Source organism: Pholcus phalangioides, unplaced genomic scaffold, assembly GCF_987345545.1.
Source record: "Pholcus phalangioides strain wild (caught in Gottingen) unplaced genomic scaffold, Ppha-v1.0 ptg000013l_1, whole genome shotgun sequence".
In the NCBI taxonomy this organism is placed as follows: domain Eukaryota; kingdom Metazoa; phylum Arthropoda; class Arachnida; order Araneae; family Pholcidae; genus Pholcus; species Pholcus phalangioides.
In genome coordinates this window covers 23,886,696-24,030,874 of record NW_028301606.1, presented here as the reverse complement: position 1 = coordinate 24,030,874, position 144,179 = coordinate 23,886,696, and the positions used below count along the sequence as shown (strand labels likewise).

Here is a 144,179-nt window from a genome sequence, read left to right as displayed (position 1 = left end):
AAAGTTCAATTATACTTGATTATACATCATGAGTTTACTAGCTATGCACTTGTAAATTTAGTTACTAACTTTAGTCACTGCTACTAATAAACATTTCTCTGGGGAATTTCTAACGAATTGATGCATGCTGTAATGTGTTATGTGCGCTTATGCAGCTGGCTGTTATTACTATGAGTTTTGTGTTTGAGAAGTGCCCCCCCATTTCTGTCTTCCGTATTAGAAATAAAAGTGGCAGATGCCTGAATGTATGTGAGTATCGTGTCTGCCTGTTCTCAGTGGAGAGACTTGTTTGAAGTTACTAAATTTGCTCTGTGCAATAACATTCTCTATTAAAGTCATAGGTCACTCTGCTAGTATGGGTAAAGTTGGACATACTCACTAGATGGTTTTTTACTCACTGAATTGTAAACACTCTCTCTCCATGATTTTAGTATACAGCCTTGTGTTTTTGACAAAATATATGAAAGTCATGGAATGTAAATGATAGAGAAATGAATAAAATAATTATATAAATAATGATATTAAAAAAAAAAATTCAAGCGTGAATTTGAAACATGTATTTTTTGTACATGAAAATTTGAATGTGTATTTAAGTGGTACATATTAAATGAAATTATTTTTTACTCCTCATCCATGGAGACTATGTGGGTTGAACCAACGCAAGTTTACTAGCTGTATGTTTACTGCTGCATACGCATTCACTTTTTACTTTTCTCACTGGTTGATAGCTAGTAAACTCATCCAGCAAGATTGAGTCCTAACCAGATTCCTACTACAGTCATACCCTGTAATAGCAAAAATCTAGAGACCAAAAATTTTGTATATTTATATGTGATTTAAGGGGTATCCTTCCTTTCAACATGGTTATATAAGTGGCTTCACATCAAAAACGGACATTTGCAACCTTCAGTAAGTTGATAAAAAAACGAATTTTCGTTGTGCAACTTCCATTGAATATGATATGTATAATGTATATATATATATATTTATTTTTTTTTCAAGCCAGAAATAACGTGCTTGCGTCTGTTATTGATAGAAACAGATTTTGTCATTCAAAAGAATGAGAGAAATCCTAACTAGAATAGAAAACCAATGCTAACACAATTTTGATATTTTTTTTACATATCTTTGGTGTGAAGCCACACTTATGCTCTAATAGAAAACAACATAAAAAATACTATTCAACAATTGATTTATTTCAAACATTTTACACGTATCTTAGATTGTATATGCTATCCTATGTCAGTATGAAGTTTTACATAGCTGTAATACTTCATTTTTTGAAGTATTACAGCTTGCGGCCATAGCACGCCATCAATGTAATAGAATAAAAATCAATTCTTAATAAAGGGAACTGTTCAGTTCATGAAATGAAGCAATTGAGATATTTCATTGACTCACCCTCTCTCTCTCTCTCTCTCTTTTATTTAAAATGAAATTAATTTTTTTTTTTTTTTTTAAAAAAAAGATTGAGTAAATGAAATGTCCTTTTGCCTCATTTCATGAACTGAACAGTTTCCTTTATTTTGAATGAATTTTTATTCTATTACATTCATATCATGTTATTTTACAATGCATGCAAGCTGTTTTTAATTATTTTTTTGAAAATTTGCAAAAAAGTTATGCATCAGAGATATGTAAAACTTTATACTAACATCGGATAGTATATGCAATAGAAGATATGCGTAAAAAGCTTGAAATAAATCAATGATTGAATAGCATTGTTAATCATATTTCTATTGGAGCATAGTTTTCCACCATGTTGAAAGGTATGACACCTTTCGATAAAAAGGTATCCTATGGGAAGGGATAAAAATTTTTGTTATGTCCTATTTGTTATAAGCAGGGTTTGGCTGTCTTATAACCTATTGGTCAAGTTAATTTGTAGTTCGGTGAATTAACATCTTTCACATTGTTTACTTACCATTTTTGTTAATTTTTCATTAACGGAGGCAAAATAGAAATTATTGCATGTAAATGTGGCATGTGCCACATGCGTCTTGCATGATGAATTATGATCTGTAACGGAATGATCAAAATATATGTTTACTTATGTTGTTAAATAGCATTACCATCTGCTTCCTAAATATGGTGTCAACACCCCTGTATTAATGGTTTTGTGACTAGTGGTACCGGTAATGTGTTTTTTTTCCTTTTTTTACATAATTTATAAGGCGTTTACAGTGTGTTATATAGTTTAGCATTTACATTTTTCTCGGAATTAAAAAATAACTATTATTAAAACTCGAACCTTCTGGATGCTTTTTCGTTGTCACTTGATTATAGTTGAGCTTGTAGCTCAAAGTGATTTCAGAAATATGTGCTACTATACTTGTACAAACTTGTTTTCAGTGGATCCCGCTTATAACGTTTTCCCAACTTGATATTTCCAGTTTAATGCGTTTTCCCGCTAATAACATTTTTTATGATAGTTTTTTGAAGAAGAAAAAAACATAAGCTGGATCCGTATAAGTTAAAAAAGAAAAATAAGTGATAAGATATAAATTTTCTTATGTGAGTATATTGTAAAATTCAAGTTGAGAACTTTTGATTTGAGGAAATGATTGACTGAGATATGTATGTTACTGCCAAAGGCCGAAATCGGCCCATTGGTTAATTTCGTTGTAAATTGACCTGGCCAATATCCGAATTTAGGGATTTGGCTGGTTGGTTAGTGAAGTGACTGGAGATCCCTGGCCAAAGTCAAAAAAGAAATTATTCGGGGTCATCGCTAACTTAGCGATGAGAAAGTAAGGGGCAGGTCATGTAACTACTTGCTCCTCGCCAAGTTGACGTATTTTTTCATGTTAGCTATGGAAACCCGTTATATCGCAGTGACTGTGCGGCCGTGTGGACATCGTGCTTGACTCCCGTCGTGAGGATCCAGGTTCGAACCCCGTTGACGCACAGCAGTGGTCGGCTGAAGTTGGTTTTCCAACTCCGAGGCGCGAATGCGAGCCGGTCTCCCATTTGAAAAAGTCTCTCCGCGGAGAGCAAACAGACCTACAACCCGGTGCTCACATAATATGGGGGTTCAGGCATTTACCATATTTACTTCAAAATATGAAACACAGATGGCAGTACTAGCCGGTACACGAAACAAGCAAAAGTCGGACAACATACATATGCTAGGGCCATGCATACACTCACACAACACGTTCCGACATGACCGATTCGTTAGAAATTCCGCAGGGGAATGTGTACGGTGTGCGTGAACGGTTAAGTAGTAATAGTCACGATGCGGTGATTTTTTTTCCCCTGAATTTGACAAAAAAACTGTCTATATTATTATTCATATATCCTTTTTTCCTCTCATCACATGGAACTAATCCATAGCCATGTACCACACATTGGCGATGAAAAACTGTATTTGGTGCCTACCGGACCGTCTTACATCAGTACATCGAACTTTGGCCAAGGATTTCCAGTCACTTCGCGAATCGGCCGACCAGAACCCGAATCATTTCTGAAAACTGGCTTTTGGCCAAAAAAAAAAAAAACTCGGCCAACTTCAGACTTCAACAGCAACATATATTTTTTTTTCGTTATTATTAGTATTATCGTCCAACATGAACGATACATTGGCATAGAATCACATTGGCAATACATTTAATTATAGTTTTAAAAAATTAGATTTAATCTATATATGATCATAGAGGTCATCACATTACGGTTATCGTACGGTGAATGAATTCTTTAGGAACATACAACGAAGAAGTTGCTTCTTTTTTCTCTCCCACATATAATGGTTTTTCGTGAACATAGACATGATTGAAAATGTTCATGCTTCTTTTTCCTCCCTCAACTGATGTACCCATATTAATATGCATCAAAATGTTCATTAAATAAGGGGAAAAATCAAACGCACTTATGTCTAATGATTTTTGGGAATGAAGAACATTTTCCTCTTGATGAGAGGCGAATGACGAAGTAACGCTATCCTTCCGTAAATTGTTCGAATGTCTGTTGCAGTATATACATGACGTATTGACTGCATCAATAAGTCCATATGAAATCCTTAGGAAACGATATGAATGTTGGGGGAATGGGTAATTAGGAACGTCGTCGTATTCGTAAAATCTTATCGGTCCTCATAAAGCGACCATAATGAGGCAAACACAAAGTTTATTGGCCATATAAATACTTGGCCCGTTATGATTCGATTTAGTGGGAAACTTTCTGCCGAGCAGCCTGAATGTTTTGGACTCACAATTCACTTCATAGGAAATTTCGATCAATTATGTCACTTCTGAGAATTAGTGTCTTTTCTCGTGATATTGCTGCCTGAAGGGCTGTGGTCTAACGACGATCTAAACGACTGGTCGGTCCTATCAGGTGCACGACTACGGTCCGACGAAGCTGTTTCGCCCTGAGTAGACGGACCACTGCCAGCTGGCACCGACACCCGCTGCTGAGCGGTATCGTAAGTTACAGCCGTTGCCTCTGCTAGTTGGACGCGCTGCTGTCGGGGAACAGGAGGAGGCTTCGAGGTCATTTTTGGGAATGAAGGTGCCGTCCTCGAGGAAGGAATGACGCGTACTGGAGATGTGAGACCCGATCCTCCGAGTGGAGGCGAGGACGACGAAACGGAAGGCATTTTGACCGTCATCGCAGTCTGTTGTCCTCTCCTGGGTTTTTCTGGCAAAGATTGTTCGGGAAGTTTCGGCTTGACCGGAGAAGCAGTTCTGATGCGGATTTTCGGCTTTTGCCCAGCTGGCAAGGAATGGGTTCTCAGTGGACCGATAACAGTCTTTGTTTGTTGGGTTTGCTTCGGTGCTTGTGTGGAATGTGTCTTGGGCGCGGGTATCTGACTAGTTTTCGTCTTCTGACTCGCAGTAGATGGTTGAACAAGGACGCCCGTAGCTCGTGAGCCCTCTTTTGTACATGGTCCGGAGGGGTCTTTTGGCGGCGGTCTCGCGGGCGTCACTCTCGGAAGGGAACCCCGTTTCGGAACCGCGGGAGGAACTTGGAAGGAATCGGTGCTGTGATCGCTTGTACTGGAAAGTCCGGAGCTCGTCGCCAAGTCCAAGTGCTCCGGTGTGATGTGCCCTGATCTCGTTACCAAAATCTGAGGTAGCGTATTCCGTCTAGAGTCGTCGATTACTTGTTCGCTTTCTTTTTCGCTGAGCGTATCACTGGATCTCTGTGTTGGCGGAGGTGACTTTCTTTTCTTTTTCTTCGCTTTTCTCGTTTTACTCTTCCTGTGAATTGTCACTTTGCCCAAAGTCGGGACCAATGCTATCTGCGCTATTGACAGACTCGCTTCCTGTATGTTAGGCAAACTCGCACTCTTATGCAGTTCAGGAAGCAAGATGTCGTCCATGTCCCTTGGTCCAAGTACGTTGTGCGAACCACCCAACTTTTTCGCAGCGCTCTTGACAGACAGCGCCGTCCTACCTTTCGTCAAGTCTTCCGGAGAAACTGCCTGGAGAGCTTGATACGGATGTACGCCCATCTGTTTTTCTATTTCAGTGAGTTCTGGATTCGATAAGGTGATGTCGACTTCTAGTTCGTCGTCGGGCAGCACCGTCAAAAGCGACGTCTCGTCGTCCTCGGAAGAGTTTTCTTCGTCTTTGGTGTCTTTGCTAAAAGTCACGCCTTTCAACTTGATGAAAGGTAACGTCAAAGCGCTGGACAGCTTCCGCTTCTTGAACATACTCTTTAGTTTCTCTCGTGGAAACTTGGGCGGGATTTTCGGGCTGACGTCCTTTCGCACGCACATGAGAGACGATGACTTCTCTTGCTGAGGTGGTGTGAAAGTCATTCCTGGAATCTGGAGGCTGTCGGATCGAGACACGGTCGTTGGATGACAGCCTTTCGATGTCTTCGGTGTCTTTGGATCTACGACCACTTCTTGAAGAACAATTTCATCATTCTCAGCTTCAGACAGATCCACGTGGAGTGCGGACTCTTGGCTTCGCCTGTAGGTATAGACACAAAACAGTTTTTAAAAACAATTTTTTTGTACACATAAGTAAATGCAATGACCGAAGTAAAAATAAAATTACGTAATAATTCTAATGATATTTATATACTGTATATTTCTTGGCTATCAAAGTATGTGCTGATCAATTCATGTCTCTCGGAATCAGAGGCGTACGCAAGTGGTACTCAGTGGGCCCGTGCCCCCCCCCCCACCTCAAGTCGACCAAAAATTATAGAAAAAAAATATTTCGGTGAAAAGGTTGAAATATCGAAAGAAAAATACCCTTCATATGCAATATTAACTAATTTCTGTTAATTCAAATACTTTTTTGAAGGTTGGTAGCTCAAAATTTCTCGGGAATTAAATTTTTGTGCCCCCCTCAAAAAGGTCGATGCTGCGTACGCCCCTGCTGGGAATGGATGAATGCCACTTATGTAATGATATGAGAAGAATTTAACATTGGAAAAAAATTATTGTACATTATCTGGAAATTCAAGCAAAATGCAAACCTTACAGAAAGTATTCACACATGTGGCGTAAAACCCTGAATATACAACAATATCGTGGATCTACTTTGTGTTATTATGCGAGATTATCGCCGATGCCAAAGGGGAACGCGAGTTTATAAAGTCAAACCTAGAACATGGGATATTTCATTAATCATCTCTGAGACTAGGTGATCCTCAATAATCTGCGCGGCTTTGTTCTTCATCAATACAGAATTCGCTTCTCGGATTCAACCTAAACTGCGAATTTCCGACTCCACGTCATCCTCCGATTCTCTTCCTAAAAGAAGAGAGAAAGAAACACGTGTCAAAGTCTAGGTAAAATCTTCTAATAAAAGTACCACTGCGCACCTTTATCTCAAACCGAACCGGGGAAAGTAGTAAATGACACGTCAATAGATCATTCGATAACGTAATCAAAGTATCCTCACTTATCGATATTTAATATGGTTGAATTGGAATCTATACAAGTTACAGTCGACGCTCGGTGTAACGACCCCACGTTACAGCGACTATTCCGTTACAACAATCGGTAGAATAAGTCCCAAAGGATTTCATATAACGACAATCCTATATATTTTCGTTTTTATATAACGGACACTCGATATGACTAATTTGTCGACGGTACGGGGGGGGGGGGGAGGTCGTTATAACGAGCGTCAACTGTATTTTGAATTTCATATCATTCTTTATTTCAAGGTGGCATGCATTCAATTGGTGAATCAATATTGCGGGTGCGAGATACTTCTGCGTATGATATCTTGACTAACGGTGGAGGTGCTCCATACAAGGTTTAATTGGTTTGGGAATTCCCGTTGCTTCCCATACATAGATGCTAAAGGTAACAGCACAAGTTTCGTAACCAAACGAAATGTGGGGGAAAGACAAAAAATTCCAAGTTCTATTGTGGAAAATATAGAACTTTACGAAGCGAAAAATTAATGCATGTCTTTGATTAGACTCAATTCTGTGCCTCTATGATCTCGCAGCCAGATGTACATTATATTTGCTTAAGTTTTCATTACTTAAGAAAATAATCCTATCACTATTTTTGATTTAAAAACCAGTTTTTTTCGTCAAAACACCCATAAAGATTCTTGATATACCTTTGTATCGAGGCCCTGCAACCAAATTTACCTGGTAATAAGTCAAGGTTTTTCAATGCAGGCACACCGCTTTGAGTACACTTCCTAGCAAGCGCTGGAATTACCCTGTGGATCGGTAGTGGTTACAGTTGCAGTTCAGAGTTCCGTTTGAAGGAGATATATTTTCAAGTTACACAGTGAGAAGAATTTCTCTTCTCAGAAGAGTTGGGGTGTGAGGCTAAAAATGTTTGAGAACTTCTGATCTAAATCGATCGTATTCTTCTCAGCTATCGATATCTATGAAGCTAATCATGTAAAGCAGTTTGATATTAATTTTTTAAAAAAAACTTCTTTTTTTTTTAATGGAAGTAGAAGGGGCAGAATCTTACCCCAAGGTACCTGTAGAATTCTTTCTTTCGTAGTTGAGATTGAGGAGCGATCCTTTCCACTCGGAATCCAACGAGGCCGTGTCCAAGTTGCCGAAACTCCCCGATGGACTTGCTCGGCTTGTGCTCTTGCCGTGGAATAGCGTGTAAACAGACCCCCTTCTCGGACCCATACTCTCACTCATCGTCTCACCATCGTCATCTGATTCTTCTAGCAATTCTGGTAAGACCATGCTTTGTTGCTCCATCGGCACTCTGCGGGGAAAAAACAGTTTATAAAGCATAGGTACAGCATAATCACAATGATTTAAAAGAAAAAAAAATTTTTTTGCAACATTAAATTGCAGGCTGGCAGCACACCAATAATTCGTATTCTTCAGAGAGACGGACGTGTATCCATTCGAGATCGACTTTAATCCTTTTGTTCCTGTTTAATTATTCTCCACGTGTACGTAAAATAAGCATTGTGCAATAAAAATTATTAAAATCCTCACAGCTTGCCTTAATCATTGCATTATTGCATATTGCTTACTGCATTATAATCGAAATGAATTGGTAGAATGTATTTTGGTGCTGCTAATAGCACTTGCGTCGGAGCCAGGAGTGAAATATTTAGCAATCGCGGTGTCAAAGCATCCCTAGAATCGATTCATAACCCTAAATCATTTGAATATCAATTGGATTTCCTCGGACAAAAAATATTAATAGCTTTAAAGCTCGAGCATTACATACTGCATGTAAGCCACAGATCCCCTGTAAGTCTTCTTCTTATATGTGCGAGATGCTTCTGTGTATGGTATCTTGACGTCCAGCTCATTATAATAAGTATCCTTGACTAACGGCGGAGGTGCTCCATTCAAAGTGTCCACACCAAGGTACGACACCTGTCAAGACAGAGAAAGAGTAAAAGGGAGGACCAGAATGACTTTTCAACGTTATTGAAGGTATAGCGCTATACCTTCAATAACGTTAAAAAGTCATTAAGTCAAGAATAAGCGCTGATTTAAATATCAAGCATTGACTAAAATGGGCATCACCAGAGTACCTCAAGTTTATAATATCAAATAGACAATTTAATAATCGTATATTAATATGTCACTTTACTAAAATCAGGAAACTTCATGACATTTCAATAGAGTATAATATATCAGGAGTATAAACGCGAATGATTTCAGCAGTATCAAATGTGAAGTTAAGCACAGCTATATACAACTGCATCTTTTTTTCTCACTATTGCCGAATGCGAGGTCGCCACTTGGGGGGGGGGAGGGGGGGGGGAAATAGGTGGGTCTGATTCCCGGGCGCCGTATCGGGGGAGGGGGGAGCTAATTTCACACTTTTACCCCTCCTTCAACATTACCAGTGGGCACCAAAATTTGTGCTTGTCCCCGGCTGACTAAGTATCTAGTTGTGACCCTAGTTAAATGATAGATAGCCAGATCGTTGCTCGCAAATCTTATTACGAGTTGTCAAACACTTTCGTGCTATAGTACAACAATTTTGTGCTAGTGTCTACTATTTCTCCACCGGGGTTCCTCGAAGAATGTAATTACAGTAAAATATGTCATGACAATTAATATGAACAAAAAGTGGTCTTTGAGTACATATTAATTGTACTCAAAATTTCATTTAAAAAAAACAGACATTTTCATTAAAAAAGTCGGAACGGCTGAAAATACGGTCACCCTAATACTGAGCACATAAATATGGGCTCGATTGACATCACGTAGTCAGTCTGTGGCTCCTGAAGATGCTCGGCACAGGACCAAATGAAACATTGAGTAAAAACTCCAATTCACGACAACCTTACAGCCAGTGCCGTCTTAACGCATGGACCCACCCGGGCCTCAAGAGAAGAAGGGGGCCTCACAAAAATGAGATTTGGTTGAAATTTTCTAGAATTTACCTGGTAGGGCCTAAAAAAAACCACTTGCCCCGGGAGTCCATGATACTCTCAAGTCGGCCCAGCTTACAGCCCGAAAAACTGTTAGTTTATATGACTGATAGCCGCCAAAGCCCTTATAAGCTATAATAGTCTATACTGCTTTTTCCCATTTAGACTCACCTTCATATGTCGATCAATAATCCAATTCAGTTCAAAGTCTTCATCGTCATCACCGAATGGATTTATCAATTGTTCGGCCACCTGTGAGGAAAAAAAAAATTGAGATTAAAATTGGTACTAGCTTTTCAAATGCTGCAGAATCTCGAGGATACGAAATAATCGGTTAAGGGTCAACTCATATTACAGAGACTCGGGAAATAGTAAAATACAAGAACAACTTTCTAAAATATAAAAATGATTGTTTAAATTGCTAAAGAGAAACGTTTGTCTACAGTATCTATAGAAATTTACTTTCAGAAGACCCATGTAGAACATTAGTTGCAGTATAGTGAAAATAGGGACGAAATAATCGTATCGATGTCCTCTGAGCTCTTCATTCTCCTCAGTCTTCACATTTTGCCGACCAAACATACAGGCCACGAAAAATGCGTACGTCGCCATCGTCACCACCTATCCACGAGAACAAAGGTGAATCATTATTTGATGTGTAAAATACGGACAAGTAGTTAATAATATTTTACACGCACAATATCTACCAGATAACTCTCATAAACATGACAGGTAATCAAGTGGGTCAAACTGCAAAAAAATCTGAAATTACCTGCGTGTAAACCAATGGAATGCTTATCCAGTCGTATCCCCACAAAAGACCACATTTCGATCTGAACTCATTGAGTTCCTGAGAGAAATAGAAATTTCACTTTTCCTAATGTGTACTGAAGATAGATAAATTTACATGCTCGTGGGTAAATAATGATTACCCGCCAACACGTTCACAAAGTTTTGTAAGGTTTCAAATATTAGCATTTGTTTACGGCTTAAAACAAAAAAAATGTTTCATTATTAGACGCAAAAATCTGTTCAAAAACATTCACTGTAATTTTGATTCTATGTGAAAAGAATGTAAGAAATAATAAAGACGTACTCACTTCCATGATGAGTTTGAGGCCATTCGAATCAGTGATCCTGCATTCCTGCCTGGCTTCCCTCAGGACATTTATAAACCAAGTACAGGGAATCCAAAACGTATTGAACTCAGTCGAAGGAACTGATTGGAACATTTCGAGCTCCGTTTTAGTCATAAAACCTGAAGAAGTAGAGCGAAAATTCAACCTTAAAGAATATTTATGTTATTTTTGGTTTTAGAAGAATTTTCATTCCATCTCGACCATCACTGTAGTGATTTCAAACGGCACAGTTACTTTTCAGTGTTAACACCAAGTAGTATAAGAACTTTTTTATGCATGTCATGACAAATTCTTTCACGCAAATTTATGGCGTTCTACGATTTTTAGTTGAAAAATCTCGTTTAGTTTTCACTCCGGATGGAAAAAAAACCCTTCATGAATCGGCTACTAGGGGATCTGAAACCAGTCTCATCGTGTAGCTCATGATTTATTTATTGGGACTATATCTTTCTCTTATGGCTCTATCTATATTAGTTCGAGAGTTATGGACTCATCATCATTTTTATGTGTTATGACTAGAGCCCGTAAGTTTAGGCACTAAAAATGGTTGAAATAGGCAGGCAAAAAGGCACTAAAAATGCCTAAAAAATGGGCTCTAAAAAATACATTTATAATTTTTTGAAGGAAGAAAAAAAAACTAAAATTAACTAAAAACAAAATGTGTATTAAGGGTCCAAAAACTAGCTGAAAAATCGGTTGCACTTAATCCGTTTATTGTTCCAATTATAGTTTATAATAACTGTTATATTATTATCCAAGTTAAATTGATTTCAAGTCCAAAATAAAATGTTACCAGACCCTCAGGATTAGGCCAATTCCAGGGCCACCGTTACCAGACGCGGAGTCGATAGAGAAAATGATATGTGGGGCGCCCTCGAGTTGCGAATAATTCTCGGTTATTTGTCGTATTATCTGGAATAATCATTATCATTTCTAAAGGTGAAACATGGCTATCTGGTTCTATTTTTATATAATATTATAATATTAACTAATATAATAACTTATATAATATTATAATATTATTATATAATATATTATACTTAATTTTTTTTATATAACCACGTATGCGGGACTCCTTCATGCGCGGGGCCCTATGTGGCCGTATCTGCCCCCTGAGGGCGACTCTTGCCAATTTAATCCAATACTAAATATGTATGTTTAATAAATAGCCATAGTTGTTTGCAGTGCGCTTATGGTGCAAAAAATAAAATCAAAACATCATAGGCAACAGAGCCCTTGTCGGCTTCTACCCCGCCTGGGGTGAGTCATAACGACAATTCAAGACGTTTTGGGACAATCATCGGTCCGCTATACACATACAACGCCGTCCAATGCCTGAGCGAGACATACTATGTGAAACCGTCAGGGAAACAAAAATTTGTAATTTTCCTCTGCTTTTCTAGTAGGGTTGTGTTCATCTGAAACAAAATCATTCACATCTAACACCATCTGGTCAAAGCAAAGTTAATGCATGCCAGCGCTAATCTTGCGTCTAAATGGGGCTGGGGGGGGGGGGTCAGGCTTTCTGAAGATAACTAATACTGAGTGTCGAAAATTTTAAAAGCAGAAATTCTTTTGAAGTTCCCAATGCCCAAAATATCAGAGATTCAGAGATTACGTTTCAGATTTACAGATTAGATTACGTTTCAGATTTACAGATTAGATTACGTTTCAGATTTACAGATTAGATTAAGTTTCAGATTTACAGATTAGATTAAGTTTTACAGATTATGCATCTGAAATTCACCAATAAACTATGCTAAAATAGGCATTTATGACACGAAAATTTCAAAAAAGGCATTTTTACCAAAAAGGTTTGAAAATAGGCAAAAAAAGGCATTTATGGCATTTTGCCTGAACTTCCGGGCTTTAGTTATGACTTTGCAACCTCAGAATCATTTTGGGATGCCTGAGAGCAAAAATATTTCGGATAAATGAATACAGTGAATTTCACATAAATCATCATAACTTTTGAATTTTAGAGACTGAACCGATGAAAGTTGTATAACGGTATATCAAATAGACCAGGGTCTGTTTGATGAGCTTGATAAGAACGCCCCCTATCGGTAACTTTGGAAACTTTTTGACGTCATTTCAGAAACTAAATGACATAGAATAAAAATGTTTTCAGGAAGTTGTGGAATGATACACACCGTTTAGTTTGAAACAGGTGAGAAAATGATAAAAATCTACAAACCAGCTTCAACGAGATGGTCTTTTGTTGGGAAACGTCTTTTGACGGCCATGCTGATAGAGCGGAGTACGAGCACCAGCGACAAATTTAAGTACCTCATCAGAGTTCGTCGTACAACACGGCTTGCTTCATCAAATCCTGGGATGTACATTGCTACGATGTTCATTAACCTGTTCGGGAGAACGAAAACTAGAAATATAACGAAAAAGTAAGAAATAATAACGAAACACATTTGTGTTCGCGGAAATACAGAAATACTTGTAGTAAATTTTTAATGAACGAATTGGTATTGAGAAATTGTAATAAACTGGTTTTTTGTTGATGTAACACCATAAAGCAGTGTTTCATGAAGTGAGTGATATCCCCTCCACCTCTCGCTGCAATGGCATTAGAATGTATCGGTAGGGTGGTAGAAGTTACAAGTCCAACATAAGATCTCTGTTTTGTTTTCTTAACCCTTTGACCGGCAGCATAGCAGAAATCAATAAACCCTTTTTAAAATGCCGTATCTTTCTTTTATGGAGTAAACTTTCTTCCGATTTTTAGCTGGAGCAAAGTAAAGAATTTATAAAAATGTATTCCATTGAGAAATCAGCTTCACACAAAATATCTAGGTTTGTCATTGCTAAGATGGGAGGTTTTTAAGAAAGCGAGCGTCAATGCCTGTGAGAGGGCTAATAGGAAAGGAGCTCTCTGAGGTTTTTTTTTACTTAGAAGAGAAGGAGGTGATAGGAGACATAAGTTATGACTATTCTGAGTATTTGAGGCACTATTTTCAATAACTACAACTACTTAACCGTACATGTAACTCGTTCACATTCTTCTGTGGAAATTCTAAAGAATCGGTACATACAGGAACGTGTTGTGTGTGTGTGTATATATGCCTAGCCCTAACGTATTTATGATGTTGTCAGAGTTCTGCTTGTTTCGTGTTCTTGCTGGTGCTGTCACTCCTGGTCTTGTTGGTCTGTACTCCACGTTTCGAAGCATTTTTAATAACTGATAAATTACGTTTAATGATGTATTTTGTTCAATTTTTGAAACCCTCAAATAACATTTTGGAGGGGGGGGGGGGAAGTCATGCTGATAGTTTTTTTCTGGATTCTTGAAAAATTTTAATGGAAAGGAACATTGCGTGTGATAAAATAACTTTAATATGATGACTTTTGAAAATGAAAAACAGAAAATAGTTCTCAATTTTGTTTTACTGAGCATCTGAAAATGGCAAATTGAAGCAGCAACACACACAGACCAGTTCAGAAAAGGCAGTTGAGTGAAGGATACGCTGTGAACACCACACGAGGAAGCATTTATTACTATTACTAGTGAGCAATTTGGGCATATTGCCATCTCCAAAAAGATTCCTTACTGTCTTTTCGGTGCATCTCATCCCTGCGCCTGCCAATGTCCTATTGTTTCTTGTAACTTCCTGCGTTACGACTTGGAACCTGGGGGGAATAATTGCCTGCTCGAAAGGTGAACGATGAAACTGTCTCGGTGTCTGCTCCCCGTCAGGATACACCAGTAAAAAAGTAAGAGCATAAGTTGGGAGAAAGGCTGTTTAAGGCTGATGGCAAAGAAATGAGAGACTGAGCGTCAAGAAGGATTGTGTGTAAATTAAAACTGAACGGATCATTTTGGCGTTTTTAATTTTTTCTTCTTCTGAACAAACAAGGGTGCGGTAGCAGAAGGTCGATAGGATGCTAGCCTAAAAGGATGTTTAGAGCTGTCACGAGTTCGATACCCAATTCATCCCTGTCAAAAACTTAGAAAACATTCCTGCCGAGGAGGTACAACAGAAACGGTGACAACACTACGTGACCGCAGAAAATGATCGCTACAGCAGGGAGAATCTCACACCAAGGAGTTAGTGACGTACCAACCTGTCAGTGAGAACAAATAAAAAGACTACTAAATTGTTAATAAATTGTAGGTCTGGGTCTAATTAGCTCTCGTTGCAGAAAATGACCGTGATGCGAAAAAAAAAAGTGATCAAATGATCAATGAACAAACAAGTCTAACTCTATTTTGTCGAACACTTAAGCAGTATGTCAATACATGAATTTTTATTTGGTGTAATTGTGTAGATTCTAAAAACACTCAGGATTTCGATTTTTGGTGTGTTGGCAGATTGGCTTGGATTTGATCTCAAGGTTCATGCAGTTATTTCCAGGTACTATGTTAGGTTTCCGTATTACTAGTGGTTGTTGTTACCGAGTTGCAGTAAAAAACGTATTACACAATTAAACATCAGATTGATCAATTATCAGTGTAGGCTGAATCGAATTCTTCAAAATATTCGTTTCTATCGACTTACTTGTCTGGCCAGGGAATGGCGATGAACTGACTCCACCACCTGGCGGCTATGAAAGAAACGTAGAACCCCAGCATGAATGATAATGGTATGAGGTCCATGAATGTTGAGCAAAAATATACTATTTTCTCAAAAATCCTAAAAAAAAAGTTAATAATAACAATAAATAAAATGAAAATATACGAATCAAATTAAAAATTTGCAAAATATATGCGGTAATTTCAATGCAAAACAATATCTGTAGCATCATTATTCCCTTTGCTAGATGTCGACCAATTATTACATAAATGAAGGATGTATACAGAAAAAGTTCAAAAACATATTAAAACGTAGTTCAATCATTACTTCATCTACTGAGCATTCAAGTGAACGATGCATATAATTTGGATAATCAACTTTGAAGACTCGGCAATCATTTCTCTCTTATCGTATCCACTTTTATATAAAAGAGCTTTAATTCCATTATATATTGATGCAAGTACAGTATTATTCAAAATCGTGTCCGGAAAATTCACCGACAACAATTCACCGCCACGAAAATTTATCGACGGAAAATTCACCGCCAGGAAAATGCACCGACAACAGTTTGACACTAAGCTACCGAATCCGTGAGCGAGCGAAATACGTATTTTACTATAATATGTAATACTTACATTATACTTATATAGAAGTAATACTCTTACGTAATACTTACATTATACTTATATAAAAGTAATACTCTTACGTAATACTTACATTATACTTATATAAAAGTAATACTCTTACGTAATACTTACATTATACTTATATAAAAGTAATACTCTTACGTAATACTTACATTATACTTATATAAAAGTAATACTCTTACGTAATACTTACATATAAAAAAAGTAATACTTATATAAAAGTAAGTACTTACTTTTCTCATGTACAAACTTTACTTTACCAACCTTATCGTCACAGAGGAAATTTACTAAAATTTTACCTACGAAGAGGTGGCTTTGTCGGGATCAATTATTGTGGAAGCTAACCGTGCAATTATGAAAATGTCTTTCATGAATGTGTTTAGATGTTGCTTTCTATCTTCTAAAGATGAAAGTGATAATGAATGAATATTCTCATGAGTAAAATTCTAATTATTCGCTGTGGAGAGATTTTTTTTTCACAGGTTCGTATTTGCGCCTTAAAGTTGCGAAACTACTGATATACAAACTGCATATTTTAAAATAAGAACCTTGACGATTAAGTCAATTTTATGCATGTTGTATTTATATGTGGTGTGGTAACATTATTTGGTAATTCATACGTGCAATGGACATACTATATCAGAAACTGATTGAAGCTATCACTCCGTTAAAAGACTTATTTTGTCGGTAAATTTATAGCGTACTTATTTATACGCGCCAGTGAATGTATGTTCCCAGGAATTATAACGAGGAAGAGAGAAGATAGAGAATATGTACTATTCTATTTCTGTCAACGGCTCAACGGAAGACTCAGTAGAAACATGTAGGTAAAAAAGAAGTTTCAAATGCTGGTGCCGTTATCGTTACTCTAACCCAAAAGAAATACAAAGAAACGACATTCAGAACAGCTTCGAAATGTCGAGACAAAGGCTGCGTCTTCTCTTTTAAACATTAAAGACATCAGTATCATACCTTTTGAGAAGTTACTGTCATGTCTCATCTTTTTTGAAACTGAACGCTGATGGCATTTCCGTAACACAATTCTTATATCTAACTAAAGTCTTTTAGTATATGTACATTCACACCGTAAGTAATTATTGGTTCTGGTACGCTTCCTAAACAAGTGTAGGTACGACATGAATCACGATACGATTTTGAAACTGATTGTGTGTGCTATATAAAAATCTAAAATTTTAGACCGATCTACGCATATTTTTGCATATATAGTAAGAAGGAGCCGACTCGAACGATAGGCTACTTTAGAAGTTCGCCAGAGCTGGGCAAATGCCCAAAATGTGGGGGAAAAAAAGTGTCGGTCAACAATGGTTCGTGGGCCTGAGTAATGACTTTTGGAATGCTTACTTTGGCTACCGTAATTCTCAAACAATGCATTTCAGACAAGTTTGTCTCTTTATAATGGCTCGTCACTATTAATTAATACAATGTTATTTAGCCGTGGCCTACACAAGAGAATGCGGTGATGTTCGTAAACAAGGGCGTAGTGGGGGGGGGACGACTTGGGGGTCTGGTCCCCCCCCCCCCCCCCGAAATGTGAGAAAATGACCGAAAAAAGGGAAAAAGATGGCCAAATCCATTGTTCTGTCACTTTGGTTCCCCCCCCCCACGAAATGAAAGTGCCCCCCCCCCCGAACGAAATTTCTGGCTACGCCCCTCTTCGTAAATGAGAAAAAGCAAGGGCAGTGCCGTGTATTATAGCTAGTAAATTACGTTATCAAGTATCACACTTCTCTTGATTAAAAACACTATGTAACAGCATTTTTGTTCTTGGTTAGCAGACCACATTTCATATATAATGATGGTTTACCGATCAAAAAAAGACTGAATACAGCAATTTTTTGCTTTAAAATTTGTTTTTGTAGTGAGGGGATCGATATCGTGAATTGGTCATTTACCATTGGTTGATTGGAATATTGAAAATGACAAAAAAAAAGAATTTTTCAAACTGATAATAATTTTAAAAACTAAATATCTTTCAGAATATAAGTCACGTATCTAGACATTTCACACAGAAAATGAAATTTGAGTTAAAATAGAATTTTAAATTTAAGAAATAATGGGGCTTTTTTTCCATCTTTGTTCCCATATACACTTCGTATTCTTTTTTTTTTTTTGCTCCCAAAAATAATTGCCAAAATATTTTCTCTCTCTTATATAGATGCACCAAATCGAGAACTCTTTGGTGGTGGTGGTGCTCTTTTGGGTAAGCACCCATGCCTCCTTAGAATTTTTCGATATGAGCTCGGAGGATGCGATGTGTCTGTCCCATGTACTGTAATCACAATAAAGAATGTGTAATACAGGTATCCCTCGCTTTAAGTGATTTCACTATAATGCGATTTTGAAAAATTGATATTAGAAATTACGACCCGCAAAATTTGGCGTGTGTAGTTTGATTTTAGTACTGAAAATACAAAATAGGCTTCAAATTAGAAGTATGACATAATTAAAATGAAAATCCGTTGAATTTGTTGATGTAAATGAGAAATATATGGAAGAAACGCTCAAATCCAGCTCAACAGATGACTCTCACTATAATGAATATTTTTTGGTAACGCATCGACAACGCCATCAGACTTTTAGTGGAGGAAACCGATCCTAATGAATCTGGAATTATCATATTTGCGATGGATATTCAGAATTCTCTAGCTTTGCTCATAATGTTTTTATATAGAGACGAAGAAACTACTTTTCAGCTAAATCGTGGATGCTTTCATTAAAAAAGTTATTAGCCAATCATACCAGGCTCTTCAGGAAATAAAAAATACCCACATTCACTTGAATCTATCAGAACTAGTAAAGAAAGAGGTGTAAAAAGTGTTAATTAAATTTATTGATACAGCCTGAATTGACGAGGTTTTTAGAAGGCCTCCCTCTCCTCCTAACCAGAACATGGCCCGCTGCTCTGTTTCAACCACAGAGTAAGAATAATATCTTTTATTTGATTTATATCTTTAGTCTATGGTTTCAACGAAGAGATATAAGCAGGTGGTCAAAGACCTGGGCCATACTGGAATTTTTTTCTTTATAAGGCCGATAAAGAAGCTTGGGATAGCCTATATCTGTTCGCATGTTTAACGGGCTCTTAGGTAACCGCTGGACCAAAAAACATCTTGAGCATGTAGGGAAAAACATCAAAATATATATAAAAATAGAATATCCCACGTTTCGCCAAATAGCACATCGCATCTCGAAAAATTCAAAGAAAGCATGCTTACCCAAAAGAGCACCTTCACCAAAGAATTCCTGACTTGGAACATGTATGTGAGGGTGAGCACATCGAAAATATATTGGCAATTGTTTTTTGGGTGCTAAGAAACGAGAAAATGGAGTGTATATGGAAATAAAAATGGGGGGGGGGGAAAGTCCCATTATTTCTCAAATTTAAAATTTTATTGTTACTCAATATTCTACAGTTATTTACAGTTTTTAAAATTATTATCAGTGCAAAAAGTTTTTTTTTTGTCAATTACACATTTCAAGTCATCCAAGGGGTTTAAATGACCAATTTACAAATACCGATCTCCTCACCACAAAAGCAATGTTTGAAGGGAATAATCATCATTCTCATGATTATTCGGGCTAAGAGCAAACCCAGAAATCACAACTTGTACCCTAGAACGAAGAAAAAGTTTTTTTTTTCTTTTTTTGTTACAGTGAAATAAGAGAGGAAGTAAAAGATTATATATATATATATATATACGGGTGCTGAAAAAAAGAATCTTCAATTAACTTGGATTGAAAACAATATTTTGGTTTTAGCATTGATTGTATTGTTTGTTTTTGTATTTATTTGTATTTATTTTAATTGAATTCAAAACTATCATTTGGCTGCAGGGGAAATTCTTATCCCCCCCCCCCTCTTCAGAAGTACGTGGCTTTATGCCGTATAAAAATACGGCGCCATCACATGCCTTTTCCCATTTACTTGGTTTTTCTTTTAAAAATGACGTAATTTTTTCGGAAGCTCGCGAGGTGAAGATAAAGATATTAAATGGTTCATCACATCACACACACACACGCAGCAAGATATTACGTCAGTTATGCAGAATATGTTGGAATAAACCCAAACATTTTGGCTTGGGATATTATATAAGTCTGCGGTAAACTTCCAGAGACGGGTTGTTGACGAATAAAGCATATATTTAGTGGGTACTTCATTTTTAATGTGTTGATAAGTTCGGTATTTTGGAATTCACCATTCAGTGGCGGAAAAAAAAAAAATTCTTTTCTGGCACCTAATAGCGCCAAATGCGAGTCCATTATGTGGGCTGTTAAAATATTTGGCACGAAATAAAAAGAGAATCACAAATGGATATTGGCCACGTTGAGAGAAACGTATAAGACATTTATAAATCACCTTCAAGAACGAAACAATTATACTTAATGTATATCCTACGATCAAGGGAGGCATACGCAAACGCCTCCCACCCCCCAGATCATAGTGTTCTTTGCAGTAAAAAAAAAACTCCCTTGGGAAGAAAAGGGAATGATGACTTCCCTCCCCATTAATTGGCAGAATCCCGTATACCCCACTTTCTATGGTGACTGTGTCTGTATTCAGTTAAATAACTTTGCAATCACTTTTATGTTTCCACAAGTGTCTTATTTAGCTCCCGTTGTTTCCTATTAGTATCGATGCAATTCAACTAGAGCACACAATTAGACGTAGAACAACCATATCCACCTTTTTTACTGTTTCGGGATGCCTCTTAAATATTAATATTTTATTAATATATTTTCTATGTCATAACTACTTTTAACTCCCTTAAAGATCACGAATGAAATATCTCGTCCCACTGTGAATAGAAGGAATGCATTCGAACTCTGTCTCTCCATTCAAGACTCTTTTCATTGGTAACCCTATAAACGTAAATTGTCTTTTTCCTTTTCCTTCACTTCGGCATTATCTTTTCACCTTTTCTCCCTCGATACACGGTTTGATGATTAAAACAAATAGTATAACATGCATAGGGAGAAAGTAGATTAGAGAGGAAGAAAGAATGGAAAACACCAGGTTTTTTTTTCATTGTTTTCTTCATTCCCCCAAGTGTAAATAAAAAAATGATACCACTTTTTTAGATTTATCTCTGCTATCCATACGAGGATTTCCATCAGCTGGCTGATGCGAAGATGAATCAAGTGAAAGAAAGGAAATTCAACCGTCTTTGCGGTGAGTCGGACCTACATCCTCTCACTTGCCGGGTGAGTGCCTTGAACCACTAGACAACAAAGGCAGAGAATCTCAATATTTTCCATAAGGGCCCCCCCCCATACACGTTCCAGAAATCCTCTGAGTAAATACTGATCAGGTAGTACTGTCGAGATTTCTGTATTCGGCCTGAATACTCCTTCCGCCACACACGCTCCGGAATAAATACCTTTCAGTTCTCTGGTGAGTGATGTACGCGAGAAACTCCTGGCTCATGTTGACTGAACCGCGGCCTCAACCAAACAGATCCGCGCGCACTCCGATCGGCCTCCACAATTCGTGGCTGCACAATGCGCAGTTATTCAGAATCGTTTCTTCATCAGGCCATTTTCTTATCAGGCCGCCCGAACAGTCCACCAAATCTGGACAGTTTTCCACCACACACGTTCCGGAAATGCCGAAGGCCAGGACTGCGCAGTTTTTTCTCAGACTATTCCCGGAATGTGTATGGAACCCATTTAGAGTTGAACAGGACCGCGCACGGGCGGTCAGATCTAACTCAGACCAAAGCTCACAATTACTGACACTGCCTTCCGATGACGACTTATCCAAGGATGTCACTCTCCACAATCCATACGAAGGTTTTCAACAGCTGGCTGATGTGAAGATGAATTAAGGAAAGAAAGAAAATTCAACTGTCCTTGCGGGGAATCGAACCCACGCCCTCTCACTTGCTGGATGAGCGCCTTAGACCACTGGACTACAAAGGCAACGAATCTCAATCTTTTCTTCAGAGCTCGTGTGTGCTGAACTGGACCGTACATGGACGGTCCGTTCAGCTGGCAAGTGAAAGGACGTGGGTTCGATTGCCCCCAAGGGCAGGTGAATTTTCTTCCTTTTCTTAATTCATTTTTGCATCAGCCAGCTGTTGAAAACCTTCTTATCCCTGCTAGTTCATTTACACGCAGAAGAAATTTTTCGCCAAAAGCTTGTAGGTAAAGGAGTTAATCGAATACAGAATCTTTTGGGGATGAGTTGGCATTTTATTACTTACGCAAAAATGATAACAATGGCATTTGGTTACAAAGGAATACGAAGGATCAATGAGATATTCTAAACTCTACTTGCCAATTCGGGGCTTGAAATAATTGAAATCACAGGTTTAGTATATTTCTAATTTCATATCGCACATTTAAATTGATGAGATTATTACATGGCATCCGGCTGTTTTTTTAAATAGCAATACGTATACACACCGAGTTCAAAAGGTTGCTGTAGGTGGTTCTGGTTTCCACATGAGCTCATGGAACTTTTAACCAGGGAACCCAATCAACCAAAAATATTTGATCTTAGTTCTTGACCCTCTCCTCTAACGAAAAATAATCAATATTATATTATAGGGTAGTCAAAAAGTCCGTAGAAACTTAAAACCTGGAGAAATAACTGAAATAAAAAAATGGTTTGCAGGGTCAGTATCGCTAGAATATGGGAATTTTTTTGAAGACGGGGAAAAAATAGCCGATAGATGGTGCTGACGTACACAAGTCAAAGAAAAGATTCGCAAATAACGAACAGAATGCCTCCAAATCGTTATTTACCGCAGTACGTGTTCCACATGAGCACCACCGCAGCGGATAACACATTGCAGGCGAGTCACAAAACCAGCAGCGGGTCCACATACACGGTTTACAACGGTGAACTGATTGTGGATTAGGAGCGCAAGTTCTTATAACCGTCTCATTTGCATATTTCCACCATAGTCGCTTGTACCAGCACCACCTATCGACTGTTTTTTGGGGGTTTTTATTCCTGTCAAAAAAATTTCCGTGACCTTAATGATGCTAACCCTGCAAACCGTTTTTTATTTCGGTTAATTTTCCGGTTTTTATGAATTTTTAAAGTTTCTACGGACTTTTTGCCCCACCCTGTATATATATTTTTATTATATACGATGAAGAATAAACTTTAACACTGATCGAATACACGAATGGCTACAAGCAGTCGAGTTTATATGAAAATACTTCATTATCAAAAGTGATCTAATCAAAACAATTTATATTCGTGCTGATTTTCAAAAATAAATACAAAACATCAAGAAGTGAAATTGAAATTTTCAGAAGTTTCGATAATCATGGGAAAATTGAAGGAAAGAAAAAATCCTTTTTGGTGATTTGGGGGGGGGGGGAGGGGAGGATCATACTGTTTTCTCACAAGGGGTTGTGGCAAAAATTGATGATATTTTATCCCTTCTCTACCCTAGTGATTCCAATTGGAATCCTTAACACTTTCGGCTTTCCGTTCTTCATGAGAAATGATACCAATTAGCATTTTGCATATCCCAGTTTCATTTGTTGCCGATAGATTGCAGTGATTTACAGTTCCATCGTGATCGGTTGTGTGAGCACAACTTCATTCTTTTTGTTGATGTGTACGTGTCATTCTAATTTCTGACTGCCTGTGATACTTTAAAAAATTATTGTGTATTTGAATCATACTAATATTGATTTTTATTTCTCATATGATCAGAGAATGATATACATAAATCATGTTTTTAAATTTAAAATTATATAAGTTGAAAATATTTGCCCGATCATGCCAATTGGAATCGTTTCAGAATTCCAACAGTGAAATGTATTTTTCATAAAAATGTTTGCTGTTGATGTTGTTATTGAACCTAACGACGAGAAATAAATTTATAGAAATAAAATTGTTGTTTGTCCAAAAAAATTCAGGTCAGAAAAGTCTTTTCTAAGAGTCAATTCAACAAAATCTACTATGTCACGTATAGCCTAGAATTATCCTGACTGGAAAAATAACACATCATTTATGGAGCGATGTTTCTTAAGCATTTAAGGAAAGGGTCTTGGACCTTTCTGACACACAGTGAGGGCTAAATTAAACTTCCCACGAAGAACGCGGGCCACCAAGTCATATACCGTGGTATATATCTTCGGTTACTAAACAGAGTTCAAAAATGAAAACACTTTTATTCACTCTGAATTTATTTCTTCCATTAAATTTAAATTTTTATTTATTTTCAAATAACTCTTTTTTTAATTTATTTATTTATTTATTTTCTTTAATCAATTATTTCTTTTATTAAATTTGAAATTTGTCCTAATAATTCTGAAATTATTTTTCATTAATTTTAAATTTTCATTAATTATGAAATCATTTCTTTCAAAACTAATTTTTCTATGAATTATTATTCTTGACAATTCTGAAAATATTCTCAATAATTCTGAAATTATTTCTATCAGTAATTCTGAAATGATTTCTATCAGTAATTCTGAAATTATTTCTATCAGTAATTCTGAAATTATTTCTATCAGTAATTCTGAAATTATTTCTATCAGTAATTCTGAAATTATTTCTATCAGTAATTCTGAAATTATTTCTATCAGTAATTCTGAAATTATTTCTATCAGTAATTCTGTAACTATTTTTTCGTTAATTATAAATTTTCATAAATTATGAAATTATTTTTTTCAATAACTATTAGTCATCTGCGGTGATTGTATGTATATCAAGAAATCATCCTTACATAATTTTTGTAGAATTATACGTGGGTAGTAAAGAAAAATGGTCCGCCATTGTAATATGCTAAAACATATACTAACATACTATTGTATTATATATACTAACATACTATTGTACTATATATACTAACATACGCAGTTGACCTTATATAGTGTGTCTGAGAAAGAAAGGAAAAACAAACCCCACAATGGCATTACTAGCATAAACAAACCATACTAGAAACTATCTTCACCGACAACAATCGTAGAATCGACGCAACCAGTCCACGAACCTTCAGAACAGTCTGCGTACCCCCATTACAAATCTCTACGAATCTCTTCACAAGAGATGAAACTTCTCAAATCCAAAGCATAAGCTCGGCAAGTTTATTTCTATTAAAATCTTAAATGGAAGGCCATTCATTTGTTAAGGCGACCTTCACCCCACTTTAGCGTAAATTAAGCATCTCGCGTTTTTTTGAAAGGCGTACAAAAGAGAAGTGTTATTATTAAACAAAATAATAAAGTTTGCTCTTTATTTTTATTTGTTCTTTCTACGTCTCTGTATGCATGTGTATGTATGTGTGCAGAGTCTGGCGCTTTTTCATGAATCTTTGCCATCATAAGAAGAGTCTCTCCGTGTGTTTCTTTTATTCTTTTTTTTTTCTCCTTAGCAGATCATTTTGAGTAAAGTAGTGTTGCAGTGAAATTTGAATTTAAGCCAATGCGTCGCGTTTTTCCCACTTCAAGGTACTAGAAGAAACGTAAAACTGAAGAGCAGTGCGATTTCCGCCGGCCCATGACGTAATCGAGGTGCTAGACTTTTGAACCTGAGAACGAAAAGGGCGTTGGGATGCAAATAACAACTTGCAATTAGAACTGCTCTCATCGTCGTCGTCGTCGTTATTCAAGTATTTTGACATCTTCGTGACAGAGGCTTCGTCATATTTATAATTATATTCCGCTAAAAGACGCAAGGGACGACGACTTCATTAGCTTTGGGGAAGGAGTATTGTACTTGGGAATTTGAAATGTACATAAATCCCAACAATTAACCAAAATACAGTAAAACCTCTCTTTTCCGGTCACCGGCGGGACAAAAAAATTCGTCCTTAAAAGAGGGGTGACCGTTAATCAGAGTTTGAAATGTTATACAAGACGAAATTTTTATTTGGACATAAAAGAGGGGGTTACCGCATCTGAGGAGTGTCCGTTAAGAGGGATTTTACTGTACTATTGGGCGATTTATCTCTTCAGTCAAAAAGTTTTAAAGTATTTTGTAATTATACGAATCTGAATTATAAATACTCTCTTGCCTCACTAATCGTATGAAACTGACTCAAAAACTTGAAGAAAAAAAATTGAAAAACAGAAGGCCAAGTAGATACTTAACTTTTTTTCTTCAAGATCAAGTGCATACTTCAGATTTTGCTTACGTATTCTTTTCAAGTTTAAAAGAAAGGGTTTGAAAAATTTACTCTCTCAAAAAGAGATAAAAGTGATAATTTTGGTTGCATAAGTCATAAGAAATACAAATACTAACACAAAGGCCACAACAGGCAAATTACCCAACGAGATGGCTGAAAAAAAAGATGCATATAAAGAATATGGATGTCAAAATATAACCAAAATACACACCAACCCAATATAAAAGGATATATCATGAGAGAAAAAAAACTAATAATAAATACTATAAAATACACTGCCCATATAAAGATCATGTTTGTCTTATCTAAGTATGAGTAGAGCTTCTCGATTTATCCCAATACGTTTATCGTGCTTTTTTAAACGTGTCAATCGTGTTAGAATTCACGACCCCCGGATGTAAGCTAATTCATTTATTAACAATCCTATTAGAGAAAAATTCTACAACTTGGAGCTGTCCCTTACTAAACTGTACTGGTAATCCCTTGTCGCGTCCGAGTGGCGTGGTGGTAATATGCTCGTCTACTCACGTGAAGGTTGCTATCACGGTCCCAGATTCAAACCCGAGGGAGGATATACTGTAGATAAGATATTTTCCCTAACGAGCTTGAGGCGGCCACCTTCTCTTCAGTGCCTTCATTTTCAACCCATCTCATTAATGGCAGCAAATAGCGATTTGAGATGGAGAGCGAGCCAAAGTTGGTGTTGTGTGAAGTCGTAATCTCCTTGTCGAAGCAATTGATTGAAGGTTTAGTAATTACTCATGGTCCATCCAAGTTGAAAATTTTACACTTCGATCATATCCCCTAGACTCCGGCGTTCCTCTGATAAAAAATATTCTCTATTTCTATATAAAAAATATAGAAATCAAATCTTTCTTTATATCAGAAGCCTTGTGTGCCAACAAGAACACGCATAGCTCTTCTCTGCACTTACCACTGTGTCCCTCTGTGTGTAGGTATGGTCTCCAAAACCTTACAACATACTAGGTCTAGGGCGAACTAAGACTTTGAAAAGCTAAAGAATGAATTCAGGAAAACGCAAAGAGACCTTTTTAAGAAGGAAACCTAGCATTCTCGTCCCTTTCTTGATCACTACAGAACAACGTTCAGAGAACTTAGCCGCTCGTCATTGAGAATTCCCAAATCGGTAACCCTCGAGTTGTATCCGGGATAGTAGGCTACTATAAAACCATTCAACTCGTAAATGAAACGTGGGTTCTTCGAACTAAAATGAGCAACTATGCATGCACTTATCAACACTTAGGCCGGGTCGTCCACTGGAAACTAAGGCCCCTTTCACACGGAGCGGATGCGGATGCGGACGCGGATGCGGACGCGGATGCGGATGCGGATGCGGAAGCGGGTCCGCATACCCTTTCACACGAGCACTGAAGATGCGGGTGTTTCGCCCGCATCTTTAGGTTGAAATTCGTGCATAAAAACTATTTTTTCGCAATTTTTGTAATTATTTTTCTCCTTCACACCTGATTCAGTGGCCATAGGCAGCCTAGAGGCATTCTTTGGTGGTTTAGTCTAGAGCCACATAGAATATGGGAATAAAGATGTCTTAATTCCGATCCTCACAAGTAGTCGATGGGAGAAAATGTCTTCAAATATTTTCAAAACATTTTGAAAAAAAAAATCCGTCTTTCCGGAAAAATATGAAAGAAAAATTCCAAAAACATCCAAAACTAATATGTTCCTAAAAAAAAAATTCAGGAGATATCAAAGAATTTGCAAGTACAAAAAAAGGGGAGGGGTGGGAACGTTCAAAATGTCTGTGCTTAGAAATATTCACATCACAATTCTGTCTTAGGCCGGGATTACAGTATAAAAGTTTTATAAAAGTTAGTTTATAAAACTTGAAAAATGCAACCGATAGGCCGATCAGTTAAGTTCGCTCGAATGTAACAGATATGTTTATTGGTTACATTTTTCAAGTTTTATAGTGTAATACCAGCCTTAGGCCGGGATTACACTATAAAAGTTTTGTAAAAGCTCTTTGATAAAACGTGAAAAATTCAACCAATATTATCTTATTAGTTGAATTTTTTGAATACAAAATGTGTGTGTGTGTGTGCACCGGTTGCATTTTCTTGAATGCAACCGATGCGCCTATTGGTTGAATTTTTCAACTTTCATAAAAGTTCTTTTATAAAACTTTATAGTATAATCCCGGCCGGATTACACTATAAAAATTTTATAACAATTATTTAAAAAAAAGCAACTAATAAATTTATCGGTTGCATTAGAGCAAATGCAACCGATAAATTTATTAGTTGCTTTTTTCAAGTTTTATAAAATAACTTTCATAAACCTTTTATAGTGAAATCCCATCCTTAGATTAGTCATTTCTGAAATATAAAATTTCATTTTTTAAGTTTATAGACTGAATATCGAGTAAAATATACTTGTAGGTATGGGGGGAACCACCAAAAATATTCAAGTGCTAGGGTCTTCAAACGTCTTAATCCGGCCCTGAGTGAACACCGTACGTGGATAACGTTGTTTAATAAAAGTATTTTTTTTTTAAGTTTGAAAAAATTAAAAGATTGAAAATTTAAAAAAATAATAAATATTTAAAAAAATAACAAATATTTAAAAAAATAACAAATATTTAAAAAAATAACAAATATTTAAAATAATATTTCAAATATTTATAATTTTTTAAATAATTTTAAAAATTTAAAAATAAAAAAATTAATATTTTTAAATTAAATTTAAAAGTTATTAAAGTATGTAGTCAATTAAATATTCGTAATGAACAGAACGGCTTATAATTTTGGTCCCGTCAGTGGCCCTTGTTGGCAGGTTTTATTGTATAAAATTGTGAAATATGGACAAAAGGCAGTTAAAGTTGCTATATCTCCATCTCAGAAGGAAACGAAGGGATACACGTATGTGGGTACATCGTATTTGATGAACAGGGACCCTCACATGGTGTTTTTAAGGGTATTTATGGCAAATAATTAAAAAAATTCCGTGCAAAATCACCTTCAAAAAATAGCCAAAGATGCGGACGAATTCGCTCCGCATCCGCATCGTCTGAATAGCTCCGAATAAACCTATTGTCAAAACTTCTATGTGCGGATGCGGAGCCCGCACTTAGGTTTTGACACATGCGGACGACGTCCGGACCCGCATGAACATTTCCTAGGTGCGGAGATTTTTCGGCTCGTCTGAAAGGCGCAGTATATTCCAATTGTTAAAACTTCTTCCGGACCCGCATCCGCATCCGCGTCCGCATCCGCATCCGCTCCGTGTGAAAGGGCCCTTACACGAAGGAGAACAAGACGCGTATACGTGCACACAGGAGTGCTATACTTCAACCAAACATAAACTCTGAGCCATATCGCTATATTGCAATTTACTGCCATTAATGAGATGGGTTGGAAATGAAGGCGCTGGTCACCTCAAGCTCATTAGGGAAAATATGTTATCTATAACCTCTCTCGGGTTCGAATCTGGGACCGTAACAACAGCCTTCACTGTGGCAAACGAGCATCTTACCACCACGCCACTCGGGAGGACCGTTATACTAGTCCTGAGCATACACGCGACTTGTTTTCGCTCGTGGTAGCTTCCAGAGAACGACCAGCCTAAAGATCATGCTCCATTCATTAGCCCCATGCCGCAATCATAAAATTTTTTGTGACTTTTCAGCAAGATAGATCTAACTATCGAATAAAACGACAAAAACTAAATGTAATGAATGATGAATTCTATTTTTTAAAATTATTAGCACTTTCCTTGGCGCGTTGTATATGGTAATGCACATATATAATATGGTAAAAGTAATAAATCGGTTACTATGCATAAGCACTGGTTATGCATAATCACCCGTTGTATCGGTATGTGTGATAAATTTCATTTTATTCATGACTTTTACCACGATTGTGCACGACTTCTAAGCAATGTTGGAAATTTTTATAAATGTGGAAAAGTGTCATCTTCTATCAATACCATTTCCCACTTATCAATTTTGCCTAATACTTGATACGTCCATCACATGTGTTTTGCCATAAAAATTAACTTAAATGAGAAACATCTGTTGAAAATATAAAAGCATATAGAAATTGTCATCAGTCTTGAAATGTTGACTTTCTTTCACACGTGTATCAACATGGGCAAACAAAGCGTTGCAGATCGAATTCCTCCTGGACTGAAGTTTACACAAGATTCCGGTAAATTACAGTAATTTCATTCACGTTTATGATACCAATACGAGCTGAGAATTACACACAATCACCGGTAAGTGTGATCAATTCGCAATATATGAACAGAATTAATCAAACTTACCAAAAATGTGATAAATTCGGTGATTAGGCGTGATCACCCGGTGCATCATATTTACAACATATCCATGTACGTCATTGCCATTTTACTGCAGTTACCCCGCGGTATATACAGCACCCCCAATTGTGTGGGGTTTTGGTATATCACGCTTGTCGGTACACAAAGAAAAGCTATAACCCACTACTTTATCTATTTAGCTACCTATGTTAGATAAATTTTTGACAGCAATTCCAATAAAACATGTGAAACATCCGAATGTGCGCTATAAAAAAAAACATGGATATACTAAATTTATTATAGTATAAGCAAACACATTTTCAACAACCAAAAAAAATCTTCCGCAGAGGAATATGGACGAAGTGCAAGTGTGGTTTAGTAGCATAAGTAAAAACAAATTTTTTATATTTCTTATAGCAGAAAAAACCTAAGAAATGACAGAAATCTCCAGACCATGCCGTCTTAACGTATTAGTCCACTGTGCCACGGCCTAGGGATAGGGAGGCCCCTCAAGAGCAGAAATTAACCTCATCAAAGCGAGATTCGATTACAATTTTTGAGAATAAGCGTGTAATTTTTTTTAATAATAACGTGATCACCACGTATTCCCAAGAGATCTTTGACGATCTGTCCAGGGAATTGGTTAGTGTGTTAGTAGACATCCATGCTCGAACCTGCACAGTCAGAAGCTAGCTCCTTAACCACTGGACTGCCAGGCATGCAACTTTTGTAGGCAAGAATTTCTAGTACACACACACACACACACACACACACACATGGTAGTGGCCTCAGGAAAATCACTACCCGGGGCTCATGATGCTCTTAAGATGGGTCTCCAGAACGCATGATATTGCGTACGGTATCGTGCACAAGCCATAAAACTCTGGTATATCAACACCTACGGTCCGGGGATCTAGGTCAACACCCACTATAAGGGGATGTTGTCTAGGTCAGTGGTTCTCAACCTTTGGAAGCCCGCGGCCAGGTTTCATTCATTTTTATAAGTGGAAGGCCCGGTCAAATACACGACTAATGGAAAAATAAAACGGCAGATCAGTCGCGGCCCGGTGTAAATGATGTCACGGCCCAATACCGGGGCGCGGCCCGACGGTTGAGAAACACTGGTTTAGGTACACGGGGGCAACCTTTTATTGCTATTAACATCAATTGGATTGGGCATACATGTTTCTTCCTCCAAAGGGGAGACTCACTTGAAACGATTCTGCTGGTTTTCTGAGGATCAATTTTTTTTTAATTAAATAGAACCACTACACCAGATTTAGCATCAAAATACTTCAAGTAAGTATTCTTATACGCGTAGTTTGTACTACGTTTATGATATTACAAGAAGACTAATTCCTTCGCATGTTCCGACTGTAAAATATCAGTAGCCACCTCAGTAAACTTGATTAAAGTACCACAATCTAAAATAATTCGATAAATGATAGAAAAAAAATTTTCTGCAATATGTGCTATTATGGCTCCGTGACTTAAAAGCCTTCGCTCGGTGTATTAACGTCATTTCTATAAAATAATTTCCTTCAAGCAAGATGGATTGGTTCAGAAAGATCGCAAACACTATTAACTTCACTCGACAGCAAATCGTTTTAAGTCAACTTTTGACTTTTATCGTGTTTCACCCACGCGTTTGAAAAAATAGCCGTAATTCTAGGAATCAAAAAAAAAGAATCAAATATTAAAAAGCAAAGAAATAATAATTTCCAACCGCAGGGAACTCGACGTGAACTCCAGCTTTTCGGAGACAGAGATAGAGAACGTCAACGTGCAACTATTTTCCAGCTGTTTATATTTATTATGCGTCGAAAATAGAAAAGAAACTTTTCTTTTTGCCCTCAATATATATATTACCAAGACACAACAATTTTAATGTTTTCTGAAAAGTTTTCACAAGCGGTTATTTTCTTTCTCCCAACCTACAATTTTATTTAAAGAATAGCATTTTCTTCTTCTTTTTCGGAACACGTATGCGACAGAGAGATAAATCCAAAATGACATTTAAATAAATGGAAAACAAAAATGAACGTACAGAGTAATACAGGGGTGAAAACACAGAAAGTCAGAAATGAAATTTTCAGAAATATGTTCGGAATTTATGTATAGTACCGGGAGAGAGCTCTGCTTAGTTTTGATTTAAGAAAAGGATTTAGATGAAGAGGCGCGTGTAATTCTGATAGAACGATGCCTCGGCTAACGAAGATAATTCGTTCCCTACTCACGATCGTTAACCGAAACGCGATTTTCCACACCTTTCTATGGGGAAAATCGTTCAATTCATTCCAGAAATGGCTTAAAATTTGAAGATAACTTTCATAAAGCACTGAAAAGCACAGTGAAAAATGCTAATACTGTCTGAAGGCTGAGATAAACAATTTTACAAGTGGATAAAGGAGAATTTATAGGAAGGATGAGATACTGAACTTACACTATGTTGGCATTCGAGTACTTGAGTCATAATGAAAAAAATATATATATATGCGAACTGCTGTCTATGTAAAATAATCAGCCCATTTCTCTCTCTCACAGGGCCGCAGCTAGATGCTTGGCCAGCCAGGGTAGGCTCGCATTTTGGTGTCCCCTTGTAATGTTGAAAGATAGATTAAAAGATGAAATTTGCTCCCCCTCTTGTCCGAGGCATCAAACTCGCCTGCTTTTCCCTGGTGGCAGGCCTGCTCTCACACGCACATGCAGATGGAAAATATAAGTTTCTAAATAGAATGTCCACACTGTTCAGTTTGATATTCAGCCGTATGCACGGAAACTATTCAAGTGTGAAACTTTTTTTAACGCATTTTCTCTTAGAGAAATGCCGCCATTTCACATGAAATGGCTCAAAATGTTTCTGAAAGAGAAAGAGAGGGATATATCTGGGAAAGCCGTTCTGAGGTGGAAATAAATTAATTTGTCTAAAGTGATAGTTACTTTCTGGATTCATTTTGATTATCACGGAAATTTAGCTCACAGCGCAGCTGTTTCATGTTAGCGCATGAATCCATATCAATAGAAATGTTCGTTAGCCTAATCCATATTCGTTAACTGAAGTAGAAAATGTCGAAAAAAAATAATCTTCGTTAGCCACAAAATTGGTAAGTCGAGGCATCACTGTATTCTGATCTCTATAGATCACGGGGATCTTCAACCTAGTGTGCACCTAGAACTCATCATGTAGAAAACAGCAATTGAATGATCTTAAAATCAGCAACTGAATGAGGAATTTGATTGGCAAGACAAGTACGAAATCAAACATAGGCATGAAGCAATCTTCAGTGCTTCAATGTACTCATTGAAGCTTGCTCCAATGCTCCAGAAATTACGAGTTGAAGATGACTGCTCTAAATATACAAACCAAAGTATATTAATGTTGATCTTAAACATGGTGTAGATGCCGTGAAATTTTCATTAACAATCAGATCCAAATATAAAAAAAAGTAGCGGCATGTGATAAAATTTGCTCATAAATATAACAAAATGCAATTTTCGTAAACCTATTTTAGGAATCGGTTCTTTTATGCATACTACATACAAATCCCTTTCTTATACCTTACCATGAATTTTAAATTTTTAATTAAGGTCCAAAAAGCCCATAAATATATAACATGGAGAACGTACTTCCGAAGAAGTACCCGAAGTTTCGCTCTTGTAAATATTCTCTTTTAACGCAATTTTATCCCGGGTTTAACTTGAGAATGTTTATTGAGCGATAAAACTTTTAAATGATTAGAGTTTTTCTTTGATTTTTCGAAACAACATTGAAAAAGAAAATAATATTGCTATTGTAGTTGTGAAATCAATAGAGGCTTGACCAGTTAGGTATTAAAAGATATATTAAGTATTTTAATGACTTAACTTTAAATGTAATTATATTTTCTTTAATTATATTGAGACACATCCTTAATTTTCAAACGTGCAATATGCATATGAAATTTTACGAAATTTTTCCATAGCGTAGTGGTATGTCTCTGATGACACTAATATAGACCTTTACTTATTAAAATGACCTTCACCACATTTTTCTGTTCAAATTGTCTATGTAGTTAGGGTACAATATTACTTAAACAATATGTCTCAACTCACGACTGTCTCTGAAATTTCACTTCACAAAGTTTGACTTCGATGCCGTTAAAGTTGGCTGACTACTTAACCGTACATGCACTTCATAAAACAGGCCAAACGCTTTATCTCAGTAAGTTTAAACACATTAAACATGTTTTAAATGCTTTAAACATGCATTACACATGTACGTAAAACAGTAATCAAAAATTTTCTTTTCTTCAAAGAGATTACATAAATCAGGAAAAACTTTGCGCACATCGATAGATGTCTCAGAGGAGCCCAAAAGGTGACAGAAATTTCTCCCTCATTCAGAAAATAACACTTATACGTACTTTTTGGCAACAATCTACAATTGAGAATTAGCAGAGATAAATCTCAAAAGTATTGTTAACATACAGGAAACGATAGAAAAATGCGTAAAATAATTTTTTTTTTGCACTCCAGCAATATTGTTTCACTATCCTAGTTTTAGATAATCGGCTGAAACCTGCTTCAAAAAAAAAAATTCAATAAAACTTTGCTTTCGAAGACGCGAAGATGGCCCATACACGAAAATGCCTCATCACAAAGGAGAAAGTTGGAAGAAGTGGAAAATATGTAATTTTACTTATTGAATTTGCCATTTATTGAACCTGTAAGGTTTACTAAAGCAGTTCCCTGTTCATCTCTAGGTAGGACCTCTACTGCTCAAAAATGCACAATGGGAAAAAAACAATATTCAAGCATGTATAATTTATGTTTAGAAAAATCCAACAGATTAATCAATTTATGCAAATGCGTCTTCCAATTCTGACATCAAACTGATCTGTGAAGAGCAAAAAAGTGTATTCACGTTCAAAGCGACCAACCCTAATCTTTACTCGAAAAATGCAACGGTCTTTGAAAATTATGAGTAACTCATGCACATTCCATTCATTTTTGCTTTTCAGATTAATGATGATGAATTATCTTCTCTCATAGCCTGATATAAGCAAAAAATATGTGAAAAGTTTCATCACTTTTCAAAAATCTTAAAACTTGGACTTTTTATTCAAAACAGTTATTTCAAAAAGTTTTGTGCCTTTTTTCCCCTCTCCAGATTTTTACTGATTTTCTATCAAAATATAAAAATAATTTTTTAATTATCGATTAATAATCGCCTTATAAATTATTGTAATAAATACCAGAGTCTTTGTTATAAATTATCCTTTAAAACAAATATCACATTAAAAATGAGTTTTTATATCGAAATTACTTCGTGGAATTTTATTGAATATGACCATATAACGTTTTGCAATACATATAGGTTGCTTGCTATCTGGAAAATGCACAAAAAATGTGCATCGGTAATTTTTTTCTTTTGTAGTAATACATATCTTTATCTAGTTATACAGGAAAAAGATACAAAAGGTAATAAGAAACATATAAAATAAATTAAGCAAACGAATGTAGACAAACTGTGAAATTATTACATACAAGTTGGCAAGGGGCAACGTCGCTTCCCCTACTGACGTTATACAGTGGATAAGATAAACTAATAATGCATCAGTAATATGGTTTCCAGATTGTTTACTAACAAAGATTTTAAGAAGTTTCAAAACGGTCATATTTGTGTGATTAAAATATGGAACTTGTAGATACATGCCAAATAAATACAGTACGTTACACTAGATATATATATATATTTTTAATTTCTCAGTGCTAAAAGAACTGTTCGATTTCGAACTTTTCGTAGTTTTTTTTTTTCCTCTTTTACGATTCTTGAGATATTCATTGCAGTAAAAGTGATTCCTTGATGACACTATGGATAAGTCATGCCGTACGTATAATAAAATCATCGTCTATTACTACATTTATGTAATAAATCTCAACCAAAAAAGTCCTTACTTCAGGTGAAAATCATCAAAAATTTGTCTAAAACACACCAAAAATTACTGTAATTACGTACTTTGGCGAGAATTTTTGGAAGAAATGGGTAACCACAGTTAGAGGGAGGAAAAATAAATAGGATCAAAAATAGTTTGCTTACCTCTGCTGAGAATCGGTGAGAACGAATTGGTAGAGCAAGGTGAGCAGCACGTACGATACCAGGAAGATTAGCATGTCCCTATAAACCACCTTCCAGACGCTGCCTCTCCAACGGAACAGGAGACGTATGAACCCACCAGATGCCGACGAAGCAACATCGTACTGATAACTCACCGTCATGGTCTTGTCGGGCAAGCCCTGCTGGCTGCTAATCTCCTCCTGCTCGCCACTGCTCACCTGCTCAGGGTTCCCAGTTTTGGGTTCCGTGATCTTGGCTGTTTCCACAAGCTTGTGCGAAAAACCCCCAGACTCTTTCTTTCTAATGACGCGTTTCTTCTCTTTTTTTTTTCCCCCCTTCACTTCTCTTAATTCCTTCTTAATTTCTTTTCTATTTTTTCACTGGCCAACTCTTTTTCACATTTTATTTTCGCTTCTATTCTGTTTTTTTTTTTAATTTCTTCTCTTTGTCTTTACACAAAAGAAAAGGTTAACTGGCTTATAAATCCACTCGGACGGTTAGTTCATTAACACACACACACATAAACCGATCTTTCTTTCCTCTTCTTTCCGATATTGGATGAATTAACGTTATATTCCTGTCCGCTGGTATAGAATCCTGACCACGTGGAATCTTTTAAAAGCAGTAATATTAAAATTCGAAGTATGTATATATATATATATATTTTTTTTTATGAGAGGCGTCTGTCTGTCCGCCGGCAAAGCGTCCGAATGGAGATCAATTCCACATCAAGCAACGAATGGACGTTTTCTAATAGGACGCTTTCTGTCTAAAAAAATGTCGGGAGGAAAAAAAAAATCATCCAAAACGCGCCATCACAAAACGAATTGAATAAACGTCTTTTGCAGTTCCTAAAGAACGACGTTATAGCATTCGGTGGGCAAAAAGACAGGTCGGAGCACTATATTATTGAAAATAAAACTTTCTGTGTAATCCTCGAAAACTAATCCAACACCACAAAATTCAACATCACCTACGGCACAGAAAATTAGAAGCGGTTGCACTCTTTGAAAGAGTCATATTTGTGTGTATTCATAAAACACGCATATTCTTTTTGATACTGCACCTTCTTTCAATATAGTCGGTATCTAGAGCAAACACAAAAAAATAGTAATTCCTATTTCAGAAATTTCATCTTAGTGTTCTAGCTCGAGAAACATGATTATCGGCTGGTTTCACGTTTAACAGTGAACAAAGCGTCGTTTTTCGGCGGAACTTATTCCTCGGACTGATACCGGATTTCGTTGATAGCGATAATTCTATGAGTGAACTTTTCCATGGGTAATTCATTTTTGTAACGAAGAAACCCCCGGAAAGAAAAAAGCGGTCGTAAAAAGATTGCCTACTTCATCCTAACGCACACATACTTATCAAGAACACTTATGATGTTTTCTTCCAGCAAGAAAATAAATTGCAATTTTTTTCGTATAGCTTCAGATTAATCATAACCACAGCGGTCTCACGTAAACGGGTAATAAATGCACAACCTATTTACTTCGATCTCATATTTGAACCGATGAACGAACAAGATGCAGTCTTGTTATACATGTTTCGTTCCCACAAACTAGAAAAGCTGTGGCCCTATAAAATCATCTGAATCCAAGACACAAATGAAAGGTCGACGGCGCTGCTGCGATACATCCATTTTGAACACGGTAGAATTCTTTTGTCTTCCGCGATCCCAGCGTAGATATCGTATAGCGGAAGAATACACAGGTAGTGATCATCAAAAAGTGTCAGAATCTGGCTCACTTTCAGGACTTTTCTCTCACTGTGTCTTTCTTTTTTTCTTCTCTACTTATTTTTTCTTTAATTCTACTTCTCTTCCTTCCTCATCATCTTGTTATTTTGTGACTCCGATTCCGACGTGGAAAATGTCTGAGATTAAACGCAGCCAATTATTTGGGTGAGATCTTACCCGACCTGACACAAATCCATTTTGTCACGCTTGCTTCCGTAGTGAATACCAACACCACCACGACCATGAGAGATTCTGAGAAGACGCGGAAAATTCCACTTTGAACTTGGTGTCTCTTCCTCTCTGACCAAAATTCGTTTGACGGCAGAATAGTAATGTCTGAGCGGCTGGGAAGTCCTACTTGTGGTTGTTCCTGAAGCTCTTCCCAAGCGGAAAGGTTTTTGTGCTAAACTAGAGGATGGGGACACGTAGTAAAATAGCAATGTTAGTTGTCCTTGAGCATCGAAGCTGCATTGGAGGCTTGTTTCTGCAGCTAAATTCAGATTTGGCAACGGCAACTTCTATGAGGCCGTCTCTCTTGAAAAGAGAGAAAGAAATTTTTTCTTGTTTCTTTTCTTATTATTTTCTTTCTATTTTAACTTCTTATGTATTTATTTTTTTTGATATTTTGTCGTTTCTTTGTCTCTTTTTTCGGGTCTGTTTGGTATGATCGAGTCGCGGTGCGTGGCTCGCCCCTTCAAAAGATCAGAACTAGAACACTTAAACATGTTGTGTGTCAAAACGTTGAAAGAAATGACATTGATAAAAGAAACGGCTATCGCGTTCGTGGCAGCAGGATAGAGATAACGTAAATATTTTAAGTTAGAAAACATTTTAAACCTTTCAAATAAGCTTTTATGATATCTATCTACATGTCTTTTGAAAAGATCTAGTCAAGTTATTTAATCCCTTTGCCAGTTTTTACTCAGAGTAGGTGACGAATTCCCCGGATTTAAGACATTAAACCCAGTTTAAAAAAAAGATATTTTGAATCAGATGTGATGCATTGTTTAATATTTTTAGGCTACAGATTAGCATTCACCCTCTAATTTCAGTACTAAAAATTTTAACGTTAAAATAATTGTAATAATAGCCTCTAATTAATCTAACTGGAAGATGTGCTTGATGGTCACACATTGGCTTTTTCTCCGCCTCGGATTATTAAAAGGATGAAATTGCTTTTAGCAATATAGCGATTCATGATGACGATCTTGTGATCCTTATCGTTGGTCGGTATTTTCTAACCAATCTTATATATAGAATATAATATCTGTGTTATTTATCTGATCAATATTTATTACTCCAGTTCATGTTATATGGTTTAAAATCGCTTTGTTTCATTTTCTACTCATTATATGCTCAGGAGAAGCTACACAGAGCAATTTAAAATAGACCAGCTTCACCTTGACGAACAGGATGCTTATAAAATATTCGAGAAAAAAAAAGAAAGGGGGTAGAAGAAATTCTGCCAAATAATTTATGAAACTTTTAATTGACGATCAATTTTCAGTGTGATATTTCTCGAGGTGATGCATTAAAGCAGCGGTTCTCAACCTTTTTTGACTCGCGGAGCCCTTTTCAGTATATAATTTCCATGGCGGAGCCCTGTTTCACTCGAGGAGCTCTTTTATGTATATAATTTTTATGGCAGAATCTTGTAGGCCTCTCCTATTTACTTATCTATCAAATTTACTGATTCATTTTATTTTCCTCGAGTCGTCGCGGAGCCCTTAAGGGGTGCACGAGGAGCCCTTGGGGCTCCGCGGAGTACCGGTTGAGAACCGCTGCATTAAAGCATAACCCCAAAGTTCTGAGCGTTTTTGGAGACACGTTTAGGTGGTTGATGTGCCTTTCTATCATATTCAAATGAACATTTTGTAGCATTATGGGAATGCTGAAAGTCAACTGTTATGTCCAGTCTGGCCGGTGTATTCTAAATGCTTTTTTCAAGGTGTTTCAATATGAATGGCAAATGTTGCATCTAAATCTCTTTACGTACAGGGACGAAATGTTTCGGCTTGTAGCAGATGGAGCAAATACATTCGAGCTTACCCTCGAGACACTTTATAGGTAACCTTATACATGAATTATTGCTATTGCTTTTCTTTACCTCAGACTTATTATTGGTTTTCTTTTCTCCCTGGCTGAATTTTGACAAGTAAAACAAAATATAGTATATAGCATTACGTATATAGAGGAAGATTCTCTGGAGGGGCGCAGGAAATTCTTACTGCGAAATAATGAAAACTACAAACGAACGAAGATATGCGTGCAAGCAGTGGTTTTCGAAAAACAAAAATGGAAGTTTTTGTGAGTGAATGATAAATTTCCCAGCGTATACAGGGTGATTCAGAAAATATGGGGGAAAAATTTAAGGGGTGATAGTACACAAAAATACAAACAATTGTCATCAAAGAATGCATGGTCTAACATGAAACGCAAGGCCTAACATGAAACGCAAGGCCCATTTCGAAACGGCCGCTCCGCAAACGTTAAAACGGCATTCCTATTGAAATTTATCGGGAGGAACAGAACACCATGCATGCAAATGTAACTTGAGGAAAAAGAAGAAACTGCAAATCTGCGTCTTAGTGAGTAAAAGGTGTGGACGCCAGTCCTATGAAGTTATTCCAGCGTGCAACCGTTTTAACAGTTGTAACACACTTTAATAATACTAAAAAAGCAGACATGGATTTTATTTACGGAGCTACAAACGGAAGTACCACAGAGGCAGCACGAATGTACGTGCTGCTCTGTGGTACTTCCGTTGATGAGCTACTTTCCGTAGGTGAGCGGTTTTTCTCGCCGGCGGTTGCCCAGTCCAAAAACATTGGTGCGCTTGCATCGGCAGCTGTGCGAAACAGGATCTTTCCTGCGTATAATTTGCGACTACTTGTAATCAATCATCCACACACGCGATTTATACGTCGTTACTTTGAGAAAATGATATCATCGCATAGTCAACACTGTCGTTTTATCTCCAAATGAAAATTCCATTAATGAATAATGAAATCTCATGGAATGAAAAAAGCAGGGCTTGTTTCTCGGGCACAGGACCAGGGCCCACAAATTTTCAGGGTCCCTAAATTGAAGGTTTTCTTAATTTTAGGCACGGTCCCTTTCCAACTCCCTACACCTCTTCCTCAAAGAACGCTATATATAAAGGGTACTCCAAAAGTTCATATTTCCCCAGGGCCTGAACTTATGAGGCCCTGGGAGAAAGGGGGGTTTTTTCCGTTTTTTTATAAATACTTCAGTTTTTTCTATTCCCATCTACACGTCATCTGTAAAATCTTTGAAAAATTATTTTTTCACAAATTAATTTTAAAAAAGTATTTATTTCTATTCCAACCTCTCAGGGAAGAAAGGTCTCGGCAGAGAAGACACAGCCTTATACAGGGAAGTAAGGAAAGTCGTCCCTATGCCAAATTTTACTGGCGAACCATTGATCCTGGAAGATACTTCAAATTAGAAAAAAGTATCCAAGTAACGTGTAGAACCCAGATATTCAATTCATATTGCATGGGGTTGTATAGTTATTCAAATATGCAAACTAACTTTTCGTACAGACACCCCTAGCCTCAGAAACCAAATTAGAAGTTCGTTGCCCTGACTCTCTTGAGAGACCAACAAAAAAAAAAGTTCACGTTTCTAAGCGCAATGTCCGTCGAGATATCTCAATTCGAAAATTTGAGAAAAGTTGGAAAAGAACACGATAATAAGCTTGTCCGTTAATTTATACTGTTTTTTTCCGATTTTTGAATTCAAATATCTCAACATTGCCCTTAGAAACGTGAACTTTTTTTGTTCGTCTCAAGAGAAACGGGGCAACAGCTTCCTAATTGGGTTTTTTCAGGACAGGGTGTCCGTACAAAAAATTAGTTTTTATATTTCAATAACTATACAACCCCATGCTATATGAATTGCGAATCTGAGTTCTACACGTTATTTGGATACTTTTTCTAATTGGAAGTATACCTCTAGGATCAACGTTTTGCCTATAAATTGCAGACAAGGACTTTTTTTTAGCACCCTGTATAATCAGCTTTAATGTTCCGAAAAGGACAATATATAAGTGCATTTTAATTCGAATACTTTGCACTTATAATATGATAAAAATTATCATAATTCATCATTAATTAACTGGTCGTATATTATCACGTTATAATATCAATTCTTTTTTGTTGTTATATCTATCTACGTGTACTATCTTACTACTTGATCGTACATGAGGCTCGTACACATTCTTCTGCGGAATTTCCACCGAATCGATACATGCCGGAAAGTGTTGTATGAGTGCATGCATGTGCACGCCCTTACGTAGTTATGTTGTCAGAGTTGCTCTTGCTTTCCGTTCTCGCTGGTGCTGCCATCTTTGTTCTACATATGTAAGTCCTATCGGACTAATAAACCACACATGCTTCTCGTCCGCATTCCTCTGCGGAATTTCTAACGAATTCATACACGTTGGATAGTGCGTGTGAACCTAAAGTGAAAAGTTTATTACTGTGTAATACTCGGTATGTGTTGTGCTGCCATTTGCCATCAGTTTTTCTAACTATGAGTGAAGTGAAACGATTGAATAATTGCAGGTCTGTTGCTCTCCGTGGCGAGACTTTTTAAAGGGGGATTGACTCGCATTTTGCGCCTCGACGTTGGGAGTCACAGAAAATCCCCTTCCTTCAGCCGACCGCCACTGTGATAAAGTTGGGGTTCGAACCAGGGACGTCTTAAGAGCATCATGGAACCCCCAGACCAAGTGATCTTTCTCAGGCCCTAAATTTCGGAAATTTCAACCTGATCTAATTTTTGTGAAGCCCCTTTTCTCTTGAGGCCCCCGAGCCCATGCCTTAAGACGGCATCGGTTCGAACGCGGGTCTTTGCAATGCCCTCAAATGTAACCTCAATTTTGTGTCTTCTTGCCAGTTGGTGGTCTTTTGATGCTTATAGTGTTCCGGACGCCGCACCGCTTTTCCACCATTCCCCAAACCCTATGGGTGACCAGTTTACATCCCTTATGGGGACAGAGCGTGGGGGAGTCATGGTCGGTTTGGGTTTCTTGCAATGCGAGTCCGTCACTATGCCCAATCTACCACCACAGCGGCTATCTATATCGGACTACTAGTCGAAAAGATTTGGGGGTGGATCGTTCCCAAACTACGAACGTGACGAGACGGGGTTGGAGTCCCCATAGCTCCACGACAGTAGGGAGTAGCCTCAGCTCTCACTGTAGTAATATTTTTATGTTGAATCACACAAATCGCTCGCCGCCCCCACGCGACAACGCAAGCAGCGAGCCGTCATCACAAAATAAAAGTGAAGTCGTTAATTAATCTTTAAATAATTAATTGACAATGAATTAATGATTTCGCTTTTATTATGTCATAATTGATTAACGACTAGAAAAATGGAAATTTATCAATTTCTCCGTTCGCAGGCCAGTCATATAGTGAGGTCGGGTCCCCCCTCCCCCCGGCATTAGAAAATACACTGGTAATGGTATATATACACACAAATATATTTTGTCTCCCCCCCCCCCCCCCCCGGGAAAAGTTGAAATGACGGTCCTGTCCATTGGTTTGATATTCCACTCTAAAACGAATACTTGAAAGTTCCTGTTTTACACTGCAAATTATTCGTTTAATACTCGAAGGTACAGTAAGACCCCTCTTAACGGACTTCCCTCAGATACGGTCACCTCCTCCAGACCAACCGTGACCCCCCCCCTACTTTGTCGCCCTTAGGGCGACAGAGGACCAGTGTGGTCACCCCTCTTTTACGGCCAACTAATAATTCCCCTTGTACAATGAAAGTACGTATTTCAAACGGTTACCCCTCTTTTACGAATGAATTTTTTTGTCCCGCCGGTGTCCACAAAAGAAAGGTTTCACTGTGGTTAATACAAGCGATAATGTTTTTCTTGCGTGTGTATCGTAACATGTCGAAATATTTTTTCTTCATGTTCAATAAATTTAATTATAATGAATTAATTTTTTTTTTTTTCGTGCACTCATTTGGAGTAAGAATTTTTTCATCTAAGTGGATATCGTCCAAATTAAAGCGTGGTTAATTCCATCAATTTCGAAAATACGGTAAACAAATGTTTGAAATTGGCGGGTAAAAATTCCATAATTAAAAAAGAAAGAAAGAAATAGAGCTGTCATCTACTTTCAAGCGTAAAAAACTGAAGTTCTTTTACCCCTTCCCAGGTGGCAGCAAAAACGAATGTATCTTGAGCCGTTCCTAGATGGCAGCATTGATATCGGAATTTTCTTCGACTGCTTCCATGCTTAGATTTCTCGTCAACAGATGGCAGTTAACTATAGAATTTATTATCAAAAAAAAATTTAAACAAGCAATACAGAATTTTATAATCAACCAGCATTGAGGTAAGTTTCCTTTGAAAAAAAAATGATGCTTTCATGAAATTTATTATTCTCGATTTCAGGACTAGAAAGAAAACCGTCACGAAATGTGCTTCATTTACATACCGTTTGCACTAAATCTATTTTTTCCCGCTAGAGTACGCTGTATTCAAGAGTGTACTTTCCTGGAATTTTTTTTTTAATGACAATTTCTATTTCACAAATGGCAACAACGTCACTCATTACCTTGTTTAATATTTTGATGTGTGAATGATTTTTTTTTCGTGGGTCAGTGAATATTTTAGAATTGGGTCCATCCTCGTCATCAATTGGTAATCGTTATGCAAGTTATCATCAGAGAAAGAAACGGGAATCCAGTACAGTGAGAGAAGGGGGCCAAGCAAAAATAAACAGCTCGTTGTAAAGTTCAATCATGAAGATGGCCGATACAGCGCCAGTCCTTAGACGAAATCGGCCGGGTACCAAATCACAGGTCAGTTCCTACAGCGCGTTTTGGCATTACTGCCCAGGGCCGCAATTGAAGATACTTTGTTAGCCGGGGCGAGCACGCGTTTCGGGCTCCCCCGTGTGATGCGGGAAGAGTAGCTAAACGGGTAAATTCGGCGCCCTATCTACTCCAGTGCCCGGGGCACCAGATCCGCTTGCTCTCCCCCCCCCCCCAGTAGTTGCGGCCCTGTCACATCATTTCCGACCTCGAAGTAATATATTAGTAATGTCTCCCACGAGGTTTGTGAAAATAGCCAATCTGTGAAAACAAAACTAAAGGGACAGCTATAGTATAATCCCTTTTGGCTATATGTTGGCGGTTTTTTTACCCCCACACCCACCCGACGGGAAAGAAGCCAAAAGTAACACTGAGTCATGCTCCAGAGTAGTGATGGGTAATGTGCGGTCCACCGCAGAATTTGTTCTTCATTTCTATGCATAAAAACATAGGCGGAGATAGACTCGGAAGTCTGGGTGGGGGGCAAGGTCATTATTGCTGGGGGGGGCACGATGATGATGTCAATTCCTACACAACATATTCATTAGATCTGCCCACTCCCTTTTTGACGCTGGGGGGGGGAAGAATTGCACCCCCCCCCCCACCTTGGTATCTCCGCCCATGCATGAAAAATTACAATTATGAAACAATGTCAGACCTGCCAAAATTCTTTATTTTCCGGTTTTTGGCCCGCTTCTGAAAGAGGTCAAATTACTTTAGGCCCATTACCGACCCATTACTCCTTTAGGACGTCTTTCTTGCAGAAGGAAAAAAATCGCCACCACATCTCTAAAAAAAGGGGTAGTACTATGGCTGTTAAAACAGGAAAATGCGCCACGATAACAAAACATTCTCAGACCGAGAAAAGAGATCATGATTACAAACAGGCAGAGAACATGCACACGATCCTTTCCAGGTCTTTTAAGGATGCATGACAACGGATGTTCATTTGATGTAAGGTATCTATAAAGGAGGTATTATAGAGACTATAATTCAATGCACGCAGATTTTATTGAGTCAAATCATCAGCTTGTATCTTTTGAAAACAAAAGTAAATAATTATCGCAACACAATACAATTTCACTTTTATTTTGTCATGATGACTCGTTGATCTGCCACCTCATGTAACCAGTGCCTTATGATCCTTCACCCCCAAATGCAAGTGATTAAAAATGAATCAATGGCACCGACCAGGAAGAAAAGCGCCAAGAGGCTAGAAAGAAAATCGCTGAAGAAAAATAAGGATTATTATATACTATAACTGTTCTGATGTTGCAACTTGAGGATATTGGTCTATTTACAGGCTTTAAATACCCCAAAGGGACTCCAGCAGTAAGAAGTAGAGTCTATGGAAGGAGGAAACCTTGAGGACAGTTCCCTCTTCAGGATAGAGAAAGTGCTGATTGATTAAGAGGCTCCCACAGAAAGCTGTGGAAGTAAGGTTTCACTTTGACAACCGAGCCAGGATGGCACTCTTGGGATAAGGGACCATGAACAACAAATTATGATTGTAAGGGGAGGGGTAATGGCAATGAAAAATAGGTTGAAGCCCCATTAATTTACACTATGGGTTCTCAGTTTAACTCCCAATACACCACTATTAGGCAACTTTTATCTCCAGACCCAATTTTGCACTTAGCTGGAATATGATACTGATGGGATTTTGTGTAACACTGTTTTGATCCCAAAAACGGGTTAATTCCTAATGATACAACCTTTTTTGTTGCCATGTTTTTGAATACCCCGAAAACATCGATATGTTTGTCAATGCAATCTGGCATCATTTTAAATGTCATTTCTATTTCTTCATTCTATCATTTTAAATGTTAATGAATGTTTTTATTGCTCCGCTGGTAACATTAGCAAATAGCGCCAAATCAGATATGGCGATGAAAATAAAATTGCAAGGCTGTGGTGTATTAGGAATTTACACAAAGTTGTTTAGAAAGAAAATTAAATTTAAACAAAAATCTCAATCGCCCTTCACTTCTACGATTATATTTTGTTTTTAGAATTTGGCCCTCTTATATTTTCTCACATGGGCAAACTGGGCATGTGCCCAGGGTTCATAAATATTCAGGCCCATTCAAATACCAAAATTTGCTTCTTGCAATGTTTTGATTTTTTTTAATATATACTAATAAATATTTTCTTTATTTTTGACCGTCTTGCACCATGCTCTTTTACCCTACACCTCTTCCTCTAAAAATGCTTTGTATATTAAGGACCTAAAATATTTGCCTTTACAGAAACGGCCTCTCCCGGAAATTTAAGTTTATGCGTGTGTGTTTATGCTTTAAGAGTGCGAGTGCTTGCCCACAGAGCCCGAACTTATGAGGAGCGGGCTCTGCTGACAAAATTCACACAAATTTGATGCAATATAAATGTGTTGCATAGTATATAGGGCTTGACAGATCTGGGAAAGGTGTAGGTGCCAACCAGATATTCAAGGAACCAAGCTTATTTCTTTTGCCCAAGGTAGTAATCACACACAGAAAATTTTAGCTGCTGATATCAACTTTTTAGTCGCCATAACGACCTGGGATTTTTCAAGCCCTAATTTTAGTCGGGTTTGCTATCATTTCACAGGAAATTAAAAATTGTAATTTTCTCCTCAGAGAAATACTAAACTTGTTAGTTTAGTAAGCCCACCAGTATGGCCATTATTGGGAGGTTTCACTGTTTAAGAGCTTTATTTATCGTCTCTTTTTGTTGTACATGAATTTCTAAATTTTTCTTGTATTCGTTTTTATACATTTTTTGCTATCACGATTCATTTCGAATCCTATGTGATACAAAGAAATGTTATTTCAGTTAATGAATATTTGATTTTCACAAATAGAATTTCTGCAATTGGCCCGAAGAACCTTTTGAAGAGATGGACAGTACTTTGGCTGTACAGCAGGTGAGGCAAATGCTTCAGTTTTTATTTTCATTTGATTTATTTTTGCATTAGTTTTTACCTCTTGTCTAGGGCTTGGCAAATCGGGGAAAAAAATTAGTGCCGTCCAATTTTTTAGGATCCACCAACCAACAGTTTTTCCCAAGAAAAACATTCCCAAATAATGTCTTTTCAACTTTTTTCAGACTTGATGATCCTCTGTTTGTGTGGAAAAGAGTCTTTATGAATTAGGCACCAATTCAGATTTTGCAGTCACCATGGTGACCCGGCCCCTGGGATTTGTTAAGCCCTGCTCTAATCACTAATTAACTGCACACAAACTCTGGTCATATATCAGTATATAGCAATTTGCAACCAGTTGAGTTGGGTGAGAAATGAAGACGTCATCTATCAGTGGTTGGCCCAGGCTTGGTAGGTGATTAGCTTGGTAGTCTAACATGATTCCGATGTTCTTTGCTCGGATTCGAACCCATGGACCTTGATGGTAGGTACCCTTCATAGTGAAAGACGAGCATCTTATCACTTTGCCACTCAGGCACTGGTCTAGTCACTAGAGCATGCATGGCCAACCTGCAGCACGTGCACGATGAGTCGCACGTCATGGTATCAAGAGTGGCACATGACACATGAACGCTTTTCAAAAATTAAAGAAATTCTCTCCTACTTTAAAACAATCCTTGTCTTATGAACGATGGTTTTGTATAGACTGCCAAACCTATATTTACTATGGCAGGACTCGAAATAATTATTATCATGACTTTCTATTCAATGTACTTGGGTTAGGTTTTTCATCTTTGGGTATAGTTGCCAGACGTTCCATGCATTTGAGATTCAGGATCGTTTGCATGGGAAAAGCATTCATTGCCCAAAAGCGGAATGTTTTGCGATGTTCTGCAACAAGCCCTCAGCTGACTGAAAATGTTCTGCGGTAAAAATTCGCATATACATAATAGCGTTTTTCTACACTATTCTTAAAATTCTTCCAGATTGTTCTGCAACAGCACTGGTTGTTCTGTGACGTACGTCGCACATTTCTGCACATTCTGCTTTGGGGATGCATTGTATAATGCAATTACATTGTAAATGCATGAATTCTTTTAAGGGGGTTGAGCTCTCCTTTTTTTTTACGAAGTTTATTGGGAGGGGGCAAAGCACCCTGAGTTGCACCCTGAATCCTCGGGTTCCTGTGTGTATGCCCAACATGGGGGTAGGTCAAATAAACTTTTCAACCGATATAAGTGCATACACAATCTGTATTGTGATAATCAAATTTGTGACTCAAAAATAAAAACAATTTAGAACTCCAAAGTAAAAGCATTCTAGAACTCGAAATAGTGAGCGAACAGTCAAACAATATTTTGCAGAAATGGAGAAAATGTTAATGTCCCGTAAAAACGGGACATTTTTGTGGTTTACATGTTAAAATTCGTACAGTGGCACAATCATAGAAAATAATCTTTATTGTTGCAAGGCTTGGAAATAGGTTCGCTAATCCTGCACTAAAGTCTAGTGTCCTAACTAGCACTTTTTTATTTCTCTATACTTACAATAGTGCTTCCTGGGGTGTAAGTATCATGGGATATCCAAAAGATGATGCCATGGGTGGCATCATCAATTGGATTGGTTCAATGCTCTCAGGGGGAAGGGGTTGTGATTATTTAAACCAAGGGTGTAGTAGAAGATAGGGGCACAATATATACCAGAGCTTGACAAATCCCAGGTAGCCACAATGATTAGGAAATCAATATTGGTACAATAAATTTTTATGATTTCACACAAAAGCCAAAATTTCAAATGCATCAAGCCAGGGATTTGCAAATTGTGAGCTGCTGTCCTGCCAACCTTTGTCAGAGGCCTGTTCCTGACAAAGGTGCTTTGAAGCGATTCTTCTTTAAGGGGTGCTGAAAACCACGACTAAGTGCTGATAAGGGAAAAGGGGTACAGCAGGTGAAAAAAATTCGAGAATCCATGTGTTAAGCCAAAATGTCATGTCAGTCATGATGAAAGTAGTCTACCTTTTAGCCACCTTTTTCTTGGGTCCCCCCCCCCCCCAAGTATACATGCTTTGTTTTCAGGTGTAGAGTCATTGTTAGTAATATGGGCATTCATGCTTATTCTCTGGAAAACGTAATTGTTGCATTGACACGAAAAAGCATGTCATTGAGTAACAAAAAAAAACGAAAAATATTTTTTTTTGTGGATGAGTTGGTAAGAATGCATGCCAGTGGTATGGTAACGCCAGTAAGTCGCTATAGGAAATAGCTTAATTTCTATAGCTCCCCAAAGAATGGTGTTAATGTTAAGTGTAAGGGCTTCTTCACAGAGCTTTTTGCTTGTCCTGTAAAATTCAATTTTTGTAATGTACATTCTTTCCCATGTCAATGTTAAAATTAATTCTTTTAAGTGTTTGTTCATGAGTTGTCAAGTAATGCAAAAAAAAGTAATTTCATGTGGTTTTGGTTATTATTGTAGTTCATTCAGCAAACCATTAGAAAGGATCCAGCTAATGTGGAAGATATTTTAACACCCCCAGATGGTCAAGATGAAGGTGTTTGGAAATATGAGCATCTCAGGTATCACTAGAGTACATTTTTATTACCATTTATTTGGCACCAAGTTAGCTGAAGTTATTAATTCATGGGCTTTTAATAGCTTTAAGTACCACTTTTAGTGTCACTGGAAAATACTTGATAACCAATTTCTGCTATGTACAGTAAAACCTCTCAATGGTCACCCCCTCTTTTACGGCCAAATAATTTATCTTGTATAATAAAATAAAAGTATGCATTTAAAACCCTGATTAACTATCACTCCTCTTTTATGGACATCTTTTTTTCTTTTTTGTCCCGTCATTGTCGGCAAAAGAGTGTGGGGTTATCACTATTTGCCACTGCTCTTTTATTCTAAAATTGAAATTTTGCTGTCCAATTTTATAAAAAATGGTGCGTTTCGAATTCTCGTTTGAGAATGACAGCAAAACTGGGATTTGAAGTGTGCTTAATTCATTCTGCAAGTGCACTCTTAATTAAAAACAGTTATATATAAAAGCAAACTTTCTGGTAAAAATAATGCAAACCCAAATGATTCATTCTACAACAGTCTTCCTCAGACCAATGTATTTGACTCTTATTTTTATTTCTCTTGTCATTCATTTGTCTTTATCTATTTCAGGCAGTTCTGCATGGAACTTAATGATTTAGCTGTGAAATTACAGGTACATATATTGATTTGTATCATTTCATTTTTAATTTTTTCCTGTGTTTTGAGTTTAGTTTCTTTCATATTGGAATTTTGGATATAGATACAACTCTCTGCATTTTTTATATATATGTATATTTAATGGTATTGCCAAATGATTCTTTTTTTGTCATCTGTGATAATTTTAATGCGTTAAAACTGGTATGTACAATTCTTAGTATATTTTAAACTTAGGAATAAAATAGCACAGTGCGACTCTGAAACTTGTTTCTCCTGTTGGGAAATTTCTTTCCCGAGAAGGGAAATAGCAAATATTGGCAAAATATATAAAAGGCGCACATGCAAGATGAGTGTCTATTGCTCTGAAGTGACTGCTTTAGAGAGAGAGAAAACTCTTTTTCAACCCAACTGAAATTGTATATTGTCTTATGTGATTGGAATTGGTGAACAGAAAGCAATTCTTTAAACTTGGAATGAAGATTCTTTGAGTGAATTTCAATTTGTGGTAGCAGTTTTTTCTTACTTTATCTGGGTATGAAGATACCTAAGTGAGCAACTATACTGAATTATAAAAACAAATATCCCAACTTAAATTGCATTGGTTTTATTGTATACGGTCAAAAGACCTGCTTATAACGAGCCCGCTTTTAGCGAGGGCCTGGTTTTAACAATCAAATATTTTTTTGATAACATCAGGTTTGCTGCAATTTTAATTATATAGAAATTGTGTCACTTTTAGCAAATTGGTTTCTCACAGTTTAAAGGAAAACTGAGAGAAAATTAATACAAAAATGAAAAGTAAATGCAAATAGAACAATATATTAGTTTTTCCTTCACGACTCTCATTAATGTGCAAATAAAGCACTTTGATGAGGGATGACTGTCAATCAAATGGTTCAACAAAAGGTTTATCACTCCTTTAGGTTTTGTCGTCAATGTTACAGCATGTGAACACCTGCATTTCATCTAGAAGCAAAGCTAGTTGAAAAACTCTTTTACAGCCAATTTTTTTCTCAAAATAGACTCGTCCAAGTTTTGACCAATCTTTTTCCCCCCCTCCCTTTTTATTTTTTTCTCCTCACCCTTCTATGTGACTTAGACTTGTTTTTCTTGTTTCCGCCTCTGATGAGGGTCTTCTATTTTTTTCCCCCCACCCTTCACAAATCCAAAACATGCCCATGCTCCCTACCAGGACCGTCTTCGGCCATTATCAAACTTTCATTGTAGACTCCATCCATATGTTTGAGTATGAATCATCAGCAGAATTTTTTGGACATTTTTCCTCCTAAAACTAAAGATTTCACTGTTAAAATTTAATAGAAACCATCATGTTACTACTAAGAAAGGGGAAAATATTTTATTTTTTTTTAAAAAAAAGGTTTTTTTCATTATCCTATGATTATGTTGTCTAAGAAGGTCCCCGACTTACTCTGTTTCCAGTGGGAGCCCTGTATGCTATCCAGTATAACAAACCAATTTTTTTAAATTCTTAATTTAAGCATAACAGGGCTTGACTGTATGTGTCTTACTCACATCCATGTTTGTTTTTGTTTTTTTTAATTTATCTCCATCCCAGTAATTGATTATGTAATTGCCACATTTCCCATCATGTTATCTCGCAGGGTGAATGCAATGCAGAAACTTGTACACAGATGACAGCAACAGAACAATGGATATTTTTGTGTGCAGCTCACAAAACGCCCAAAGAATGCCCTGCTATTGACTACACTAGACATACTCTAGATGGTGCGGCCTGTTTGCTCAACAGTAACAAATATTTCCCCAGCAGGTAAATATGGCATACACTTATTTATTATGCATGCTGGTGGCTGTGCCAATCGAATCAAAATGTAAATAATTTTCTTTTTTTAGTTATTTGATTACGATATCTGGGGGTAGGCCTGTGATCTTTAGTTGTCTCTTACCTCATTATATATATACTGGAAATTCAAGTCAATAGAATACTTGAAAACTCTGATATTAAATTAATTCTGTATTCTCTGAATGAGTTGTCATCCGAGAAAAGCAAGATTCAATGAGGATCACAGAATACATTCAAAAGACCAATATCCATTTATATCAAATGCTGAATAAATAGGTGAATCAGAATAAAATAATTTTCACTGTAGCATATGTATTTTGTTCGGGAATGTGATAACAATAACGAAAATCAAGTATTTACTTATTCTTCTATTTTAATTACCTCAATACAAAAATACTGATACTTCATTTTGCATGTTTTTCTGCTAGTTCAGAGATTGAAAAAATATGCTGTCGCTTTTATAATACAGCATCATGTTTTGGTGTGGTTTTTTACCCTGCTTATTCTAATTTTGCACACATAATCAAGGAATATGAAAATACTTTGCAATCTACTTATATTGTTCCCATTAAAGTCATAGATCTATGCAAACATTTTTGATAAATCAAGATTTACAGTAGCAAAAGCAAACATATAGCTCTAACTATCTGAATGTAGTTGGCAGACCCTAAAATACAAACAAAAGACACGGTGCAAATCAGCCAATTTAATCGATTCATTGAATTCAGATATCTAGGAATTATTAGGAGTCTGCAACTCATTTTCCGGCAAGCTGGCTAATTTGAAGAAATACTATTTTGGGGGGGGGGCAAGTCATGGTTTACTTTGTTTTTAATTGCTACTGCTTGTGATCGCTTCTTTCCTTGTGATTATCATTGCTATCTATTAATTTCCAAATTTTCTATGCAGAGTCAGTATAAGGGAATCATCAGTAGCGAAATTAGGTTCTGTATGTAGAAGAGTGTACAGAATATTTTCTCATGCATATTTTCATCATAGAGCTGTGTTTGATGAATTTGAAGTGAGTGGGATTTTTCTTAACTTCTCTGTCAAATTTTATAAAGCAAGTTAAAAAAAATAGTAAAATAAAATGTGTTTATTTTCTAAGAAAATATTACAAGCAGCTCAAAAAGTTAAGTTATCACTCTATCATGCTTGAGGAATAATAAACAAATATGTCGGAGCTCTTGTTGAGCGTACGTATTTCCACCCTTGCTAAAGTTTCCTGCCATGCGTGATTCAGGGCATGTCATGGTACATCTCTTTAAGAGATAAGATGGCTATGATCAGTCATTGTTTGGATATATCTTGTACTGATCTGTACTTGGGCACATTATTCTTTGGAGCAGTTATTTGCTATCAGATTTGAATCATCTAACCTAATCTAATTAGCTCTCGTATGGATAAATTATTCATATTGCATAGATACCCCCTAAATTTCTACTTTCAAAAAAATTCCTATATTTTGGGAAGGGAAATTATTCCAAATGCATTCACCCAGAAAAGGCCTGTTTGCCACCTCCTCAAAAAATGACATTCATAGATTTTCACCATTGTGCCGAATCCAAAAGAAAAAATAATCTTTTTGGGGAGAAGACATAATTCACCAAATAGCCAGCAGCATCCTGATCAATCAACGGAGTGCCCATATGTCTCAGTTTGAATAAGTCTGTCCCGTTTTCAGACCCAATGACAATGTTGCGTTGATGTGATTTTGATTGTAGTTATGACAGGTAACTTAACCTACTGTTAGGTGAGAGTTGTGACTTCATGCTAATTGGTAATGGCTTGTCACATTTTTTTCAAAAGAAAAATTTCCTATGATTTTATTTTGATTTTTATATAAAATCCTTTATATGGGTCCTTTAAATTATAGTTTGGTTTTTTAAGGAAGTCTGTTTACGGAATTAAGATTCACATGAAAATCTCCCTAATTCTTATTTTATAAGTTTGGCAGCTGTGATAGTGATAGTGCAAAAAAAAATCAAATGATACATATTGATGGGAAACATTCCAATTATTTAACCATTTTTAAAAAGACTTAGTTGGCATTTTAAAAGGGTTGAGAAATTTGAATATCCTTTATACTCTGTAAATTTAATTTATTGTAACAATTATATTTTGATGTGTTTTCTTCCCTCTATTTTACTTGCAGAGCGAGACATATCTTTGTCGTCGCTTTACTGTGTTTGTTACGAAATACAATCTCATGTCAAAAGATAATTTAATTGTTCCAATCCTGGAAGAGGAATCAGCAGCACCTGCAGAGAGTGAAGCATAAATCATGTGACTGGACTGAAACTTTGAATTTAGTTACAAAAATATATAAGTATAGTTGGTCAACTGAATGGACAAAAATATCCATGCATATTTCTTAAGAAGGCGAAGTTTGTTTCATATGTATATTAGAGCTGATTTTTCTGTTTATAGGGCTTTATTACATGGAATGAAATCTCATTTGCGATGCTTTCAATCAGTATGTGTGGTTTCGTAAAACATTGCAAAATTTAAAACTGTACATGAAGCTTTGCTCTTTTCTTTGTTTGAGTATGATTTTTTTTCCTTGCATATAAATGCGCTAATGAGGTTGAAAAAATTTTAGCTGAAATATTTTGTGTAATATTCAGTTTTGTCCTGACGTATTTAAAAATAAGGAAAAGGCTTCACAGGCAATAATATACTGGAACAAACGAAGCAAGTGAGTGTGAACACAAGCTCATCCTATTAAAAGGTGTTGATTTTTTGGGGCCATTTATTATCAAGGGAGAAATATGTTTTATATAAGAGCGCAGTATATTATGATCAGAATTTTAGGATTACTGTTTAGTACAAAAAAATATTATTCAAAGAAATTTCTGTATTCTTAAGCTTATTTTCGGCATATTTTTTATTTGAAATATACTATTAATATTTTCCTCCTGTTCAGTGGAAGATATTTCAGTTCATAAAATCATTATTTCTTTTACATCTCGTGTCAAAAATATGAGTTTCTCGTTTTTAGGTTAAAAATAATTCAACAAATGGTTTTCTATTGCTGTGATCAAAATAAAAATAAAAAATTATTTTGATGTCATAAATGTAATTTCAACTTATACATAAATGCTGAGACCGGAAAACTGCCAAAATAAGTGTGAATTTTTCATGTGTTGAATGTTGAATACAAGTTTTACATATAGAGCTCTCCTCACATATCAGTATCCTGCACATAGCCAGTTATTCGCATGGTTAAAAGCAAAAAATATTTGGTGTAATTTCTATTATCTATGCAGTAATAGGTTTTAAATGAATGTGTAAAAGAGATATGTTGTTTTTGTTTTGCTATTTTCTATAAAGGTAAGATTTATTTATTTTGCAAAAGGAATACTATGGAAATCATCATAGAGATGAATTTGGAGAGCTTTTACTTTTCTGATTCGATAAGCAACATGAAAATTGCAATAATAATTTAATATGATGTTTAAATTTCATGTTTCGATTATCATCATGGCCAATTATTTTGATTAAAAAAAACATTCAAAAGTGAATATTTTTTTCAATTAATTTATCACCATTTGGATTTTTTGTAAAAAATGCAATATATTTGAACTTTTAAAATACATTTATTGAATGCAAATTTACAGCTGTGCTGCAATTTGACTCTTTTATCTTTTTATTTGTATGTGTTTTTGCTGTGGCCATATTTATCGAATAAATTCATTCAATACATTTCTTCAAATTTGATATAGCTACACAATTTCATGGAAATTAATTTGCAGATAGCACAATTGTGTAATAAAAGCTGGTTATACAATTCATTGTGAAGATGATTTAATCTGATTAGATGTATGTTCATTTGTATTCATGAAAATTTGTAAATACATTTGAGATTCTGTATTCTGCTTGTTGTATGTAGATTCCCCCCCCCCCTTTTTTTATATTTCCTCTTATTCGTTCAAAAAGCATTCACACCATATTTCATTTTTAAATGTCAAATTATTTGTAATTAAATGTTCTGTCTTTTTTCCCCCTTATTGTGTGTGTTAGAGTTCTGTGGCATTATGAAAGATTGGGTGATTATTGCTTATCTAAATTGAGCAGTGAAATCACTGTAGGCATGTAATGCAGCTATGCAATACCTCTGTACAAATAAAAAGTGGTAATGTGGCACGTAATCTTTCTTAGTAACTATCTTTTCATGTCACCGATGGATAGCTTTTATGTAGATACCCCTTCAATTTCTTTTTCTCCTCTATTCTTTTTATAGCTGTTTTTTCATCCACTCTCATTGACTTTTTCATGGCAGTTTTTGAAAATCAGGACACCAGATTTTTAAATGTTGGGGGAAAAGCAAAGTTTATCTAGGATCACGTTCAATATGTTATTAATATCAAGCAATATAAAGAGTTTTTAAGCAAATTAGTTATATATATATATATGAAATACATGCAATAATTACACTTCCCTCCACCAGTTGAGACAGATTTTTCATTGTAGTTGATGTCACCAACTTTTAATTTTTTTTTTTAATTCGCAAGGTAAGCAAAATATTCTCCAAAGCATTCTTTTGATATCATGGAACTTTCATTAGCTATGAAGCAGATTTTTTTTTTTTTCTGGATTTTGTGTAATCTCTTATTTACAAAATATTCCCTCTGTTAAATGTTTGATTTTGCACATATATTTCATCTGTCCACAGATTTATTTATAACTTTTCTTTCTGTCCAATCGACTAAAAAATTTGTTTTAGAATAATTCAAAAATTTTTGCATGCTGAAAAATCACAATACTTAATCCCAGGGCGCAACTTGGGGACTGCAGGAGGCACAAAATCCACATTTTAGCTGCTCTTTCTACATTACACAAGGGTGCCAAAATGCATGCTTGCCACACAACAAAGTATATCTTTGTTGCCCTGCTCAATCTAGTCTTGTACATTTGAGAGAGGAATAAAAATACTTTGCAGTCCCATGCCTATTTCAGTGTAACTCATCAAATTATGTTAGCTATACAATAGCTTTTAAATTAGAAGCTATGTGAATGAATACAGAATCAAGACTAATACAGGAAAAAATCGTGAAGCTCGACCTATCTGAATGAAGTTAAAGCAGATAGAGCCTTGAGATGCAGAGCAACAAGGTTCAAGTAATTGTATTACAACTTTTGGGAGGGATAATAATGTAACAATTTGATGTTTTAGGTTATTTGATGGTAAGGGAAATCCTCTGGTCACACACACACAAAAGTTGTAGGAACCCTGTTAATTTTTTTCTCCCCTAATCTGTTACATAAATGCTGCTGTGGTAGTCATAGTGACAAACTTGCATCACGAGAACCTGGGTTCTAAGTTGAAAACCAACTTCAAGGCACAAATGTAGACCGAAGTTACACACTCGGTTTGAATGAATGTACATCACACTTATAATTATATTATACGACCTCTACATAATGGGTCCAGGAGCTTGGATAAGAACTGTGTTTTCACATTACTACTACAGTAGCAGTGATGTAAAGTAGTAAGAGTTTTACATTGCTATGTACTGAATGTTATTTTGTAAAGGGGGTTCATGGACTTCATCTTATTGGCACAAAGGGTCCACGGAACTTAAAAGGTTAAGAACCCCTGACGTAAATCAAGGATCTTCAACTTTCATGTGTACAGCTAGGCCACATTGGAAATTTCAATGAAGCCAGCTAGCCACCAAGTTATTACATTGAGTACCATTAAACTATATTAATATAAGGAAAAACCTTGATGTCGTGAATATTCTTAGATTATGGTGGGGAAATAGAAATATACAGCTTTTGGAACTGCATTATTAACATCACAATAAAGCAGTGTTTCTCAAAGTGTCTGTCACTGACTTCGTCAGGGGTGTCATGGCGAGCTGGAGGTATTTTCTTGTGTGCCTATTTATGCTTTCAAGTAGTTCTTTTAGTAGTAGTATGAAAATATCTACTAAATCATTCTGGAGCCACAGATGAGCCATGAATTGCGCAAGGAAGTCACGGGTGACAAAAGTTTAAGAACTGCAATATGGTGCTAAATTTCCCTCTATAAAGGATGTATAGAGCTGATTTCAGAACATTTCAAAACTCATGGCATATAAGTTAGAGGGGTGATAGAGCAGACAAGCACGGATCACCATAAAAGGAAAATTTTTTATTCAACAACTTCACAGACACACCACAGTACCTGCTCAAAATTACAGATGCCAACAGTGACATAGCTTCTCACCGACAAAAACACTATGCATGTCTCTTATGGTGCTACAGAAATCTAGCAACAAGGTCTGTCAGCCTTCTGATTCATGTACGCATCCATCTTGTCAGTAATCCCCAACACAAATGACGGTGGCTGCTGCGAATGATATTTATTGTGTTTGCTGGGCGCACCGTCTTCTCTCCATCTCTGATTTACGACTTACAAGCCCATTACAACATCACTAGGGAGAAGCACTTAACCATGTGAATTCCGGGAATGAGTTGTATGGTGATTTGTGCTTGTCTAGTTGCGCTCTATCATTCTATAACTTTAACAGCATGAGTTCTGAAACATTCTGCATAAGCTAAACATATAGGGCCACAGTGATGGGAAAAATACTTTCAATTAAAGTGCTATGAATTGTTAATTATGATATATGAAAATTCTCAAGCATATCTTGCATTCTGTTGGCAGGTATATTTCATTTCTAATTATTCAGAATCACATATCTTAATATAAAAATCAACCAATAAAATTTGTCTATAGTTTTTTTATTATTATTATTAATTCCTCACTAAACATCTGGTGAATGAGTGTCTTCTTTTTTAAGTGACGATGATCCAGAATTTACATTTCTGTAACTCTTGAAGCGTTTCCTATGTGTCTTCTTTTCAGGGCTGTCATTCCTCAGTGTGGGATCGAGGCCTCCTGGTGGTTGATACCTTTTTTCAAAATATATATGTGTTTCATTTGTCATTGATTGGGCCACAAAACAAATTGTGTACCAAAATTTGGTTCAGTTTACAATCAACATTAAATTAAACTTACCCAGGCTCATCTGCACATAGACTATCTTTGCAAAGCAGTATAGAAATTTGAGGGATTTCCCTCGTTACTTTCAGTCTGTCTAGGTCAGCGTTTTTAGGTTCCCAATATTCATCTACTCTGAAAACAAATGAAAACCACGGTTTTAATAACATACAGATTTGTTTGAAAATGAAATTCAAGTTTTATAAATACAGGTATTCCTTGCTTTATACAATTTCTCTATGATGCGGTTTTGGGAATTCCAACCTGCAAAATTTGACTTGGAATTTAACTTTAATCCTGGAAATGGGCTTGCAAAGTGAAGATATAACATAGTTAAACCCTTTGACAACAAAATACATTGGATTTGATGATGTAGCTGGGATAAATATGAGAGAAATTCTCAGATACAACTCACTGATGAACAATGTTTGGCAGCACACTAACAATGCCATGGAAAATTTAATCGAAAAAAAACGGTTCCAATGAAATTAGAATTTTTATATTTCCAAGAAATATGCAGAATTCTCATGCTTTGTTACTAAAGTTTTTATAAGGAGATGGAACGCAGAATCTCAGCTGTTTCATTAAAAAAGAGTTATCAGTCTATCGTACTAGGCTCTTCAGGAGAAAACATCCACTGTCACTAGAATGAGTGCATCAGCATGATTGAGTTCATTTTTTTTAATTTTTTCAATGCATTGTGCAGCTGATAAGCTTGAGTCAATCAATTATTCCACTCAACTGATGTTGGGGAAAAAAATTTTCTTACCGTCTTGTGCCATAGAAACTGGTGATAGAATTAAAAACCAAAAAATACATGGTAAATTATGATTTAATTTGTTAATCCATGTTGTTAAAGCATTCTTTAGATTTTTATAAAGTTAAATTTTAAATTATAAAACAAAAATTTACACATCAAAGAGTTTTAATGTAATTAGTGAACTTGCAATTTTCACATGGATCCTGATAGCATTAAGAGCCATATGCTAAAAACTACATTAACCTTTTCTGCAAAATGGCATTAACATTTTAATTGAGAGTTGTAGTATAATACAGTAATGTGCCTGTCCAAGTTGGACACTATGGTTTCATCAAAATCCTTCTCCAAGTTAGACGTCCAAGATACAGAGGTACAGTATCATGAACATCCTGTTTTATAGGATTATCTTTGATTCTATATTCAAAACCGTCCGATGTAGGGAGGTGTCCAAAGTGACATGCTTTACTGTATAACAACTTTATAATCAGGTAAACAATTACATTAATCGGGTACATCACTCTATGGTAGAAAACAGGCAATGTACATTCTAAAAAATAGAAAACTGCAAATATAAATACAGTTGCTGCAGGGTACTCGTCATATGAAATACATTATTAAGGATGTATCTTACCAGTTGTGGTAGTGGCATGGTCGCTATAGCATGGACCATTATAGCAATACAGTAAGAGTAAGTTAGTACAGTAAGTTAGCGAGCGAGTGTCAACTATATTTATTCAGATAAATAAGGAATACAATACCTTAAATAGCCAATTTTATTTATTTGGTGCAAATCCTGAAAATACAAAAAAAAAACTATATTCATTTCAGTATGAAACTAAACAAAAATTTTTAATGCAAAATATAATACAGCATACATTAGATAGCGGTATATAATTGATTACTCTATCTAGGTTATAATGTTAATTAGCTTTTTAAAAGCAATTTAATCAGCACATTGAATGCCTGAACTATGCAAATTCATGGTGTAATGAAATTCTACTGAAGTCATGGTGTAATGAAATCAACTTCTTTTAGCTTAGTTTAAATTTCTGGATTCGATTCTTATAATCCAAAAGCAAATCTGAAAACAGAAATTGTATTCCATCTCAGATCAAGTACATGAATTTAACATGTAATTATAATTTTAATTAATATGGTCTTAGTTTTTTTTTTTGGAAAAAGCAATTGCTAATTCTGTGTATTGCTAGGGGGAAAAAGCACCAATTATTGTGATTGGCATCAAAAATATATTACCAAACATTTTTTGCAAAAAATAAATTCAACAGTGAAACAAAAAATTAAAAAAAACTTTATTTCAATGACAAGCCCAGATATTTTGTAAAACTTATTTCTCAATGAAACACATTTTCCTATCCCCACCCCCCCCCCCCACTTTGCTTCTGCTAAAAATTGGGAGAAAGCCTTCCTCATTAAAAAAAAAGATAAAGCATTGTACATGAAGTTTAGTGATTTCTGCTATGCTAGGGAAAAGGTCAAAAGGAAAAGATCATTAAAACAATAAATATAAGAATGAGGAAATGATGAGAATTTATGACTAGTAATAAAATATTGCAGTAATTTCCTGCATATAAACCTGCAGATCATACACTAAAAATGCAGCTAAATAATTGTCCTCATGGGATGAAATTTTCTTCTCTCAAAGTAGCAAAATTTATGTGTAAACTATAGGAAATTAACATAGTTCAAGTCAATAATAAAAGTATCACAATTCGAAAAATACTACTCTACATGATAACCTTTGATAAAATTTTAATTGAAATTTGAATCCTTACCCTGGCCTTGTGTTTTACTATTTCTGCACAACTTATTGCTTTGTACATAGCATCGCCACTACCACAAACCAACATGTGACGATTCCCTTCGTTCTAAAAGATGAATAAAAAGCCAGTAACCAATGAATGAAATGAATTTTTTTTTCATTCAATAATAGTTGCTTTTGTGTGTACTACAATAATAATTGATCAACGAACATCGAAAATGAATCTGAAATATTCCATAAAACAAAAATAATTGCATTTTTCAACATGCCTCACCTTGAATGCTCGTAAGGCATATCCAAGCACATTCCTCATTTTACTGCTATGTTTGACTCTAATATTTATTAAGTTTTCAGGCAAATCAGGAAATAAATCTTTTGGATCGCCGCTCACCACGACAGATTCACCCTTGGTATAATTGTCCACTAAGTAAAATTCAAAATGGTTGAAACGAAAATAGATGGAAATAGCTGTTATAACTCATTACTTTTATATAAAGGAATAAAAAATATAAATCCAATAGAGTTTTACAGTAATACTCTGACTTCTATCATCCCACACTTCTAATTTTTTGTCTTGAAAATTATTTTTTTAATTAGATGCACTTTTATTAAACCTTGAAATTTTTCACGTCACATTCAATTTTTCAATTAAAAAAATTATATTTTTTTTAAAAGAATGTGATTTACATAAAGAAATCTTTCTCCAGGGAGAGCAGCATCAAATAGAGAAAACAACAGAGGGTCATTATTTGACCTGTATTTTGTAGGACATGTTTTTTTTTCCTAATTTTTAATGAAGCTTATTCAAATTTGAAATCTTAATTGAAATTGTGCATGACAGAGACACCGATATGAAGAAAAGATTTGGGGGTGGGGGGAGCTGAAAGTTGCATGTCATCCCATATATACAGGACTCAAGCATGTATGCACGAGGGGGAAGGTGCATTTTTTTCAGAAATTATTGGGGACTCGAATGGCCTCTAGGTTCTGGTGCCTATGGTGCATGAAGATAGTTTTTATTGCTTACAAAAATGTAAACTTTAAATACATACATTAGTGTCACATATTTGTCATGTTTAAAGGCCTCCCCCCCCCCCCCACATGAAATATATTTTAATTTTCTGCAGATATGCAGTAGACATCTAAAGGCAATTTTTTAGCAATTTCAGCTATATTTGGTCTTTTTTATTCTTCCATGTTTTACAATTTTTTGGTGAAAATTAATGATGTCATTAAATACAATAGGTGTAGATTATGGTTGTTGGGTTATGAAACTCACCTGCCTTATTATTTCAATAATATATCAATAGAAAAATTTACCTGGACTTTTTTATGCTGTGTTAGTCTTGGAATGACTTGCTGACCTAATTTTATTTATAACCTTTCCCCACAATCCTCTCATATCTATAGTAATCCTACAGTGCAGATTTCATTCGATCATTTTTGCTGCATCATTGTCATTTTCTGCACATGAAGACTAAGTAGTTCGGGACCTACAATTTATTGCCGATTCTGAACAGCAGCATTCAATTTTTGTCTTTTTTACACTCACCGAGAGGTTGGTGTGCAAACCCCCTACAGTAACAATATTTTTCTGTGGTCTTGTTGTCACCATGTCTGTTGTATCCCCGTGTCAGAAAAGCTTCTGACAAGGACAAATCGAGTATCGGCCTTGTAACACAGTGCCTATTTCATAAAACTATGGTGGGCTATAACAATAATATGAAGATGATGTCACTCCCTGCTTTTCATGCAAAGATTTGAACTGGTTGAATGCTAACATGGGTTTAGAAAAGAAAATTCAACTGCATCTGTGAAAAAGTGAACCATCATCCCCATCACAATCTGGCGACCACATTGAATAAGTCGCCATCTATTGGCAAATGCCAGTCAGTATATATATATATTTGCTGAGTTAGATGTAACAATTCCATTCAGCATATATATATAAATGCTTTAAGACAGGACTGGGTTAATCCCAGGACACCATGGCGACTAGAAAATTGATATTTGTACTTAAACTTTTCTAAATGTGGTTGCTAAATTGGAGTCTATAGCTGACACAAAATTTTCTGATTACATTATGCTGCATCTTTTAACATGGGAAAAGTTTAAAGAGAACATCATTTAGGACCATTTTTCTTGAGCAAATACTGTGATTGGCTCCTAAGAAATCGGGCTGGTGCTTAAATATTTTTTTTAATTTATCAAGCACAGCTTCAAGGAAAGATATTCATTGCATCTGTAGTGTAGTGGCTGGTGCACTTGCCGAACTGCAAAGGGACAGTGGTTCAATTCCCCCGCAGAGACAGTTGAATTTTTTTTACTAAATCCATCTTCATATCAGCCAGTTGTCCAAACCTTTGTAGTTTGCACAAAGAAAAATGGTAGATTTGGGATAAAATTTCACTAGATGTAACTTCTAAAATTGAAGATAAATTGGTTAAACAAAAAAATTTGTTAAAGCAGCAATACATGTTTGTAGGAGTACAGTGATACTTGGCTAACGAAGATAACTCATTCTGAAATTACATTAGTTAGCCAACACATGATTTTCCATTGGTTTCTATGTAAATTGTTTAATTCATTCTTGGAACTGCCAAAACTTCAAAGTAACTTTGATAAAGCACTATAAAATTTCAGGAGCTGACATAAACAAATTCAGGATGAGAAAGAATTTGAAAGAAAATGGGATACAGAAGATCTTTTTACTTTACACTATGCATGCTATGTAGTCAGGTTTATAACCCATAGTGAAAAGAAAATGTGTGAGGTGGTGTGGTATGCAATATAGTCAGCTCATTTCTCTCCTGCACACATATTCAGATGGAAAATTTCCTGGATTATTCAGTTAAGTATTAAGAGTAGGGTGGCCAGATGTCCCGGTTTTTCGTAATTTTTTGCCCTGTCCCAAAAAAGTTTTGGGACGCCTGCTTGTCCTGGTTTTTGCTTGCGCAATGAAATCACATTATTTTCAATATTTTTCTATTTTAACCTTCAGCTATGTTAGATATTATGCTAGAAATTTACTATTTAACTTTTATATTTTCATTATGTTAATATTTCATGTAACCAAAAGACAGTGAACCAGTTTTGAGACATTGTAGCCCTGTTCACATGTGCAATATTGTGGTAGAATGAAGCAATAAAATGGGGGTAGTTTGGTGGAAATAATCAGAATTTTTTTCCATTGCAGGCCCGTTTAGAAGTAAATGAAATAAAGGAAGTTTTGAAGGAATTGTGGTCACACTGCAGGCAGAAATTTCAAGGGCTTTGACACTGAGATTATAGATAATGTATTAAAGAAACCAGACATAGCCCAGCCTCTGCTCCAATAGGGGCTATAAGCCTCTTATTTCGTAAGGTTGGGATTATATCTTCTAGGGAAGAAAGTTTTCACTATTAGTCGAATAATTTCAATTTGTTTTACAGTACACTCTTGAGCATAAAGCACTTCAGTGAAAGTTCACACTGAAAATATTCAGTCCTTGGAACGAATTAATAAATTTTACATCAATTTCTATGGGGAACAAACTATTTTGGTTTCTGAACAATTCGGTTTACGAATGGACATCCATAACGAATTAGTAAGTTCGTAAAACAAGGGTCGAATGTCTGTAGAAGCATAAACATTACAATATGACTTACATCTAGTAACTAGACTCTTAATATGAGACTAGAGACTAATATGAAACTTACATCTGACAATATATGAGTTACATCCAAGTACTTAAGTTACCCCCCACCCAGTAATTTCTTGAGTATGTAATGTAATGCATCTCACCTTTCATGACATACGCCCTTCACATATATATGGAACGGCACGTCAGGCAACCATGGCTTCCATATCCTGTTATACTTGTTTTTGTGCCTCTGTGTAGAAGTATTGTGATAATATTTCTGTAATACATTGTTAGCTTGTAATTTTAGACTAATGCCCACCAAATGCGAGTTTTGAAAATCTCCCTGTTATTATTAATGGATGTCCCTGTTTTTAACAATGATTTCCGGGATTTGTCCTGGTTTTGCAGGCACCTCATCTGGTCACCCCAATTAAGAGTCTTGTAGCAGGCACTTGATAGCAAAACAAGTCAAATACATTTTTTCTTTATTTTTAAATGCATTTGTTTTAGCTTTTAACCATTCATTTTACATGAAATCACTCAAGATCTTGCCGAAAGAGAAAGGTGTATCTGGAAAGTGATTCCGGGGTGGAAATAAATTAATCTGGGGTTTGAGTGACTCATTTATTCATTAGATTCATTTTGATTTGAATGATTCATTTCGAAAATTTAGCTCACGGTGTGGCTGTTATATACATGTGCATCAATATCAATTAAAGTGTTCATTAGCCAAGGCAGGAAAACATTTTTAAAAATCTTCAAATAGTCAAAAAAGTTCATAAGCTGAGGCGTTCGTTAGTTGTGGTGTCACTATAATAGCTACTTATTGTATTTGATTATTTTACCTAATACAGTAAAATCTCTATTTTGCAGACAAAAGCGGGACAAAAAATCCATCCATAAAAGTTGGGGGAAGGGTGACCCCACCCAGTAATCTGGGGTTTGAAATGCATACTTTTATTATATAATGGGAAATTATTATTCGGCAATAAAAGAGGGGTGATCGCATCTGAGTGTCCATTAAGAAGGGTTTTACTGTACATCAAGCACACATTTTCATAATAATCAAACATATTTTTTATAAAAGTAATAACTTAAGCATAATATACAAACATGAAGAGTCAGCTGAAATCATTATCAATTTCTTCAATCACATGCACAGCTTCTACCTAAAATATACAAAAATTTACATTGGTAAATGAAAAAAATAAACACTTATATCCAGTTATAAGAACTGTTTATTTTATTTTCCCCCACACTAATCATTTTTTTTTTTTGCACAAAATTTACAGCATTATAGCCTATATATAAACAGGGTTGCAACTGGAGGGAAGTAGGCAGGTCTGGTATCCAGGGCATCAGACTGAAGTGGGCACAAAATACATTCTTTAACCCATGGCCCGAAAGGTCAAATGTTGCCCTCATGCCATATAATATAGCCCGTGACCTCTACCTAATTTTTTAAAAATTAACCTAAGCAGAACATTTCCAGATCACTTTAGTGACCCCCGCGATGTAGTTCCAGACCATTTAAGTGCTGTGTGACATATTCTCAGATCACTTAAGTGGTATGTGTAATATTTACAGATCATTTAAATGGCTTGCAGCACATTCCCAGATAATTTAAGTGACCCACGACACATTTACAGATCACAGAAGCACAATTCCATAGCACTTGAGACCCACAGTAGTTTCACATCACTTGGGTGACATATTAGGAAATCACTTAAATGACCCCCCCCCCCCCCGAAGCTGATTCGCAATAAAATACGTGCTTGCCCCGTTTGGCCAAGCATCTAGTAGCAGCCCTGTATATAAACAAATAAATTCAAGGTACACATTAAAATTCAAACAATTTTCGTAGTTTATATTTCATAAAAACTTGAAGGATGTATAAGCTTAAACAATCAACTAATATTCAAAATTATAACGTTTGCAAAACCTCTTACAAGGGAAAATTACAGTAGAGCCGCAATGCAATACAAATTAGCGACGTCTTTGCTTACAGTAAAGCGGCACATGAAAAATTTTACATTTGTTTACACCCGTAGTATCAACGGCTTTGACTTTGATCTCTTGGATATCGCTGGAAAAAAAATTTAATCCATGTAATCTACATTTGAATATTTTTCCAATTATTTTCAATCTTTTCGATATTTTTGTCTTATTTTATATATTCCATAATTTTTTTTAAATCATAGAACCAAACTTGATTGTTTATTCTGAAATGCCTTGTTGTCGAGATTATGAGATGGTCAAAAGATCACTGAGCTAGATCTGGACAAAAAAAAGAGCTGTGAATGAGCTGGGTTTGTTGTTTTATTTTTTGTAGTTTGTATACGCTTGTGTGTTTCTCGAAGTTGTGAATGTTTATACTCGGATGGAAGTAGTTTTCACAAATTTTGGGTATTTGGCCCGTTATTGATTCTATTTCCCACGGAAAGGTACCCCCACAATTCTTTTATTCAAATAAACATTATTTGACTTTCTTACGCTATTTCTATATACGTATCTAATACAATTTTGCCGCTTTGTTTTATTTGAGTGCTAGCAAACAAATGTATGTTTTTACGGGGGGGGTGGAGAACTTACGAGGCTGCTGACCGGTTACGAAGTGCAGATCGGGGGGAAGAAAAGGATCACCCCTCCCAAGAATAGAATAATATGGAGGAAATTCGCCAGTCCCGTAAAATACGGGAGGATGTAGTGCACCTAGACTATCAGTTGTGTCTCCGACACATCGCTCTGGATCCGCCTGCCTCGGCTCCATTTGCAGCTGGAGATGTCACCATTTGCCCCATTCGACGCTAAAGATACCTGCCTTTGCTCCATACGCAAATGAAGATATCTGCCTCTGCTTTATTCTCAACTGAAATTGCCTGCCTCAGCTCCATTAGCAGCTGAAGATGTCTGCCATAGCTTTTTTCCGCAGCTGAAGATGTCTGCCATAGCTTTTTTCCGCAGCTGAAGATATCTGGTTCGGCTCATTTGCAGCTGAAGATGCTTGCCTCCACTCCAATGACAGCTGGAAAATACCTGCCTTTTGGAACATATTACCAATATCTGCCTCTGCTTTATTCTCAACTGAAATTGTGTGCCTCAGCTCCATTAGCAGCTGAAGATGTCTGCCATAGCTTTTTTCGCAGCTGAAGATGTCTGCCATAGCTTTTTTCGCAGCTGAAGATATCTGGTTCGGCTCATTTGCAGCTCAAGATACTTGCCTCCACTCCAATGACAGCTGGGAAATACCTGCCTTTTGTAACATATTACCCTCTGGGGAACAGCTTTGGTATAAGGGGTGATTTTCGGCGTCAAACATGTCCAACGAAAAGTTGCAAAGCAGTCTGTCAGACACTATGGGGCACTGAAAAAAAAATTGCTAGCATAAAAAACAACGGAAACCAACAAGCACATAATAATTACTAAATATAATAATAATACAAAACAACGTAAAGATCCAGACGCTTTTAAATAAACAACAGCCCTTCCTGTTGGTTAAAAAATAAAACTCTGGATATAAATAAACCAATTAGACTATAAATAAAACCAGGACACTGTTTTGTATAATAAATCATTCAGGGTATAAATAAAACCCAGACTCTAATTTAAATAATAAATCGATCACGGTAAGCAGAACAAGTAATAAATATTAAAGGTACAACCTGGTGCATTTATATCCAATAATTGCGAGAAAGCATAATATAATAGCATAGCATAACAAAATAGCCGTTTGAAATTTTAAAAGAGGTGCTGTGGCTGAGCAAAAACAAGAAGAAACAACAACTAGTGCCATCTGGATAATGTCTAGAACAACAGCAACCCAGCACCATTACGTTAGCATTTGCGACTTATCGTCGGGTAAAGTTGCCAACTTGGCGTGTCCCTTATACGAAAGCTGTTCCATTTGCTCAAACTTATGTGTTTGTGTTGGTATGTACTGTAGCACTTTTTCATTGGCTGAAAAAGAGGTTTGCCGTCAACCTCAGTTTGTGTCAGTTTGCAGTTGGGTTTACTTGTGGCTGTGTAGTGGTTTGAAATTGAATTCCGCCGAGGAATGTGTACAAGGTGCGTGTTCGGCTAAATAATAGTAGCGGTTTGGAATCTTAAATAGGCGGGCTGATGGTAAAAAAACCATATATAATGAACTGTTTGAGGAACTCAACATATAATCGCTTCAAAAGCAATTATTTCACATTTGGTGTTTTCCTCAGTGTTTGCCAGTGCTTTTTCCATCTCTAGTGACACTGGTGCATAATTCTAGCATAGCTAGTGTGGGAAAGTCCCCCTTCCCAGCATCAATAATGGAGCCAACTGAGGAACAGCAATATTATAATCCTTTTTTTTCAATTGGCGATTTCCTTTCCAACATGTCGTGCTTTTCTTCCTGGTCACGCACAACGGTCGCAGTTTTTTCTGTCTGATTTTTTACAATTATTATTTCCTCAGGCTTCTGTTGGGTTGCATTTTTTTTTTTTCCAATATTGGTTATCTGAAGGCGATGTCACACCTTAAGGTGCATAGGGAGCGAGCATTTGATTCCTGTCTGTTATTATGTTAGAACTTTTTTTATGTTCATTTACAGGTTGTATCATCTTTTTTTTTTCGTTTTCCCAGCATGTTAAGTTGTTTTCACCCTTGTTGGAATATCTCATTTCGGATTTGTTTTTTCATGTTGTGCATTTCATATTTACATTTTTATGCATTTTTTGCGTAATAGCAGGGGTTGGGAACTCTGTGCCAATTGCGCTAAAATTAACATCTTGCACCATCCTGCTCCAATAGTATATTTTCATATTTTTCTGCACCAAGTAGCCAAAATAGCAAATTTTGCTTCAGTATGCCCGGAATTTTGGAAAGGACGACAAAAAATTTTTATTCTTGCTTGCCGCAAAACGCTTTCCGAGAAGAGCGTGTTTTATCAACACCTATAAGTACAAGGCCTTCCCACAGCTAGAACCCCTATATACACATAGCTGCTACATAAGTGACGTCATCAAAAGCCGACTCGGTGTGAGTGTGGAAACATGTTTGTTCGTGAAAGCACCAGGTTTGGAAGCTTTGGAAGCAACAGAAATTACTTTAGTCGATCGTCATTGCGTTAAATCCAGATGTTTCATGAAAAAAAAATTCCATTCCGGGAGTAAAAAGCGCATGTCTGCCGATGTACGAATGATAATTTAGAAACTTAGCCAAATAACGAGCGTTAAATTGCCAATGTTGCCAAATAATGAGTGTTAAATTGGCAATATCGTGAAACAAGAAGTGTCAGATCGCCAATATCACCAAATGATAAGTACTGAATCGCCAAACATCGTCTTGATTCTTCCGAAATTCTCTCCCATTTTGGAACAATTTCTTTCAGAGTATAAAAAAATTGAAAACTTATAGAAAATTTTTAGCCCATTTTTGAAGTGCTGCTGTTCTAGACAGCAAACAGTGCCCTCAGTAAGCAAAAATTATCTTAAATAGACTGGTGCGAAACATTTTATGACAGCGGCTCTTTCAAACAAGGTATCAAAAGCCTGAAACACCAAAAACAAAAAACAAGCTGATGAAAAGATGTTTGATAACAAAAGACAGTGCAGTTGTTTTATTTTGGAAAGGGTGAGGGTTAACGAAAATATTCTTGTTAATTTCGGGGCTCAAATTTATAAATATATGCTCCGAATCCTATATTTTGCTGCTCCAAAGCTGCTTCAAAATGGACTTTGTCACTTCCCACCCCTGTAATCGCCATTATAGTTTTAATCCTGCAATTGTGTTTTTATTGAACCCTGAGACTCTTTTTGACCAAACCCAGAGAGCTTTTTTGCCTGATCATTGTATTATTTAAAAGAGAGTCTAGGTTTTTTATTTATATTCCAGTGAATATTTATATATCAGGAGAGACGTTTTTTGTATTATTTAAAAAAAAGCCATGGTTTTTATTATTTTCATCCCTGTATCTAGTCAAGGATGCGATATTGTTGATCTTGATCCCTTATTTGGTGTAGAAGGTTGTTTTGCTATTGTGTTTGTCCTTTGTTTTTTTATCATAATTTTTTTTTTTTAACAACCTTAGTATTATCCCTTTTTGGTGATGTGTTGGTGATTTCTTTCTTTCACTAGAAAGACATCTAAAAGCATGATTCTGTTTACTCTCTATGACTTCTTGTCATCCTTTCCAAAGTTTTTCTCGCTAGAGGAAAAAATTGCCAAAAAGGGATTATATACCATAGCTGTTCTCCAACTGGTCTAATGTGTATGCATATTATAAATTGACATCACGTGCTCCTCTCTTCCCCCCCTCACAAACCTTTCAAGTATATCTTTGCCTGTGGCAAGGCTTGATAAATTGAAAGCGCCAAGTCCTGTGGCTGCAAAAAAAAAAAAATGGCACGCAGGGCTGGAACTAGAGAGGGGGAGGCAACTGTCCCGGTTGTCAATTTTAAGTGAGAACAAAAAAAAAACAAAAAACAATTATAAAATTATCAAATTTTAAAGTTGTGGGAGGGGGTGGCAAAAATCATAGTTACGGCCCTCATGGCACGTGAAATTTTGTGTGTAATTGCTAAATAAATCAAAGTACAGCACAGATTATGGACTTTATCTCTCTCAGCATGTATACCAACATAGTGTCCAAAGCCTCCGGGAAAGTGAATTATTTTTGAACCCTGATTCAACAGCACTATTTGTTTCGCAGAATTCTAGCACTATAATGAGTTTGATATATCAAATCATGGTTAACCTCATTTAGGCTTAATTCCTATAGTATATGGAGGATTTGGTTCTCACTGAAAGCTTTTAAAAGTAAGTGGGATTGACATGGCATCTGTGGAGGGGGGGGGGGTTTATAACATGGTTCAAGTGTATTTTTGAACTATTCTGTCTTGGGGGAAAAAATGTTTGGTTCCTAATTTAACTGCTGTCCAATTTTTTTAAAATCCATCAAGTGCTGATTACAACAGCACATAACTTCACTTACAGTATAGGAAGTCTCTTATTTTGTTGGGGAGGGTAGACTGGATACTAGGACTCAGTGTTTGCCAATACTTATCAAAATTCAATTTTACTCCTCCAAATTTTGTTAAGGAGTGAAAATATGCCTTCAAGTTTTAAGTAATTTTTTCTTAATTATTATTTTTCTTCGATAAAGAAAATAATGCCCCTGTTTTTACAAAAATATCCCTTAAATTTTGAAAAGGTGTGAAATTACTCTTAAAAAAGGAGGTGAGTCTTACCAGTGTTATCCAAAAATATAACTTTTTGGAGAGCAAAAATGTATTCGCATTCTTAATTGAGAAATAACATACGCAGAAGTCAATTGCAATTAGTCCTTAATGTTTTAAAATCACTCAAATTTTTTGGAACTTTGTGTTCATGAAATTTCCAGATAGGCATGCAGTAGGCACAATCGTAAACATTTTCTTGCAATTTGACATAAGATAGATTAGTGTTGAATTGCAAAGTAGGTTAACACTGATTTGAAATATGTGTTTGTTCTTTTTTTGCAATCTATCATTTTTTTTTTAATTAATTATATTCTTTCATGTGGAATAACATTTTTTTCATGATGGATCTTTAGGAAAAATGTCATCTGAGGTACGAGCAGTAGCTGCTGGTCAAGTTCATAGAATTGGCAATGAAAGTTTATACCCAAATAATCGACAGAAGAGTTCCGAGAAGAAAGCTCTCGCACGAAGCTATCCACGAAATGTGAAATTGGAGATTATTGCACCACATTCATCATGCAGGGTATTACAATCTTCATGCTTAATTTAGTGTTTGAATCAGAGGGTCATGACTTCCTGCTTGCAGACCAAGTGTATGTAACGAAAATGTATCTATCCACATAGCTTGTGACAAGTGCAGCAGTTTGTGGCCTGTGAGCAGCAGCTATTAATATTTAACTTACTTAACAATCCATGTGTAACACACTTTCATTATTTTATTCTTTCAGGCTCATGATTGTAATTGTCCTGGATGGAAAATTCCAGCTTCGATCGCTGCTGTCTCTTCAGGAAAATCTGAGACCGGAAATATACATGTTGTCCCAGATACCCTTTGTGAAGGATGCCGGCACAAATTAAGTTAGTTAATTTATTTTCATACTACATATTTATTACAATAGACCCTTGCTGATCCAGCACATATCAGACCTGGGTGTATCAGATTATAATTGATTGATGATTGAATGTGATTGTTACATTGAAGTCTAGGGATGACAAAATTCAACGATTTGATTTTAGTGTGTCTTTCAACACTGGTGAGGGTCATCAAGTCCCAAAAAAGTTGTAAAACATCATTTAGGATTGGTTTTTTCATGAAGAAAAATCATGCTTGACTTCCAGGAAATTTCCCTTACGCCTAAATACTTTTTTCCATTTGTCATATTAGGGTTACAAGTCCTGTTAAATACCAGACAATTTTTAATGTTTTTGTATGATTGCTTCCTTCACCAATCACAAGTACTTCTAATAAATATATCCCTCACAGGTTTTAGTTTTTGCTATATTTGATATGCTGTCTTTGCAGATAGATATCTATCAAGTCATAGATGGAAGTATCTAATTTTTTCTTTTCAACTCTTATGTTCTAGATACCCATGTATCGCATCTACAAAACCTTTCCGATGAAGATTTGTTGTCATATTATGGAATTGCTGTTGACAGAAAAACTTTATATTCATGGTATCAAGATGAAAAGGATCCAGAAACTAGAGAGGTTTACCTAAGTCTGCATAAAGTGCGTACAATTTTGTAATTGCTTTTTCATGAGTAAATACTTGAATTTAATAAGTAAATAATTGCAAAAGTACAGTTAGACCTACTTATAAAGAATACAGGTTTAGCCAAGTCTCATTATAACACCCATTGATATAGCGTCGACCCCACTTAGTGCCAGAGAATTTCAGTGAACAAATCTTAAATATATTGGAATTACGCAGATTCCATATGTCAGGATTGTGGGAAATAAATGGTATTAATCATAGGCATAAATCATATGGCATTAAATTAGAGTTAAATTGTAAATATAATGTAGTGTGGTTTTTCCACCTTACTTCTGTTTTGTAATATTCACATATGAAGCCTATGTTTTTTTGAATGTGTACAATAAATGACAATTTATGCAAATTCCCTGCTTAATGATCACGTATCAAACTTTTTTGCTTGGTTTTTAACAGAAGAAAGATAACTTATTCTCTTGGATTAATAATGAATATTCCTCATCAAAAAACAATTTTATAAACCTTACTTGCTGCGCTTATTTTTTTTCCTTTTAATTGATAGGCTATCTTAAAAAGTTATAGTTTTTACTTTATTCAACCACATTGTCAATTTTATTAATCTATCATGAATCACTTCTTTACATCATGTTTTGCTAATGATCATCTCTTCACTGTGATTATTCTTTTCAATGCAGCTATTAGGGCGAAGCATAAATCAGCTCACCAAGCCTGATATTAAACATATCGGTGTGCCACCTTTTGAGAAACCTACTATTGAAATGGTAATGTGCTCATGCTTTTTATATTTCTTCTGGTTATTTTTTATGCTCCTTTTTAGTTCTGTATCTGTTAAAAATTGAATAAACTTCAAATTTCTTTAATCAGTAATATTCATTCATCAATTAACTTTTACAGCAATAAAATATATGCCGCCTGGCAGTCCAGTGATTAGGGAGCTAGCTTCTGACTGTGCAGGTCTGGGTTCGAATCCCGGCTCGGGCATGAATGTCTACTAACACTAACAAATTCCCTGGACAGATCGTAACGATCTCTTGGGAATACATGCTGATCAGTTTTATAAAAATATTCCCTGAACGGATCATGCTGATCGCTTGGGAAAAAAAATTATTGCAACTAAAATTTCACTCATATCATTACCAACTTTAAAATTTTTTTCTTTTGCTAATATTTTCAACCATACATTTTGTACTTAATAGTTTTTCACATTCAACTTTGTTCAGTCTACATTCAAACTTGTATTTCCTACTTCGATTAAGTTTGAGTAACTATTCAAATAAACTGTCTAAAAAGTTTGGTGTTTGTTCAGATGTCTCAGGTGAAACATGTCAAATAATTTATCAGTCCATGAGAACTTCTTATCTGTCCATGAAACATTTTGCCTAATTCATGTAACTGTTACATAATTTTTAGATTTAATAAATAAAATGCCTTCTTTGTATTGGTTTTTATTTGCCTCTGCCAATAGCAGGTCTGTGAATTATTTTTTCCATTTTCACCAGTCCATGAAATTGTTCAACTATTTTGACCAGTCCGCAGGTGTAGAGAGCAACAGATCTTTCAAAGGTACAAATATACTATCACCACATTTTACTCATAGTTTGAAGAATCGATGGCAGCAGTAAAATTCATGAAAAACATGATAAGCACTCTGCCAGTTAGGTGCATATGCACACTTCTGGTAGAACTCATTAGGTAGTAAATTGCCCGTAATTATAGAACAGAGTTATGTTTGGTTTAAAACAGGGTTGGTCAAAAAACCGGGTTTTTTTGGTTTAAACCAGGTTTTTTTGGTTTAAACCAGGTTTTTTGGTTTAAACCGGTTTTTTTGTTTTATATAGTATTAACATTAAAACAATGAAATTTCTGAAAAATCATTCGAACTTCTAATAATTAACTAAAATAAAATGTTTATTAATGTAATTAACACTATTACCATGCTAATTAATCAACAAATATTTATTACATTTTAACAAAAACCAACTTTTGCAATTTAATTATTTTTTGCTTAACTCAATGGATTACTGTGTGTTTGAAAATTCTTTTAATGTTATTATTAATCATATAATATATAAAGGTTTTTCTTCAGTTACTTTCAGTATACTTAATTAGGAAGCTATTTTGCAAAAAGTAATAAAAATTAGGTGAATATGTGGCAATATTGCCGATGATGTGGAAAAAAGAGATGAACGACTCGCGAACGTATTAAACATTTTAATCCGTAATTAAACACGACATCACAATTATTAAGGAAAAGAAACATACACAGAGAAAATTGAGAACTAACTATACATGTCGAAAATCCAGAGCGAACTGACTGGGGACGACTCAGCCTCGTGGCTGTAACAAGAAGAAACTACTCGCTCGATTATACAGGCAAAATTGGCTCATCGGGCCAAAACATGCTTTTTACAAAAATTATAATAATAATCCCCACAGTACTCCCCCCTGAGACCGTAAGTCGGTCAGACTGGAGGAATTCGAAACCTTACAGTTCGTCCAGAACGAGTTGTGACAGTTCGTGGAGGATCAGTTTTTGTCTTGTTCGATTTGGAACAGTTTGCTTCTCTTGTAAGTTCTTCTGGAGTATTGAGGAAGAAGGACGGCTTGAGACGGTCGATCGACACCGTTTGAGACTTGCCATTGACGTCCAAGGTGTAGAACTTGTCAGTTCGTGCGAGAATCTTGAAGGGTCCGTTGTATGGTGCCTGAAGCGGTCGTCGAACTCCATCCACTCGGACGAAGACGTGGGTAGCTGTCGGCAAAGTCTTATGGACGAAGATGTCGTGCTGACCATGATGACTCGCCGGAACAGGTTTCAGGTTCTGCATGCGCTCTCGGAGATGAACCAAGAATTGGTCAGCTCGTGGGGAGATCCTGCAAGAATGAAAATACTCACCTGGCAAACGCAGCGTCTCACCATAGACAAGTTCTGCGGGACTAGCGCCAACATCTTCCTTGAGGCTGCAACGGATTCCTAGCAAGACGGATGGCAATGCTTTCGTCCAGCTGTTGGACTGGAGACACATGATGGAAGCTTTTAGCTGTCTATGGAATCTCTCGACCATCCCGTTAGCAGCTGGATGGTATGCCGTGGTTCTTGTTCTCTCTGTACCCAGTAGACGAGTGAAAGAATGGAACAGCGCAGATTCGAATTGTGCACCACGGTCAGTCGTAACAACCTCTGGGACACCAAACCTTGAAATCCATCCTGCAAAGAAAACTTCAGAAACAGATTCAGCAGTTTGATTAACCATAGGAAACACTTCGGGCCACCGAGTAAATCTGTCAACGCATGTGAGACAGTAGGTGTAGCCTTGCGAGGGTGGTAGAGGGCCAACGATGTCAATATGGACGTTCCTAAACCGAGATTTGGGTAATGCGAACTGTCCAAGTGGTGACTTGACATGTCTGCTGACCTTGCTCTTTTGGCAGGTAATGCAACATTTAGCAAAATGCATGCAGTCTTTTTCCAGAGATGGCCATATGAATCTGCTTTTTACCAGCTTTGCTGTAGCACGTCCACTTGGATGTGACAGCGAGTGCATAGAGTCAAAAACTGCTTTTCGTAAGCTTTCAGGTACAAGAGGTCGAATAGCACCTGTTGAGACGTCACATTGAAGATCGGGACCATCGGAAGAAACAGAAAATGGTTTCAAGTCCAATCCGGAATTGTCAAGCTTACAGGAATGCAAACTTTCATCGCGTTGCTGTTCCTGTGCCATGAGTTGATAGTCAATATTGACTGGCAGTTCTATGCCTGCCATACGTGAAAAAGCATCGGCGATAGGATTTTGCCCGCCAGGAACATGCTGTATGTTGGTAGAAAACTGCGATATGAATTCGAGTTGTCGTAACTGCCTGGGAGAACACTTGTCTGTCTTCTGGCAGAAGGCATAGATGAGAGGCTTATGGTCACAAAGAATGGTGAACTGCCTACCCTCCAAGAAATGACGGAAGTGCCGAATAGCAGAATAAATTCCCAGTAACTCGCGATCGTAGACACTGTAGTTCTTTTCCGTTGCAGTGAGCTTGCGGGAAAAGAAAGCAATGGGCTCAACTGTAGTTAAATGTTTTTGATTCAGAACGGCTCCGAGACTTGTGTCTGAGGCGTCGGTCATGAGAATCAATTCAGCGTCTTGTTTAGGATAAGCCAACATGGCAGCATTGGCGATCATGTCCTTGCAAGTCTGGAAAGCTTTCTCAGTTGCAGGGGTCCAAGCAATAAGGGTTTTGTCTTTCTTCTTTTTACTTTTCACCAGGTCATGGAGTGCAGCTTGTTTTTCGGCTGCTTTGTCCAGGAACCTATGGTAAAAATTTATGAGAGCTAAGAAGCGTCTCAAATCATACACAGTTTTAGGCTTCGGGTACTTGGCGATAGCACTGACCTTTTCGGGTAATGGCGATATACCCCTCGAAGATATGAGGTACCCAAGGAAGGGCAATTCGGTTTGGCCAAATACACATTTCTTGACATTGAGGACAACGCGATATTTATTGAGACGTTCAAAAATTTTGCGTAAGTCCTGCAGATGCGTGGTTTCGTCTTCACTAGCCACCAAAATGTCGTCGAGGTATACATAGCAATTGAGACCACGGACGACTTCGTCAATGAATCGCTGGAACGACTGGCCTGCGTTTCTCAAACCGAAAGTCATGCGAGTGTACTCAAAAAGTCCTATCGGAGTTATGACAGCTGTTTTTTGTATATCTTTCTCGTTAACTGGAATTTGGTTGTAAGCTCTCACGAGATCTAATTTGGAGAAAATTTTTTTACCATTCAACTCCATTCCAAAATCTTGGATGTGTGGCAGTGGGTACCGGTCCGGGATTGTAACGGCGTTGAGCCTACGAAAGTCTCCACAGACACGCCAGGATCCATCTTTCTTCGGAACGAGATGAATGGGACTCGCCCAAGGACTTGAGGACGGACGAACTATACCCTGAGCCAAGAGCATCTGAAATTCCTGTCGTACCGCGTCTAACTTCTCTGGGCTAAGACGTCTGGCTTTTGAAGCTACAGGTTGACCATCAGTGAGAATACAGTGTGTTGTTGAATGATCAATAGGAACTTGATTGAGGGCAGTCTGCGTAATGTTTGGGAATTCGGACAGTAGCTGATGGTACTGGGAAGTACCAAAAATGGTCTTCAAACCAGGAGGCTGACCGGGTAAAACATTACCTCGTGCGTTAAGAGATGTCAATTGATCAATGAGTCGACGGTTCTTGATATCAACCAATAACTCAAATCGTTGCATAAAATCAGCTCCCAAGATAGGGCCGGAGACATTGGCGATGACAAATGACCAAGGAAAGTCTCTGCGTAAACCCAAGTCGAGCACTAAATGTTTATTGCCATATGTTTTAATAGCGGTTCCATTGGCAGCGTATAAAATGAAGTTTTCGTCAACAACTGGTTTGCGATCACGTATGTGATTCACGGGAAAGACGGAACATGCCGCGCCTGAATCGATCAGAAAACGCAACCCAGTGTTGCGATCTGGAATGAATAAGCGGCAGTTAAGTCGGCTAACATCAGATGCCGCTAGTTCTGATGAGCTCGCTCGTTTCCCGAAAAATTACAGGGGCTGATGCATTTGCGAGCTTTCTCGGCGAAACGTCTGTGATACCAACAATGATTTTCGGAGGAAACACGATTTTTAGAACAATTTCTAGTTCTCGAATTCGAACGATTTCGGCTCTGAAAATGTCTTGTCGGGGAACGCCCCCGCGACAAAAGCTCAATTTGCTCGCTGAGAGCTTCTAATTTTTTTTCAAAAGTTTGAATGATCGTGTCTGTAGAGGTAGCCGCGATAACCGGTGAAATGTCGGTAACTTCGGCGATTTTGTCTGCAACCAAGGCCAACTCTGTCAGTTGATCTTTGCTGACTGATAATATTTGCTGCATGTTTACTGGGAGTCGTTGTAAAAACAATGATCTCAACACATCGTCAGAGACATGGTCTTGTGCTAAATCTTTCATCTGTCGTAACAGCTGAGAAGGTTTCTTATCACCCAATTGTAAGTCTTGGAGAAGCGAACGTAATCGCGCATTTTCAGATTCTGCGTACTGGGCGATTATACGGTTTTTAATTGCGTCGTAGGCACCTTCGCTGGGGGGGTTGCGTACTATATCGCTAACAGAAAGCAGTACATCATTATCGAGCACGGCGACAACGTTGTGGAGTTTAGTTTGGTCATTAGTTATACCAGTAACTTGAAATTGGGATTCAACCTGAATGAACCATAGTTCGGCGTTATTTTTCCAAAGAGGGGGTGCACGAAATGCGACTCTAGCGAGTTGAGATTGAGGCGTAATCGCTGTGGTTGAAGTTTCGGTTGGCATGACGAAAAATAAATTTAGCGGCGGCCAACAAAATAAGAAACAAGCAACTCACCCCTTAGAAACGGCAAACTTGAGCGTTGAAATCCCCCAGCGAAGCGTCGTTCATCCGGTAAATGTGTAGGCGTGAAGAATCAGCATCGGTGATAATCAGGCAGCACCATAGTCAGGATGAATATCGTCGTCCATGCGATGTTGAGTTATCGTGAAGGCAGCGATGTTACAGGATTTCGGGTCACCAATGTGGCAATATTGCCGATGATGTGGAAAAAAGAGATGAACGACTCGCGAACGTATTAAACATTTTAATCCGTAATTAAACACGACATCACAATTATTAAGGAAAAGAAACATACACAGAGAAAATTGAGAACTAACTATACATGTCGAAAATCCAGAGCGAACTGACTGGGGACGACTCAGCCTCGTGGCTGTAACAAGAAGAAACTACTCGCTCGATTATACAGGCAAAATTGGCTCATCGGGCCAAAACATGCTTTTTACAAAAATATAATGTATTTAATGAAGCATAAATAATGCAGATTAATTAGCAATGATTTACGATATACAGGGTGATTATAACTAAGGTTCTGATTTCAAAACACTGTAAAAAACAGAATGATTGTCAGAATGACTTGAAAATTGACATGAATATTCCTGAAAAAATTAAATTTTATTTGATAAAGGGGAAAAAATACTTAAAAACGTAAAATTAATGACATCATCCAACATGTGGGAAATTTGCTCGCAGAATGGAAACGATAGCCAGTCATGGCAGAATGATACCTTAATTATAGCATTTCACGATTTCATAATTCATGGAAACATAATAAAAAACGAAGTAATTGAACAAATAACTACAACTTACTTAAGAAATGTTAAATATGTTGTTCACCGTGTTTTGGCTATGAGGTGAAAGCACAAAAATTCTTGTTCAACAACAGATCAGAGTATGCCATGATCATGATGTGGATGTGCTTGCAATTCATCTTTATTAAACCAAACGCGCCCCCACGTTAATATTTCTGAGGAACTTCTAACATATAGGGGATGCACTGAAGCTTGCAATTCACAAAAGTTTGCAATTTGACCACTGTTCATAACATTTTGAGGTACCCCCCACAGCCAGAATTTGCAAGGGTTAAGGTGCATCCTATCAAAATGGGTCTTCAGCAGCTGCTTTGCTGGTATTGCAATGTGCATATTGATAGAAGTTCTATCCACACACTGATGCTGTGGAAGTGCCGAAATGATGTGGTTGCACAAAATAGATTATACTGCTGGCCAAGTACAGCATCATCTACTTGCATATTTTGCACTTTTTTCTTTTGCGAAAGAAACTTCCATTGCTTCAGGAGTATCCATGCAAATTTTCAAGTCATTCTGATCAGTACTTATTGTATAGTTTTGGGATCAAAACTTTAATTATAATCACCCTGTATATAGCTGATTATTTTTCATAAATCTGTTACTACTATACAGTAGAACCTTGATTAACTCGGCTTAACAGTATGTGTGTGAAAGTATAAAAAAAACAACTATTGAATGTTAAGACTACTACTTCACCGCACACCAACTCCGGTCATATATCGCCATGCAGCAATTTCCAACCAGTGGAGTTGGGTGGGAAATGAAGGCTCCATCCATCGGTGGTCGCCCTAGGTTCGGTAGGCAAAGAACTTGCTTCTGATGTTCTATGCCCGGATTCGAACCCATGGACCTTGATGGTAACCTTCATAGTGGAAGACTTTACCACTGCGCCACTCGGGCGGAATATTAAGACTGGGAGATCTACAGTAGGAGATGTGCTACTTCTTATGGGAAAGAAAATGAAAATGTATGTGAGGTAATGTAACTACTAGTACACTAGTCTTTGTCCTTTAAGGACAGCTGGTGTCTTTATTGTATTATAGGACCACCTGCCCCTAGCATGATGGTGTCACTACTGTAGCTACTTCTTTGTGAAGGGAAAAAGAAACCCTGTGACTACTACATACACCACTACATTTAGATGTGTGATGCAATCCTTATTCATGAATTTGTTAAAGATAGAGCATCAGAATGTAGCCAAAGGTTAGAAAATGTTGTAAGAATGAGAAATTTTGGCTTTTATATAACTAAGATACTTCATATGAAAAAAATATATATATATATATATTCTGGCCACTCTTATGAGACTTTTTGAAAAAAAACCACTTATAAAATCTTATGTCATTTAAAGATATACCATCAGAATGTACCCCAAGGATGTAAAATGTGGTAAAAATGAAACATTTCAGCTGATAATGAACCAATATGATATTTTTCAAGGGAAAAAATGATATTTAGGTAACTTTTATTTGATTTTTTTTAAAAAACCACTTGGTTAAAACCAAACAACCCTGGTTTAAAAGAAAAGAAAAGTCTGCAAGAGAGAGTAGAAAAGGTTGAATAAAAATACTGATTTAAAGAATGTGCACGAACACACCTGGAAGTTTCTAGATGCATTATCTGTGGGATATTTTTACTTTAACAAATTGTAAGCAAGCATTTATTTGCCAAAACATGACATGAGAGCAGGGAATTTTTCAGAAAAAAAAGTGTGCGCAATTAAGGGTTTTATATGATTTCTAAAAGACTAGAAACACAATTTGAAGTTAGCTAAGATGACCCTCAACATTTTTCAAGTAGGACGCTGCTATTACAAATTGAGGCTGTTGGTCTAAACATTATTACTTTTTGTCAAGAAATCAGTGGGAGGCATCATGAAGATTCAAAATTATGGGACTGCAGTGTTGACAGAAATTCTGAAACAAAACTTTTCCACCATTTTTCCAGAAGTTTTATAAAAAATTTTCAAAGAATGTATAGTTTGGCTGAGATTGCTTTGAAAGCTGAAAAAAATGTATTTTCTGTCGGAGCTCTGTTTTCTTAGATTTACAGTACAAATACAACGCCGCAACAGGCAAAATGCCCAACGAGGTGGCTGAGAAAAAGATGCCCATAAAAATATGGATGTCATATATTTCAAAAATACAGCAACCCAATTAAAAATTCAATTAACAAAAATTATAAACAATATATACACATGATAAAATATTATACAATGCCCATAAAGAATACTTATGGTTGTCTTATTCTGAGTATGGATAGCTTCTCGATTTACCCCAACATGTTTATCATATTTCTTTTTAAATGTGTCAATTGTGTTACAATTTACTACCTCCGGGGGTAAGCTATTCCATTTATTAACAACCCTATTAGAGAAAAATTCCCTGCGACACCATAACCTTGCATTGTCCCTCACCAATCGATACTGGTGTCCCCTTGTAAAAGCAGTCGATTGGCAGTGTACTAAAAGTTCATGGTCCATCCTATCCATCCCATTGAAAATTTTGAACACTTTGATCATATCTCCTGCGTTCATCCAATGTAAACATATTCAAAAAATGAAGTCTCTCTTCATAACTCAAGCCCTGTGTGCCAATAAGGACATGCGTAGCTCTTCTCTGCACCCCTTCAACCAAGTCTACGTCCCTTTGTAGGTATGGTCTCCAAAACCTTACAGCATACTCCAGTCCAGGACGAACTAAGCCTCGAAAAAGCGGAAGAATGACTTTAGGAGAATGCGAAGACACTTTTTTGAAAATGAGACCGAGCATTCTATTCGTTTTTTTGACCACCGCTGAACAATGTTCAGTAATATTGTTATCATTAATTTAGTAGCCAATTTTTATTTGAGATATCCTGTGAAATAGTCTAAAAAGTTCTATATGTCTGAATAATTTAAATCCTTTATGTGAGATACAAAAAAAATAATCAGAAGTGAATTATAACCTTAGGATTACTGTTTTGATTGTTATCATTATTATAATCAGCCAATATTTATACAAGATTGCAATGATGTACTACATATGTATACTCTATTCTGAAATATCATCTGTTTGTTTCTCCCTAAGGCTATGTCCAATTTCTTGCAATATAAATTCAGCCACCTATCTAAGGAGCAGTATGGAATAATGTTCTCTGTGTCCAAGTTTTTCCTTTTCAGCTTAACATATCTTAAAGTAGAGACGCCATCTGCCAAAAAACAGTCATCTACAAATGAAGATATGGCATCATACATTCTCAATTACAAAAGGTAAATACTATAGCACAAACTTTATATGATTATCAAAAATTATTTCAAATACAATATTTTATCACTGTGAATTTGTGATAAAACATTCATTGTATTTGTGCATGTGCTTTGAAAGATTTAAGATCTATTTTTAATTTATATATGTTACTGTCAAAGCCCAAAATCAGGCAGTTGACCTGGCCAATGTCTGAATTTTGGGCTTTGGCCTGCCCTTATATACAGTCGAATACTGTTATAACGAACTTCAAGAGACTGAAGATATCACTTTGTTATAAAGGAATCCCCATTATTCCTATGTAAATTTATCTGCGGGATTAGAAAAGTGTTCGTTAAAATAATATTTTCACTATAACAGTATTCGTTAAAATGGGATTCTACTGTATTGATCCCTATGGTTCTGTTTTAGGATTATCCTTGGGTCATTGCCAAGTTGGTGTATTTTTTGTGATAATTTAACACTTATAATTATGATTAGCTATGGCAACACCCTAATGATCAAAGGAATCGGAATATTGATATCATAGGCAATATATAGGGGCCAGTTAAAGCTTGAACTTTGGACATTGTCCGGGTCAACCAAAATAAGGGATTTCAGGTTTTGGCTGTAACATATATATTTTGTCTAATTTACACTGATTTGCTATGTTTCACTTTTCTCTTGCACTCCTCCCTTTTTTTTACTCGAAAAACAATGTTCAAATAATGTTCAATTAGTATTCATAATGTAAATAACATATTTGTTATATAAAACTTATTTTTAATTTGAGTTAATGATACATTTTCGGCAAAAATCTTGATGTTCTTTCATACTTCTCTATTTAGTAAAAAAAGAAAAAATACATTTGCTTTTTTTTCTTTTTAAGATGGCTTTATTTCTGTCGAGTTCCAGCATTTCTAGACAGTTTTGAAGAAAATGAAGTTTTGTCAACTTTTGGGAAAACATTCCTCAGGTCTACCTTTCCTGCAGCGAAAAAACAGTTCATTGAAAAGATCAAGAAAGAATGTAATGCTGGTAGCAGCAAATTTGAGACAAAAAGGCTGGGTCTGATACTAACTCACTATCCAGAGTGAGTATTTTATAGTGAAAATATAGAAATAAAAAAAAAAATCATTTTTATTTTTAAAATTTTTCTGATTTTAAAAAACTTCTTTGGACAAATCAAAAAAGAATCAAATTGTGTATATAATAAAATGTAAAGTTATGTGAGGTTCTAGAACTTCTTTGAATAGCGCAAACCAATAAATAAATTCTCAATCTAAATTCTTAAAATCTTTTGAAGGCAAAAAAATGGCTGTCAACTTTCAAAATAGTGGGCATATTAATGATCATAACCATATTTATGATACATTTGTTTTTTAAACTTCGGGGTCAAATTTAATTTATAATATTTGGTTTTTTGCTGCCACACATACATAAATGTTAATTTATTAAAAATGTATGATACAAAGCATATTTGTTTGCATAGATTAGGTCAGTTAAATGGAAGCATAAATATTTAAACTTAGTATTTTTAGACTGCAAAAAATACATGCAGAGAAATCTGCGAAATACAGTATTTATATTCGTATCAAGTTGACCATAATTATTATAAGTAAATGCTCTACTTTTGGTATTAAATTCCCATGTAAAAATTGTTTTCTAGTGATAAAGTATTATTTTATTCTTATTCGCTTAGTTATTCAGTATTTAATATGAATTGGTATCAGTCTTTTAAATGTATCATGCAATCCTTATTAAGCCTTGCTTTTCCTGGGAATGGACCAGATACCGATTTTCAAATAGTTGGTATCCCAGATTTTCATAACATGCCAGCTAATGCTGTGAATTCAATAACTCAATAAGACATTGTGCTAAAATATTTTTTCCTTCTATTGATGTAGGTTTCTGTCTTTGTTTGAGAAAGAAATATACAATGATAATTCTCCCATATGGAATCCAGATTTCAAAAATCGCTCTGCATCGTCAGACAAATGTAAGTTGGTCTTTTCTTTGTTTTTTTTTTAAATGTATTATCGTCTATAAATATTCTACAAAACATGTTCATGAGTTGGGGGCCAGTGATGAACAAACTACAGCCTACTCAGAGGTTATATTCGACCTGCTGTAGGTTTTAAAATAATACAGTAGATTCTGTGTAACTCGCCTATCTGGATAACTCAACATCTATTATTCCCTTGGTTGGCCCAATACTAATTTCAATGAAGGGGAAACTCTCTAACTTGACACGTGTTTGGCGTAACTCTGCTTAAGTTGACTATGATTTTTGTCCCTTTTTGCTGGTTTTTACAATTTCCTGTGTATTACCATTCGTGGAATTTTTTGACGTTGTCTGTGGGTACTTCGATAATCCTTTGTTTCTTTGTTCTATATGATGGGCTCCCTTTTTTGCACTATGGGGGAAGGGATGGGGTGCATGTAAAGGATAAAGAATGTATGTTTGAAGCCTCTTGGCCTAACTATCATTTTAGTGGTGTTTCCAGGACAGGTCTTTCATTCTTTTCATGGCCAAAAGAAGTGTGGATGATCCCTAAAGTGTGGTGTGATCCCTATTGGATGTTGACAATTTCAACATCCAGTAGGGATAAAAATCCTATCTATTGTGAGTTTTGATACTGTCTGTTGCGGAGAATGTTTTTGGCGGAACTTGGTTTTACGATTTCTTGAAAAAAGAGTGAAAGAAAAAGAGCTAAAGCCTGGTTAGACGCTGAATATGTCATTTGGTTATCATTGTGAGTATCGATGGCCGTGAATGTAATGGCTCCACGCGAACTTCATACTTTAACTTTGAAATCGAAAGTCGAAGTTTTCAAAAAACTAGAATCGGAAAAAACTCAGTGAACTCGTCGAAGAATATGGAGTTGCACAGAACCCATTTCAACATTTGCTAAAAATTAGGGAAATGTTTTTTTCAGCATTTGAATCTTCTGATTAACCAAGCAGAAAACGCATAAGAAATCAGAATTCAGCAATGTAGAGGAAGCAACTCTTTTGTGGTTCAAATCCCCAATCTCACTCAACCCCATTATCAGGATCAATAATTCAAGGAAAGCAAAAGATTCCTCAGAAAGTCTCAATCAAGGAAATTAGGAATTATCCTAAGTATAAAAACTTTTTACAAGAAATTTGTGGATGTTAGAATTGACGCAAAAATTTCTATTTTAGCTTCAGTTGAAATGATTGATTCTGCATGGAACTCAGGCACGAGTGCCACAATTCGGAACTGCTTCCGTCATGTTAGTTCTTGTTCTGAGTCTTTGGAAAACGATTATTTCTCCAAAAATTCCTCCCAGATTAAGTGTGGAGAAAGCATAAATAGCACTATGGGTGATTGTATCGACGATGAATTTGTGAATATTGACTCTGATGTTGTAACTTCATGACTTTTAGCAGACAATATTCTAGAATCAATCACCTAAAGCAAGTGCTTCATGTTTCGAAGAAATAGAATCACACACACAGAAAGTTCAGATGAAGAAGTATCTGCACCATCTCCCCATGATGCACTAAAAAATCTAGATGTGATACATCACTTCCTACTTAGTCAGGAAAGAGCCAAACAATCGCGGTATAAACTGAATAGTGTAGAAAATTTTTTGTTTTCTCTTCAGAAAGAAAAACAAGCAAATGTACTTGATTATTTTTCATGAGGTAAATTTTTTTTATACGTTTTGATTCTATTATGAAACAACCCCAAATTAAAATTAATGAGAATTAGAATTTTATTTAATACAATTGTTAGAATGTATATAATTACGTACACAAAAACGATCGGACAAAAATATAGAGTGAAACCCCGCTAACTCGACATCCGATACTTTTGGGGTGTTGAGTTACCGAGAGTCTACTGTAGTAGTGTATACTGTATGTTGAATTCTCATTGAGTTTTTATAATAAATTGTATTAGCCTGCTGAATTTTTTTAAATGGTTTTTGCTTGCTTCTAAAAAAAGTTTACCCATCACTGAGAGATAGGCATGTAATAATAATGTTTTTTGACAAAAAATCTGTTTTCAATTAAGTTTAATTTCCTTTTAAGAATATGTAAATGAAATGGTAAGTATTTTTGTCGGGTGATACACATTAAGATACCATGCCCAATATATGTGCAATTTTATATACAGCTCTTATTTATCGATTTCCCTTGCTCGTCCACAAGGTGTTAAATGGGACAACTCGTTCCAGTGAACATTTTGTGTAATACAAATGATAATTTTTATGTATTATATTTATAATATGAAACATGTAAGGTAACATGACATTAAGCTCTTTATATGTTCAATAATAGCACATTCTTTCCTCTTGAAACTTTGAACTACAACAGCTCCCAACCCCATCTTGTCTGTTATCACCATATAATCTGGTAGTTGTGACATTACCCTATTGTCCAGGAAAATATATTGTCAAAATTGTAATGTTTTTCTTTTCTTTTCACTCAATAAACACTGGTATTCTGTTCTTTGCCAGAGCTAGACTGAAAGAGGTCCTGGCAATGGGTTAAGTTCAGTGACAGAGTTCTGGTGTTCATTCAGATGTTATTTATTGTACAATGAATGTGGTTTTTAATGTCCTTTTCTATGCATCAAAGTTTTTTTTATTGGAATCTTTCCAGCTAAGAGGAAAGCAATAGAAAATCCCACTGATTCTGAGGCTAAAAGACAGAAATTTGATGGTATGTGGTAAGATACATGATGTTAGATATTCTTTAATAGTCTAAAAGATTCTGAGATGGAAATCCAGGAACCCCCCCCCCCCCCACCTCCATACATAATAACTTTTAATAAAAATATGTGTAATAATTAAACATTATATATCAATGTCAATTATGTAGCAATGTATTATGCAGCTGGTTATTTGAATTGTAATTTTATTTGTGAAGTAATTTATTTGTATAATGTGTGCCTAAACTTAATATTTTACACATATTGTGATCAAAGTTTTGGGAAATTTCCTTTGCAAATGATGCAGTTGATAAATGTCTGCAATTGCTGAGTTTTTTATATGAATTCGATGAGAATGTAACAATTACCACAATTGTATTGAAAGAATGATGTATTCCTTGCTTATTCCATTTTTAATTTAAACACTGAACTGTGCCATGTGCTTATGGCAAACATGGCTTTGCAAGCAGGAGTGCTGAGGTTTTATCATGGCTGTACTTCCTAAATAACTCACCATTCACTTATTTATTAATTAAATTGTATTGAGATCTGTTATCTAAAATGCAACAGAAGTCAGAGGGAAATATCTAAGTAGTGGGTTTAGATTAATGCATAAAATACTGTAATATTACTATTTACTTTACTGTAATATTAGTTGAAAAGTCAAACACAAAAAATTAATGAATATTCATGTAAGTGAATAATTTGCAGGAACATTGCACGCAACAATATTATACTGCAGAAGAAAAAAAAGCCAATCAACAAAGGGTTTTATTACAGAGCAGGAGGTTTTTTTTTTTTTAATTTAAATACAGTTGAGTCTTTCTACACAAGAATTATTACATTCTATAACAGAAATGTAAACATGAACGCTCACAATTTTGTTTCTTTACATTCAAATTATTTCTCTGAGGTGAATTTATTGATGAATAAAGTAACTTTTTGTTATAGAGTAATTTGACTATAGTTGATATTCCAAATACATACATATTAAGAAAAATTAGGACAAGAAAGTGACAGCATTATAATAGATTCTTTTTCTTTTCTTAATTTGTAGGTGATATTCCACAAGATGCTATATTGGATAAATTGAAAATTGTCAATGATCCTGGGAAAATGCTTGGTCCTGAATCTGATGTATGTTAAATATTTCTTCTTCTTTGTATTTTTTATTCATGTGTTTGTAGAGAACAAATTTTGTACCTCACTCATAAGTGAATACAGGCTCTTCGAATGTGGAAGGAGGGATCACCGAAGATGTGTGTAGTTAGCGAAGGGAGTGGGCCCCATCCCCTTTCCCGTCTGTATTGGCCTACCACCTTACCTGACTTTCTTAGCCCTCCTTAAATTATGGGAAAAAATGGAATATTAAGGTTATACAAATGGAAAACTCTATTCTTTGTAATACTGTTTCACAAATTTTTGCATTTGGTATAATGTGCAATTGTTTAAAAGGCAAAAATGACATTGTCATTATTAATCTTCAATGGCACTGTTTGATTAATCTTCACCTAATGATGATGGGGTTGGAGGAAACTATAACTTGCAGTAAACGTAATTTTGGCTGATTGTGATTCATCAAAAAACATGCTTTCATTCAGAAATTATATTAATTATTAATTACTGTATTTTAGCATGTATAAGGAACACGCTTTTCGCCAAAATTGGGTCCCAAAAATAGGGAAGTTTCTTATGCATGGATAGCATTATAGATATATCTTTCTCAACTTTTTCTTCAAACTTTAATCCCAAAAAAATCAGGGAGAGTTCCTTGTATACCCCTACTACTACATGGTTATGAAATTTAATTTTTCACTTGGATCTTTGTTTTTTGTTTAATTCTTTTATGACTAATTGAAATGTAACTGTTTTCTTTTGTTGTTTTCAGATAATTGCGTCAAACTATGTTATTGCACGCAGACAAGAAAAAGATAAGCAAGTAGAATTGCACATAGTTGGTAATTCCCTAGCAAAGCGGGTGAATAGCAGGTTCCTTGAATGGTTGGTGAATGCTATGAATTTGTTCTCCCATCAACTGCCTTCTATGCCAAAATCGTATATAGCACGCTTGATTTTTGATCCGTAAGTACTTGACCCATAAGGTGCAAAAACGAATCTTTTCAGCACTATTTTTAAAACAAAGAAAAATCTTTTTCCTAATTTTGCTTGGCATGTCCAGCTGCTTCAGATTTTATTATATGTAGAATGAGTTTGTATCAAATGGTCTGTTTATCATCTTTTAGGTGTTAATATGTAGTGTTGAGTGTATTAAAATATAGTAAAAATCCTGTAGAACGATTCTCAAGGACCAGAGAAATGTATTATTATAAAGGACTTATCATTATAGATGGAATACAGGGTGATTCAAGTTGTTTATCCTTAAGGCTATTATTGTAACTTGATCACTTTAAAGGTATACTTCCAATATTAATAAGTTTAATACAGTAAAACACGTCTTTAACGGAACCTGTCTTCAACAGAAAAAAATTGTGGTTCCATGATTTTAGTACCAAAATACACATAGATAACCCTGGATTAAACAGAACCTGTCTAATGTGGAAACAAGAAAAAAAATTTACCCTTTAATGAAAAATTTCACATAAACACTGTGAGTGTTTGGCGACCAATAGACCAAAAGATCATACAAAATGTTTAAGTGCACTACCAAAAGTTTTTACCCAATCTATGTTTGCAAATGTGAATTCATCATCCACCCTTAGATTAGCAAAAACCGTTTCTGTACTTGATGATGTGGTTTTGATAAGCCATATGTAGTCAAGCAGTTGCATTCTGAAATTGTAAAAAAAAATTTCAGAAAAGCAGGCTTTTCCAGGGGAGAAATCAGTGTAAAGGTTGAATTTCCAAATGATATGCCAGACATAAAATTGTATGCAAGTTGTGGGCATTCCATGATCACAAGGTTGAGCAGTTGGAATTAGAGACAGGCAAAGAAGATCAACTGCCCTGGTGGCAAATTTTAGGTAGGAACAAAAATGCCATTATAAAATCATTGAATTTTACAGTGTTACGGGTGGCAAAATCATGTTGCTCTTTCCCTCACAAAATTTCTGTTATGACCCTGATGCTGAGGATTACATAAACATAGACGATAATGTACAAACTGAACCTGACACAAGAGAGGGACAGATATTGACACCCAAATTCAAAATTTTTGAAGAAGTTAAAAAGAACGTAAATGGCGTTATTTTAGAAGAAAAAGTGGGTATGTTGGAATTTCATACAGATGCTGTCAAAATCTAAATACAGTAATTATAAGTTAATGATTTATTTATTTATTTTATATATTTTTGAATTGTTTACTTTATCTTCAGTTAGTTTATTTTTATTTCAATCACATCATTACATAATTTTACACATATCAATTGAACCTTTATTAAGCTGAAACCGGTGTTCACCGGAAAGAAATCTCAGTCCCTTGCGATTCCATTGAAGACAGGTTTTACTGTAATGCGTTTCCAGTCAATTTGTTCTAACATTTCAAGACCCCATGCCATTTAAAAAAATTTTGTAATGGCGTATATCTTTAATATCAACAGTTGCATATATGTGTGTAGTTCTGTGGACAAACAATTTGAATCACACTGTATATGTGAACACACTATAAAAAGTGCCAAAGAGACCAGAGAGTAATATTGTTATAGACTGTGTCATTATATAAGGTTTTCAAGGTGTATTAATTGATACTTTAATGAATGAATTATTATAGAAATGAAATATAAAATTTTAACTTAAAAAATAGAAATTTGTTCCTATTGAAATCTGAAAATTTTTTCTTCCCATTACAATATATGGTTACCCAATGTTATTAATAGTTGTATATCAATTATTACTGGTAAAAATTATTTATAATAATTTTTTTTTCTTTTGCGGCAGTAAGCACAAAACTCTTGTTCTGCTATTTGAGGGTCGTGTTATCGGAGCTATCTGTTTCCGCATGTTTGTGTCTCAAGGATTTTCAGAGATTGCTTTTCTTGCTGTTGCTTCTGATAAACGTTCAAAGGTATTGATTACATTACAAATTCTATTAGTAGGTTTTAAGTGGTTCACGTTTGTGTGATTAGAGTGATTTATATTTTGATGATATTGTCTATTGAAGTTCAACGTTTTTTCTAGAACTCTAAAAGAAGTATAGGTAGCAATACATGTCTTTGAAAAGGAAACAATGATCAAAATATCAAAATGTGTTCTTTGCATATGTAAAAAGTTAAATTTTTTTTTTTTTTCCAGGGCTATGCCGCACATATGATGAACCGCCTGAAAGACTATCATGTCAAGCATGGCATCCATCATTTACTTACTTATGCTGATGATTCCGCCTTAGTTTACTTTCAAAAGCAGGTACTTTTCCCCCTGTTTCTAATATACTAAATTACTCTATTTTCAATCAGATGCTTGAGTTCATCTGTATAGCTTCTTTTTTTTATTCAAGTAAATTTTTAGTTCCTTAAAAAAAGAAAAGACTTGAAAATAGAATAAGTACACTGTGTATCTGAATGCACAATGATATGCAAAACATATGAAGCCTTTATTTCACTTCACTGACCATGTTGCATTCAGTGTCATTGTAAAAAAAAATTATTAATAAATAAATTAAAGTAAGAATTTGCTTCCTTTAAATAATTTGTATTTTTAATTCTAATTTGTTTTCAGGGGTTCACTGCAGATATAGGCTTGCCAAAGTCAGTTTATGCTGGCTGCATCAAAGAATGTGAAGGTGCAACATTCATGGGTTGTCAACTGAATTTCAAAATTCCTTATACTGATCTAGTTGATATTTTGCACAAGCAAAAAGAAGTAAATATATCATTCCTTTTTTTTTTTTTTAAATTTTTAATTATAATTCAATAAATAAGAATATGGGTATCCCTCGCTTTACATGATTTTTAAAAGTTGATTTTAGGAATTCCAACCTGACTGAATGAACGCCAGAACTTTGCCACTGGACTTATCCCATTGCCGAGATCTCTTCCAGCCCAGCTTCCTGGCAGAGTCTGGAACACTATTTTGTGTTAAAAAAATATATATAAATACTGAATATAATAAATATACTGAATTTCAAAATTCCTTATACTGATCTAGTTGATATTTTGCACAAGCAAAAAGAAGTAAATATATCATTCCTTTTTTTTTTTAAATTTTTAATTATAATTCAATAAATAAGAATATGGGTATCCCTCGCTTTACATGATTTTTAAAAGTTGATTTTAGGAATTCCAACCTGACTGAATGAACGCCAGAACTTTGCCACTGGACTTATCCCATTGATCTCTTCCAGCCCAGCTTCCTGGCAGAGTCTGGAACACTATTTTGTGTCAAAAAAATATATATATACAAAATTTTAACAACATATTTTCCTTGGACAATTGGGTAGTGTCGCGATTAACAAATTTTGTGGTGATTACAGACGAGATGGGATTGGGAGTTGGAGAAGTTACGGGGGTTTAGTTAAGATGAATGTACACACACATATTAAGATGGAGGTATGTTTTAAAAGCAATTGAGACCCCCCCCCCCCCTCCATGCCATCTCATCTGTTATCTTACACTTGCCACATTATATACACAGTATACAAAAAGAAAAAGAAATGAGAATCTTATTGTGAAATTAAAAAAAATATATATATATATTCATCGGAGTGTCATCTCCCTTAACACCTTATTGGTGAGCAGATAGGTTTGATAACTTGCGGATTAGAAGCCAGCATCAGTTTTATTGGGTTGAGTTCACTAGCTCCGGTGGATTTACTGAAAATATACAAAATAGAAGTATTGTGTGGGGGAATATATACAATTAGGGGGATCACCCATGGCATCTCGCTTAGCAATTTATTCGGTGAGCAACATGAATACGACAATATGAGTATGCATGTGTGTGTGGACATGAAATGCATAAAGAACTTGAATAGAGGAAAAAGAAATACACATATACACACATTTAATTACATATATATAACTGCCAGATCGAGTCTACTCGCCCTAACCCTATTTTGGTGAGCAATGTGGGCTTGGTTTAAATGGGGGATTGTCTGGAGAGAGCCTAAGGATCAGCTTCGGTCTTGATGTTTTGGTTGACTCGCTGTGGCTGGTTATATTTATATTTATAAAAAAAAAGAAATGAATATATATAAAATATGATTTACATGTGGTTATATATTATGAAACCATTCGTGTCGTCCCGTCTAACACCCTAGCTAGAATAGTGGCATGAAAGACACTTGTGGTTATCACATTTACATCATTGTAATGGGAATGTCATAAAAATTCTTGTTCGGGTCCCGTTATTACGTGCTATATCTTGTACATGTAATGGTTATGTATTAGTAGTGGCAGTCATGTGGATATGATTTTTGTTGTTTTAGCCATTTCTGTTTTTTCTCCCACTTATTTTTGTAACATTTAAAACATTATTTTATAAATCTGTTGGACAGATTTTTTGTTTTTCGTTGGCGTGTATATATCTGACAAGGCTTGTAATCCTTGCTGCTGTGTTTTTGATTATTTGAGTGAACCATTGTTTTCTATTATTTTCGGAATATTTGTACATGTGTAGATGTTTTGTAAATTTGCACTCTGTTGCATAGTGAATAGGAGTACCCACCATACCGCAGGCACATTTGTCTGCTCAGCGGCATTTCCGTTCATGTAGATATATAGGGAATGGGTTGTCCTGTTATGAAGATAGTCACCTCCCTATTCCAGTTTAATGTGTTGTATGTGACTCGAGGGACAATTTCGTGCACTTTCCTAGCTGTTGTTCCTTGGTCCCAAATTTGCTGCCATTTCTGGAGGGTTGCTTGTTTAAGTTGTCGCTTCAGAAGCATTAGTGGGAAAGGGTTATCGAGTTTATTGTCACAGTAGATTGCAGCTTTGGCTAGAGAGTCTGCTCTCTCATTTCCAATATTACCTACATGGGCCTTGGTCCAACCTAGGAAAATTTTTTGGGTTATTTAATAGACGCCGCCCTAATACACGTACTATTGTGTTTCTATTTGTTGGATCTAGAAGTGCTTGAAGGGAAGAGCGGCTATCAGTTATTATTAAAACTCGTTCTTCTGCTCCCGTTGCGTATTGTGCAGCTGCTTCTATCGCTAACAATTCTGCTTGGAAGTTATTATTGTTTTTATCTAGCGCTGCTTGTCACGTTTGCTTTTCTGTATTGGTTTTGTATACACAATAGGCTGCCCAGACGCCTTCATCAGTTTTGGAGTTATCTGTGTATATGTGGGTGTTTGCTAGTTTTATATCGTGGCCGTCAATCGAAATTTGATTAGAGATAGTTGAGCAGGAGGGGTGGTGGTGCCAGCCATGTTCCCATGCTTCAAAGTTATTGGGGTCAAAGTCTAAAAGTTCTGGTTTAATGTTTTTCCTAAACCTAACTGCGTTTGTGTAGACTGCTTCCATTTGGAGCTTTAGGTAGTGGGCAGTTGCCTGTGATCACTTGGAGTCCGAGCATAGCTGTTGTGTCATAGGCCCCGGTTATTGTTAAAAGAAATTTCATCTGTGCGCTATCTAAGGCCTGTTTGTGTTTTAAGGCCTTGTGGATGCTTATACCAAGCTGAGGCATCATGGGCTAAGAATCTCTCGACTACCGTCTTGTAGATGGTGTTCCTAATGCTTTGTGAGATGCCCCAGGATTTTCCTGCTATTTTAGTTAGTTTAAAATGGAAGCGAGAGTCGCTTTTAGTTTGCGTCTTTTTGGATGGTTACGCCTAAATATTTGAGATTGTTTACACATTTAATATTTTTGCCATTAATTTTGATCCTAGGGGGCTATTTATTTTTTGTGAAAAGGAATTCCAACCTGCAAAATTCAGCTTGGAGTTTAACTTTTATCCTGGAAATGGACTTGCAAATTGAAGATATAACATAGTTAAATTCGTTGATGATGAAATATGTTAGATTTGATGGTGACAAATATGAGAGAAATTCTCATATACAACTCGCCAGATCTCACTGATAAACAATGTTTGGTAACACATTGACAATGCCATGAAAGATATAATTGAAAAAAGCAGTTCTAGTGAAACTAGAATTTTTATATTTGCCAGAAGTATGTGGGATTCTCTGGCTTTGCTACTAACGTTTTTATAAGAAGACAAAAAATGCTGCGTGTCAGCTGAATCTCAACTGTTTCACTTAAAAGAGTTATCAGCCTATCATACCAGACTCTTCAGGAAAGAAAACATCCACACTCACTGGAATCAGTCAGAAGTAGTGAAGACAGAAAAAGTATAAATTTAATTCATTCATATTGCCTTAATTCATTGGATTTATTCATATAAGTTTCAATAATTCGTTAATAAAAAGTTCTTGCTGTTGGGTTCAATTTTTTTTATCTTTCTGAAGAAAACCAACAGCCTATCTTTCCCATGTCAAATTCAACTCACTTTATGCGATTTCATCTTACGTGACTATTTTCTCATAAAACAAGGGATGCTTATGCTCTTTTCTACTGAAATAAATGAGGCATATATTAAAAAAAAATTAAATTCAGGTATTGGAACCAGTGTCGTCTTAACGCCAGGCAAGGCCCTTGGGCCTCACGAAAATGAGATCAGGTAGAAATTTTCTAGAATTTACTGGGTAGGGGTCTCAGAAAAACCACTTGGCCCGGGGGGGCTCATGATGCTCTTAAGACGGCCCTGATTTGAATAACAGGTTGATATTCAAAAATTCAGAAACCTCCAGACCTGGGTTTGAATCCCACCGTCACCACAGTGTTGGTTGGCTGAAGTTGGTTTTCTGTGGTTTCCAACTTCTAGGTGCAAATGCCAGCCAATCTCCCCTTTAAAAAGTCTCGGCACAGCGAGAGCAGTCCTCAAACAGTACAAGTATTCCAACATTACACTTCACTCACTTTACTTCTGAAATATAGATGGCAACACTTGAAAATCATACACAACACTAGATATGCAATCAGACTGTTAGGTACACACACTTACACTTCCGGCACAACTCACTAGGTAGTAAATTGCCCTTTTAACTAAAAAGGTTACAAAATTTAAATTTTTACATGGTCCCCTGTCCTTTAACTTCCAATTGGAATTGTCTTGTTTCTCCTGAGGCCAAAAAAACTTTCTATGTTTCTAAGTGAAGTATTCGCGGAGATATTTGAGTTTAGAAACAGAAAAGGGGGGGGGGAAGAACAGCATTTAAATGAGGGAAAGAAGTGTTATCCATGCTGCTCTTTCCCTTGTTTTCTCTGATTTTTAATATCAAATATCTCAGCGAATATTGCACTTAGAAGCATAGAAATTTTTTCGTTGGTCTCAGGAGAGACAAGACAGTTCAAATTGGAAGTTAGAGGACAGGAAACTGTATAAAAATTTAAATTTTGTAAGCTTTTTATTAATGTTTTTTTTTATTTGAACTTCATTTAAGATGATGGTCAAAATCATTTGAAACATTTTTTCGCCAATTGAAAGTTGTCTCTAAAACCAATGGTCCAGGAAATAGCCATTGGATAACGATAAGAGTGGGCATCCTGTATATGCTGTATACATTTAACAGAAAATTACTACCTGTACAGTCCTTAAAAGGAAGAAAATCAACCACTAAATGAAATGAAATGAAATTTCAATGTTCATTAATCTAAATAGAACATTTCTCAGAATTTTCTTTCAACTGAATAATAGATATATGATAAATGTATTAATATAGCTGAAAATAGTTCTGCAACATGCCAACATGATAAATTTGGAAATGCTTTCCGAAATCCATGTCAGAAATTGGAAGGAACTGAATTATCAATGGCCAGATTTTTGAATGTCGACCTCTGCGAATATTTTGGAAAGGATTTTATGTACGTTTTTGTCAGTTTTTTTTTGCTTCAGAAGAGACAAAGCAACGAACAATTTTTTGATTGGGTTTTTTGAGCCCACGGGGGCCGTATAAAAAGTTAATTTCTTTATTTTTTCATGCATACCACCACTCAAACAAATTTTGAGATTTTGAGCACCTATGCGTCTTATATAATTAAATGTATGTTTCTCTCGAAAGTCAGCGGTTATAGAGATATCCGCTATACAAACAATTCGGGGCAGCCTGCATAGTGCAATAAAATGATCAAATGGATACAGTGAAACCTCAATATCTAATACTCTGTGGACCTAGGAAAAATATCATTGTAGAAGGGTTATCGTTATATTGAGAGCAGCATTATCATCAGGCACCACCATTTTTATGCTGTTATTGGCATCTGTTCTGAATTGGTGTTATTTATTTACTTTTTATGATTGTATTACTACAACCATAAAAAGGCATTTTTTAGAATTGCAACAAAAAATTATAATTAGTTAGTTAATGAATAAAATTCAGTTAATTTTTTCTTCCCTACAGTAGTTTCCCACTTGTGTACTGCTTCGAAAATAGCCTCACAGCAACTCTATTAATAATTTTAGAGGATAGATGAGGCAAAATACTGATGATGTTGAATACCCTTGAAAGAACAAACACAGGAAAGAAATTTTGGAATGTATCAGAAGTGATTTTAAATGGAATATGAAGAATATTGTTGTAACAGTTTTCAAATATCCTGAAAAAATATTGTTATATAAAGGGATTTATTGTAGTAAAAGATATCGTTGTATCAAGAGTAGTTTAACATTAGACTATAGGCAATTCCAAACAAGATTTTTAAAAATATCATTGTAAAGGGATTTATTATTATATCGAGTATCATTGCTGTGAAGTTTCCCTGTATATTAAAGTTGCATAAAATGCTGCAGTGTATTTACATTTTAAATTTCGGGGATTGCACCTAAATATTCATCAAATAACTAATCCATTTCAAATATTAGTCGAGATGTAGCATTGAAGACAGATATATTGTTTTGATTGATTAGAAACAGATTCGTTAAAGAATTTAACTACCTTTTATTGTGATTTGATGTGATTACAATTTCATTTTATTCATAGGTTGTCAAGAAATTCATTGAAGAGAATCAGTGCCAAGTTAAACGTTATCATCCCGGTCTTACTCAGTATTTTCAAAGTGGAGTTCGAGAGATTCCTATTGAATGCATTCCTGGAATAAGTATGCTGTCATCATGTGCACTTACTTTTGCTGTTTAAATCCTTAATTAGAGTATTAATTAAAAATAATTATAGTATTCCTATCATTCCAGCCTGCGTACCATAGAGTTTGGGAACCCCCAATCTTTTTAAATGTTTAAAACTGGTCCTTTCCCAGCAGGAAAAGTCAGGTTCAATGTGAATACATTCAAAAGACTGATCAAATTAAGTTCTAAATAAATAGGTAATCAGAATAAAATAATGGTTTTTTTTTTAACTGCAGAAAATGTGTTTTATCAGGAATTTAAGAAAGATAATAAAAATTGAGCATCTACTTACTACTTTAAAAATTTAATTATATCAACCTAATACAAAATAGATGTCTTGCATGGTTTTTTTTACCATGTTCAAAGATTGAAGAATTATGCAGTCATTTCTCTATTTCATCATGGTTTGCTGTGTAATTGTTAAATTTCTCACTCTTATTCCAAACTTGCACACAATCAGGAAATATAAAAGTACTTCACTAACTACGTACATATGCTTCCATTTAACTCATCTTATCTATGTGAATGAATATAGGCTACTTACTACGCAATATTTTTAATGAAAATCAAGAATTGTGCCATAGCAAAAGCAAATGTACAACTTCAACTATCTGAACATAACTCATAAAACGGAAAGGATCCTAAGATACAGAAAACAGACAAGGATCAAATCAGTCAATTCAATCTACTCTTAGAATGCAATGATCTCTCATTTAAAAATTTCTCTCAGACTGTTTTCTGCACTCCCGGTTAAAGATATAGTATAATAATGCTATATATTCACACACACGTCTCTCACTTATGATTTTTTTTTTTTGTCTCCTTGTGCCAATGCATATATAAGATTGCTGTATTTAGGAATTGTCAGAAATCTGTGACTTGAATTTCCTGGCGTACTGGGAAAATCTGTATGTTCCAGCATGCTTGTCTACTTCAATGTATGCTGGCTAATGTGGGGGGAGGGAGAGGTACAATAATCATTATATATATAGAATTAGTTACATTAAGTTTTGAAATACTAGGCAATATAACAATCTTGAAGTTATTTTTTTATCTCTTTCAGAGGAAGCAGGATGGAAGCGTGATGATAGGTAGTAAGTGATATTTAACTGATTATATTGTTAATTTCATTAATTTTTCTATTGCATTTGACTAAATTCATTTTTTTTTTTTTTTTTTTTTACATTTTTTGATAGTTTTTTGATTCATTTTTTCACTCTAATGGTTTTATTATGTTTCTAGTTCACTTGATAAGTTTGATTCTAAGCAATTGCAAAAGAACTTGGAATCAGTGCTCAGTGAAGTTCGAGTAAGTTATTGTATTTATTTCCACTTTGCATTTTTGATTAAGTTATATTCTTGACGTGTCAAAAAAAAATTAATACAGTAAAACCTGTCTCTAATGAAATTGCAAGGGACCGAAATTTTTCCCCTTTGAACACCTGTTTTCACTTAGTAAAGGTTCAATTGACATAATGTGTATGATCTTGTATGCAATTGAAATAAGGTATAAATTATTTAATTGAAAATAAAGTAGATTTCAAAATTAATAAACTAAATAATGGACAGTTTATACTTTATAATTACTAAATATTTATCACATTATTTATTAAAATATATACATATTCACTTTAGCATTAGAGTATTTGCATTACATTACATACATTAACTATTTGCATTACATTACATACATTAACTATTTGCTGCACCAAATAGTGAATAAAAACCAAAACAGTACTGCAAATAAATAAATTTCTATTTTTTTCTCAGTAGTCAATAAGTTTTCTGTATACAGTTCACACCCTTTGCTGCCTGACTTTCAGTAAACAGTTTTGCTTCAAAAATCATACTAAATGTGCCTGAGTCATTATGCTGTAACACAAAATGCTATAGTTCTTTCAAGATTTTGACAGCATCTGTATAGGACGCTACCCTAACCTATTCTTCATCCAAAATGACAACACTTATTTCACCTTCATCCTCTTCTTTTTGGCCTTATCTAATTTCGAATGAGAGTCTAAATATCTGTCACGTCAGGTTCAGTTTGTACATTCGCATCTATGTTATGCAATCCTCAGTACTGTGATCATAGAAAGCAGCTTGCATGCAATTTTCTAAGTTTTGCTCATAATTTGAAAATCCAGCCCTTGCACTGATTTCTCCCGTAGAAAAGCCTGCTTTTCCAAAAAAATTTTGTTAATGTTTCGGGAAGCAACTGCTGTACTACATGAAAATGGTTTATCAAAAGCACATCATCATGTATGGATACAGTTCTTACTGATGTTGGGGCCGATAATGTAGAACTCACATGGGCAAGCAGAAATTGCATAAAAAAGTTTGCTACAGCACTTTAACATTTTGCATGATCCCTTGGTCTATTGATCGCGAAACACTTGTAGCGTTTGTGTTCCATTGAGAGGGTACAATTTCCCCTTCTGTTTCAGTATTAGACAGGCTCCATTTAATCCAGGATTTTAAATATGTATTTTGACCTTGAAATCATGGGACCAAGATTTTTTCCGTTGAAGATAGGTTTTACTGTAATTTTTGAAGTACAAGGTATTCCCAAGTGTCAAATTTTTTATGTCAATTTCTTTCTATAATGAACAAATCCATGTGCAGTGAGGATAATTTCTACTCTCCAACTAAGTTTACTGCTTCCTTAAATTTATGACTACAGTCGAATCTCATTATAACGAACTCCAGGAGACCTTAAAATTCACTTCGTTAAAATGAAATTTCGTTATAAAGGAATTCCAGGTCTTTTCATTGTTCCTATGCAAACATATCTGGGTGATTAGAAAAGTGTTCGTTAAAACAAGATTTTTGCTATAACTGTATTCATTAAAACAGGATTAGATTGTATATCTTGGAACATCTAAGAACTGAATGTTCACTAATACAATCATATTAACCTAAGAACTGAATGTTCCAGGAACTATCAAAAAATCTGTCTTCATTCAGTGTAATGATTGATGGATATCATTATTCTCTTTCATCATCAGACTTTTTGGATATATTCATCTGAATGTGAGGCATGTGGTAGGCAGTATAATACAGTATAATCATTTGGGTTTTTTTTTATCCATCTTTCTAATATGAGATGAACTGATATTTTGAAGGCTGAAATTTAGAATGGAAACTGAGTCTTATATATGATCGAGTGAAAGCAATGTATCACAAATAACAAATGCTTCACTGCATGAAAAAGATAAAACCACATAAAACTGAATTTAATTACCTTACATCAGTTTTCTCAACAAAATAACCCATAAAATGACTCAACAGACTACTCACTTCCTGCTTGTGGATCTCTTATTTGCGCCTATTGGAATATCACTTCAATTTGTGCACAAACAGTCAAATTTTCATTCAATTAAATTGTTAATTCTTCCTTTGTACCATCTCCATTTATCCCATCACCATAGATAACTTATGATCCTGGAACCATAGGTTGAGTTATGTTGCTCTGCGAATTATAAATTAATATCAAAAAATGGCTGGCATGTTTATTTTTACCATATTCATCTAAAAAAGGGAATTTCCTATTTTCCACAGAGTGTAATTATTGTTGGATTTTTTTTTCAAATAACTTTTTTTTTTAATTTTCCATCATCATTGATAGTGTATTTATCATGGTCATAATTGCAACTCATGTTGCTCTCTCTCATGTCATCCAACTTTATTGTTTATCATTTATTGATTGATCTGTATTATACCATTTTGGTTTCAGAGCCATGCTAGTGCTGCACCATTTTTGAAACCAGTTGACAAGAATGAATATCCAGATTATTATGATTTTGTCAAGTATCCAATAGGTTTGTATGCTTCTGTTTCATTCTGTGCATGTTACTTTGAATCTTGTTCTTTGAATTTATATTGTCAAAGGGTCTGCTAAGCACCCTAAAATAAAAGCCCACAAACTCCTTGTATAACCTGATTATTTTTGTATATGCCTGACCTTGCACATACTTTTTGAAGTTGTATCTGAATGCATGCACATTCAATGCTCTCTAGGGTCCCACATTAGGGACCCCGGGGTTTTCCCCCTTGTAACTCAATCTTCTCTGGCATGACCGTATGACCATGCCCTCTGAGGCCATGAGTTTATATTGCTTGTGCAAGTGAAAGAGCACTGTTCTGCTAGGTCTATTCCATTCTGTTTCATTCTACAGAAGCATGCACATAGTCAAATCACATTATTGTAACCACCTCCTATTTCTTACAATCAACTGTACATAGTTAACAAAATAAGGTATGTGTGTATGACAAGCTGGCATGTGTAAATTAAGATTTAAGCTTTCTGAAAGTGTGTCATCATTACCTGTTAAAATTTAAAAATTTATCCAGTTTTAAGAAAGAAATATTTGCCTCTATATCAGCAAAGCATCATAGTTTGTGAAATCAGTCTGTCCTGCTTATAATGTTCCCTCTTAGTATGACTTACTTTCGTGGTCGTGACTCTAACAAATTCTTATTAAGATTTCCCGTTTAAAGCATTTTCGTGCTTACAACATTTTTTCATGAAAAGTTTTTGAAAAACATAAGTGGGATCCACTGTATTCATTTCATAGAGCGCACAGAATCTTCAGGAACAGTAATATAGCAGACAATATGTCCCTGAAATGTCTGAGAATCATAGAAAGTGCATAACCAAAATTTCCAAATACGTTTTTGGTCCTCTGATTCTCTGGACTTGAACCCAATTGAGCATTATATGGACCAGCTTGATCGTCATTGTTCTCTGTAGGCTGTAGATCTTTCGCTACCTGCTTTCTAGCAGCTATTTGAATGGACTTTGAGCTTCTTGGATCCAGATAAATGTAAAAACTTTCTAGCATCTTATGTCACTTTTAGATCATCTTGGTGCTACTCATACTACACTTTCTAGATATAGTCATGTCAATGTGACTCAACTGTGTAAGTACAGCTAAACCCCTTTTAACTGACACCCTCTCAGATGCGGGAACCCCTCTTTTACTGTCAAATAACAATTTCCCATTATATAAGTATGCATTTCAAACCCCTGATTAATGGTCACCCCCCTCCTCTTTTAAGGACAAATTTTTTTGCCCTGCCAGCGTCCGCAAAAGAGGTTTTACTGTACATCACATTAACAACCAGTGTTTGACATTAGTACTTTATTTCAGTAACTACATTTTTAAGTTTTACTCATCTCCCTTATGATTTTTTTATTTGAGAAATTAAAATTTATGAATTTTCTGATCCATTTTCCTAAGACGCAGGCATGTACTCTAATTTTCTGTATACATTTCATGTTTCACAGATTGGGTGCTAAAATTTTGTTTCTGCTTGCAAAAAAAAATTAAAAGATAATAAAATGGATTTTTTTGTCACATTTTATAGATCTGCAGACAATGCATGAAAGGCTAAAAAATGGCTATTATTGCAATAAGCGGCTTTTCATCTGTGATATGAAGCGCATTTTCAGCAACTGCAAAAACTATCATGGACCAGATGTAGACAGTTACAAACAGGCTTATCAGCTGGAAAAGTTTTTCAAAATGAAGATGCGAGAATGTGGATATTTAATTTAAGGAAGTGGTTGATTTGTTTTTGTTAAGATTTGTGTGAGTGTTGTTTTTTTTGTTAATGTTAATTATTGCTCTTTAGTAGAGGATAATTATTGTGAAATCTCAGTAAATATTCAGAAGTGAGGGCGTCTCAAAATTATTATTTTTTTGGATATTGTAGAACAAAATATTTTTCAGTAGTTTTCAGGTTGATATTTTGTGAAGGAAAAGGCTGATGTGTGTGTACTATATAATAAGGTTATCGAGACTCTCTGCCACAAAGCCGAGCTGGAAAAGATATCGGTAACAGAATAAGTTGGGTGGTAGAATACCGGCATTCATTCATGCACCACAGAGTAAATAATTGTATCAGCTCATTCGTCTATATCTGTTTATATTATGAATTTCTTCATTTTCATTGAGTGTTTGTTTTTCAAAATGTGGATATCGTCTTTGAGTTTTTCATTTTTTTTTTCATTCATTTCATAACGCTTTTCTTGTTTTCACATGTAGAAAATGACCTAGATGATTTTTTTTATTATTTATTTTATTAAATATCCATTGTGTTATCAATTTCACTTTACCAGCCATGAATAGCTCTAACACATGAACTTAATTTTTTTTTTTTTTATGTTCACCATAATGCCCAAAGTGTACACAAGTAAATTTAATAATTATTTCAGTGAATATCTTAATATTGTAAGTTTCAGTTTTTTTTTGATTTATTGAATAAAAAAAATTGTTTCTCAAAACTTTTTTCTATTCTGCTTAATATCACTGTTTTTGAATAGTATAATTTATCATCAGGTTTTGCTATACAATATCATTCACATAGCTTGTGCAGTAATAAAAAAAGTAGAAGCAGTTATTTTTAATTTAGCACACTGATAGTTTTCCACCAGATGCTTGCAAGATATTACATCTACAGAGATTTTGTTTTAACTCCATTTTTATACCGTAAAATCCTGTATAATGATAATTTCTTACATAATGATATTACTCTCTGGTCCAGATGCACTTTTCATAGTGTTAATATATTCTATCTATAATGATGCCTTTACAACCATACTTCTCTCCTGTCCCTTGAGCATCGCTATATAAGTGTTCTTCACTGTAAGTAGTTTGTTGACCAAAATGATTACTGTCTTGTTTTCTACGGATCTATTTCTCAATGTCACTAAATTGATTTTACTCAAAAATTTTGTCGGTTTGCAACTTTTGGCTCTAATTTAATTTTCCTCAGGTATCGAAACTATATGTTTTGCTATGCTTATTCTGTGTGACCCTGTTTTTTTTTTTATCCTCTATAAAATACATTGCTTTTTAGAGTGCATTGACATCCATTTATTGTTAGGAACATTATTCAACACATATCAGTACTCTGGTATAAGCTTATAAGATATTCACATTCGAAAATGGAGGAAATTTGGGAAAGAACGTTAAATGCGGAAAAACGGTTTTACCTGCTTTTCCGCATTTAACGCTGTTCTTTCCCAAATTTTTCCTCCGTTTTTTTAATTCAAATATCTGTGAATAATTACACTTACAAACGTGGAATTTTTTGGGGTGATCAGAAGAGACAGGGGAACCGTATATAAAAACTAAATTTTGTATCTCGATACATATATGGCCCCAGTGAAATAAATGGATACTTTTTCCAATTGAAAGTATACTTCTATAACCAATGGTTCAAAACATAAAGGGTGTCTAAGGACTTCACACTCTGTATATGTTACAAATATCTATTAAAGCAATTTCTAACAATTCATTAAAAATAAAATTTATGACAATTTTCTTCCAGATTGCACTGTTGCATGATATTCATTTGATATTTTTTAAATATGTCAAACTTTTGGCCCACAACATACTATATTTATAAATCAGTTTCCAAAACTTTTTGTTCCATTGCTTCTTCAGAAATTTATGTTCTCATTGTCCCGCCCCTTCCAACTTAAGCGAACCCATAGGATCCTATGGTAAACTGAAGCATCTACCGCCCTCCGGGGGAGGGGGCTATATTGCCCACTTTCGGAAAATGAAACACGAGTACAGAACTTTTTCAGTCTGTAGGCCCAAACAATTTCTAAATTCTCCAGAGGACTAGTTACGAGTTTCATTTGCAGTTAAATAGTAGCCCGTGGGCCAAATATGCAAGATGTCATACTCGCGAGCCACAAACTGATCTACCTACTTGTGTTATTTACATTGATACTTTATTTAGGTAAAGTGAAAAGATAGTTTCGGTGGACTTCAGTAGGTTGTGCACCCCCCCTCCCGAAATTGATGATTGGTCTCTCTCATCACTGAACAACAATTTCTTTCACGATGTTGATCTTCAAGTTCAGCAGTGATCTGGAAAGTCAAAGAAATGAAAAATGGTCAGGTAAAATTAAAGTATTGATAAAGGTTAAGGAAAAATACTCTATGAAGGGAAAAAACATTTGGAAGGTTAAGATTTTGATTTTATATTTCTTCCTTCCCAGGAGTTTTGATCAAGGAAATAATTAATCTGACTTTTCTGCATTCATTATGAGAGTTTATGTGCTTTAAAAGCACTAAAAATTATAATTTCTTATATATCGGCATATTGAATAATTCTACTTAATGACTTTCTAGTTTTTTTTAAATCAAATGTCGAATTTCACGACCATTTATTTGCTCGTAAATTGAAGGCAATCTTTTTTTTTTTTTCGTTTGAACGCCATGGAAAATTGAAGGGGTCATCGACCTATATACTCATATTCTATGAATTTTCGGATAAATAAAATATCACATCGCGAAAAAAAATTATGTATGAGAACAATGGCCTGGAGATTTTTTTTTTCAGCAGCTTTACGTGAAGTAAAGCCAAAAAAAAAGTTCGAGTTGACAACTTGTCATAAACGAAATTCGTGTGGGAATCGATATTTTAGCTTCACGGCATTATACTTGAACAAAAAAATTTTTTTTGCTGTCAATCCGATTCATTTATAAAAATGGGATTTTATTTTTAAAATTTCTGGAAAATAGTTGTGAACTGGGCTCGATTTCTGCTTGGAAAAGTAGGACATTTGCTGCGGAAGAATACCTTCCAACTGTTAGCACGAATTCTCCGATTAACTATCTTTAACCCTATTCGTAGAAACAGCCCTTACGTCGAACTCTGGTCGTGATTTTCTCTCACATACGAATTATTTTACTCATTTTTTCAACAAAAAAGGAGGAAAAAAAAAAGCATGTTATTACAGCACTTCCGTAGTTGGAACTCGATGTCTAAAATAGCTTTTGGAACTAATCTGGCATTCCCATCTGAAAACTGCGTGCAAATAAAAGACTTGATTATACAAGGTGCATAAATAACAGTAACAAAAATTCCACGTTTTCAAGTGCAATATTAGCGAAACATTCGTTTATGTGCAAAAATTCGTTAATACAAAAACGTAGGAAAAGTGAAAAAAACAGCAATAAAAATTCAGGTAAAACGGTTTATCCGCATTTGAAGCTGCTTTTTACCCATCTTTCCTCCGTTTTTCGAATTCGAATATCTCAGTGAGCATTGTACTTGGGATATTTAGCGAACGATATTTATATGAAAAGTTTTTTTTTTGGCATCGGGAGAGACAGCGCAACAACTTTCTAATTGCGTTTTCGTGTGGGCAGTGTCCATATAAAAAAATTTTTCATAAGTATACAATCCCTTGCAACATGAATGACATATCGGAGTACACGTTATTTTTATACTTTTTCTAATTGGAAGTATGCCTGCCTCTAGGATCAACAGTTCACCTGTAAAATGCCATACGCCCGTTACTTTTTGCACCGTTAATGACTGAAAATTTATTTTAAGAAAACGTGTCCTCATGGCGGAGATACGGGAGACGCCCATACCCTCTAGCGTCAATGACAGCCGACTGATCTACTTTTATATACATGTACAGGGTGGTTATAAAATAACTTTGCCGATATACGAGCTCCTAGCAGCAAAAAGTATAAACGAATGCTAATGAAGAATTCTAGATATAGGTGTTTCTGAATATGCGATCGAAAATAAGAGAAACAAAAGTTCTGGCGGTTACGGTAACAAAATTTCAAATAACTTATGCATTAAAAAATGATCGGCACAGTAAAAAAAAACGTGTAAATGGCGTTGAAACGGTACATGTAGCACTATAAACTCCAGAGCAGGACGCAAAAACACCAAGGGCTTCTTGCAGATTGTCGGAAGTAGCCGATTGAGCGATTGTCAAATTAAGCCCTTGGCGAGATCTTTGCGTTTATTGGTGCTACAGGTAGTTTCAAACGCCATTCATGGAGTTTTTCTGCGTCGATCGTTTTGCTATGCATACAAGAGAATGACGTTGCCGATTTTAATTTTTCGAAATTTTGTTGCCGTAATCGCGAGTGTTTTGTTTTTGCTTCTCATTCTCGAAAACACCTTTTTTTCTTTGTGAACGGTGAAAAGATGGTACAGTCTGTACTTGTACCATTGGTTGAAATAGCGTCGGTGGGGGATCACTGTCTTTTATCCATCTAACAATTTTCTTGACTTTATTCACTCTACTTTTGTTTTTAAAAATCTTTCTGGTCCAGAGTGTGGCATTTTTAGTAGCGGGCACAGCCATGTACTTTAGATGTGCAGTTAATTTACAGGTTAAGTAATGGATGGGAGTGCCGCTTCCAACACAAAGGCAGTGATCTGTTCGTTTTTTGAAGCGATGAAGGCAATATGGAAAAGGTTCGCGATTGGTCGCAAAAAATACAAGTTCTCTGCTCCAATTTTTTGCGTTGTATGAAACTTTTGGTACTATTTTGCGGACACTTCTGCCGATTTTCGCATCATTCGGGTTTACCATATAGAGTATTTCTTTTCTTGCGCTATATAGATAGTGGTAATAATATTTTAATTGTGTGCCACATTGATTGTCGCTGCTTTAGCTATTGTGCCTGCTTCTTCGTCCCCCACTCACCCACATGCAGTCCCTTCAGCAGAGGTCAAGGCACAACGGACTCTTTTGCAGCGGAAGTCAATTTTCACGCTGCCTCCTCGTGAAATCCAAAATGCGGCATTTTTATAATTTGCATATCATAAAAAATTGAAGTAGTAAATTGCAATTTCATAACACTAAATGTGTCCGTCATGCAATTATAGTAAATGAAAATGATCCCACGGACATACGAGTCCGTTGTAAAACACTTGCACATATGATTTCCTATAATTAAGAGTTACACATTATAAAGTTCATCTTGAAATATGTGCAATATATTTATTCTTGGACTTCGAAGTACAGACGAGTATTCAACAAATGTTTGCTATGTACTTCTGAAGTCAGAAAATATAAGAGCGGCTTTCAGTATTAAAAAAGATATTTTTATGGTATGGGTGGAGATTGGAAGGACTGTATAGAACTCCGGCCTCTATCCGGCTTTTCTGTTATCCGGCACGCTCTTACGCCATATTAGGCCGGAGTTTATTTCGGGAAAGGCGTCCATGCAAGACATCCCTAGCTACGATATCGCCAAAATTCTGCTGTTGATTTACCACTCTAAAAATTAAGGATTGATAGAGAGAGGAATCTTCATGAAAAATACTTTATTCGGTTGATGATATTAAAAAAAAAGATTCAAATGGAAATAAATATGAATGAAAAATGAAGTTAAAAAATCCGGAAATTCTTCAAACTTTGATGGCAGTCTCTTGCTGGTGGTCTTTGTAACTGGTCTTAATCCCGACGTTTGTTCTCTTCACTTCGTCAGTCTGTTTCACGCAGGCTCGATCCGTAAACATGGTCTTGATCTTGTGAGGGATGAACGGCTCTTCTGTACCACAGAATATCGTACTGTCCAAAGGAAAAAAAAAATTCAAAACTGAAAACACTCATTTCAGATTAAAGTATTAAGAGTCGTAAAATTCGTTTATTTTCGTGGTAAAGAAAAAAAAAAAGTTAAAAAAAATACAATTCGGAATGATTAATAGTCTTACACTTCGGAAGTTTCCATATGTTTGACAATCACATCGCGGATATGAACATGAGGTACATTGAATAACCTCCAGGTCAGAGGGTTGAGCAATGATGCCGTCGATCGCCATTCCAAGTCCACCCGCAATAGACGACCCATTTCAGTCGTGGATATTAGAAATTCTATTGAGCCTCCGGGTAGAAACTGCACGTAACTGCGTTCGGGAGAATCAAATAGAAAAGTTAGAATGCTCCTTGTGAATCACCTACAGTAGACTCTCGCTAATCTGGCACATACTAGACCAGTTTGCGCCGGATTACTGGAAGTCAATGGAAAAAGTCCATTCAAATGACAAACTTCTGCTCAAAGACATGATAGACATGCATCTAGAACGTGCTTGTTTCTGACTCAGCAATTCGGTGCCGTCACTAATTGGTTAAAAATCTGAATTTCGAATTTGGCCAATCCGTAAAGGCCCCGATTCGCAGAATCGGAATCCAGCTCGAAGAAAACCCGCTTAAAATATGCCAGATTTTACTGGACGGACCGGACTAGCGCACGGCTGGATTATCGAGAGTCTACTATATTATATTCGTCTGAGTTCAATATCAAATGTCCCTCTGCTAGACGAATCAATTTCCAATTTTTAAAGGCTTGAGATTCACATACATTATTTTGTACCCAACCACTGTAAACAGACATTTATAAAATTCTATAAAGTATTAAAAATAAATGAATTACATTTTACACAGAGGTTGATCAATTTATTGTAAATGTTGATGATACTCTCCAGGGAGTCAAAAAAATATTTTCACACCGATATCTGCCGAGACGTATTTACGGGGAAAGGGGTTATATTGCCTCAAGGCAGTATAGCCGTTATTGCTCAAGGCAGCAAATTCTAAGAACATCAAATTAGAAAGGTAGAAGGGCTAAAAAATCTGAATAGCCTACGGGGGCAAAGTCATAAATCAGCCTCTGAATATCTGTCGGGTGACTACGAGTTTTGTCAGGTGAAATAATATATTTTCTATCTGCTATCTTAGATATGTATACACCTCACCCAATGCCGTCTTAACGCATGGGCCCTGCGGGCTCACAAAAATGAGAACTAGTTGAAATTTGAGAATTTGTCAGGTAGGGCCTCAAAAAAAAATCACTTGGCCCGGCTCCCCCCACCCCCATGGTGCTTTTAAGATGCCCCTGACCACATCCATATTTTATAACCCATTTTGAAATATCATTTATAGCAATTGAAATTTATGTTTAATCCCGGAAAGGTATTAATTTTGTGCCTTTCTGTGCAGGACCGTCTTAACTGACTCGCGCCCAGGAGCCAAATAAATATCAAAATATTGTACATGTACATTCAATAATTTGCAGCCCGTTGGCACCTTCTGTTACAATGCCACTGGCCTCTCGAACTTCAATGAATGAAGGCGAATCGCTTACTCTTTTCTGGCTTCTAGAACTGGTGACTGAGCTTTAGTTCCAGTGAGCCGTATGAACAGCCTGCCTTTCTCCGTCGAGTGCATTCGGCCATCTTCGAACGCGCATCGCAGGTTGATGTGGTAATGATGGCCTATTGAATACAAATAATACAAGTATTCATTCAGAAAACAAACGATTATGTTCGACATCAGATACAAATCGAAAAATCAATCTGAATGATTTCATATGGTTTGCGTTTTATCCCCCCCCCCCCACCCATTTCCTTTATATTATGTATTAGAGTTCCAGTTCAGAAACGGCAGTTAAATCAATTTCCCATGAAACGATCGAAATCGATCAAATTATAAAAGAAAATAATTAAGTCGAAATCTTCCGATATTGTAGAATACGAAATCAGGTTTTGGTTTTGTTGCTTGAGCTACCTGAACGGCTTCCAATCACATCATTTTTTGAAAAGATCTTTTCGAAAAATGGAGAGAAGAAAAAATCAATCCAAAATTTATAGACCGGAACCTTGTATTCAAAAATAACGTTTACAGGTGATGTCGATTGGTAGCTCAATTTCGAGAAAGACCCAGACTTTCCCAATTCGAATCGATGAAAAATGTTTTTCGTAACTTGAGAAGTCATCGGTTTGATTTATAGGATACAAAATACCGACCAAGGATCAAGCAAAAAATATGTAGGAGAAATAGTTTGAGAACCAGCAGAAGATAAATAGGTTGGAGAAATAATTCACAGTCCCGTTGGCTAAGGCAGAAATAAAAACCAATACAGAGACTACATGTAATTAGTCGAAATGAATACCGGTGCCGGTCCACGGACCAGCGTTTGAAAAAAGATAACTGGTAACACTTGTATAAGTAAAATAGGAAATATCACCAAAGGATCATAAGCTCTCCAGGACGCCCGAGTGGCGTGGTGGTAAGATGTTCGTCTACCACCGTGAAGGTTGCTGTCACGGTCCCCGGTTCGAATCCAAGGGAGGATATAGATAAGCTCTTCAGAGAGCTATATTGCGAAGAACAGTTCAATCCTTTTGATAATCAAAGACGGAAAAGGAGGCGGGTCGAAGGTCAACAAATTCATCTCTTCCATATTCTACGTAGTTACACAAAATCGAGCACTCTTCAATACTCAAGTGAGCACTGGAGCACTGGGCATAAGGAAACTTGTTTCTCTAAAAAATCTGTCCCCCCCCCCCCCAGTTATCCACTATAGTTACGGAAGAAAAGATTCAATTCTTTTGACTGACATGAATTTTCATTCAATTTTTTGTGGACGTACTAAAGGGAGAAAATGTAAAAACTCACTGCAAAAGGGTTCTTTGTTACCGGTATGTAGGAACATTTTTATGGGCTCGTTTCCAGCGAAACCTTTCCATTCTTCGGCATTGAAGCCCATCGGAGCGCATAAAGAGTTATCGGGTCCGCATCCCCATGGACACTTCCCTTGAGAAAAGTCTTCGTAAGTGTCGCAGGCGTAACCGTAAAACGGGCAGTCGGAGTTGATGGATTCAGTGAAGAATTCGTAAGCCCTGATGTGGTTGCAGCCAATGAAACGTCGGATGCCTGAAAAATCACACTGTGAAATGTTCAGATTCAAATAACACAAAAGATACATAAAGAAAAAGTCATATTTCCTTGGAATCATTGCAGATGCATGAAGTTGTGGTAACGTACCATAAAGAAGGTCCCCTTCCTTCTCAATAGCACCCATCACGTTTTGGTTGCAACCTGGTTGCCTCTTACCTCCGTTCGGATAGAAATCGACATGACCGCAGTCTTGTATCATTCCTAGCCCTGCAACGGTAAGAGAAAAAAATCCGACAGTTTGAAACTTTAATGCAAGTTCTTAAAATTAAGTTTCTGGCCATAATACCAATAGAGCATTAGAGGAAAATGAAAATCATACCTCCACTCAGGAGACTGCCTCCGTCTGTATGAATAACATCTACGAATTCAGCATCGGATGGATCTAGCCTGACATCCTCCATCGTATATTGGAAGTACGGTTCAGCCGGATCAAGACCTGCAGAAGTTGATGGTAATCACAATAATAATCAAATCGTATTCAATGTAACACGGATGATCATTTTTCTATGAAAAACAAACTTGATCATAGGGATCGAATTAATCACGCTCAGTATTTACTGCAGTGAATCATTAGTATGGATGAGATTGGACATTTCAGGTCCCTGGTGATGGCCTTTTCCATTTATAAAGGTGGAATAAAAATTTTCTCACTGCAGATAAAGTTGGTTTATTTTTTTAAAAATTCAAACTAGTGGACTATTCTGAAAAGGGCATTCAATGAGGAGCTACACCCTTGGAAATAAAGATTAGAATTTGGAATATCTGGTGGTACTTATGCTCAAAAATTAAGGTTCCTCAGCTTGGTGGTAACGGGTACCTGGCGTTCTCCATATGAAAGTCCGACGTGAATCAGACTGCAAGCTAAACCTGGACTCGTCGGAAAACATCACACAAGCCCACTGTGACGATGTCCACATTGCATGTTCTCTACTCCAGGCTAATCGCTGCCGACAGTGAGTTGCCGTGAGCGGAACACATCTGACAGGCCTGCGAGCATATAGACCAATATCTGCCAAACGTCTGTACACGGTTTGCCTTGAAACTATGGTACCCGTGGCTGCAGACAGCTGACGAGACAGGTCGGATGCTGTGCTCTGTCTGCTTCTTTTGGTAGTTACTGCCAAATACCGGTCTTCATTCGGCGTTGTAACTCGGGGGCGACCTGTACTGTAACGTCTACTGACATTTCCGTTATCTTGGAATCGTTGCCTAGGGATGGCACTTTGGGCAATTCCAAGTTCTTCGGATACTTCCATCTGAGTACGCCCACATTCCAGGCCGCCGATAATTCTACCACGTAAAAATCATCCACATGCGTCCTCTGTGTCATAACTATTCGCTTATGGCACTGAGCGCCTTGCAGAACTCTTCTGAACAATTTTATTCTTTGCCACCATTCCTTATATACCCCCCTCTTACACTCTCGTCATTGTGACGTACTATCGGCATCATCTGGGGGCTTCCTGAAATTTGCATATCATTCTTGCAGATGTGTGTAATAATTCTACAGGTGAAATTTTTACTTTAGATTTCGATTTTCGTGTGATTCTGAATTATCCTTAATTTATGGACATGAGTGTAAATCTCGGCATTAATGACGAGCTTATGATACTTTTAGTCGGCTTTACCCCAAGAGCTCAACAGAATTCTGCAGCTCAAAAATTGGTTTTTGAGGCATGAATTGCACAGTGCGGGTGATTTTCATGATCGAATTTGCTTAGTCACGCCCCAAAACCGGTTTTTGCGTTGCGGAGTTCTGTGGGTAGGGGTTCCGGCATTAGGGCAGAGATATCCAACGTTTTAATGCACGGGGAATCATTAATGGTCACGAGTTTATTCCATAAAGAACCTAAACAAACATTAATATTTTCTAACATAGATGTTTTTATTGCGACACCGATGGAAACTTACCATTTTCGAAATTGTGGAATCCTGGAAAAGCTCTTGCGGAACTGTTGGGGGTTACGTTGATCAATCTAAAGAAACTTCTGCCACATGGTGGCAGGTATCATTTGAGAATCACAGTTCTATAAAGGTCTTCCTTCCTATGACATTACTACTCGCTAATGTCTAATTCGAATTTATACTTTGTTCTGGGGGGGGGGGGGGAAATCACATCCCGCACACATTTCAAAAAACCAAGGAGACAAATAGTCAAAAGTAATTTTAAATGCTCCCTAAAATAAGAGACCTGTTCTTCGAGGGCAGTGGTTTTCAAACTTTTGTCACCCGCGGCTCCCTTGAACATGGTTCATCTGTGACTACCCAGAATAGTTGGATAAATCTTTTCCTTTAAAAAAGAAAGATATTTTCCTATTAAAGAGACATTTCAAAACATGAATAGCCACACAAATCAATACCTCCAGCTCACCGCGCCGTCCCCGATAAATGTTGGTGACGCCCCTAGAAGCAGTGACGAACACTTTGAGAAACACTTCTAAGGAATTTAAGTGATTTCCACGTAGCGTTGTGCTGGAGTCACAATCGGTGACAGAAAACATCATAGCCCAACTTCACTTTTTTTCCTTTCTCTGCACTGGTGGGTCAAATCAAAAGGCTGGTGAGCAACCAGCCAGTTAACCATTTTATATGTTAGAAAATGGCTTGCTGCACATTCACCTTCGCAGTGAACTTGAACCAACATAATTCGCAATTATTCCATCTAATGAGGAAAAGGGGGGGAACAATTGAATATAAAAAAAAAAAAATTATATTTCCGTATCGTAGTATAGTTCTAAAACAACAAAACGGCGGTCAGGAAGATTTTTCTGTGAAACACTCAATGTAACTCAAAAAGTATCAAAACACCGAATTTCGTCACGCTCCCTCATACAAATGAATTGTGGTCTTTGTTATAAACTTATTATCACTTTTAACGAGCTTCTCGTTTTCGCTTGCAATTATCCAATGCTTGGATGGGGGATTTGAACTATGTGCTATTAAAATTTTCAACTGAAATGTTTTGAAAAATAAAACTTTTCAGTCATTGATTTAATATTCTTATTTTGTTAAAGACTACTACTACTAAACCTAACATGCACCTCGTACACATTCCACTACGGAATTTCTAACAAACTTTTGGGAGGCACAAAAATTTTCGCGAGAAGTTCTGAATTACCATCATTTAAATTAACAGAAATTAGTTAATGTTCCATATAAAGGGTAGTTTTTTTCGATATTGTAATTTTTTCACCGAAATATTATTTTCCCAATTTTTTTGTCGACATGAGAGGGCACTGGCCCCCTTTGCCCCCCCCCCCTCTTGCGTGCGCCTCTGGTCGTTAGTGATGAAACTTTTTGGGCACGGTGTATGGTTTACAATTCCAAAAAAAAGAATTAAATGTGGCTCCAATTTTCTTTTTTTTTTTCGATGGCAGTATTATTTCTGCAATTACTGTATAACGCTTGCAGTGTCGTCGTATTTGATACGCAAGAGACAACTGACCAGCAACAAACATGCGAATTGGTTCTTCACTAAATAAAAATAGAAATATAGGGGGTTTTTTTTTTTTAAAACAAAAAGGCGTCTCCATGGAATCTTATCTTATTCCGTTTGCTGCTCGGCTGAACAGTATAGTCAGTCATCCACAAGAAAGCTTTATGTTAAGCCTCCCTATCTATCCCTAACTGGACTTGGTCTTCTTTTCCGATCGAAGGGGGAAAAGTCTTTTTTGGGAAAGAATAACGTCGACGCGTTTCTTTTCAATGGTCACTCGACTCGAACAAAACTAATAAGTTGAATCCAGCTCACTCTCTCCGAAACCATGTTTTCCTCAAAAAAACGCTATACTTCGCGCACGTGTAGCGATTATCTTTCCAACAAGAAAGCAGCTGACAGTATCTAAGAGATTAGGAGTCTTCCAAAATAATAATCGCTGCGTGACTTGTTATTTCACGAATTGGGATCATTTTCTTCCATTGGTGTGTAAGAATGAATAGTCATTTAAAAAAGCTGCTAGACGGGAAAAGTCACTTTTCCGAAAAAAACAGAAGAAAATAACGAAGTTTTAAAGGCAAAATACTTTTGGACTGAAGTAGAAAAATTTTGAGAAAAGGAAGACTTAAATATTTGTTACGCTTGCGTGCGTTTTTTTCTTAATTACACCGTCGTGTAATTTTTACATGGTTATGTCAACTCTCGTAACGCGATTACGTTTAAAAGTATTTTTTTATATAGTATAAGACACACGGAAATAGTCATTTATGGTTCCATTAATTGACAAGATGATGATTAATAGCTACTTGGATTTATTTGAGACAAACCCGTAGCAGTGTCTTTAAGGAAAGAACTCGAGTGCATAGAAACCGTCCCTGAATGTCAAGACACAGATATAACAATTGTTTAAGAAAAAAACCAAGAGTTTTTGATATCTAAACCCAGCTGTCATCAACTATTAGTTAACGAACCAATGATGGTCCGTGAGAAAAGTTTGACGTTCCGTTGAGAAACTCGAACATTTTCAGTTTTTAGGTTCTATTATACTGTAATTTTTCAGATTCGTTTTGGTAGCACAAACATACAATAGACGAAACCAATTGACATTAAAGCATTTCATTATGTGCACAGTCAACGCACGTTCGCGTTATAACTACCCATCTTCATTCCACGAAAGACAGACGTTATAATGAATGGTCGTTATATCGACCGTTTGAAAAAAAAAATTAGCTACTTATTCATAATATACTCATTCATACGCACGAGAATTCATATCTAGACGGAATGAAAAGTTAGTTATATCATTTATTTTGTTGTATTGTGAGCAGTTGCGGTGAAAATGGGCGCGCATCGGTAGAAAATAGTACAGTATTAAAATCTTAATAGCTACATGCATGCACCTATGTACCAAATTCTCCAACATCGAAATCAAACACGATTTTCCAAATGAAAAATCCAAATTTTGTACATTCCTTTAACCTTTTAAGCGATTTTTTAAAATTTTTCTGATCCACATAACTGCCGCAGTGAAAAATCACTAAACCTTCTAGAAATCGCCACATATATTAAAGAGTATTTTTTCCCGATTGCGTGAGCTGATAAATGCTCCCCTCCTCAACGCAATAAGAAAAAACTATAGTTTTCTGTTATTTATTCTGTAAGCAATAACCAATCGTATACAACCTCGAAGGGAAATGAAAAACGCCCTTTCTCTCCCTTTCTGTTATCAGACTTTGAACAAAAACGGACTCCGCCCATTGGCTGTTGATTGACAGGACGGGACGGCGGAACATGTCAGGCAACGCTGTTTGTACAGAGCTAGCTGGGCATTGTCAAAATGAGAGGATTTTAAAAAGACGAGGTATTTCGGGATTGCCGTTGTAAGGGTTAATAGTTTTTGAAGGATCAAAATTCATCTGACCAAAAAAAGCGAGACAGAGCAGAGTTGTATTGAATAGTCTTTGTAGGTCACTATATTGGATGAAACATAGCATGGGATAAATATGAAAAGCATTGGGACTTATCGTAGGACTACAGGTCGTTATAATTGAATGGTCTCAGTAACGCATGGTCGTTATAACGAGTATCGGTTGTATTTCCAATTTATTTAAGAAGCTTTTATTGTTATTTCACAAATGATTGAACCTTCTTTTAAGAGAACGTTGAGGTCCGCGGGGATTCATAATAGTGAAATTAGTATCAGTCCTCACTTTGACAGAGGTCGGTCACCGCTGAGCTAATCAGTTGTTTCAACAGAATTTTACCACCAAAAGTAACGATACCTGTGATTCTTCCGAGACCTTTCAGTCTTTCACCGGCGTATCCAGCTACGTGAGCACCCAAACTATGTCCTATCAAATGTATTCTTGATAACGGCATGTTGTACACATCCTATAAATCACACACGGAAAAAAAAAATTCTTCAACATACTTTTTCCTATTAATATTCCAGCTGTATAAAAATTCGATTATTTTATTTTAAAGCTATACATACATGAAGGAACATCTAAAAGCATGGATCCATACAAGCAAATTCCGGGGGGGGGGGGGGGTTCTTACAAAGATTACGAGATCTGATACAATGATTTTCGAGATATGAGGTATATTGTGGATGGTGCTTCCTAGCGGATAAGGATGCTTCAGAATATCACTCACCCGGGAGCCAGCCCATGGATGCTGTTTCAACATCCCTACATACATGGATAACGACGTAGAATTGAAATTTAGAAATCTCTGCTGAACTTCATTTAAGAAAACCCAGTCATTATATCAATTAAATTACAAAGTGCGTATTGAGGTTCCGTCATTACCTCAACTTACTATTTTGTACAGCATTATTCACTGTATAAAGTAGAATTAGAAGGATATACACACACACACAAGATTTCGGAAAATATTAGCATGCAAATAATTTTGAGGAGTTGCCCTCTTCAATTCAACTAAAATTTATAACTTATCATGGGAGGTTCTCTGAGCTGTTAATTTTGGATACCTTTAGCTCGGACATCCTGTACAATAAAGGTTAAAAGAGGGCTACCCTTTACTCTTTAGAAAACAAGTCTTCTGTGAAAGTGGGCTCCTTCTTGATGTATTATAGGTGATCGAGAAAAAAATCTTAGAAAGTGACTGTTCGGATAGGCCGGTGAGAAAATAATTGTGGGGCCAGGGACGTCTTAACAGTTTGGGGAATGGGGGATTGATAAAAAAATTCATACATTACAGATTATACGTAATGCCGAAAAATATGCATAAAAAAAATATGATCACATAATTTAAATGTAAATTAACGCAAGTTAATGAAAATTTCGAATTGAAAATTCAGAACGAAAAGATGTTTTCAACTAATGAAAGAAATAATTTTCCAAAAAACTTACCGAAACTTAGGACCTAATCATCGGCTTTTTAAAAAATATAAATTTGAAACATAAATTGTAATGTTTGATAGTAAATGGTGTAAGAAAGAAGCAAAGGTTAAATTTTTATTCCCACACATTCAATATTCCGAAAGTGTTTGTTTTGGAATATGCGGCATCTTCATCGCTTGTTTCAGTGCAACGAGCGTACCGAAGAAAACATGGAGCACAGTCGTTGTCCCATCAGACGGGTCTTTAAGGTCTCATCTTTTACTATTTCTGACTTTCTTTTAGGGTTTCATTAAAGACGATATGTACGTAACTCCACAGCCTCAAGAACCGAATCATTGCTGCTTTTACGAACACCAATAGGCTGCAGACATACTGTATCATGCAAATGCGAGCTGATCTCCCTGTTAAAGTTTCGCCACAGAGAGCAACATGCTTACAACGGTACAATTAGCCAATCATTGGTACCGTCTTAACGCAGGGGCACGGGGCCTCAAGAGAAGAGGAGCCTAAAAAAAACGAGTTAATTTTTTCGGGAATTTTCCAGGTAGGGCCTCGGAAAAACAACTTGGCCCAGGGGCCTATGATGCTCTTAAGACGGCCCTGCCAATCGTTACACTTCGCTCATAATTAGAAAAATTGATATCAGATGACAGCACTACTCATAACAAGCATTACACTGAAACGAACCTTACGTTAGCTTCACAACAATAACATGTACATTCCGGCACGTACCAATTCGTTAGAAATTCCGTAGAGCAGGGGTTCTCAAACTGTGCGCCTCCAACCTTTGTTAGGGGTGCCGTGGAGCGGTGACGGTGACAAAGGTGCTGTTAACAAAGAGATTCTTTGTTAAACAGCTGTGAGGGAGCCAGTGAAGCTCACGCATAAGCATAGAATAGGGGCAAGGGGCGCCGCGGGTGGAAAAAGTTTGAGAATCCCCTGCCGTAGAGGAATGTGTGCGAAGTTCATGCACGGTTATTTAGAAATAGGGGCCATGGGTGGCTGTTTGGTTAGGTTAAGTAGTATTGGGGGATGAATTAGACTACCGTGTACGATAGGCACCGTAACCTATGGCTGAGGTCATTTGAATCCCTCCCCAATAATTTCCGAAAAAAACAATGAGAAATGCTCCTTCCCTCTCCAGTGTACGCGCTTGAATCCCGTATATAAGGGACGACCAGAAACTTCCAGCCCCCCCCCCAATTTTTTTCTTATGTCAACGCCTCCGCTGTGTACATGTGTGCCGCGTAAGAAAGGACACATGAAACATTTCTTAGTGGGGGAAAAAACTAAATGTATATTGTACCTCGTAAGCAGCAGAGACATCTTGCTATATGCAATATTTTTTGAAATATATATTACTTGAAATGAAATGATTATTTTTGAATCACCCTGTACATTTCATTTTCTTATTTGGAGAGCAAACACCTTGTTTTACTTACTAAAAAAAGTTCAATTGACATCTTTTTCACTTTTATTATCATTAGCGCGGGGCCCGATGTAACCGCACCTGTTGCACACCCCCAAGGGTGGCTGTTTCCTCCTCTTCGGCGTACAAAATTTATTTTACAATGAATAGCAGACTAGAGGCCAATGCCCTAGGAGGCTATTTTCTCCAATAACGCAGAGAATCTTTCCAGTGTGTAAAGTATGCGAGAATAAGCGAGATGTGACCATTTTTCATGCACTCTTCGTTCTGACTTTGTTCACTGACCTGAGTTCCAGTCACACGATCCAAAACCCATATAATAGACGAAATATTTCTACGAACTATTCATTTCTGCCACGCAAAACGGCGTCGTAGGTTTGTCACACATAAGGCGTCGAAGTGTGACCTTTGTCCGGTTCTTATAAACACTTGATATTACACGCAATTATAATTACTAACAAAAAGGTACCAAGGAAGCATACACGCCCACGATAGAAATCCTAAAAAGATGAAATTTTTCTAAGAAATAACGTTCCACTAAATTCTGTCTGGTGATCACACGAACAATATAAAAATTTGACACTGACCTTTAATATACTAATGAACTCTGCGAGGACGACACCGACCATCCTGGCGTTGGACACCGCTTGGGTGTACGGCGGTGCCGCTCCGAACACCCAATCCACAGAGATCACGTTGAAGTCGTCTTTGGTCAATAATTCCCGTATCATGTCCTGTACATGGAGAAATAGGCTTAATACTGATACATTAAAATACATAAAATACACGGCAAGTCAAAAAGATCAGGAGCAGGACCTAGATTTTTTTGGTGCAGGGCAAAGGAATTAAGAGAATTAATTAATTTTTGATCGCCTTGGGAAGAGTCCTCTACGCTCGCACTTTAGATCTTTCGCCAAATACCGCTTGGAACTTTTTGTGGGAATGTATCAACGACCAAGTGTCATCTTTCAGCCCTTTCAAACCCGAGCATTTATTTTTTGAAATTTTCAAAATGTTTTTGCATTTTTGATACTCACAGAATGCATTAAAATCGTTAAAAAAAAAAAAAAAAAAAAAAAAAAAAAGATTTGGCGGCATTTTTAAGTTTTACTCTTTTTTTTAGCGGGGAGGGAGTAAGAAATAGTTTCGTTCAAATTTTTTTAGCCAAGTTGATGCAGGGTGTTTTCATCTTTACGTTCTATTTTTTCCAAAATTTTATTTGCTAAATTTTACGTAATAAATCACTTTTCCCCGGAGGCCTTTTCTACCAGAAGCCATCTTAAAACCTAATTAAATTTCAACTTTAAGTGCTGCCGTCCGATAAAAGCCCCAAAAACGTTCATATATTGACTATACATTACAAATGCCCCGGGAGAAGTTCGGTTCACATCACAACATATATATTCGTAGAGGGCGTTATTATTTATAACGTAGGCATATTGGACCTGAAGCATTGCAATCGCTGTATTAACATGTAACATCTGAACGCAGTTTTTGTGCTTTTATCTCACATAATCACGTTTTCGCGGCTCAACGACTGGTGTGGTTGACTTTTACTTCACTTCAGCCTCGTCGTCGGAAAATGTTCGTCGCCGTGGGTTGCTGTGAGGGGTGAGTCTTCTGATTATGCCGATTTCATTTTTGTTGGGCAGTCAGTGCGCTTGAAAATGGGAGGTAGGAGTATGTCGAAACTGTGTTTTTTGCATGGGATTTCTTTTGCCAGCCATCGTGCGGCATGGGACAAGGTATCTAATGCTTATATTTCATTAATTGAATATGATATGAATGCACGTAGTGACGACGACGAGGCCCCTAACGAAACTAGTGTTAGACACGACCTAATAGTCGCCATACTAAAAACTCTCGACATGCATTCGTCCCGTACGAGACATGCAGAGATTAAATCGTCTTCAAGAGGTGCGTGCAATGGTAACAATTCTTTCTGTGAACTTATTGAACTGGGCTTTAGGCTCGTAAACTGTGAAGTTGATTATGACAAGTACGGAATTGAGGATGCTATGATATGGAAACTGGATGAAGTGCTCGACGCCGAGGCATCATCTTGTGGTATATTTCGCAAAAACAGCCCTTCTCCCCGTCAATCATCTGATGACGATGCAAATAGCGTCAATGGAAAGGGAGGTCAGAAGAAGAGAGATAATGGCCCGAAGGACATTATTTGTGAGCCCATTACTGTAAAAAGGTGTGAGGTGCCCCAGGGTACCCTGTGTAATGATGATTCAAACGAATCCCTACTTGTTAGTGCCTACGCTGTGGCCAGTGCATCAAAGGTCGATTTGACCAATGCTGTAACAGCAAGTAATGACGTAGTCGCTCCAGCCAATGGACAAACAGTTACTTGTGACGTCATTGCAACAGCCAATCAGGACTCAACCAGCAATAAGACGCGGCTATACCATCAACAAGTACCGTAGGAAATGCGGGAAATACAGGACAAAATATCGGAAACTCTGGAAATAATTCAAAAAATGAAGAAATTGATGATCCAGACCCTGATAATCCTAATCAATGGAGAGAAGTCTCTCATAAGAAAGTTCGCATTCCCCCATTGACTCTTACTAAGTACTGGGTGGAATTGGGTGGGAACTGGGTGGAATTGCTGCAAAAAATTAAAAGCACCTGCCAAGAGACTTTTTCAGCAAAAACAGCGGTAAAAATATGATGTTTTTGAACTGTGAAAATGACCACCGTGCGATTACAAAAATGTTCCATGCGAATAACAAAGTATAGCACATACATGCTCCATTCAGATAAGACAATAAAAGTGGTTATCAAGGATCAGAAAGAAATACCCCCTGTGAAGGGATCAAAGAGTCACTGGAAGCCGAGGGCTTTGAAATTATAAATGTTGCTCAGTTAAAAAGCCATAGAGGAAAGGGCCCCGACAGAATAGTAGTACCAATTCCGATTTGGCTAGTGGAAATGCCCCGAAAAAATCGGAGTAAGGAAATTTATAAGTTGACTTCTTTGAACTACATCAGAATTCGAGTCGAGATGTATAGAAAACGCCATGGTGTGGTCCAGTGTTTCAATTGTCAGGCCTGGCGACATACATCGAAGTCATGTCATAATGATCCACGCTGTGTCAAGTGTCCAGAGGAACATCACTCCTCTGAATGCAGCCTGAAGCGGGGTGAGCAAGACTCGATATGCACCAACTGTGGAGGAAAACACAGTGCAAATTACAGAGGCTGTTTATCGTGCCCCACTAGCAAAGGCAGAATGGCCAGAAATGAAAACACGACAAGACCTCCAGATATACCAAGAAACAGACCAAATATTGGTATGCATAATCGTGAAAATTATAGACAATCCCGACAAGTTGAGACCAAGTCACAAATCTCAATATAAATCTCAAGATGACCATGATGATGACTGCTCAAGCGTCAGTTCAGCCAGAGGCTGGCTGACTGGCAAAGGAAGGAAGGGAAGGTTCAACGAACCTAAAAGGACTTCTACTGTACCAACGGCCGAGGCAGTGCCAACTCATGATGACAAGAGTGTCGTGGTTCAGCGGGCTACCGACGAGATGGTGCCTTTTGCCAAAATACTGAGGTCCCCTCCTCGACGAAGTGAATCACCGGCAACAGCTGTTAGAGACGTGCAGGTCTCCAAAGCAGCTTCCAATAGCAGTAAAGTAACAAACTGCAATGTGGTGAAACCAACAGCTTCGAATCAGCGATCTGACGTGTGGTGGCAACCGTGTGGAAAAAGAACCCACGAAAATAGCAAATAACGATATCAATATGAACTCTAATAGCATAATTTTCCCGATTCAACAACTAATATCTATTACGAAGGACTGCTTTCAATTGATTTTCAATCCTCAGAGCTACTTCAAACGAGGAGAAAATAGAAATCAACTGTTTTCTAACTGCAGCTGAACACTTATTTGCTTCAACACTCACAAATGTCTAGTACACCAAATGTTGTGTTGCATAACATGAAGATCATGGCTTGGAATGCCCAAAGCTTGGTCTCTAGCATGACTGAGTTCAGGGACATCCTTGACACTGAGGGTGTTCACTTGGCACTGGTGGGGGAAACTTGGCTTCGTCCTTATCACACTGCCAAAGTATCAAATTATGACTGTATCAGACAGGATAGAAGCTTTGGTCCAGGGGGAGAAGTAGCTATATATGTAAAGCGACACATTAATTATGATATTATTCAGCTACCTCCCTCGACACAATGTGAGGTAATAGCAATAGAGATCTACGTAAACAATCAAAAAATTAGGATAGGAGTATGCTATAAACCTCCGAGAAACACTATAGACATTCCACTTTTTAACGAATTTTTCAATTGTCAGTATCCAGTGATAATGTGTGGCGACATGAATGCCAAATCCTTTCTGTGGAACTCGTACTCTACAAACAATCAAGGCAGGGTGCTCGAAAATTTTTGTATCAGAAAAAGCATTCAACCTTATGCGCCATACACTCCAACTCATTTTCCTGACCAGGCTGGCCAGTCACCAGATATTCTTGATATAGCGCTTGCTAAGAACCTTACATTTGCTATGTCGGTTCACGTTCAACCTGTCACGGATTCTGATCACAACCCTATATTTCTGGTAGCGGATTTCAATATTCCTTTTATATGTAAACCAAAGAAAATAGTGATATGGCCATTATTTAAGTGAAAGCTGACCAGAATCACCTTGCCTTCCTTCACGGGTGGCAGTATTGATCAAACTGAATCTGACTTATTGTTTCTCACAGAAACCATCACTAACACTGCTAAGGAATCCACCCGAGATGCTCCCACTAATAATCCACTGGGTATTCCCCGCTGGATTAAGGAACGCATCAAATTAAAAAACAAATTTAGGAGGAAATGGCAAAGAACGTTAAATCCGTACAACCAAGATAGATACAGATCTATAAAAAGAGAAGTATCTAGAGAAATCAAAGAATTTATGAGTGAGCGTTACTTCAGCTTTTTACGTGAGGCAAATTGTGCTGATGGCACGGTATACAAAGTGTATAAAACATGTAAGTCCACTTATTCGAGGATTCCTCCGATTGTCGGCACAAGCGGAACAGTATATAGTGACAATGATAAAGCGGAAATATTTGTTGACACATATGAGAGACAGTTCTCTCCATGTGATAACACTCCTCCTCAGCTTATTGCCAGTATTGACAGAGAAGTTCAAAGTATTCTTTAGGGATATTCCCCCAGAACAACCCTCTGCTTTATTTCCTACGAACACTGAAGAAGTAACAAACATTATCAAAAACCTCAAAAAGAAAAAAGCACCTGGTCAGGACACCATCACCAACAACACTATCAAGAATCTCCCCGAAAATATGGTTCGCCAGCTGGTCAATATATTCAATGAATTACTCCGTACAAACCACTTTCCGGCAGAATGGAAACTCGCTAAAGTTAAGGTCATCCCCAAAGCTGGACATGATCTGCACTATCCACAGAATTGGCACCCAATCTCACTTCTCAGTTCATTAGGGAAACTTTTTGAGAGAGTGGTAGCCATCAGACTACACAAATTTGTAGAGGACAATAACATTATCGGTCCAGAGCAGCACGGTTTCCGCAGCAAGCACTCGACCACCACTCAATTATTGCGGTTCGTAGAACGAATTCAAGAAGCCAAAATTTATAAAGACACTGCAGCAGTAGCCTTTATCGATTTAAAGAAATCTTTTGATAAAGTTTGGCACAATGGGCTGCTGTTTAAGATGATTCGCATGGGAATGCCGTATAACATCAAATTTGTGAGCAATTATCTCGACTCGCGCTCCTTCCGAGTACAGATAAAGGACTCAATATCTAATTCTAGACAGATTCGTTCATCAATAGCTCAGGAAAGTGTGTTAGGTCCCATCCTACACAATTTTCATATGAATGACTTCCCAGTTGCCCCTAAGGGTTTCACCGCTCTTTATGCCGACGATAGTGCCCTTTGTTGCACAGATAAGGACCCTGGCAAGGCCCTTTCAAACTTGCAAGAAATGGTAAGATTGGTCGAGCGCTGGTGTGTGCGAACCCGTGTTGAACCGAATTCAGATAAAACCAAATTCATGAGGTTCACTAACAAGTCCTCATTACCACAACAAGCACACATAGAGGTACAAGGAGTTATAATCAACCCAGTCATTCACAATAAATATTTGGGGGTGATAACAAATTCTGCAACAAAGGGCACTATCGTCGGCATAAAGAGCGGTGAAACCCTTAGGGCAACTGGGAAGTCATTCATATGAAAATTGTGTAGGACAAGAGATTCAGTTTCTCCCGGCAGTGTGTTGATGCCATCCGTTGGGTGACCGTGGCCTCGGTCATGCTCAACAGACTAAGCCACAGACCCTCAAGTCTTTCAATTTAAATAAAATTATTCTGTATAAGATGGCAATTAGACCGATTCTTCTGTATGCTGCGCCTGTCTGGTTGTTCTCGAAGAAAATGAATATCATCGCTCTGGAGAGATTTCAGAACAAGACTGAGGAGATACACCGGACTACCTTGGTACGTTAGAAACGTTAATATCAGACGTGATTCCGGAGTGGCTGATGTAACGTCATATGCAAAGAAACTGGCAAAGAACTTGATAAATTGATACTTTGATAAATTGAACGATTCTGAAATTCCACACCTGGCGGAGATTTCATCATACGACAGTAGACACAAAGCACGATTAAAAAGATCAAAAAATTTTCTACACATGCCTCGACCTGTGTTGCCAGGTCTATGAACATTTGAAAACTTTTGAAAGAAGAAAAAAAAAACCCTTGGGTCTCAGGTGAACCTACGTCTTCACCCACCTTATTAGAATCTAACTATCATTGCAAAGCGCACTACTGCACAGGAATTGGCAGAGTCATGATGAAGGGGGTTTGATGGATTATAACTAGCCATTGGAACCCCGTTTCACCAATTACGGTTTTCGGTTTTCGATATTGACTATATTTCTAATTCAAAACTTACACCAGGAGCCGCGGTGCGCCTCCAGCCTTTGTCAGGATCACCGTTCCGCGACGACTCTGACAAAGGTTTTTCGAAAAGATTATTTGTTAAACAGCTCTCGAGAACCAGCGGAGTTCGCGGATAAGCATTAAATAGGGGAAAGGGGCACCGCGGGATGGAAAGCGTTTGAGAACCTCTGACTCTTACACAATCCTTCAAGTCGATGCTTAACTCCCTGAGGTCAAAAGAAAACACTTTGCAGAGAAAAAAACAACCCACACATTTGTGGCATCAGGGTCTGAAAGGGTTAACGCATGGTGGATCCAACCGGACACAGCCCGAGGGCCTCAAGTGCATAATAATGAGAATCTGGTAATTTTCTAGAGTAAGTATATGAACTAGTAGTTTCGCGTATTTCTAGCCAGGTAAAGAGCCTCAGAAAAATAATTTTGGCCGGGGGACTAGGATGCTCTTAAGACTGCCCTGAAATGACTGCCCACATGGGGGTTATTATTATTATTTTTTTTTTTTTTGTGGCACGATTTGGAAATGGGATTAAAATTTGGAATACCCGTTGGCAACCTCATTCGATCTGGAATCATTCAGCTGTACCGTAAAACATTTTTTTGCACTGGATGTGGGAATAAAATATTGTCTTACTGAACAAGATAGAAGTCCTGGACACATTTTAAAAATTAATAACGAATCAACCAATTGACATAAAAAGGTGCGGTTCGCACTGAAATACTTATGGACTACAGATGGAATTAAAAACAAAAGTTCAAATTTCACCCAAAAAATGAAGCAAACGGTGCATAATTAAACCCTTACCTGTGTTGCCCGGACTGGGTTCGCCAACTTCAATAGTATAGGTTTCTAGTATGGAACGATTTATTTTTTTTTTTTTATATATATATATATATATATATATATATATATATATATATATATATATATATATATATATATATATATATATATATATATATATATATATATATATATATATATATATATATATATATATATATATATATATATATATATATATATATATATATATATATATATATATATATATATATATATATATATATATATATATATATATATATATATATATATATACACACACACACACACGGTAACTGGAGATATACTTAATTCTCATATCGTTTCCCCCAGATGCTTTACCGTAAAGTCCACCAGGTATGAGCGATAATTGCCGGGCTAAGTGTACCAAAAACTATTTTTAAGGCGAAACGGGAGAAATTAGTATCACAGAGAAAAAACATGGCAGCCGCATCATTTGGTTATGCCATTTACAACTAGTGAAGCTGATTCGACACTGGAATTATGTAGCAGTGGTGTCAGAGGCGCAGGTTGGCGTGTGCGCAAGAGCAACGGAACCCCCGTTGCAGAAGGCCCCGCATACTCGGAAACAAGAGCGAGATAAAAAAAAAACGTGACCATAAAATATTGTAGCTGCTCTTTCAGTAATGAAAATGTTGGTGAAAATATCTTAAGTAATACACTATTATTTAGTAAATATTTCCTATAGTATATCAGTACCACGAAAGTCCATTTCCCCATGATTGGTTCCGACTGTTGATACGTTGAACAATTTCTATTAAAAAATCAAATTTTTAGCTCTGCATCACTTAGCCCTGTCATTCCACCAAGCACGGATAAAGGAGGAGAACCTATAATAAAGGAAAATAGGCCTCTCTCTCTATCCCTAAGAATACGAGACAATTGCGTTTATTATTATGACAGCTTAAGTTACATAAAACTATCACATTTCAATATGACCGCCCATTGAAGCTCAAGCTACATCTAAACGGGGAAAAAGGGTGCTCACATGTTGAAATATGGGTAGTTTTATGTAAAGCAAATATTGCCATAAACATGAACTCCCTTAACTGTGAAATATGTTTCGGAAAAATGCATCAAAAATTGGGCTTTTTTCCTTGTTTAATTTCGTGGATATATATATAGTATATAGCCAACTAGATGCCTCGCAGAGCCGCCCTTAGGAAGGAGTGTGACAGGTGCAGTCACACCAGGCCCGCACTTACGGTAAGTCATCAAAGCTTTCGCCTCTTGAATTGTTTTTGCATTATTTCTGAATTTTCCCCAATTCTGGAGCTATTTCTTTAATTAAAAATCCCCATCAATTCTGAAATTTTTTCTACCGTCAATTTTGGAATTATTTCTTTCATTAGTTCTAAATTTTTCTCGATTCTGAAATCATTTTTCATTAGTTGCAAATTTTCACTCAATTCTGGAATTATTTCTTTCATCAATTCCAAAGTTTTCATCAGTTCTGGAAACAGTTTCTCTCATTAATTTAAAATTAAATTCAGTGATGAAATTTTCATCAATTTACTTTAATAGTGTTTAAAACTTTAATAGTGGTTTTTGTACGGACATTTCTCAGCATTCCTGTATATTCCGAAATAATAGATGCCGATTTCCTTCCCCCAAAAGGCATATAAAATCGGGAAAAGAGGGAACTAAACCCGAAATTGTCAAAACTTAATTGGCCAGGGTCTGGTAAGGGCGGCTCTGGGCCCACGTTTTCACCTCGATAAAATATAGAGGGATTTAACTCAATTTTAATTGTAACACTCTTCCGGCTTACGGACGGAATTTGGTCAAAAGTCGTAGGAGTGGCTGTATCTTGACGGAAAATGTAATATGCGGTATATTACACGAATATACGAGATCTGATGCTTTTCCTTCCTGAGATCTTATCTACGAGGAAGCTTTTTCGAAAAACGGAACAAGTTTAGACCATTTATATATTTCTATTACAACTTGGCGACTTCCTCCAGCTCAAGTGAAATATAGTTAATGAAAGCGCTGTCAACTTTTTCAATTCTATTTCTCACGATATCGTCTCTGTGGGTGCGATTCCTTTCTTTGTGATGAGAGATCAGGTATCTAGATACAGATCTGGTTTACCAGAGCCACCAATGTTATATAGGTCAAGATTTGGTGTGGTGGAGGGGCCATGTGTCGTAATCTTGTCCCATTATTTCCCACCTTCTGCCGAATTCGATGTATGAGCGTCCTCGGGCAGCCCCCATTAATGCCATTTCCTGTATCGTAAATTTACTTGTGAAAGCAGGAACGTCGACATAAATTACATAATAAGTTTGATAAATATCCATGTTCAGATACACAGTCAACGCCGCTTAATGTGATTGCATAGGGTTTCTGATAACAATAACCGATACATTATCGGATAACTATATCCGAAAAAAATTACGTTCCCATGTTGAGTGACCATACATACAAATGGGAGGTATGCTTAACGAGTATTGGTTAAACGTGACAACACTGTTTTTCTTTCTCGCGTATTTGGCTACAGAATGTTCAAACGTTCCTGTTTTTTTCTTTAAAATTTTAAAAAACTTCTTAAAAAGCTAAAATCTTGAATTTTTTTTATTCACACATTGTGAGGCGTTAGAATGAAACGGTAATGTATATCATGAATTACTTTTTTTAATTTACAATAACCTCTATAAAGCCAATATCACGCCATTGTAAAAGCAGCTCTAAATGTACATGGATCACAGTGAACACCGATTACGGAAACGTTCGTCAACAAAAGGGAAGGAATGGAAAACACCTTTTAGCCTCCTAACATAGTTTTGCAGCCTGATAAAGGCTGCTAGTCTTGCCGCTGTGGTGGTCGAGTGGTTATAGTGCCGGACTCGTGATGCGAGGATCCGGGTTCGAACCCCACAGTGGTGGTCGGCTGAAGTTGGTTTTCTGTGGTTCCCAACTTCAAGGCGCAAATGCGAGCCGATCCCCCCGTTAAAAAGTCTCGCCACAGAGAGCAACAGTCCTACAACGATAAATAATTCAATCATAACACTTCACTCACTGTTAGAAAAACTGGGGGCAGATGACAGTACTACATATAACAAGCATTACACAGAAACAAACTTTACGTCAGGTTGCACTACACGTACACGCACATTCCCGCATGTACCGATTCGTTGGGGGTTCCGCGGGGGGAGGGGGGGGGTGATGTAGCAGTAGTAGGTAGGGCCTCCAAAAAATGGCTCGGGGATCCATGATGTTCATAAGTCAGCCACCTCGTTGGGCAATTTGCCTGTTGTGGCGTTGTATTTGTATTGTATTGTATTGTATTTGTATTGTATAACGGAAACTTACAGGGGAAATGACAAGTTTGGATAAACCTTAACTTCACAGAATGCGCAAAAACAAACATTTCGAAAGAAAAAAAAAATATTAATAAGAATTCGAAGTCCCAATAACAAAAACGAATTATTTCCCTCATGTTACGATACCGGTCCGTTCCGTTCTTTGGTAAAGTAATAATAATAATACCCGTGAATGTGATAACATTGTCAGTGATTTTAATAAGTTGCGTCAACTGTATTTCATAATACTCTAATGAATTACTTTGTTTGACGAAAATTATTCAATTCAGATGACAGGCTTACTTTCCGAATCAAAAATGACAGTCTACGTTAGGAGAGTCACTGTGCGGTCGCGTGGGCATCGTGCTGGACTCTCATTGTGAAAATCCAAGTTCGAACCCCGTTGACGGCACAGTGGTGGCCAGCGAATGAGAGCCGGTCTCCCATTTAGAAAAGTCTGTGCAGAGAGCAGGTGTGTAAACGGTACAAATATTCAATCATTGTACTTCACTTCTGAAACAGATGCCAGCACTGAAAAAGCAGACAACACTAGATAAGCATTCAGACTGTTAGATACACACGCTTACAGTTCCAGCACAACTCACTAGTTATAAAATTGCCCGTGGCGATAGACCAGAGTTGTTTGAAAGAAAGCCCTACACAACATGATACTGACATAACATGAATAATTCGAGAATTTACCATCTTTACTTCAAAATATAAAACAGATGGTGGCAGCAGCAAATACACGTAATAAGCAAAAGTCGGACAACATAGATATGTTAGCACCCTGCATATACATACATGTTCCAACATGTACCGATTCGTTAGAAATTCAGCAGAGGAATGTGTACGAGTTGCATGTTCGATTTAGTAGTGGTAGTCAACGTTCATAGACATGCATGTGTTTCACGTGAATCAAGTCTATTTTATATGCGTACTTTGCTCCTCTTGGGATTATGGGGGAAGGAAATTTTTTTTTTTTGCTGCTAAATTTTGGTCAACCTCATTCTCGAACAGAGGTTCTTAACCTTCTGGATTCCCACGAACCCCCTGTGCCGATTAAATGAAAGCTACTGACTTCTTTGCAAAATAATATTCAGTATATAACAATGTAAAAAACAATGAATTGTTTCCTCATCCAAGAGCTCACGATCCCCCCCCCCCCATCCTGAAATCTCTCCAAAGCCCCCAGCTCTAGAACTTTCTAAAGTGGAATTTCTGTTGGTCACGAGACAGTTTCGTGAAACCCAAACGAAAGGTGAATACTTCTCCAAAATTAGATTGGCTACTGCCAATGGAAAATTTTACAGCTTACGATACTGCGAAACACCCCCAAAAAAAATCCGCTGATCATTGGCATAGATCCAGAGGAAAGGGGAGCGATCACCCCTTCATAGAGTCGGATGATGTAGGAAACATTGATCTATCTGTCCCGTAAAATACAGACGATCCTGCAAATCACATTTAGTCACCACACCCAACACATTGCCCTGGATCCGTGCCTGCCCGGAAATCCGGGGAACACTAGGTTAAACTTATGATTTAGTGATTCCCGATCTGTTGTACGCGTACCACTTCGGTTCTAGATAAGCTATTCAAACCTACTACACACTTCCAGAAGTACACAAGCTTTCCTACTAGTCTATTCACAGGGGCGCTAAGCGGGATACAGCTATGGCTCCCACAAGGGGTGGGCTGACAAGGCTCCAGCCCTGGGGCCCGGGATTATTCTCATTTTTGTTTGTTTTTTCACACTATAAATTCATCATAAAGGGGCCCGTGAAAGATCCCAGCCTAGGGGCCGTGATTCAGGATGTGAGGGCCATGGCTACAGCCCAGGGCAGCAGATTTGTGTAATTGGTGGTCAAGAACATTAAATTGGAACGGGAGAAGGTCGGCAAAGCCTCAAATCCGCCCGATATATAGACAAGCCTTCTCACACATTTATAGCAATACAGGAGACATTTAACCCTTAAGGCGTTAGCATCGTCCGTAGACGATGAGCGTAGTAGCTTGCTCAATCATCCTCCGATGATTTGAAATGGGTTTTTTCAAGATGAAATTCATAAAAAAACGTATCGGTGGTGCGTATACATGTTTTATTTTTATTATTATTTCTCTATTCTCTTAGGGTACGTACGTCCACTCACATACAAAGTCACAGAGCACGTGTTCCGCGACAATGTTTAACGCATAACCCCCCCCCCCCACATTCTGGAGCAGGGCTCCTAGGCTGCGATCTTTTGCGGGCCCCCAAGTCGGACTTTTCACGGGCCCTTCTACAGTCAATTTATAGCGTAAAGCTGCAAAAAATGATGAGAATTGTTCTGGGTCCCCCAGGGATAGAGCCTTGTTACCACCTCCCCTGTGGAGGGGCCATGGTTCAGCGACAAACGCAGAATTTCGAACAGTGCTTTGCAACTTTTATCTGTGAAAAGTCTAAGTCGCAGAATACGTCCACTCATATACAAAATCGTGAAACACGTGTTCTGCGACTTGTCGCTCGATAAATCGAGAGATTGGCTGCGTGACTTTGTATTATATATGAGTATGAACATAGCTTTACAGGCTTGCTTGCACTGTACGTACACAATAGTGTAGTAGTAGTACGGTGTGCGCCTCAAATCATTAATATTTCTGTGACAGTGGGTTCGAAACCTTTTTTAGACTATTGAATTTGCGAAGTTTGAGATCGATTGCCATCTATTTATATCATATTTTTTAACTCATTAATTTGTTTTATGATTCTACAACTGGGCCGTAGACCTCTGCGGGTCCAGACACCTCCCAAATGGGAACCTCTGCTCTATAAAAATATAAACACAAAGGCCACAACAGGCAAATTGCCCATCGAGGTAGCTGAAAAAAAGATGTCCATAAAAATGCTTGACAATTAAAATGTTAATTTTGAGCATGAAATTAGTTGTTTTTTTAAAATAAGAGTTTTATCTGAGTTTTAATGCAAATCAGATTGCTTTACTCTCTGCTGACCAAAGTTTGTAAAGAAAGGCTCCCAGGTTGGTTTTTGAAATCTTTACAGATCCAAATAATCGAAAAATGCATAAAGATTGCAAATACCTGTATCCATTTCTGATGCCCGTGTTCAAGGTACCCGTGGATGATGAACTTCACCGGCTGGCTGGGATCGAGGTGATTGTGTTGGACGAAGGAATCGTTCTCCTCGGGCTTGAGACGATCGAAAACGTCAGGATTCCGCCTCGTCTTCAGAAAGAACTTGACGTCCAGCACATCGGGATGTAAAGGGAACAAGTTCACCGGCCTGTAGATGGATAGGAAGGGTTCCCCTATCGAGAAACAACCCCAGCGGCCGTAACATCTTTTCAGGATCACGTCTAAAATAGATCGAATCGGAATAATAAAATAAAACAAACATTCGAATAAACGGGGAGGGAGGGTTATGTCTTATCGACCATGTTGGATCTAAAAAAAAACTCTCTCGCAAATTGAAAGCAAATAAATTATTTCATGCTCTACTTTCCGTAATCTTCGTACATGGATGAGGTCAAAGTTATGAGTTTTCGCCCGATTTAGATTTTATTTATGATCTCTCTCTGAATATTACGACGAGTTACACAGTCACGCTACTCGTAAAACTGCATCGGAGAGTTTTGGAAAAGAACATGTCAGTATGTCGGAGATTAGATATACCTTTATATAACAATGTCTAATCTCACGTGCGTCGTTCAGACTGCACTCTTTTAAGATGACAAGAAACAGACTAACATTTCAGGGCCGATCCCATCTGATTATGAGTGCTAATGCTTTCCTTTCAAAAACTCCAACCCGGAATCTACGGATCAAAAATACATTGAGCAAACCAATCCATCATCATCGATCATTTTTCATAAGACGAGCAAATAAGGACCTCCTCAAAACCTCCACCGCCATAAACTAAACATTTATAAAATTCTGATCGATCGCCAAATTTTGAAGATCAACGGTGTTTTTCTGACGTAAGTGATACACTGTAAAAAAACCATGGATAATCGGCAGTGCCGTCTTAACGCATGGGGCCCACCCGGCAGTGCCGTCTTAACGCATGGGGCCCACCCGCCCCCCCCCCCCAAGTGCAGAAGGGCATCAGGATTATGCGATCTGGTTAAGAATTTTGAGATTAAGCACTTGAATTCGTAGGCAGAGGTATTTCTAGTCAGATGGGGGCGAAACCTCAGAAAAATCGATTTGCCCGAGGGCTCGTGAAGCTCTCTGGAAGACGGCCTTGATAATAGGTTAGTTATATAAGTGAAGTAAATATCACAAGGGGGTTCTCTAAACTCTTCTTTGGGACAAAAGATTGCTTATGTTATAAAATCAGATCGAGAGAGAGAAGTTCTACAATGTTTTGCATTTTTCTAGTCAAGTGAAAATAGTGCTGATAAAAAGAATTGATTTTCTTAATTCATTGATACAAATACAAAGTCGGCGAATCGCCTAACGAAAAAGCTGAAAGGAATATACAAATACAAATTTCGAGTTCATTCTCCGAGAAGGGTCATCTTTGTAGGATCCGAATTCATTTTGAAGGATCGTTATTGAAGGATCCGAATTTCATCTCTAAAGGATCATCTACGAATAATCCCAATTCCTCCGTGAAGAATCATTTTCAAAGCATCCGAATTCATCTCTGAAGGATCATCTTCGTAAATACGCAGGATTCAAGAAAACAAATGTTTTCATAAATACACAAGGGGAAACGATTGCGCAATTGCTTTCCATGTCATGAAAACGGGGTCAAAACGACCAAAACATATCCAGAGATCATGTGTCTAAACATGTGATCTCCAACTAATCGGATATTTACTTCTATTTACTTGTACGGATAAATTCGTTACCGTAATTTTTTTTTCATCAATTATCGTAAACAAATAGGATCAAAAATGTTTAGAAACAAAACAAAAGAAAACAATGCGGTCTACTTTACCTTGATCTACGGTAGAAGAGGAGGCCAGGGGCGATCCGACCTTGATGCGACTCGTCTCGCCGATACTGTTGATCTCTTCCGGGTTATTGTAGTTGATGCTTATGCTAATGCCAGTGGCGTCGGGTACAAGGCGTAACGACCCCCCGGCAAGGTTAAAAACGAGAAAGCACAAGGTAACTCTAGCAGTCGTAGCGATACCGTAGCACTCCTCCATCAGATCTAAACAAGCCCCAGCAAAGTTCAGTCTACCTCTCCCTTATTAGTTGGGTAATAATAACACAGTCAGTAGGTTATTCGCCTTTGGGCAAACTGATGCTCCTGTGTTGGGGCTCGCCTCTGATGAATCTCGTCCAGAAGCAGCAAGCACATCCATTCAAAAACATCTATATAACAAACTTGTCTCTTTTCGGGCTCGTTCCTATAATCTCGTTATTTTTATTATTTTTCTTTTCCTTTTCTTTTATTTATTTTTTTTTTTATTTCTTACTTACTATCCCGTACTACGCCAACCTACGTACGCTCTGGCGTTGAAAGTGAACGCCAAGACGTTCGCCAACTCATACCTGTCACTCTGGTTTTGATTCGAGAGCACCGCTGAAAGAAAAAAAGAGGGTGCAATGGGTTGATTGATCATAATTTGAGTATAATTACGATGGCTCGCCTTGCTTGAATGGTGTTGACCTTTTGGTCTTGGGGTCTGGAACCTACCTTCGCTGGTGTGATCTCGTCAATGACAAAAGCTATTATAACCTACAATGAAATTTGATTTAACAAATGTTGTACAGTCGTAGCAGGTGAGGGAGTTAGTGAACGTGAACTCCCTCTTTAGAGGGGGGTTTATTCCAGGGGTCTTAAACGCATGGTCTGCTAGCTGCATGTGGTCCTTCGGAGGTTTTGCTGGTGCCCTCTGATAATTTTTAGAAAATGGATAAAACTTCGAAAGACTATTGAATAAGAAAATGGGTAGAAGCTGTGTATCACCGACACGATCGCCATTTTCAACGTGAATGCGTCTTTTAAATCTACACGCTGCGATACCATTTGTTTCGTCTGTTAAGAGAAAACCGGAGCATTTTGAGATTTGTTTCAGTAAGATTCCTATCCATCTCGTAAATGTTATTGCCAAAGTCCAAAATCAGTCAATTCGCCAACTGGCCAATCAGTCAATGCGCCAACTGGCCGGCCCCTCTATATCGATCCCAATATATCGATTCTTAATACATCGATATTCCGATTCCTTTGATTGTTAGGGTTGCCATAGCTAACTATAATCATAAATGGTTAAAGTTATCACACAAAAAAATACGTCAAAGTGGTGATGGCCCCTAATCATAAAAAGATGGATATGCAGGAGCCGGCCGGTTTGCGATTTCGGTCTTTGGCAGCGACATATATATTTTCTGAGATGCGGTGATGAAACAATTACGTTACGGAAGTGTACCGCGCATTCAATCCCGACCTCCTAGATTATGCGTGTTATTTAAGAGGTCGTGATCCGGTACGTAAACCAGGAGACGTATCAACATCAGAAAGGTATTGTTGTGTGAGTTGCCCCTGTGAGATCTATTCTTATACCATTGGCGTCTATGTGTGTTTTCTAATTTTTAGACTCGTAGCCTAAAACAATTTCGTTACGAAAGTGTACCTCACATCTGGTACGTAAACCAGAACACATCAACATTAGTGAGGTACTGCTAGATTTATCTTAACGAGACCTATTCGTAGACACCACAAAACGTTCACGTGCTGTATGTACTTATTGCGATATGAGCGTATAATCATTTTTGTCACACACACAGTGGTCATTTTCCGCACAACGGGGGTTAATTAGACCGGGACCTACAATTTATTGCCGATTCTGAACAGCAGCGTCCGACATTTTGCATTTTTTATGCTCACCGAAGGGTGTGAGGGACTCCCTTCAGAAGCAATCGTTTTCTGCGGTCATGTTGGCGCCGTTTCCGTTGTACTTCGCGTCAGGGAAGTTTCTGACAACAAACGAATCGGGTATCGAACTCACGACACTTAAACATCCTTTGGTAGAGTATCTTATCGACCTGGACTACCGCGCCCTATGAGCGTTTGTAGAATTTCATTACGTTTCGTTACGCCACCTTTTCGGAGATGCACCTGGCCTGAAGATGGTCTGAAAGATGATTCAAAAGGTATTAAGAATTGTGAGATGCTTCCCAGATTTACCAGTAACGCATACAATGCATTACCAGGGCCGTTTCAATAACGTGAGAAAGCCCGATGACCTAACAGAGTTTGGGGCCGCTGATTTTATATATTTCAGGACACAAAGGTCGACATCCAAAAAAGGCAAACCTAATCGCAAAATTTACAGAGATGCTGAAAAACACCTTAATGAAAAAAAAAAATTCATTTTTTTTAAAAGAATTATTCCCAGAATTATATACTGTAATTATTTTGTAATTGATGAAAATTTCGAATTAGCGGAAGAATAATTGCACATATAATCAAAAATTATTGAAATTGCTTTGTAGTAGATAAAAAATTCTAAATAGTGGAAGCCAGATTTATTAAAGTTCCAGATTTATTAAAAATAATAATTTTAGAATCAATTAATCAAATAATTTTAGAATCAATTAAATAATTTTAGAATCAATTAATCAAATAATTTTAGAATCAAATAATAATACAATCAAATAATTTTAGAATCAATTAATCAGATAATTTTAGAATCAATTAATCAGATAATTTTAGAATCAATTAATCAAATAATTTTAGAATCAATTAATCAGATAATTTTAGAATCAATTAATCAGATAATTTTAGAATCAAATAATAATACAATCAAATAATTTTAGAATCAATTAATCAGATAACTTGAGAATCAATTAATCAAATAATTTTAGAATCAATTAATCAAATAATTTTAGAATCAATTAATCAGATAATTTTAGAATCAATTAATCAGATAATTTGAGAATCAATTAATCAAATAATTTTAGAATCAATTAATCAAATAATTTTAGAATCAATTAATCAAATAATTTTAGAATCAATTAATCAAATAATTTTAGAATCAAATAATAATACAATCAAATAATTTTAGAATCAATTAATCAGATAATTTTAGAATCAATTAATTAAATAATTTTAGAATCAATTAATCAAATAATTTTAGAATCAATTAATCAAATAATTTTAGAATCAATTAATCAAATAATTTTAGAATCAAATAATAATACAATCAAATAATTTTAGAATCAATTAATCAGATAATTTTAGAATCAATTAATCAAATAATTTTAGAATCAATTAATCAAATAATTTTAGAATCAATTAATCAAATAATTTTAGAATCAAATAATAATACAATCAAATAATTTTAGAATCAATTAATCAGATAATTTTAGAATCAATTAATCAAATAATTTTAGAATCAATTAATCAAATAATTTTACAATCAATTAATCAAATAATATTAGAATCAATTAATCAGATAATTTTAGAATCAATTAATCAAATAATTTTAGAATCAATTAATCAAATAATTTTAGAATCAAATAATAATACAATCAAATAATTTTAGAATCAAATAATAATACAATCAAATAATTTTAGAATCAAATAATAATACAATCAAATAATTTTATAATCAATTAATCAAATAATTTTATAATCAATTAATCAAATAATTTTAGAATCAATTAATCAAATAATTTTAGAATCAAATAATTCTAGAATTTCAAAAAATCAAACAATTTTAGAATTGCTGATAAGGTTTTCGCGGCCATCATTTGATAAAAATTGTTTTTTCGGGTTCGAAGACCGTCGTCCGTTTGAGTTTGTTCTCAACGTTTCCCCAACACTAGTGGTTGGCATCATCAGGAGAATTGATAAACTGGATCAAAGTCAAGTTTTCCGGCTTGTTTGTTCCGGCAAGTTTCCGGGAAAACTTGACTTTGATCCAGTTTATCAATTCTCCTGATGATGCCAACCACTAGTGTTGGGGAAACGTTGAGAACAAACTCAAACGGACGACGGTCTTCGAACCCGAAAAAACAATTTTTATCAATTTTAGAATTTCCAAAAAATAAGTAATTTCAAAATTACCAAAATAAATAGTTTCAGAATTACCAAAAAATTTCAGAATCATTTAAAGT

General features: G+C 36.4%; 5 protein-coding genes across 6 annotated transcripts; 2 read left to right on the top strand and 3 right to left on the bottom strand.

The window, feature by feature from the left end:
• Positions 1-4,109: 4,109 nt before the first annotated feature.
• LOC149078828 (uncharacterized) lies at positions 4,110-36,903 on the bottom strand. Its single transcript, XM_089240976.1, has 10 exons — positions 36,597-36,903; positions 15,448-15,582; positions 13,134-13,300; positions 10,898-11,055; positions 10,570-10,647; positions 10,260-10,418; positions 9,969-10,049; positions 8,636-8,787; positions 7,907-8,158; positions 4,110-5,921 (listed from the first exon to the last, which is right to left on the bottom strand). Exons 1-10 carry the CDS (start codon positions 36,773-36,775, stop codon positions 4,244-4,246), a joined length of 3,039 nt encoding a protein of 1,012 aa, XP_089097102.1. The 5' UTR covers positions 36,776-36,903; the 3' UTR covers positions 4,110-4,243.
• An 8,045-nt stretch (positions 36,904-44,948) lies between these two features.
• Mob4 (MOB kinase activator 4) lies at positions 44,949-57,290 on the top strand. 2 transcript variants are annotated; one of them, XM_089240974.1, is made up of 7 exons: positions 44,949-45,210; positions 48,065-48,127; positions 50,597-50,697; positions 51,296-51,338; positions 52,945-53,111; positions 54,054-54,165; positions 55,300-57,290. In XM_089240974.1, exons 1-7 carry the CDS (start codon positions 45,151-45,153, stop codon positions 55,423-55,425), a joined length of 672 nt encoding a protein of 223 aa, XP_089097100.1. In that variant the 5' UTR covers positions 44,949-45,150; the 3' UTR covers positions 55,426-57,290. The 2 variants fall into 2 exon arrangements, with proteins under 2 accessions (XP_089097100.1, XP_089097101.1); XM_089240975.1 differs by lacking the exon at positions 44,949-45,210 and adding an exon at positions 46,159-46,181.
• A 2,370-nt stretch (positions 57,291-59,660) lies between these two features.
• Positions 59,661-68,353, bottom strand: Rpp25 (ribonuclease P protein subunit Rpp25). Its single transcript, XM_089240972.1, has 7 exons — positions 68,248-68,353; positions 67,412-67,467; positions 62,950-63,098; positions 62,689-62,781; positions 61,654-61,688; positions 60,154-60,270; positions 59,661-60,047 (listed from the first exon to the last, which is right to left on the bottom strand). The coding sequence occupies exons 2-7, from the start codon at positions 67,431-67,433 to the stop codon at positions 59,900-59,902; spliced, it is 564 nt and encodes a 187-aa protein (XP_089097098.1). The 5' UTR covers positions 67,434-67,467; positions 68,248-68,353; the 3' UTR covers positions 59,661-59,899.
• A 242-nt stretch (positions 68,354-68,595) lies between these two features.
• Gcn5 (Gcn5 acetyltransferase) lies at positions 68,596-107,506 on the top strand. Its single transcript, XM_089240971.1, has 19 exons — positions 68,596-68,742; positions 73,863-74,032; positions 74,238-74,367; positions 74,877-75,022; positions 75,701-75,787; positions 85,305-85,486; positions 86,350-86,553; positions 87,368-87,459; positions 90,096-90,155; positions 91,202-91,281; positions 92,033-92,226; positions 94,039-94,165; positions 94,393-94,503; positions 94,816-94,959; positions 101,082-101,199; positions 102,288-102,318; positions 102,467-102,533; positions 104,958-105,042; positions 106,592-107,506. Exons 2-19 carry the CDS (start codon positions 73,868-73,870, stop codon positions 106,780-106,782), a joined length of 2,214 nt encoding a protein of 737 aa, XP_089097097.1. The 5' UTR covers positions 68,596-68,742; positions 73,863-73,867; the 3' UTR covers positions 106,783-107,506.
• A 4,806-nt stretch (positions 107,507-112,312) lies between these two features.
• On the bottom strand, positions 112,313-140,480 carry LOC149078824 (inactive pancreatic lipase-related protein 1-like). Its single transcript, XM_089240970.1, has 10 exons — positions 140,047-140,480; positions 138,183-138,457; positions 124,560-124,706; positions 121,461-121,569; positions 116,062-116,178; positions 115,830-115,949; positions 115,461-115,718; positions 114,148-114,277; positions 112,718-112,909; positions 112,313-112,574 (listed from the first exon to the last, which is right to left on the bottom strand). The coding sequence occupies exons 1-10, from the start codon at positions 140,258-140,260 to the stop codon at positions 112,412-112,414; spliced, it is 1,725 nt and encodes a 574-aa protein (XP_089097096.1). The 5' UTR covers positions 140,261-140,480; the 3' UTR covers positions 112,313-112,411.
• Between the last annotated feature and the right edge of the window lie 3,699 nt (positions 140,481-144,179).

Bases quoted from the DNA above. Each gene is read 5' to 3' on its own strand.
- Rpp25 (XM_089240972.1), bottom strand. From the start codon at position 67,433: ATGATTTCAGCTGACTCTTCAT. The intron at 63,099-67,411 runs GTTTGTATATTA...AATTTTACTTAG, and splicing joins GATTTCAGCTGACTCTTCAT to TGGACAATTATACCAAGGGT. The intron at 62,782-62,949 runs GTGAGGCATGTT...TTCATCTTTTAG, and splicing joins ATGCCTTACGAGCATTCAAG to AACGAAGGGAATCGTCACAT.
- Gcn5 (XM_089240971.1), top strand. From the start codon at position 73,868: ATGTCATCTGAGGTACGAGCAGTAGCTGCTGGTCAAGTTCATAGAATT. The intron at 90,156-91,201 runs GTATGTGGTAAG...CTTAATTTGTAG, and splicing joins TAAAAGACAGAAATTTGATG to GTGATATTCCACAAGATGCT. The intron at 94,166-94,392 runs GTATTGATTACA...TTTTTTTTCCAG, and splicing joins CTTCTGATAAACGTTCAAAG to GGCTATGCCGCACATATGAT.
- LOC149078824 (XM_089240970.1), bottom strand. From the start codon at position 140,260: ATGGAGGAGTGCTACGGTATCGCTACGACTGCTAGAGTTACCTTGTGC. The intron at 121,570-124,559 runs GTCAGTGTCAAA...TGTGATTTATAG, and splicing joins AGTTCATTAGTATATTAAAG to GATGTGTACAACATGCCGTT. The intron at 112,575-112,717 runs GTAAGACTATTA...TCCTTTGGACAG, and splicing joins CATATGGAAACTTCCGAAGT to TACGATATTCTGTGGTACAG.
- Mob4 (XM_089240974.1), top strand. From the start codon at position 45,151: ATGAAGATGGCCGATACAGCGCCAGTCCTTAGACGAAATCGGCCGGGT. The intron at 51,339-52,944 runs GTACATATATTG...GTTATCTCGCAG, and splicing joins ATTTAGCTGTGAAATTACAG to GGTGAATGCAATGCAGAAAC. The intron at 53,112-54,053 runs GTAAATATGGCA...TTTTCTATGCAG, and splicing joins AACAAATATTTCCCCAGCAG to AGTCAGTATAAGGGAATCAT.
- LOC149078828 (XM_089240976.1), bottom strand. From the start codon at position 36,775: ATGACGGTGAGTTATCAGTACGATGTTGCTTCGTCGGCATCTGGTGGG. The intron at 8,788-9,968 runs GTGAGTCTAAAT...CTGTCTTGACAG, and splicing joins TTATTGATCGACATATGAAG to GTGTCGTACCTTGGTGTGGA. The intron at 5,922-7,906 runs GTAAGATTCTGC...CTATACCTACAG, and splicing joins AATTCTACAGGTACCTTGGG to GCGAAGCCAAGAGTCCGCAC.